Source organism: Hyperoodon ampullatus (genome assembly GCF_949752795.1).
Source record: "Hyperoodon ampullatus genome assembly, chromosome: 1".
NCBI lineage: Eukaryota > Metazoa > Chordata > Mammalia > Artiodactyla > Ziphiidae > Hyperoodon > Hyperoodon ampullatus.
The window spans coordinates 212,863,900-213,008,078 of record NC_136914.1 but is presented as its reverse complement, the minus strand read 5'-3'; the positions used below and the strand labels follow the sequence as shown (position 1 = coordinate 213,008,078).

General features: G+C 37.6%; 2 protein-coding genes across 2 annotated transcripts; one reads left to right on the top strand and one right to left on the bottom strand.

Moving 5' to 3' along the window:
• Positions 1-38,851: 38,851 nt before the first annotated feature.
• Positions 38,852-96,363, bottom strand: NHLRC2 (NHL repeat containing 2; the record flags this gene model as incomplete). Its single annotated transcript, XM_079706606.1, has 11 exons — positions 96,171-96,363; positions 93,097-93,249; positions 80,510-80,965; positions 77,692-77,813; positions 63,856-63,985; positions 50,207-50,306; positions 46,813-47,044; positions 46,117-46,239; positions 44,989-45,198; positions 43,444-43,663; positions 38,852-39,108 (listed from the first exon to the last, which is right to left on the bottom strand). Exons 1-11 carry the CDS (start codon positions 96,346-96,348, stop codon positions 38,852-38,854), a joined length of 2,181 nt encoding a protein of 726 aa, XP_079562732.1. The 5' UTR covers positions 96,349-96,363.
• Positions 96,364-98,016: 1,653 nt separating this feature from the next.
• Positions 98,017-118,035, top strand: DCLRE1A (DNA cross-link repair 1A; the record flags this gene model as incomplete). The annotated part of the gene is made up of 9 exons (XM_079705069.1): positions 98,017-98,482; positions 100,415-102,115; positions 103,566-103,699; positions 104,792-104,910; positions 108,240-108,380; positions 110,151-110,296; positions 111,081-111,235; positions 116,353-116,494; positions 117,875-118,035. 9 exons carry the CDS (start codon positions 98,017-98,019, stop codon positions 118,033-118,035), a joined length of 3,165 nt encoding a protein of 1,054 aa, XP_079561195.1.
• Between the last annotated feature and the right edge of the window lie 26,144 nt (positions 118,036-144,179).

Here is a 144,179-nt window from a genome sequence, read left to right as displayed (position 1 = left end):
GTCTTAAAATGGCCACACATTCTGGTCCCATATGTCCTCTGCCAGATAAAACTCATAGCTGCTCAACAGGCTAACTAAGAAGGTACATCTGTGGCCCTGAGTGCTTGCCCCTGCATCTCCCCATGGAGCAAGTGTGCATTATTGGCCCAGGTACCTTCTGTCTATGGGTCCCTTTGCTCAAAACCTCAACTTTGGTCCTCATAATCAAACCATCAGTGAGGAAGCCTGATATGGCTGACAGAGGCTGGATATGTGAATATTGCATAATCCAGGGCTCAGGTAATGTGGTCTTTCATTCCACTCGGACCTACCCCATCTCCTTCCTCTTGTTTCTTAATTTTTTTTTTTTTTTTTTTTTTAACGTTACACGGGCCTCTCACCGTTGTGGCCTCTCCCGCCGCGGAGCACAGGCTCCGGACGCGCAGGCTCAGTGGCCATGGCTCACGGGCCCAGCCGCTCCATGGCATGTGGGATCTTCCCGGACCGGGACACGAACCCACGTCCCCTGCATCGGCAGGTGGACTCTCAACCACTGCGCCACCAGGGAAGCCCCTGTTTCTTAATTTTTAAATTGCTTTAATAAACTGTATTAATGGCTCAGTCCATTCTGGCTGCTGTAACATAATACCATAGGCTGGGTGGCTTATAAACAACAGAAATTTCTCATAGTTCTGGAGACTGGGAATTCCAAGATAAGAATGTTGGCAGATTCAGTGTCTGGTGAAGGCCTGGTTCATAGATGACTATCTTCTTGGTGTATCCTCACGTGGTGGAAAGGATGAGGGAGCAACCTGGGGTCTCTTTTTTAAGGGCATTAATCCCATTCATGAGGGCTCCACCCTTATGACCTCATCACCTCCAAAAGGCTCCACTTCCCAATTCCACCACACTTGGGATTAGGGTTCAACATATGAATTTGGGGAGAGACAGAAACATTCAGTCCATGGCAGTTCATTATCTATGGTTGTGTAACAAATTACCCCCAAATTAGTGACTGTAAATAAATATGTAATATTTCATAATTTCTGTGAGTTAGGATACAGTCCTCTGCTCAGGGTCTCTCACAGGCTGTAATCAGGCGTTGGCAGGGACTGCAGTCCTCCCAAGGCTAACTGGGGAGGATTTACTTCCAAGCCCGCATAAGTGGTATTGGCAGGATCCTCCAGTTTCTCACAGGCTGGAGAGAGACCTACCTCAGTTTCTTGCCATGTGGGCCTCTCCATAGGGCCGCTTACAACATGAACCTGCCTTCCATCACAGGGAGGGAGTGAGAAAGCAAGTCTCTTCATAACCTAATCTCAGGATTCACATCCCATCACTTTTGCCAGATTCATTAGAAGGAAGTCATGAGGTCCAGTCAGTACTCAAGGGGAGGGGATTACACAAGGATGTGAATACCAGGAGGTGGGAATTCCTGGGGGTCGTCTTAGAAGCTGCCTGCCACCTAACATTCTGTGACTTCTGGCTTAGCCAGCCTGGTGGTAGACTTGGAGGCTGCTGTTGCGTCAAGGTCATTCCCACACCACAGACCCTACAGTCGTTCCCACTCTAGTCTCACGACAGCCTTGAGTGTAGGCATTATTATTACTGTTGTTGTTATTTCCATTTTATAGCAAGAGCATTGAGAGTTAAATGACTTGTTTAACTCCTCAAAATTAGTAAGTGGAGTCAAGCCAGACCTTGAACCCAGGTCTTCTGACTTCTAGGCTACGGCCTTTGCAATTTATTGTATTGTACTCGGTTGAATACGTCCCCCCCAAATTCATGTCTACCCAGAACCTCCGAACATGACCTTATTTGGAACTAGGGTCTTTGCAGATGTATTTAAGGTGAAGTCATACTGGATTAGAGTGGGCCCTAAATCTAATGACTAGTGTCTGTATAAGAGAACCCTGTGAAGACACGCACAGAGGGAAGATAGCCATGTGAAAGTGGAGACAGAAATTGGAGTGATGCTGCTACAACCCAAGGAATGCCAGCAGTACCAGCAGCTAGGAAGAGGCAAGGTAGGACTCTTTCTTAGAGCCCCCAGAGGGAACACAGTCCTGCCATCACCTTGATTTCAGACTTCTAGCCACCAGAATCATGAGACAATAGATCTGTGTTGTTTTAAGCTCCCCAGTTTGTGGTTATTTGTTATGGCAGCCCTAGAAACAGGACATGTATTATCTCCCTGGAAAGATTCCAGCCAAACTTCCCCAGTGTCTATAGTGTGTTGAAGGGGCTTCTGATAGTGAGTCAAGATGCACAGCTACCCTGGTTTAGGCCCCATCTACCAGCCCCCCGGAGGCTCCATCTAGAATTCAGTCTCCAGTTCCCCTCTGGGGAGGGACATCCTGTCTTCTCTAATCCCAGGCCAGAGCCCTAACCCAGGGCTGGAGGAGGAGAAGGGACACGGTGAGTAGATTCATTGCCTGTGATCTCAGGACAGAAGCATGGCCACGTGAGATTTTCTTTCTTCTTCTATGTGACAGACCAAAGATTAGAATCCCTCCTCCCTTCTCCCCCTCATGTTCTTGAACTTGAATGCACTCAGGACAATTTGTTCACAGCAGCTCTGTGTATGTGTGTGTTAAGTTTTTGGTCATCTCAGCTTCCTCATAATTGTGCTGGTTTATAATAAGAAGCAGAGGTCAGGGTTCAGAGGGAACAGAGGTGGGTGTGGACAGTGGCTGTGGGACACATCGTTCTGTGCATCCAAGTTGGCAGGTTCACACAGAGGAGTCAGCAGCGTTGTGCAACAAAGAGGGAGGCTAGAAGGATGCTCTCCAGATTCAGTGCCATGGCAAGGGGCTTGTGTTCCTATTTGCAGAGTCTTTGAACTGCGAGAATTTCAGAGGAGGACAAATAGCTCATCATGTGAATTATGATTAAGATTTAAGGATTATCTTTAAAATATTTCTTAAAAATGACCGCCACTCTCCAGCTCATCTCCTGGTGAAAGTAGTTGGGCCACTTGTGTCCACCAGCTCCCAGTGACTAGTAATTCACAATCCATGGCCCAAAAAGGCTCTCGGGCTGCAAGGGACCTTAGAGTGATTTGCCTACTCATTTGGCAGACAGAGTAGCAAAGGCACAGAAACCCTTTCCTGTCTACTCAGAACCTTCCCTGTCCTACCCCCGAGCCAGTTGGGCCAAGGGCTCTGCTCTGTTTCTCTCCCTACTTGCCTCTCTGCTGTCTTCTTCTTAAATTCAATCTCCATTCCTACAGCACCTATAGTTTAAGTTGTGGGCTCCAGTGGGGTGTAACCATCCATCCAGCATCCATTCATCCCATCACATAGTTATTGAGCAAACTGCTATGAGTCTTCCACTATGAACCATGGATATGGCGATTATTAGGACAAGATCCTTGTTCAACGAGCTTATAGTCTAATCAGAGAGAGAAAACTTGTCTGCAAGTAGCTGGACCTCCAACAAGACTCCTTCAATGGAGTACAGACTAGCTCCCCACCTATCAAACCATTTGAAGAAGTGGAGAAGAAATTGTAACCAGAGGACATGGTCCTCTATTGACCTATATAATTTGAAAAATTTGCGGAATATATATTTGAATTTTTCAAAATAGCTCTGATTTTAAATATTCTTTTCAGTTCATGTGTCCTGACTATTGGTCAGGAAAAGCTGGATGTCATGCAGTCAAGGGTTTTCTCTACCCAGTCTATCTTCTCTGCTGTGTTCCTTCTCTGACTCAGACAGATTCATTCTTTGGACTTCAATCTTGTTACAATGTATCTGTCCTTGGAAGGGTAATGCCCTAAGCAATATATCAGGTCCATCTTCATCCATCACCTGAAGCCCTGCTCTGGATAGGCTTTGGATGGGGTACTGCACAGGTGATACAAAGGTGCTTAAGTATGTCCAGGAGCCCTGGGCTACTGGGATGAATAGGGGATGGAATCTTATAAATATCATGAAAGAAGCACCAACTGAATGCTTAGGGGATATTACCACTGGGACTTGGAACAAGTATTGGGGATGACTGGGAAGAAACTGAGAGAAGATCATGGGAAGTGGGAGAGAATCAGAGAGATTCTTTTGGCCATTTCATCACTTTGCCCAGCGTCAGCTCTGTTGGACAGGAGCTTACCGGATATGGACCTGGAGACAAATCATTACAAGGCAACATCTTTCAAGTCTCTGTTTCAGTTTTATAGATAAAGGGAGCCCTACTCTCTCTTTCCCCAACAGCTTAGAGAGAAAACAAGTCAACATTGCCTTTTAGGTTAGTGCAAATACCTTTTCTCTATGTGTAGGGACAAATGGTTCCCTGAGAGACAAATATTCACGCAACCATGGAAAAATTTAACCAGAAATCAGGGAGCATGCCAGGGAGTGGCCACAAGGCATCAGAGCTTTATCCAGCCTGGTAGCCCTGACACATGTCCCTGTGCTGTCACAGAGGTCCTCATCCCCCCAAAGACTTTGCCTTACTGCTGTCTCAACTCCAATTGTCAAGGTAATTTAAAAATAAATATGTTCTATAATGTGCATATCTAATTGGATGTACAAGTTTAGCATAGATTCGTTATAAACAGACATTTTCCCTCAAGAAAACATACTCTGGACTTCCCTGGTGGTGCAGTGGTTAAGAATCTGCCTGCCAATGCAGGGGACACGGATTCGATCCCTGGTCCTGGAAGATCCCACATGCCGTGGAGCAGCTGAGCCCACGTGCCACAACTACTGAGCCCACGTGCCACAACTATGAAGCCTGCACACCCTAGAACCTGTGCTCCTCAACAAGAGAAGCCACCGCAATGAGAAGCCCACGCACCATAACGAAGAGTAGCCCCCGCTCGCCACAACTAGAGAAAGCCCGCGCACAGCAATGAAGACCCAATGCAGCCAAATATAAATAAATTAATTTAAAAAACCATATTCTGTTCATCTAAACATATTTGGAGAACCAACTGTTTACTAAACACTAATGGGGCTGAAAAGCCAAGAGTCACCAACGTGAGGCATGGTGTCACAGTCTTCTGGGAAAGAAGCAGGAGTTGCGATTCATGCCTGCTGGGGACATTTCCTCTTTAGACCTAAAACTGCTCTCTAAGCTACACCATCAACTCAAGGCTCCTGATGGACTCTCTTAAATGCCACTACAAGGAATCTGAAGTGTTGTACCAATGTTCCTCTCCATTGATATTGTCTGAAACAAAGTTCAGAAAACCTCTCTTTTATCAATGTTTCAACTTCAGTCAAATGACCTGTTGCTTTCCGCAGTGGTGCTTCAAGCACTTTGTGGGCTGTGCTCTCTCAGTCAGCAATCTTGTCAGGAAGACCGAGGTCAGGAAAGACCTCGGAGCAAGGTCCAGAGAAAGTCAGTGACCTCTTCCAGGTTGGACAGCGAGTGAGGATGCCAGGTATGGCCTCCCACATACGCCAGTTTACCAGGCGATATGTTTATCTCACCTCTGGCTTGGAAGAACATTAGATGTCTATTGTGTATCAAAGCCCTCACTTTCCAGATAAGAAAACTGAGACAACTGAGACCAGAGTGGGCTACTGACTGTCCAAAGCCATGGAAGTATATGTTTTTAGAGAGGGAAGTCACCATTGGTCTTTTATGATCTAGTTTCATCTCTAACCCAAAGGAGAATCACTTTTCACACGCTCTTCACCAGGTGATCACCCAGCCTCTGCTTGAACACCTCCGGGGGGGACGACATGATTTTTCCTGTCCATTCCATTCACAGATGTGTCTAATTGTTGTCTCGCCCTTCTCTATAATAAGAGGGCATCTGCTTTCCTGCTGCATCCATGGACAGCTGTTTCCAAAGCTACCAGAACAAAACCTGGAGACTTCTGTGTCCCAGGGTAGTTACTCCCCCCATGGATCCCTTTACCGACTTGACTGCTAAGCTTGCCTTGCCTTAGTTTCCAGTGAGGGTTAGGTCCAGATAGACTTTATTTAGTGTAGCTTAGTATATTTGTTTATTTTGCTTTTATTTATTTTTATTTTTTTAAACATCTTTATTGGAGTATAATTGCTTTACAATAGTGTGTTAGTTTCTGCTGTATAACAAAGTGAATCAGCTATACATATACATATATCCCCATATCTCCTCCCTCTTGCGTATCCCTACCACCCTCCCTATCCCACACCTCTAGGTGGTCACAAAGCACCGAGCTGATCTCCCTGTGCTATGTGGCTGCTTCCCACTAGCTAGCTATTTTCCATTTGGTAGTGTATATATGTCCATGCCACTCTCTCACTTCGTCCCAGCTTACCCTTCCCCCTCCCTGTGTCCTCAAGTACATTCTCTATATCTGTGTCTTTATTCCTGTCCTGCCCCTAGGATCTTCAGAACCTTTTTTTTTTTTTTAGATTCCATATAGATGTGTTACCATACGGTATTTGTTTTTCTCGTTCTGACTGGTGTCATATGTTAGATCTCTACATCTGTGTCTCAACTTTTGCCCTGCAAACTGGTTCATCTGTACCATTTTTCTAGGTTCCACATACATGCGTTAATATGTGATATTTGTTTCTCTCTTTCCGACTTACTTCACTCTGTACGACAGACTCTAGCTCTATCCACCACACTACAAATAACTCAGTTCTTTTTATGGCTGAGTAATATTCCATTGTATATATGTGCCACATTTTCTATATCCATTCATCTGTCAGTGGACACTTAGGTTGCTTCCATGTCCTGGCTATTGTAAATAGAGCTGCAATGAACACTGTGGTACATGACTCTTTTTGAATTATGGTTTTCTCAGGGTGTATGCCCAGTAGCGGGATTGCTGGGTCATATGGTAGTTCTATTTTTAGTTTTTTAAGGAACCTACATACTGTTCTCCATAGTGGCTGTATCAATTTACATTCCCACCAACAGTGCAAGAGGGTTCCCTTTTGTCCACACCCTCTCTAGCATTTACTGTTTCTAAATTTTTTGATGATGGCCATTCTGACCGGTGTGAGGTGATACCACATTGTAGTTTTGATTTGCATTTCTCTAATGATTAGTGATGTTGAGCATTCTTTCATATATTTGTTGGCAATCTGTATATCTTCTTTGGAGAAATGTCTCTTTAGGTTTTCTGCCCATTTTTTGGTTGTTTTTTTTGATATTGAGTTGCATGAGCTGCTTGTAAATTTTGGAAGTTAATCCATTGTTAGTTGCTTCATTTTCTCCCATTCTGAGGGTTGTCTTTTCATCTTGTTTATGGTTTCCTTTGCTGTGCAAAAGCTTTGAAGTTTCATTAGGTCCCATTTGTTTATTTTTGTTTTTATTTCCATTTCTCCAGGAGGTGGGTCAAAAAGGATCTTGCTGTGATTTATGTCATAGAGTGTTCAGCCTATGTTTTCCTCTAAGAGTTTTATAGTGTCTGGCCTTACATTTAGGTCTTTAATCCATTCGGAGTTTATTTTTGTGTATGGTGTTAGGGAGTGTTCTAATTTCATTCTTTTACATGTAGGTGTCCAGTTTTCCCAGCATGATTTATTGAAGAGGCTGTCTTTTCTCCATTGTATATTCTTGCCTCCTTTATCAAAGATAAGGTGACCACATATGCGTGGGTTTATCTCTGGGCTTTCTATCCTGTTCTGTTGACCTATATTTCTGTTTTTATGCCAGTACCATACTGTCTTGATTACTGTAGTATAGTCTGAAATCCGGGAGCCTGATTCCTTCAGCTCCGTTTTTCTTTCTCAAGATTGCTTTGGCTATTCAGGGTCTTTTGTGTCTCCATACAAATTTTAAGATTTTTTGTTCTAGTTCTGTAAAAAATGCCATTGGTAATTTGATAGGGATTGCATTGAATCTGTAGATTGCTTTGGGTAGTATAGTCATTTTCACAGTATTGATTCTTCCAATCCAAGAACATGGTATATGTCTCCATCTGTTAGTATCATCTTTAATTTCTTTCATCAGCATCTTATAGTTTTCTGCATACAGGTCTTTTTTCTCCTTAGGTAGGTTTATTCCTAAGTATTTTATTCTTTTTGTTGCAATGATAAATGGGAGTGTTTCCTTATTTTCTCTTTCAGATTTTTCATCATTAGTGTATAGGAATGCCAGAGATTTCTGTGCATTAATTTTGTATCCTGCTACTTTACCAAATTCATTGATTAGCTCTAGTAGTTTTCTGGTGGCATCTTTAGGATTCTCTATGTATAGTATCATGTCATCTGCAAATGGTGACAATTTTACTTCTTCTTTTCCTATTTGGATTCCATTTATTACTTTTTCTTCTCTGACTGCTGTGGCTAAAACTTCCAAAACTATGTTGAATAACAGTGGTGAGTGTGGGCAACCTTGTCTTGTTCCTGATCTTAGTCGAAATATGTTCAGTTTTTCACCATTGAGACCAATATTGGCTGTGGGTTTATCATATGTGGCCTTTATTATGTTGAGGTAAGTTCCCTCTATGCCTACTTTCTGTAGGGATTTTATCATAAATTGGTGTTGAATTTTGTCGAAAGCTTTTTCTGCATCTATTGAGATGATCATATGGTTTTTCTCCTTCAATCTGTTAATATGGTGTATCACATTGATTTGCGTATATTGAAGAATCCTTGCATTCTTGGGATAAACCCCACTTGGCCATGTTGTATGATCCTTTTAATGTGCTGTTGGATTCTGTTTGTCAATATTTTGTTGAGGATTTTTGCATCTATGTTCATCAGTGATATTGGCCTGTAGTTTTCTTTCTTTGTGACATCTTTGTCTGGTTTTGGTATCAGGGTGATGGTGGCCTCGTACAATGAGTTTGGGAGTGTTCCTCCCTCTGCTGTATTTTGGAAGAGTTTGAGAAGGATAGGTGTTAGCTCTTCTCTAAATGTTTGACAGAATTCTCCTGTGAAGCCATCTGGTCCTGGGCTTCTGTTTGTTGGAAGATTTTTTTTTTTTTTGCAGCACGCGGGCCTCTCACTGTTGTGGCCTCTCCCGTTGCAGAGCACAGGCTCCGGACACACAGGCTCAGCGGCCATGGCTCACGGGCCCAGCCGCTCTGCAGCATGTGGGATCTTCCCGGACCGGGACATGAACCCGTGTCCCCTGCATCGGCAGGTGGACTCTCAACCACTGCACAGCCAGGGAAGCCCTGTTGGAAGATTTTTAATCACAGTCTCAATTTCAGTGCTTGTGATTGGTCTGTTTGTATTTTCTATTTCTTCCTGGTTCAGTCTCGGAAGGTTGTGCTTTTCTAAGAATTTGTCCATTTCTTCCAGTTTGTCCATTTTATTGGCATATAGTTGCTGGTAGTAATCTCTCATGATCCTTTGTATTTTTGCAGTGTCAGTTGTTATTTCTTTTTCATTTCTAATTCTGTTGATTTGAGTCTTCTCCCTTTTTTTCTTGATGAGTCTGGCTAATGGTTTATCAATTTTGTTTTTCTTCTCAGAGAATCAGCTTTTAGTTTTATTGATCTTTGCTATCGTTTCCTCCATTTCTTTTTCATTTATTTCTGATCTGATCTTTATGACTTCTTTCCTTCTGCTAACTTTTGGGTTTTTTTGTTCTTCTTTCTCTAATAGCTTTAGGTGTAAGTTTAGGTTTTTTATTTGAGATGTTTCTTGTTTCTTGAGGTAGGATTGTACTGCTATAAACTTCCCTCTTAGAACTGCTTTTGCTGCATCCCATAGGTTTGGGGTTGTTGTGTTTTCATTGTCATTTGTTTCTAGGTATTTTTTGATTTCCTCTTTGATTTCTTCAGTGATCTCTTGGTTATTAAGTACTGTATTGTTTCGCCTCCACGTGTTTGTATTTTTTACAGATTCTTTTTTTTTTTTTTTTACTGTAATTGATATCTAGTCTCATAGCATTTTGGTCTGAAAAGATGCTTGATATGATTTCAATTTTCTTAAATTTACCAAGGCTTGATCTGTGACCCAAGATATGATCTATCCTGGAGAATGTTCTATGGGCACTTGAGAAGAAAGTATATTCTGTTGTTTTTGGATGGAATATCCCATAAATATCAATTAAGTCCACCTTGTTTAATGTATCATTTAAAGCTTGTGTTTCCTTATTTGCTTTCATTTTGGATGATCTGTCCATTGGTGAAAGTTGGGGTGTTAAAATCTGCTACTATGATTGTGTTACTGTCAGTTTCCCCTTTTATGGCTGTTAGCATTTGCCTTATGTATTGAGGTGCTTCTATGTTGGGTACATAAATATTTACAATTGTTATATCTTCTTCTTGGATTGATCCCTTGACCATTATGTAGTGTCCTTCTTTGTCTCTTGTAATAGTGTTTATTTTAAAGTCTATTTTGTCTGATGTGAGAATTGCTACTCCAACTTTCTCTTGATTTCCATTTGCATGGAATATCTTTTTCCATCCCCTCACTTTCAGTCTGTATGTGTCCCTATGTCTGAAATGGGTCTCTTGTAGACAGCATATATACGGGCTTGTTTTTTATCCAGTCAGTCAGTCTATGTCTTTTGGTTGGAGCATTTAATCCATTTACATTTAAGGTGATTATCGATATGTATGTTCCTATTACCCTTTTCTTGATTATTTTGGGTTTGTTATTGTAGGTCTTTTCCTTCTCTTGTGTTTCCTACCTAGAGAAGTTCCTTTAGCATTGTTGTAGAGCTGGTTTGGTGGTGCTGAATTCTCTTAGTTTTTGCTTGTCTGTAAAGGTTTTAATTTCTCCATCAAATCTGAATGAGATCATTGCTGGGTAGAGTAATCTTGGTTGTAGGTTTTTCCCTTTCATCGCTTTAAATATGTCCTGCCACTCCCTTCTGGCTTCCAGAGTTTCTGCTGAAAGATCAGCTGTTAACCTTGTGGGGATTCCCTTGTATGTTATTTGTTGTTTTTCCCTCGCTGCTTTTAATATTTTTTCTTTGTATTTAATTTTTGATAGTTTGATTAATATGTGTCTTGGTGTGTTTCTCCTTGGATTTATCCTGTATGGGACTCTCTGCACTTCCTGGACTTGACTATTTCCTTTACCTTATTAGGGAAGTTTTCAACTATAATCTCTTCAAATATTTTCTCAGTCCCTTTCTTTTTCTCTTCTTCTTCTGGGACCCCTATAATTTGAATGTTGGTGCGTTTAACTTTGTGCCAGAGGTCTCTGAGACTGTCCTCAATTCTTTTCATTCTTTTTTCTTTATTCTGCTCTGCAGTCGTTATTTCCACTATTTTATCTTCCAGGTCACTTATCCGCTCTTCTGCCTCAGTTATTCTGCTATTGATTCCTTCTAGAGAATTTTTAATTTCATTTATTGTGTTGTTCATCATTGTTTGTTTGCTCTTTAGCTCTTGTAGTTCCTTCTTAAACGTTTCTTGTATTTTCTCCATTTTATTTCCAAGATTTTGGATCATTATTCCTATCATTATTCTGAATTCTTTTTCAGGTAGACTGCCTATTTCCTATTCATTTGTTTGGTCTGGTGGGTTTTTGCCTTGCTCCTTCATCTGCTGTGTGTTTCTCTTCTCATTTTGCTTAACTTACTGTGTTTGGGGGTCTCCTTTTTGCAGGCTGCAGGTGCGTAGTTCCCATTGTTTTTGGCATCTGCCTCCAGTGGCTAAGGTTGGTTTCAGTGGGTTGTGTAGGCTTCCTGGTGGAGGGGACTAGTGCCTGTGTTCTGGTCAATGAGGCTGGATCTTCTCTTTCTGGTAGGCAGGACAGCATCTTGTGGTGTGTTTTGGGGTGTCTGTGGACTTATGATTTTAGGCAGCCTCTCTGCTAATGGATGGGGCTGTGTTCCTATCTTGCTAGTTGTTTGGCATAGGGTTTCCAGCACTGTAGCTTGCAGCTCGTTGAGTGGAGCTGGGGTTTAGTGTTGATACAGAGATCTTTGAGAGAGCTTTTGCCGTTTGGTATTACATGGAGCTGGGAGGTTTCTGCTGGGCCAGTGTCCTGAACTCGGCTCTCCCACCTTAGAGGCACAGGCCTGACACCCGGCTGGAGCACCAAGACCCTGTCTGCCACACGGCTCTTTTGGGAAGTCTGAGGTCTTCTGCCAGTGTTCAGTAGGTGTTCTGTAGGTGTTGTTCCACATGTAGTTGTATTTCTGATGTATTTGTGGGGAGGAAGGTGATCTCCACGTCTTACTCCTCTGCTGTCTTGAGGGTCTCCCCCCTATTTTGCTTTTATATATTAATGATAACCATCACCTTCAGAAAGTCCCACCCATTTTCCATTCCTTTCTGAAGTGCAGAAGGCTCTCATTAGAACCTCAGTGAGTTCACTGCACTGTTTAAAATCAGGCAACAACAACAAAAAGCTTGCGTGTGCCTCCCCTGACACGCCTGCTTAAATATAATTATAGATCTGTCACAAAATGTGCGGGCTTATGACGGGTTGTCAAAGTCTTTCCCGAAGTGGGAGAGGTTGGGGGAAAATTTTTTTTTAAGTTAACTGAAAAGGAACAAAGAGGAACAAATCAAGGACCAAATGTTTTTATGACAGTTTTGCATAACTACAACGTGGTAAGCTTTGCCTGGATTCATGATAATGCAGAGGATTCCTGGAAGAGATAAAAATGAAGTTCTGTGCTGTACACTTAATTGGTCTTGACATCTCTCTTCTCTGAAGTTTTTATTCTTTTAACCCAGTGAGGAAGCAGGTGAGGTGAAAGAACCAAAAATGTTCATTTTCACTCATCCAGATGCAAACTGTGAGTAGACCAGAGGGCAGCCGCTGAATACACACTCAGGTTTCTTTAAATGATGCCCTACTCAGATGATTCCTGTTATTAATTGCGTTTCACATCATGATGCCAGAGGGTGATGGGCTCTTAAGGACTTCTTGAAAAAGATTTAAAAATTTCTCTTTAAAGCCATTTGGATTTGCATCACAACACGAAGGAGAAGAGTTCAGATCCTTCTGGGTTCCGTAAATGGGATCAGCGGAGGGTGTTCTAATTTTCTTCATTTCTTGGGGTCGCCTCTTTGAGGTCCTATGGGCAGCAGCCCAGGCCTCCAAACGCTGAATGGATTCCTCTCTGGCCCATGCATCCGGTTGCTTCAAAGGCCAGTGTAGACACAGCCCCACCTTGCGCAGCATTTGAAGAAGCAATTTCATGTGGGATGTGTGACTGACCTGGTGCAGTGGCACCTCTGTGTCTGTTGGGCTTTTCCATGGGCTTCCCTGCATCCTTCCCTCCTTGTTGTCCAAAGCTGAATCTCCCTAGTGCACTAGTGATTTGGTAATGACTCAACAGAAATGAGATTTCAGAACTCTGCCTGGTTTAGAATGTGCTTTCCACGTTCTCACCAACCCACTTCTCTGACCATGCCTTGCCCTGAATGAGAAGTACATCAGCAGGAAGACTCACTGGTCCTTAAATTGCCCCAGTGGCATATTTCTATTTAGTTCTCCAGTGAACTTCCCCATCCTTCTTCACGCAGCCAGGCTAAAGAGGGCATTTCATTCAGAGATGGCTAGAATGCCCTGCCCCAAAAACAGCATCATGAAAATGAGCTTACTGTTTCCTCCAAATGAGAAAGCAATCCCACCCTTTTAAACTCCCAGGAGCAATTGTAATGAGGATTATGAACAAGCACCACAGATATCAATTTTCAAATGTAAGAACCCTTTCAAGTGCCCTAACCCTAATTGTAGACTACAGCAGTATGATGGTTTTAAAAGCCAGGTTGATGATGCCTCAAATTAAGTTATATTATACCTGCACGTGCAAAGGAAAGGGACATCAAAAAAAAAAAAAAAGGATTTGCATGGCAAACAGAAATAAATGCCGGGCACAGACATTGAACACATCTGGCTTTTCTGGAGCCTGATGTTTGTTTCTTAGGCGAGGACAGTTAGGGACTTTCGTGAGAGCTGGGTGTGGCTTTGTTACATCCTCTTACTTTCCTGTGAGTCTCTGAAGGCTTCTTATTTCCAGGCACCAAGGATGTATCCATTGTCTTAATTGTTACCCTTTAAAGCCTATTCTTTTTTTTTTTTTGCGGTATACGGGCCTCTCACTGTTGTGGCCTCTCCCGTTGCGGAGCACAGGCTCCGGACGCACAGGCTCAGCGGCCATGGCTCACGGGCCCAGCCGCCCCGCGACATGTGGGATCTTCCCGGACCGGGGCACGAACCCGTGTCCTCTGCATCGGCAGGCGGACTCTCAACCACTGCGCCACCAGGGAAGCCCTAAAGCTTATTCTTGTATTTTAACAAAGGAAAGTAATCTTTCAGGTGAGAAGTCAAGGTTGACCCAATGAATGCATACAAAGTCAGGATTAGGTTATTATCAAGGAAATGCAGCTTCCTTACTCTCAAACTAGGGGACTAGAAAATTGCTTGGGTGAGGGAGGTCTTTGGGGGAACTGCTCAAGTGGAAGAATAACAACTATTTGTAATTAATATGTCATTTGTCTTTTTTATGGGCTTTGCGTTTTTGAATTTATTCTTGTATGTAATGTTAACGCTACCTCTTAAGATATTTTTACCCTTTGATTTATGTAAATGTATCAGGTTCTAAAGTGACAACATCTTAACAGAAAGGGTTTGCCCACTATGAAGCAATATTGGTGGCTGTAGAGTCGCAGGGACCTGGGTTTGAGTCCTGGCAGCACTCTCTGGGTGACACTGGGGGCGTGACTCCTAAGCGCCCTCTCCTCGCTGATAAATGGGGGATAATAACACCCTCACTTCCTGTGGTGCTGTGAAGGGTAGGATGACCATAATGCACACAGCCACTTATACCAGGGCTGGGCACAGGATGCAAAGAACATTAGCTCGTACCCAGGGATTTCCGAGGAAAATGGCACTGAGAGTTTCCGATGCATCAGGCAAACGCCTGCATCTGTAAAGTTCTCTGCTCTCTATCACGCTTCCTAGAACCAAACCAGACAGCAAGAACACCCCGGCTGTGCCCAGGTTTAAGCCCTAAGTAAATAACAGATATAATCTCATGGGGAGCAAGTGCATTTTGTTATGGGTACGGAAATATTTTATCAGTCTTCAGACAAAGTAAACAGTAGATGAAAGGACGTTTTTTTCCAATTTTTCTGATGTGTACAGTGAGAAAATAGCAGTGTGAGCATCTCAGCAGCCTTAGGGGCACCTGGGGTACAGTAAATAAGACCATGATGGTGGTGAGTGCAAAATAAGAGTCCTGGATGGGCCTTTCTGGATGCCTGGGTTCTAAACCCAGTTCTGCCACTAACAGTGGGACTGGGATAAGTCACAAGCTCCATGGGTCTGAATCCCCCTGAGAATATGATGGCTCACCTAGTTGGTCCCCATGGTCCAGTGAACTTCTGAGTCCTCAAATCAGCTCTCACCAGCTGTCATTTCCCACTCTGGGGGTTAATAAAAGCGTTTTATGACAGCAGCAGGCTCATCTAATAAAACCTACCTTAGAAAAAGGCTCAAGGCAAGATGTGTTTTTCTTCCCAGATATCTGTGTCTAGGGAGAAAGACTCCATTGGCTATGCTCTGGGGTGACACAAGGCAGCCCAGCCATCACCTCTCATCGAGATCCACTTGGAGAATATGAGGTCGATGGACCTATGGTTAAATGGAGTCTTCTCCATTTGGAGGAGAAACACCTTTAACTGAAGCCTGCGGTGATTATCCAGATGGCCAAAAAACCTACCCAGTCTCCATCAGCGTGATGGGAGGTCTTCACAGGGAGTTTTAGAACTTTCCATATTTAGTTCCAAACTGCACATACTAGTCACTCTTCTGCAAACCGGCCAGCTGTCTCTCAGTGGGAGTGAGTGCTACTGTTTCTTCCTGACGTGGGTTTACTTGACACTGTCGTGCTTGCTCCGTCTGAAAGCAGAGTCCACTCGCCCTAACCAGAAGAACTGGAGAATCAAATGCAGATCTCTATGGCTCTTATATGAGGAAGCAGCCTTTTGCAGGAAAACGTGCCACCAGTTTGGTCGTGTGTCTGGTTTAATTGCTCATGATTTGTCAAGGTGTAGCTATCCTTTTAAAGTGCTACATAAGCAGAATGGAAGCAGAATTAACCCAAAGAATGCCTCATTTCCCATAATTCACTCCCCGAGTAAGCTGTTTACCTTCCATCAGCTTGCCAGCTACTGTGACATCTGTAGTAAGGGTGTCACGAGAAGTCCCTCGGCTTTGCTGCCGTGATGGGCTTGCTTCCCACACGGTGAGTGACACTCTTGCTGTTCTCTTAATTATTTTTATTTTGATTCTTGACAGAAATGACTCCAGTCTAAAGAAGGGAGGCCTTATTTAACCGATCGTGTTTTAAAAGCAAAGGCTGGTATTGAGACTCGGGGTTGAATATGTGGTTATGAGGGACACACCTAGATACTGGTGAAGCTAAGTGCAGGATGGTGCTAAAAACAAAAACAAAGTAAAACAAAAAAAAAAAACCCCGGAAGCAATGAACTTGTGAGACTGTGACAAACCATCCACGAATCAGTGAATGAATGCCTTCCACCCAGGCCTGGTGCCTTTATATAGAGCACACAGCCTGGGCTTCAGACTCTCCAGCCTTTTCAAGGAGAGCAGCTTTATAAAATAGGTTGATACAAGATGGCAACACCTTTGCTGGGCTAAGACAGGAGAGGCTCCAAGGCCTGCTTGCCTTTTTTTCCCTCTCTCCTTTCCTTCTTTTTTCTTTAAGCCAGAGCTTCCTACTTGTACTAGTTTCCTGTTGCTGCTGTAACAAATGACCACAAACTTAGTGGCTTAACACAGCACAGATGTACTCTCTAACAGTTCTGGAGGTGGGAAATCCAAAATGTCTCACTGGGATGAAATCAAGGTATCAGGACTGCGTTCCTTCTGGACGCTCTGGGAAAGAATCTGTTTCCTTGCCTTTGCCAGCATATGGAAGCTGCCCACATCCCTTGGTGACATATTCAGAGGTTCCAAGGGCCAGGATGTGGTCATCGTCAGGGAGCCCTTATTCTGCCTTCCACCCATCCAGAATCACTGAGTGCTCTGAGCGAGGGTGTGGGGATGGGGTAGGGCCGTGATTCCACACGCCAGTGATGCTCAGCGTGCTGCTCTAGCTCTTGGAGTCAGCTAGGAGTCCAGAGCTTCTGGAATGGATTTGGATCAAACCTATCATTCTGGATTCTTTCTTGCAAAACCATGCAGCCCACTGTGCATTTTACCAAAACATGAACTCAGTGCACATGACAGAGGCAAGTGTATAAACATATATAAAGAATTATCCAGCATATTTTACAAATCTGAAGGCACCCGGAGACAAAAGGAAAAGATTTTCTGTTGAATTTAGCCCTTATTCTTCACAGGTAGACGAGTCTCTCAGATAAGAGTTTAGGAAGGGGAGCCTTGTCTGCAGCATAAGGTACGAAAAATCCCAGAGTGCTTTTGAAGCAAGGATAAAGGGAGTTTTCACCAAGCGAGTGCATTTATTTTGACCCAACCCATACTTACCATCGTCTGCACCTGTTCCTTACCCTACGGTAAATAAAATTAGGATATTTTTCTTAAGCAAAGACCATTGCTGAGTTTCCCCTTAGAAAGCAAAGGGTTGCCACTACCACCAAAAGCAAGAGCAACAGATATATTCTAATGCCTTTGGGACAATACACATTTTTAAGGAAAATATTTTCTTTTGGGGACCTAAAATTGTCTTTAAAAAAGATCCCTTCCTGGGACTTCCCTGGTGGTGCGGTGGTTAAGAATCTGCCTGCCAATGCAGGGGATACGGGTTCAAGCCCTGGTCTGGGAAGATCCCACATGCCGCAGAGCAACTAAGCCCGTGCGCCACAACTGCTGAGCCTGCGCTCTAGAGCCTGCGAACCACAACTACTGAGCCCATGTGACACAACTACTGAAGCCCACGTGCCTAGAGCCCATGCTTCACAACAAGAGAAGCCACCACAGTGAGAAGCCCGTGCACCGCAACAAAGAGTAGCCCCCGCTCGCCGCAACTAGAGAAAGCCCACGCGCAGCAACGAAGACCCAATGCAGCCAAAATAAATAAATAAATAAATAAATAAAGTTATTAAAAAAAAATTCCTTCCCACACCTCCTCCCCGCACCGAATCACAATCTCCAAAAAAAAAAAATAATAATTTTAAAAGAAGAGGAGGTAGGTTGGATAAATGTCCATGAAACTTCTGGGCTATTCTCACTTCTTTTTGAGGACCAGCAGCCTGCTGTGGGTTAGAAGATTATGTTCATTTGTAATAAATTTTGAGGCTAGGAAAAGCCAAGCTAATAGTCCTTCGACAAAGACCAATTTCATGCCCTTGTTTTAATCTTTAATCTAGTCACCATATGTTGTTTCTAAAGGATTAGTTAATTAAAAGACCTTATTTTGAGGATAAGCTGGACTAACGTTGGCAATATGCCAGAAAAATGAGAATAATTGCAGAAATGTCTGCAAAAATGCTTAATAATTTCTTTTATTAATAAAATTTTTAAAGCTTAAGCTGGACTGGAAAGAGAATATAGATTTTACTCCAAATTCAGGAGCTTTTAACCTTCAAGAAACAAATGCCCACAATTCTTTTAGAGAACACAATTAAAGGTCCACAGATAATAGTAATGACAGTACCTATGGGGTAGAGACACCTCTAAATCAACTGCATTTCTGAGGTAAAATTTAAACCAGTAAGCAAGCACTGCCCAGTTAGAATTCAATATTGCCTTCTTGTTATTTTTTTATACAATAGTAAATATTTGCATGGAGTTAATTTACATAGTTGCTGTATTGTTTTCCTAAGGCTGCTGTAGCAAAGAACTACAAACTTGGTGGCTTAAAACAATAGAAAAATTTCTCTCCCAGTTCTGGAGGCTGTAAGTCCAAACTCAAGATGTTGACAGGGCCATGCTTCCTCTGAGTCCAGAGAAGGATCTGTTTCATTCCTCTTTGCCTAGCTTCTGAGGGCTTCTGGCAACCCTTGTCGCTCTTTAGATTGTAGATGCATAGTTCCAGTCTCTGCCTCTGCCTCTGTCTTTATGTAGCCTTATCTCTGTGTGTCTCTGGATCTCTGTGTCTTCACATGGTCTTCTCTCCCATGTGTCTGTGTCCAAATTTCCCTCTTTTTATGAGGACACCGGTCACTGGATTAGGACCACCCTAATACATTATGACCTCATCTTAACTAACCACATCATCAAATATTTCCAAATAAGGTCATTCTGACTGTTACCATTTCACTGGCTCTGCGTTTCCATCCATATAATGGAATCACATTTCTTGTTCCTGTCTGGTTTTAGTGTAATGGATGTATTATTAATTGTTCTCCAATAAGATCTATTCTTTGAGTCTTACTCCTGAGATCTAGTAAGATGGGAAGCCAAACTTCCTGTGGAATTATTTTCATGTAACATGAAAATTATTAAGCACAGAATCTTTTTTCATATAAGCTTTTCAGACTTGCATTTCCTAGAACATACCCTGGGGACGATCAGTTTAAGAATTTGCCCTATGTATCCAGTAAAAATAATAAAACTAGAGACATAAGTATGTGGTCTGAATGCTTGTGTCCTTCTCACTGCCCCCCACCAGTTCATATGTTGAAATCCTAACCCCCAAGGCAATGGAATTAGGAGGTGGGGCCTTTGAGAGGTGCTTAGGTCATGATGGTGGCGCCCTGGTGAATGGGACTAAGCTCTTATAAAAAAGGCCCCAGAGAGCTAGCTCCTCCCTTCCACCATGTGAGGACACATGAGAGATTGACAGTCTGCAACCCGAGGGCTTTCACTGGAACCCAACCATGTTGGCACCCTGATCTTGGACTTCCAGCCTCCAGAACTCTGGGAAATTTATATTGTTTACAAGCTACCCAGTATATGATATTTTGTTATAAGCAGACTGAACAGAGTAAGAGAGTAAGCAATATTCTTATCTTCAAGACACCCCCCCCCCCACACACACACACACTTTGAACCACTGAATGCCGCATGAGTTTTTGGCTTTAGAAGACTGTTTGGAGTTTCTACAAGTGCTGCTTAACATTTTCGTTAGCTCTTGGATAAAGGCCTTCTTTATTTGACAACTTTAAAAGATTTATGATGACTTTGGAGATGGCTACAGTTGCCAGTCATAAAAGAAAAAACAAGCTCATGAGCACAAGGCAGGGAATGATGGTCCTTGCCTGGAGTACAACCCAAGAGGATGGGGGAGAGGAGGTCCCTTGTGGAATGACAGTGTGCAGAGCTTGGCTGACTCACTTCCCGGTGAAACTGGTTAAAATGATAAGAAAGGAACCATTAAAACCTCTGGAAATGGTCCTAAGGACAAACAGTAAATGAAGAAACGTCTATTCAAGAAAAATCTACAAGAATGTGGTGAAGAGTTGAGTCTGTGGTATTTGAAACAAGGCTGCTTCCTCCCTCATCTCTCCAGCTCAGTGAGGTGAGGACTCCACTCCAGACCACTGTAACCAAGAGCTCAAGGCTGCCTAACCCCCCATCTCCAAAATGGGGGGGCTTCCTTCCTGTGAAAAGCAGGACTTGAGTGTTTCCAACTCCCAGCTTCCTGCTGCTGAGGCTTAGCCCCAGGCAAGTGTGGTCAGGAGGCGGGTGCTCCCTGCTTCTTTCCAGCCCTCGCTCATGGAAGGAAAGCTCTACCTTGGGCAAAGTGCACCAGGAGCGCTGGGGCCCTTATTGCCCTTGCCTGGCTCATGAGGTATTGGTAGAGGCAAGCCAAGAGGACCTCAGGCTGCGGCCACCCCAACTTGCACTGAGCACTTAACCCCAAAACAGGAATGTCACTCAGGGAGAAGCTGTTGTGTCATTCCCGGTTCCAGAGCCCTGGCTCAGAGATTTTGCCCCGGGGGAGAGGGAGAGCAGGCTCCTAATCTCTTTCCAAAGGAACTGATTTTATTTATAACAGAGTGAAAAAGCGCAAATATAAAGGCACTCTGAAGAACAGTGGAGGTTGTAGTTAAAGGCAATATGGAGGTGATTCATGGATTTAAAGGACAGCCTAGATTAAAAAGATTTGGCTTAGACCGTGGGGTGGCCAGTTTGGAGGAGAGAACTGAGAAATAAAACAGCTGAGGAGGAGCCCTCGTGAGGTCAGAACAAATAACAAATGCTGACCTCAGAAACTGTTCCTTTAAAGGAGCCACAATTTGATTGGACTCATTTGTAGAGAAATTGAGTACAATGTTGAAAACAATAGAGCAATCTGCTGGAAATTAGTAGAGTTTAGCAGCTGGGTGTGGTCAGTGAGAGGGGGAGAAAGCCCTCTGGATACCACAGTCACTCCAGGGTTACTGCAGGCACACCCAGAGCTGCACCTTCCTAAGGAGCAAGATCAGAGGCTTATCAATGTGTGTATGTATTGGGTTGGGGAAGGGGTGGAGAGACTACAGTAAAATAATACAGCCAGTTACTAAAATTAAACAGGCAAAACAACAATAAGGAGTGGATGTCAGTATCCAGAGTTGCTATAATATGTCATTTAATATGTTCAGTTTCCAACAAAATAAATTATGAGGTATGCAATGAAACAGGAAAGGATGACCCATACACCAGGAAAAAACAAAACAAAACAGCCAACAGTAACTGCCTGTGACAGCACCAGATGTTGGATTTAATAGAAAAAGATTTCAAAGTAGCCACAATAAATATGTTCACAGAACTAAAGGGAAGCATGATTAAAGAAGTAAAGGAAGGTATGTTGCATTAAATAGAGAATGGCAATGAAGAGAGAAAAATTATAAAAGAAGCAAATGGAAGTTCTTGAGTTTAAAAATATAATAATTGGAATTAAAAAATCACTAGATCAAGAGAATGAGAAGACAAGTGACAGATTGGGAGAAAATATTTGTAAAAGACTTATCTGATAAAGGACTAAAAAGTCAATAATAAGAAAATGAGCAAGCTGATTTAAAAAGGGCAAAAGACCTGAATAGACACGTCTCCAAAGAAAACATACAGATGGCAAATAAGATGCTCATCATTACATGTAAAAGATGCTCATCATTACATGTAATCAGGGAAATGCAAATTAAAACAACAATGAAATATTTCTACACACCTATTAGAATGGCCAAAAACTAGAACACCAACAAGACCAAAATCTGATAAAGATGTGGAGCAACAGGAACTCTCATTCATTACTGGTGGGAATACAAAAACGGTACAGCCATGTTGGAGGACAGTTTGGCAGTTTTCTTACAAAACTAAACATACTGTTACCATACAGTCCAGCAGTTGCATGCCTTGGTATTTACCCAAATGAGTTGAAACTTTATGTCTACACAAAGACTTGCACACAGATGTTTAGAGCAACTTTATTCAGAATTGCCAAAACTTGGAAGCAACCAAGATATCCTTCAGTAGGTGAATGAGTAAATAAGTTGTGATACATCCAAACAATGGAATATTATTTGGCTCTAAAATAAATGAGGTATCAAGCCATGAAAATACATGGAGGAATCTTAAATGCATACTATTAAATGAAATAAACCAATCTGAAAAGGCTACATATTGCATGATTCCAACCATGTGACATTCTGGAAAAGGGAAAACCATAGTGACAGTGAAAAGGTCACCAGTTGCCCAGGGTTAGGTGGGAGGGAAGGATTAACAGTAAAAGCACAGAGGATTTTTAGGGCAGGAAACTATTGGGTATGATACTGTGATGGTAGATACGTATCATTATACATTTGCCAACCATAGAATGTACAACACCAAGAGCGAACCTTGGTGTATGTTATGGACTTTGGGTGATAATGATGTGTCAGAGTAGGTTTATGAGTTGTAACAAATATACCCCTCTGGTGCAGGATGTTGATAGTGAGGAGGCTGTTTTGTGTTGGGTCAGGGTACATATGGGAACTCTGTATTTCCTGCTCAATTTTGCTGTGAACCTAAAACCGCTCTAAAAAATAAAGTCTATTAAAAATTCACTAAAGAAGCTCAAATGTAGATTTGAACTAGCAGAAGAAAAATTAGTGAACCTGAAGATAAATAAATAGAAAATATGCCAGCTGAAGAATAGAGAGCAAAAAGAATGAAGAAAGATGAATGCAGCCTCAGAGAAATAGGGGAAACCATCAAGTATGTCTATATACACACAATAGAAGTATTGGAAGGAGAGGAGAGAGAGAAAGGAGCAGAAAAAAAAACAAATAAAATTTCCAAATTTATTGAAAAACAATAACCTACACATCCAGGAAATTCAATGAACTCCAAGTAGGATAAATACATAGAGATTCACAAATAAACATATTATGGTAAAAAATGGTGACAGTCAAAGAAAGAGAAAAACCTTGAAAGCAAGAAAAAAAAAACTTGTCACAAGGACATCTCCGTAAGATTAAGCACTGACTTCTCAGCAGAAACAATGGAGGCCAGAGGTTGGGGAATAACATTTAAAGTGCTCAAAGATAAAAACTCAACCAGATGGAGTTACTATAGAACCCACTAGTTGAAGGACATGGTCTACAAGACTGATCTTATGTCAGATCAACTGACTACAAGCCTGGTGGGATTCAGTATCAAGCCACAGAACTCAGGACAACACTATAGTTACATGCAAATGAAGACACACGTACTGTGAGGTCTGGGAGGACCCCAAACACAGCTTCAATGACTTTTCCCAAGGGAATCAGTGTATGTCACCCTTCTGGCTCAATGATGTGTTCACCAACCAGGAGCTCTACCATTCATGCCTAGAGTTTTTATTAGATTATCATTACATAGGCATAATTTATTGAACATTGGACATGTGATTGAACTCTGTCTCCAGCTCTTTCCTTCCCTCTCCTCCCTGGAAGTCAGGAGGTCAGGCTGATATCATGTGACTCAAAGTTCCATCCCTCTAATCACATGGTTGATCTTTCCAGCATGACCAGCCCCCATCCTGAAGCTATTGATACCTAGGGGCTCACTGTGAGTCAACTCATTGGCATAAATTTAGTTGTAATCCAAGGGGCTCATAAATAACAAAGATACTTCATCACTCAGGAAATTATAAGCGTTTTAGAAGCTCCATGCCAGGAACCTTGGGCAAAGACCAGATAAATATAATATTTATTATACAACAGTCATGGTGTGTCATTCTTTTTATATGTTGCTAGATTGAGTTTGTTGGTATTTTTTATTGAGGATTTTTACTTCTATAGTCATAAGAGAGATTGGTTTATAGTTTTCTTGTGATGTCTTTGTCTTGTTTTTGGTAGCAGGCTGATAGGATGAATTGGGAAGTATTCTGCTATTTTTTGGAAGAGTTTCGTGAAGAATTGATGTTAATTCCTCTTTGAACATTTGGTAGAATTTACCAGTGAAGCCATCTATTGTTGGGATTTTTTTGTGGGAAGTTTTGCAATTAATAATTCAATCTATTTATTTTTATAAGTCTTTTAAGACTTTCGATTTCTTCTTGAGTCAGTTTCAGTCATTTTTGTCTTTACAGAAATGTGTCCATTTTATCTGTTAAAATATTCATTTTATTCATTCATAATCCTTTTTATTTCTGTAAGTTCAGTAGTAATGTCCCCTCTTTCACTTCTGCTTCTTTGTATCACTGTTCTGGATGTGGCCGTGGGGATAGTGCCCTATGTTTTTGGAGCGACGCTCATGCTTTGTGAGCATGGCACTGAGTGGGGGTGGTAGCCTCTCATCTTCTTGGCTTGTGTCTTATGCTGTGGAACCTCTGTCGAATGAGTTAGGTGGGTGAGGCGTTCAGGGCCCCAGTGTTCTTGGCTTGCTGTGCCTGGGGTAGAGCCTTTACTGTATGAGTGAGGCTAGGTGAAGGAAGGGAGACCATGACTCTTGGCTGCACTCACCTGGAATTTAGCAGAGAGGCAGGGATAAGAGGGAGGTGGGGGGTGAGGAGAGGGATAAGAATGCAGGCAGCCTGCCCTCCTGGGGAACTACTGCAGCCCTTACCTGGGAACTGGAGAGAGGCCACACCCACCCAGAGTGGGGCTTCTGCTATACTGATCTGGGGCAAAGGGAGCAAGGGAATGGGTCATGGCTCTAGTGCCATGGATTCTTGAGGTTTTAGTAGATTTTCTTGAATAAATGTTTCTTCCTTTGATGTATGCAATTGGAACAATTTACAGAGATAGTTATTTATAGATAATTTTCACCAGTTATGATTCACTGGAGAAGAGGGTCCTCAGAACTCCTCATGTGACATTCCAGAAGTATGCCTCATCTCCAGCATTGCTTTGCCTTTCCACAGAATGCGCTTTAAGTTTTGGCTTTATAACTTTAGGTGGCTGTGGACAGTTCAGGGAGGGCTGGTGAAAAACAGGAGACTAAGAAAGACAACATAGGAGGCATATATGTGGGGAATTAATACTGAATTGAAAAAAATGTTAAAATATGATACGATTAACTTTGAAAAGAGAAGGTTAAGTTTATGAAGAGCTTAGTACAAAGTGGAATGCGTATAACGCAGAGCAAGGCACATAGGTTAGACACACATAATCTCTTTGCAAGGTTGTTATATAATAGAACATATTGCCCATAAAGGTTGCAGAATAGCATTTTAAAACAGACTGGATCCTTAACTTTAGATGGTTGATCTCCTGAGTGACTAAAATACAGCTTCCCCATCACCACCGTTCATTATGGTAGAATTTGACAGAGGTACTTTATTAACATAAATGATTTAAAATAACATCAGTGTTGTACCTTTTACCTACAACACTGAGCCAGAGTGAAACACCCACGAATATTTTAAAGTTTTTAATAGCAAAGTGCAATTAAACCGAATGAGGTTCTGGGCCACGCGGATGATTATTTTGTTCTTCCTCCAGAAAGCTAAACAAATAAAAGCAGCTGTCTTTCCTACTTGACTTTCCGCAAAAGGCTGAGTTGGGCTTGTTGCTCCCCAGACTGGGGCACAGGGTAAACAGCCTCGTTAGATCCCTGGCAATGCTTGGATTCTTAGGGCATGTCAGCTTCCTGAACATGGTAAGCTATTGTTTTTCCCTTTCCAGGATGAGGAGATAAACCCTACTTCAAATATTTATCCTCCTTATCTTTTTTTTTTTTTTTTTTTTTTGCGGTACTCTGGCCTCTCACTGTTGTGGCCTCTCCCGTTGCGGAGCACAGGCTCCGGACGCGCAGGCTCACGGGCCCAGCCGCTCCACGGCATGTGGGATCTTCCCAGACCAGGGCATGAACCCGTGTCCCCTGCATCGTCAGGCGGACTCTCAACCACTGCGTCACCAGGGAAGCCCGATCCTCCTTATCTTGCTTACTCTAGCAAGGGACTTGGTTGTGGTGTCATTTCAAATGAAATGCCAAATACAGAACAATTTCAATTTAAAAAGATATATATTATTTAATGAGATGCCTCTTTGCAAATTAAAATCTCAAAACTATTAGGGGAAATGCATGCTCTCGTATGTTGGCAAGATTATAGAACTTGGCCTTTCTTTGGGATCCTCCCACTCTTCCAATGGCAGTTCAGTAATTTCTTCAATAAGAGGAAGAAGTAGCAGATATAGTGATACTATCTGACAGCTTCTCTTAGCAACAGAAAATATATGGAACATATATTTAAATGGTAATTTGCAAAGTTTGGTTAAAATTACTACTTATTAAAGTTGTGCTCTAAGATACTAGAATTTGACTTTGGGGTCAAAAAGGGAAAACTAGTAACTACAGCTGGTGAAATATATACACAAATTATACATACTAATTTATATATGTATGTCATGATTATATACATATAGATATATAGATTTAGATAGTGATCAATATATATATTAATATATATTGAGTATTATAGAGTCCTAAGGCATAAAAGTGGTTTAAAGTTTATAGAGATGTCTTTAAGCTAAAAAGCTAAATTCTATCTGAGCTAAAAGTCAACTTAAAGTGTTTTGATGAACAGCAAAAGTACAGTCCTCACTAATGTGAAAAAAATTCTCTTAGTTTCACTAAAACCTAGTGATTTAAAAGCTGATTTGAAGCAATCCTGTTTATTTATTTTGAGGGGTTATCCCCCTCTTGGAAAATAACTAGCTGCACTGACACATCCGTGGATGCTGACAAAGGGTTGTTTCACGTACTGAAAGGCAAACTTCAGGAGTTTGGAAATACATTTGCCTGTCATTTCAGTTATCCAAGTTCCTTGATTATATCTGCTCCTAGACAGTTGACAAGATAAGGACTGAGCACAAAATATCACCAATGTCGATGTATTCCACGTGTCATGAAAAAAATCCCATAATAAAGAGCAATATATTCTTTGGAAAGCTTTGAAGATCAAGGTCACAAATCTGTAAAATAGCACAATTACTGTATGTTGGATAGCCCATGATTTTCTGTAAACCTTCATTTTAATGGGGTTTAAAAATATCCTAAGTAAGGTTTTATATACATAAAGGATATTTAAAATATTTGTTGCATATTCAAAAGCAAAAAAGGGAGGGGATGAATATCCAATTTTCTTATCTCGTTAGGAGTTCAAAACCGCAATTGCATTAGGTTGAGACTGGATTTGCACAAAATTATAATAACGAAGTTACATTTGGTTACCTAAAAGTGTTTTAAATCATTTTCTGGGTCCTATTAAAAAATCTGTGTATCTTTATAAATGTATCGATATTTGAATTGGTTTACAGTGTGTGTTTCATTCTAAAAAATGTTACAAAGTCCTAAGGCATAAATAACAAATTATTTTGAAGTAAAACTAAACAAACAGATTTTTCCATATATATTCCAAATCACAGAATCTTAGAATGATTCAGAACTTGAGGTCATCTGGTTTCATTTCCCACCCACTGTGATAAATACTTGATCCAACTATCTTACAGCCTCTATTTGAAGACATTCATGGGCAGAGAACTCAGTGCTCTCCGTGGCATGAGTGACTCAGTGTTTGTAGCATGGACTAGTTGTTAGTCACTGGGCTAAGTGCTTTTCTAATATTATCAAAACATAATTCTGTGAGGTATTAATATCCAGTTTGACAGATGAAGAAACAATGTCGGAGGTGAAGTAACTTGCTCAAGGCCATTCTGTTATTAAGTGACAGTGTCAGGTCAGCTGGAACAAAATTGGTGTTTTAGACATGACACTATGCTGTGTGACAAGTTCACTCTCATTTTACATGAATTCTCTCTGCATATTCTACGATAACCCTCACAGGCTTTCCTCACTCCTACCCCCAAACAAACATATTCTTATTCAACACTCTTTCTCATATTACTTCTCATTACCCTCTGGTTACCCTTACCAGGACACCCACAAAGCTAGCAGTGCAATTGTGGGAAACAGAAGTAATCCTTTTCCCACTTTAATTTGCTCTAAAAAGTTAGAAATATTAATTTGAAAAAGTTCAAACAATACAAAAATATATCAGGTCAATAAATACTAGTCTTTCCCTATCCTCTGTATTTAACTCTATATAGTTATTAGGAATTTGTTGCATCCTTCCAATTAGCTATTTCTTGTTTCTCTCTGTATACGCAGGCAGCCCTTGCTTTGAACAATTCTGATGTGCACAGTTTCAGTGAGTATAGTTTAACACCAGTTCCCCAACAACACAACTCCAGTTTCAGTTATCACAGTATATTAACTGTAATTACCTATGTACAAATCTCACTGCCAGCTCTTCAGTCCACAAATCATTATGTAATAACAGATGTGTCCCATGACCATGACTAATAATGTCACTTTCAAAGTCTGTTAGTGACTAGTCACTGTTCATGTTATTTAGTTCATGCACAGACAGCAAATCATGCAGTTGTGTTGCCTTATTGTTTTCTAGTGATAGAGCCATGTGACATTTTACAAAAGTGGAAAATCGAAAGAGGGAATTGGCCTAAAAGACAAAAGGTACAGCAAAGAAATGAAAAGTGAAAACACTGGAAGTGAAATTTGAATGGAACATAAATAGAGTTACAGAGGAAACAGTTGCCCATGGGAATGTTTGATGGACTCTAGGTACACAACCAGAGAAACTGAGTGAACTTACTAACATAAATGAGGAAAGTGGCTGTGATGAAAATGATGATGTCTCAGAGGAAGTGACACTGGCAAAAAAAAAAAAACAACTTCACATTAAAGGAACTCTTGGAGAATATAGCACAGTACTGAAAGCACAAAGATTAAAATATTGGTAGCTCATCCAGACTTAGAAAGGAGTGTGACAATTTGCCAGGGTAGAGAAAACGTACTTGCTCTATCTCATAAATTTATGATGGGAAGAAAGCAATGTTCAAATACTCTTGATAAGTTTTCTTAACAAAGAAAACTTTAACTCAATATTTGTAATGTTTTAAATTACAGTGTGCTAAATATTAGCTTTATTAAAAAAATTTTCCCATACATTTATAACACTAAGAGTTTTTAATATTTTAATATTTCTAAAGGGCATGGAAAATAGTACTTTCTCCCATTGATTATTAAGATTGCCTTGCAGTTTCAGCTTACATGCATGGTTTTTTTAAAAAAAAAAATTTACTTATTTGGTTGTGTGGCGTCTTCGTTGCGGCACACGGGCTCCTTAGTTGTGGTATGCAAACTCTTAGTTGTGGCATGCATGTGGGATCTAGTTCCCTGACCAGGGATCGAACCCAGGCCCCCTGCATTGGGAACACAGTCTTATCTGCTGCGCCACCAGGGAAGTCCCTGCATGGTCATTTTTATAATCTTGCATTACTGTACAGATTGTCCATGTCATTTGTGTGTGTGTGCGTGTAAACAAATATGCACCTGTATAGAACTAGTTTTTGGTTTCTTTTTAACTAGAAGTTGGTACCTTTTGACCCCCTTCACCCATTTCACCTATCCCTCACTTCCCAGCCACCAGTCTGTTCTCTGTATCTATGAGCTCAGTTTTTTGGTTTGTTTGGGTTTTTGTTTGTTCTTAGATGCACATGAAAGTGAGATAATACGGTATTTGTCTGACTTATTTTGCTTATCATAATGTCCTCAAGGTCCATCCATGTTGATGCAAATGGCAAGATTTCCTTTTTTTTATGGCTGAATAATATTTCATTTTGTGTATATACATGTGTGTATATACACGTATATACACGCACATATATCACATTTTCTTTATCCATTCATCCATAAATGGACACAGGTTTTTTCCGTATCTTGGCTCTTGTAAACAATGCTGCAATGAACATGGGGGTGTATATATCTTATCAAGTTAGTGTTTTCATTTTCTTCAGATAAATACTGAGAAGTGGAATTACTAGGTCATATGGTAGGTCTATTTTTAATTTTTTTAGGAACCTCCATACTGTTTTACATAATGGCTGCACCAATTTTAATGCATTCCCACTAACAGTGCACAAAGGTTCCCTTTTCTCCACATCCTTACCAACATTGTTTTTTTTTTTTGTCTTTTTTGATAATATATATAGTTAAAAAAATAAAATAGGATATTTACATTAATTCTGTTGATGGACATTTAGGTTGTTTCCAGTTTCTCACTACTACAATTGCCGACACACTTGTGCACATATGCAAGTACTTGAACGAACCAATTTATGTTAAGTACAACTACTGGGTCAAGACATTTATGCATTAAAAATTTTGACAGATATGGCCAAACAGCCCTTGAAAAAGATGTGTAATTTATATTCCTTTAAACCGTTACAAAAGTGCATATTTCCATGTGCCCTCACCAAGACTTCTTAAATTTTGCCAATTTCATGGGCAAAAAGATCTATCAGCAAATCCTATTGGGTTTACCTCTACAATGTGTCAGTTCTATCCACTTCTCCCATACTAACCCAATTCATAATCCACTCTTTATTGCTTGGGCTAATAGCTTCCTAACTGCTTCCTCTCTCCTGGCCCCATTCCTCATAATCCATTTTTCACATAGCAGCCATAGTGATCTTCAAAAACATAAACTAGATCACATGACTCCCTGTTAACATTCCTTAATGGCTTCTAGCTGAACTTTGAAAACTCAGAATGTAAATTGCTCAAAATTTGGCTGCTGCCTACCCTCTGACATTGTTCCCCATCCTCCTGACCCCCACCCAGTTCAGCAAGTTTGTGCCAGCTTCATTGCCTTTTGCTTTTTAATGGAATGCAGGTGCACAACATTGTATTATCCATACCCTTGGTTTTATCACTCTCAGTAAAAACTCCTGAATCACTTAACACACAAGCCAGGCTGTTGATACAACTCACATCTAGTGGTCACCCTCATCTCCCTGCCTCCCACCCAAACTACCTACCAGTCTTAATCTGGTAGTTATCATTTCCTTGTTTCTCCTTTTTGACAGAATTTTATCTATATGTATTCTTACAATATTTTCAGTTGTTTAAAAATGCTACAGAAAGAGTATCATGACTTACAGGATTCTAAGCAGTAAAATGATCTCATGATATACTTACAACAGCACAAAAGAGAGAAACATGGCTTTAGAGGGAAAATATTTAATCTATTTCATGAAAATAACGTACAAAGCTTTAGAAAAGCGGCATTAGGTTTCAGTGTACAGTATGAACAGATTCTTGTTTTCTATAATCACACGTATTATACACTTCTTTTGAGTTGGTAACGGAGGCCACCGTGTACTCATTCCAACCATCTTCTGTTGACACATGCACTTGAAAAAGTCACTGAAAATAGACTTGAAATAAAGGTAGAAACAGTGTTGTATAAAAATATATTACTCTATCTACATGAAATGCTTAAAAATGCAGACCAAGTAAATTCTTTTAGAACTTGACCATGTCTAGAAATATCAATATATGACCCTGTAAATTGGATTTTCATTGCTTTCATTATTTTTGAAGAAAAAAATAGATATAATCAAACCCTTGGAATGGCAGAGATGAAGTTAGCACAGCAGACCAACTCTATTCTCAAAAATAAAATCACAAGTTTATACACACAGAAGAAGGCAAGAGTCTGAGTTTTTAAAATTTGACAAATTTATGAAATGTTACAATTTGAGTGATTGTGTATATATGTACGTGTGATATATATGTATCACAAGCAAACTTCGATTTGTCCATAATCCACACATGAAGTAATGACAGCAATGAAAACATTTCTAAACTGGCTCTCGATGTACCCTAACAGTGAACATTTCAAACTTTTAAAAAATATTAACCTATGTATAACATAATTAGAAACATATACCTCCAAGTAGAGAGAAATTACTTCTAAAGTCATGTTGGGTACTGTTCTCCTCCTTTGGAAACTGACGTATTAGGAATTTTAGAAGAAAAATTTACCACAGCAAAACCAATCTACTGTATCTGTTATTCTGGAACCATATAGTTCCTCACTGAAACTTCTATAGAAGCTACTATAATATTGTTTTCCAAAAGCGGGAAGCCTAAGGTGTGGAGAGGAAGTGGTCGTGTGTTTTTACAGGTAAATTTGGATGATGAACATCAGAGGCACCCGGGGAAAACACATCCGAACTCCATAAAAACACACACTTGTTAGTGTTTGAACAGTGTAATGAACACAACAGGTAGCCATCCTGCACATGCCCACAGAATGAATATATTTCTGGTGGGATTGAGAATAATGGCTACAACATCTGAACATGGAAGATAGCTCCAAGGCTGAGCCCTTCTTCATTTTCAGAAAGGAACGTGTCTATGTTTACCCTTCATTACCATAATGTATCAACTGTTTTGCCCTATATACCTTAACACATACTTTTCATGAGCATAGCACACGAGATAAAGAATCAAAAATACTGTTTAAACTGGTTCTATTCAAATCTGAAGGCTGATTTTTTTTCCCCTCTCAGTATCATGAGGTCTCATTTCATTTTATTTCAAATGTAAATATGTAACCAAGTATATTAAAAGCAAAAGGTAATAAATTCTGCTTGTCCATCTAACTCATAAAAAAATCTGACACTCTTGCTTAATTCTGTATTACTGAAAAACACCAGGTCTGCAAGTTGCTGCTTAAAGAGGAAGGAATTCATACCGTGCCCTGACATGTTACAAAAATACTTTGGAGTATATGGCTGTTAGGCGCTCCACTGTGCTTGTTTAGTGCTTCTTAGTATATGGTTGTTGGTATAGGCCGGGAAGTAGATTTGGAAATACTTGCGATTCTTTCCTTTTGGTCGTGGGGCTTTCAACTGAACAAAATGTCCTTCGGTCCACTTGAGAGCGACATGCCAGTGAGGAAGAGGGACACACCAAACAAGGAATAACTACAGCCGGACAAACATTCCACAAGTATCTAGGGTTCTCATTTTCCAACTCCAACCTTTGAAAAAAAACTAAACCAAATCAGCACACTAAGAAATGGAGGGGATGCAGTCAGAGAAGCTGACCACGCTGCCTCCTGTTCTGCTTTTCCCAGGCTGTGGTCACACTGGCAGCCTCGGCCCGAAGCAGCCAGGCTGACCTGCAGTCTAATAATATGTGAAAGGGCCAAGGTCTGCTGGTCACAGAATACATACAGGAGATCAGTCCAGGCTCTAACTCTTAACGCCATGCTTTCTATTACCGTATTGCAAGGAAATGGGGGGAAAGAAAGCAAACTTTTAATTATTCAGGACAAAATCATGACTTGTGGTTAGCATGAATTCATTTAAAAAAAACCATGTGCCACAGGAGTCGGAAGAGGAGGAAACCTTGGTGATTAACAGTGAATTCTAAAGTATGACGCTATCATTACCTTTTCAAGTTGATGTACATTTCTTTAAGGGTTTCAGAAGTGGAATTTTATAACAATGTTAAATTATAATATTTAAATTAGCAAACGATTTAAATGAAAAACATCTGCATTCTTGTATTTGGATGATCATGAATCGTAATCAATGGTATGTAGCATTTTACTTCATACCTTTTAAGAGTACCTAAAGCTGGAATGATAGGTTGACCTGGTGAAAACTTTACTATAATAGAATTGCAAATATCTGAGTCTTGCCGGGTGGGGTGAGGCCTACATACTTCAGTGCTATTTATGAATCAAGTAGGCAGATGACTTTGTGTTAACAGACTGGCCAAATATTACGTTCCTAGGGCTCACTTTGGTTATTAAAATGGTATTTTCTTAAATATGAATAAGCTTTTAAGGGTTTGCGAGAGTCCTGTGCTAAGAATTCTGTGAGAAGGTCTTGCAATTACCTTCTGAAGACCTATTAAAATAGCACTGTTGGAACTAGAACTGAAAAGCGATTTAATTCTTTAATACATCCATCTGCCAAGAAAAACTGGATAATATCTGAATTTAAGAAAGAATGGTACATAAAATCTTCTGGGAAAAACAATTATACAGACTGTTCCAAACCCTGAAGGATAACTATGTATAATGAAAAGTCCCCAAAGCTAGTAAAATTAAACAGATTTACTTTACATTTCAAAAACAATCACCACTAGGATTTTTTGGGTTCTTTGTGTTGATTAGTTACTATATATAACTATGAAGATTTACGCTTAAAAAAAAAAAATTGAGAGGCAGGCATCACAGCATGGTAGTTGAGTAGACGCACCCAGGCTTGGCCAGTCCTAAATGTGTGATCTCCATTACACTGGTGTAACTGCTTATAACTTCTTTATGTCTCAGTTTTTTCATCAGGGAAATAAAGAAAAATAGTACCTCCCTCATAAGGTGGTTGTGAGGATTAAATTAGTTAATATGCAGAAAGCACTTAGAAAAGTGTCAGGCACATAGTAAGCAATGAATAAATTTAGCTATTATTACTTTAAGTACTGCCAAAGGCTTAAGAAAGCATTCACAAAAGTAAGTACTCTTAATCCCAGTCTGTTTTCACTCTACATCTAGGAGTACAGCTAGGAATCAGGAGATCTGTGTTCAAATAAAAGATCCATCCCTCACTAGTCACCCTTAGTCATTCAACAAAACTGGCTGAGCAACTGCCTGCACCAGGCACCACTCCAGCATCAGCCATTATTCGGGGAGCGCTGATCCTGAGACACGCTGCCAACATTCTAAAGCAGCTTCCTCATCTGTAAAATGGACATACCTGTCTGTCTGATTCATAAGGTTATTCTGAAGCTCAAATGAGGCAAAATGCATGAAGGCACTTGGAAGATTTGGGAAAGCACCGTCAGAGTACGTTCCAGGAATGTGGTTTAGGGTATGTCTGGACCCTCTAAGGAAGTTTATTACTCATAGTTCCAGGTCTTAAAAAAACTTTAAAAAACAAAACTGTAGGTATGTTTCTTTATAACAACGTTTATAAAATAGTAATATGTTTATTATAAAACTTTCTCTTCTTGAATTCCAACTCTATGGACAGTATTAAATACCAAACAGTTGATGGAGAAATAGTTTCCTTTAGAAACTGTGGTTGCAAAGAAAATGTGAAGCCATGTGTTTATAGACATAAGTTATTATCATTATTGTTAACTAAGCCAATAACCAGCAGTTTCATTATTTACTAACTGCTACACAAACACTATTTCACTGAGTCCTTACAGCAACTCAATAAGGCAGGTATAGCAACCCCAGTTTACAGGGCGGAATCCAAGCGACTGCAAAGTCTGTGCTCATAAATGCTACGCTACATCACACAATAAAAACTCCAGCAGAAAAAGTCATAATCATTTCTGTCTCCACCAAATCACATACTTAAGAGAAGTGGTAGATCTGAGAGCTCTAAACTGTGTTCTGATCTTTGGTAATAAAAGTGACTTTAGAAAAGCTATTATAGAACAAGTCCTTACTGTTCAGTTCATTTTAAATCTTTAAAGCACATTCCCAGTTGGGTTTTTTTTTTTTTTTTAAATAACCCATTGCTCAATGAAAAAAAAATTAAGGAAAACAGAAATATTCACAAGTCCAGCATTCATAGTCCATCACTGACATAGTCCCTCTGCATATATATTTTTATGCAACTCGTGAGCTTTAAAATTTAGTTTTTGATGATTGTTCTTAAACATGATGCCAAATATAATGGCTAGACTATTTTTAATTGGCAGATATAAACTAATGCTAAATGTTGGGCAAGCAGAAAATTATATTACAGAGGTATGTATTATTAATGTCTTCGCAAATTTTCCAACTATGGAAAAACAAGCAGAGAATAACTTATTTCAGTGGTACTAGCTCCAAAACATATTGGCCATGTGAGAAATTGAGTTGATCTTATGTATCTGCATAAGTATATATACACATACATATATACATACACTCATCTACCTATACTAAGCTTTTTTTGGCTGTTTTAAGATTTATAGCTTTCTGCAGGCCTGATAACACTATAGCTAAATATATTATTAGAACAGTTAAGGAGAAAATTGTTTAGTCATTGAAGTGTAACCAAAGTTACACTTATGGGTGATTAAACTGTAAAGTTTCCCCTTGTGAAAAGGTTAAATATTTGCTACAGACAGCATTTTCAAGATAAGCAAAATTCTTTTCAGAGATATCAATCCTGAGTACAAATTCAGAAAAGAAAATTCTACCATTTGTGAAATGATATCATAACGAGTGGCAGAAAAAATGGTGACAAAGCAGCAGAATAATTTAGGGCAAAGATCCCAGGTATTATGTCTAAGTGTATGTAATGCCACATTACTGGCACTTTGATTACAGTGACTAACACTAAAATCTTTTTTTAAACTATCACTGAACATAACTTTTGCTTTTCCTCATGCATAAATTAAAAAATATGCAGAAATCCTTATAGAAAACAGAAGTCAGGAATCATTAAGTTTTTAAAAATAAACTTTCTTGTGCTTCCTCTTATGTAAGAGATTTATGTTAGTCATAAATTCTCGGAACCTATTTATATTGCTTAATATGATTTACAAAAAATCACACCAATACATATAAATAATATTTTGAATGTAAAAAACAATGCAGACTAGTGGCTGGCTAAGAATAAGAATGTTCAGTAAAACTGTACTTTGAAAGTCAAGAAGAGCATAAGCTTAATACTAACAGCAAACTCTGTCTAGACAAAGTGAACATTAATATATTCTAAGAAATACTTTTGGATTTTAGTGTACATGAAAATACATAGTGTGTATATTTGTGTATAATACTGAAAAAATAGTTATCAGGCATTCCTGAATTAGCAATTTAAAACTGTATATACTTCTTTCAGAGAGTGAAATTATTGTCCTTAAATAGGAAAAAAAATTAAGTCAAACTATCCTGTCCAACTGGAAATGAGAACTATAATAATAAAATGAGATTAAAAAATTACTATGGCCTATTCTCCATACAAGAGAAAATGAATGTTATATATCCTTTTATTACAGAACATATTTTTTTATGGAGAGAAAAGGTTTATGCGGTACTTATATATAATTTTAAACAGAATTCCTTTTAACTTTACATTTATAATACTTCTCTTTAAAAATATCTTTAGCAGGCTACAAATTAAATGAAAGTCATGATCTACGCATTTCCTTACTTCAGATTTAGGTAACCTGAATAAAAGAAGTGAATAGTATGTTCAAAACTATAGTTCAAAAAAATATAAAGATACGGGCAGATGATCATGCTTAAAAAATTACACTTCAAATTGAGCACTGGTTTTGAAGGGAGAAGGCATATTATGCTATATTGTCTATAAATAGTTACTCAATAAATATGATTCACCTGTTTTTAAAAATCTTGTAAGCTGATTAAACCACAAACATGTTGAATCAGTTTTAGTAAAAACAAGCAGAGGCTTTTAAAATAGTTATAAAGAGAAATTATGATTAAAAAAACCTTTCAATATCTTCTGGTGACTATTTCTTTTAAGGTTAAAAAACCCCCCACCAAAAACAGTGTCATCAAATCACTGTATGTTTCAGCCTTAATATTTTAAAGTAATATATTAAGATATACTATACATATTAATAGCATGAAAGTGCTTCACATTGAAATTTTCACTTTGAAGGCTTGACAGTAATTTTTAAAAACATCACAATAAATGATGGTAATTTAAATTCTGAATATGGGAACCAAAAAAACCCCCAAAACCCAACAAATCTGCATTTAACGCTTCAACTGAAATGTAAACTTCTAAGATAACATACATACCCATTTGCATCAGATTCAGTGTCACAGTTCTTTAAGTGGTATCACAGACAGTAATGTGTCCCAAAGTCCCTTTCTCCTTGAAAGTCATAACATTTCTGTGGATTCATCCGTTATTTGGTAAGACTGTTCATTCAGAAAAAAGTTAAAGGAGTGAGCCTGTATGTCCTTAGAGACTCTAACTTTTAGAAATATAGAAATATATTTTCTGTATATAGAAACATACAGAATATTTAACATACCATTAATAATGGTATGTTAAAATAGCAAATAATTTAAAATAGACTGAATAAATATATCTCAAATGAGAAAAATCGCAGACAAGAACAAAGAACATTTTTACCACCTTGATACTCTTTAAGCTGCTACTGTGATGAAAAGACGTTTTTGGGGGCCTAAAACAGACCTTACACCTTGAATGGCAGGTGTCCTTATAATATGTGGACTGGATCTTAACTTCTGTTTAAAGTTACTGTGAAATTTACACATTCAGATGTGCTGCTTGATAAACGTAAAAAAGTTAGTTAAAAATATTTGGTATCGGGGCTTCCCTGGTGGCGCAGTGGTTGAGAGTCCGCCTGCCGATGCAGGGGACACGGGTTTGTGCCCCAGTCTGGGAAGATCCCACATGCTGCGGAGCGGCTGGGCCTGTGAGCCATGGCCGCTGAGCCTGTGCGTCCAGAGCCTGTGCTCTGCAACGGGAGAGGCCACAACAGTGAGAGGCCTGCGTACCTCAAAAAAAAAAAAAAAAAAAAAATTGTTATCATTATTGTTATCAGTATTCACTGCAAATTATCTCATAATATTCTGTCCTATAATGTGGACTTAAGTCTTGTGCCAAATAGCAGCACAGATTACAGGATCATGGTTCAAATCACGGTCAATGACTTAGCTGGTACACAGTGAGAATGAAGGAATTTGTCTATAATAAATAAATAAGGAGCATAGCTTTATTTTAGTATCAGTTGCTAGAACTCAACAATGGGTTTCTGGGTACCCAGAGGCAGAAATAAAGTTTCTTTTTATAAATTACACAGTGATGGTGGGGATGGAGAACAGGAGGCACTGGGATGCTAGCCAGCTTGCTAAAATATATACTTGAGTTCTACTGGAGGTATGTAGTCTTGTTGTGTATCGGTTATTTGTAAAGGCTGACTGAACAAAATTCCCTTCATCATACAGGCACTGCTGTCTGCACTACAGTAATAAAGAAATACGCTGATAGATAGAACGGCTTCAAGTGATAAACAATCCCCAGGAATCTGCAGTGAGATTGTTGGTTGACTGGAAATGCTCTCTATCTCTCCAGATGGTATCTGTCCTTGAAGAAGCCATTCATTGCCTAGAAAATAAAAAGGTAAATTATTAAGACTGTATAAGAAGTCAAGTAGGAAATTGGACAAACCTTATGAATACCAGATTCATTCAATCAACAAATATTTACTGAAAGCCTCTAAGTGCCAGGCATTGTGCTCTGTGTGAAGGATACAAAATAAGATATAAGAAGTTCCTAGTCTAATCATCTTGATATCAAGTTAAAACTCTTCCTTTCAACACTGTAAAATAAATTATAGTTATTTCTACTGAAATCAAGATGAATACTGCCAATATGGTTATAGATTTAAAATGTGATTATAGAATTTAAAATGAAAACTATTAATAAGTTCTAGAAATAAACATAGGACACTTCAGAAAATAGATCATTTTTACCAGATAAGTGTCTAGAAATATAATACGCAAACTACAAAATAATCTAGGGAATACAAATGTATGTACAACTCTGCAGTGACTTTCAAGTTAAGATGATGAATTATTGACTATCTAAAGGTGGTAATAAAAAAAAGCCACTGATTTTTTTTAGAAACAAGTAACACTGAATACATTATTCCAATGGACTCAATGTAAAAAACGGACAGATTTTGTCTACCTCATTTTAACACATAAAACTCCTCTGAGACTTAAATACATAGATTATCTATGCAACAAAAGTCTAAAAAACCACTAAAAATCATTAAGTCTTCTAGTATTAAAGTTTTTAAAATGTTTTTATTCACCCAGTGCCTTCTCTCAGAAGGAACATATGCATCATATTGAGGAAATGCATACTTAGGCTGATATTCAGCATTAGCTATTAAGAGCCATCATTTGGGAAATGCAGGACCTGCTTTCCTGCCATCTTGAATAGAATACATTGAACGTAATCTAACGACTTAACGACGACTCGGGGCCATCTGTACAAAAACTGGACCATCTACTGAGTAGTGATGAAATTCTGTGTCTACTTTTTAGCTTTTCTCTCTTTTGACCTCAGGATGAGTCAACAGACTAGAGCACCTGCCTCTACTGGTCCTCTTCATCTCTCCTTTAGTTTATTGCATCTGAGATAAATATATCAAATAAGAGTAAGGAGAATGTGAAAGGTTGAGAGTCTAAAGAGTTAAGTGCAGAGCTTTTAAACAATTCTTTTAAAATTATCTGGCCGTTTTTGCTTACTTCTGGACTGAGGAATATGTTTTATTTTAATGTTTGATTTTGTTAGATAGCAGGTTAGTGGGGGAACTTCTTATATGTTAAATGAAAACAGGAAAATAGTAAATTACACTATCTTAATGTCCAATTCTAGAAATAAAGCTGTTTCTCTAGATAATTTTTAGACACATCACATGTATCTAAAATAGACAGCTAAAAATAGCTAAGAATTTTCTCTTTAGATCACTTCACTTTCCTTTAATACTATCCCTGTTTTGTACTCCAATAACTTGATACTAATTAACTTGTGTATTTGACAGAGTTAAAATAAACATGTTAATTTACCAGTATCCTATTAAAAAATACTGTTAATTTCATTTCTCTGTGTGCAATTAAAGAGCAGTCATCTCCCAATGATGCACTGCTTTCAGACTAATGGACCCAGGCAGAACAGTTAAACTGGCAGTTGAGGACTTGCTCTGAACCTACAGAGGACTGCGGAATGAACGGCTAGGGTTTGCGTTCTCTTCTGCCCAAACATCCTCTAGTACTGCACGGCTCAGCCCTCTCCTTTGTGGGGAGTAGAAGGGGGTGATTTCCCCACAGGCTCAGTCAGTCACTCCAGAGGCAGCAAACTCTAACTCAGCAGTTCCTTCTGGCTAGCCTCCCGAGATCTCTCTGTTCTCTTGGTGTGGATACCAAGCGGGCAGTTGCAGGACGGTGGCTGCTGCTCTGAGAAGGTACCAAGGTAAGAAGGCATAAAGCCTGGGTCATGTACAAAAGAAAAGTGTGTGAGAGGGCATGAGACAGGAGGAGTCGGGCAGCAAATTCAAAACTGAGGGAGAACCTGTGAAAGAGCGTGGGAGACTAGGACAGAGCAAGATCACTAGAGACAAGAAGTCAGAATTTAGCTCTGGACTAGTACTGTTTCACTTTGAAATTGTTGTCTACTCTGTGAGAGAGGTTGGAAAGCACTGCTAGAAGACAAGCAGTATACTGATTACTTATAAATTCATGAAATAAGTTCACACTGTGATTCAAACACACATCCAAGTCTTTACATAATTTACAGTAACTGAATACTTTCGAGAATAGACTCAAACAGGAAATGTTCTGAGATTAAAAGATCACAAATCAGTGACTGAGGACAAAGGCTCTGCCTGGACTCTAATCATAGTAATTCATCTGTATTTAATTACACATCCTCCTCCAACAATGTTTTTTCTTCTACTTGAATGGCATACTTTTAAGCAATGGCTTTGGCATGCAATTTCTTGTAGCAAGAAAGTTAATGGGGCTCAAATTCTACCTCTGGAATCCCTAGAGAAGAAAACACAGCTTCAGGCTTAATAACCGGTAAGTCAAGTCCTAATGATACTACTGAAATAAAATGAACAGCAATTGAAAGCTCTAAAGCGTTTGACAGATGCTCTCTGGAAAAGTGAAAGATAATAATAAAACAACCAAAGAACCGAATTAGAAACAGTTTGTGTCAAGTTAATTCAGTTAAAAGCAAGAATATATTTAAAAAAAATCAAACTCAAGGGAAAAATCAATTTAATTCTTTAGAAGAGAATCTGTGAGATTTAGTGGTATAGTGGCAATCATAATTAATACCAGATCAGGACCCCAGAGACCTGCTGATTAAACTGCTTAGCCAATACCTACACTTCTGCCTCCTTGTCCCTCACCTTGACTGGAGACAAACAGCCTCCACGCGGACTAGCCTAACTTTCAATTCATGACAGCCAGCCTCAAACACAGCCTCCCGGCCGTTCAGCAATCACACTGTATTTCCCTCATGCGGTCACCCTCCCACCCTCCTGACCCTCTTCTTTTTTCAAACCGCCAAAACCTCCCCCACCATCTCTCACTCCCACTCTCATCTGATGGCCGTGCTTCCCCATAATTAAGAAAACAGAGCATGCAGAAGAGCGCTTCCACAAGCATCCACGCCACAGTTACCCATCTAGATCTCTGGGTCGCACACTGGGCCCTCCCTCCTTACCGTGGAAATGAGGTCCACATTCCTGGCAAAGGCCAGCCTGCCACCTCTCCTATCCTCCTAAAGGATACCCCGCAACACGTACCATCAGTCCTTTCCTCTACTGATCTTTGCCATCAATATAACAAACACACTGCTCTCTCAACTCCGTTTTCCCCTGCGGGCAACTGCTCTCTTTTCCCTTATCTTTTTAGCTAAGCTCCTCAAAGAGCTATCTATATTTGCTTTCTCCAGTTCCTCTCCTTCAATTCTTTTTTAACCTGCTCTAATCAGGCACCTCCTGCATCACTCTGAAACGGCCCTGGTCGAGGACATCAATTAACTATAACATTGAATCAACGATCAATTCTTAGTCCTTATTTCACCTGATCTATCAATCGCATTCAACACAGCTGATCACTCTCTCCTTAAAACACCTGCTCCAGGAAACTACCCTCTCTCTTGGTTTTGCTTCTACTTGCTTATTCACTCTTCAGTCTTCTGTGTGGTCCCTACCTCCCTCCTTGATCTCTTTATGCTGCAGTGCTCTAGAACAGGGTCACCAAAGTATAGTCTGTGGACCGGTGCTGGTCCACAAACCATGGTAAGTTAAGTACAGAAACCAAGAGTGAGGTTTGGAAACTTTTGTAACATCCAAACGCGTAACTGGTGGCTTTGAACTTTATGTCTTTAAAAAACTAATTTCGTTTTTAGGACTAATAACCCTAGAGCTAGTTTGAGATGGAGTAGCACAATGGAAAAGACACTACACTAAGAACCAGCAGAGCTGGGTTCAAATTCCATCTTTTGACCTAATTCAATATATGCCCTTCAGCAAATCACTTTATCTCTTTGAGCCCGTAGTCTCCTCATTTATAAAATAAGAGTCTTAAAATAGATGGTGTCCTTTGGTGCCTTTCAGCCCTAATATTCAAGGGCCTAACATTCTAAGACCACATGAGTCTGTCTCATGTAATGAATCTGCTTAATAGCAAATGGCAGCAATTATGATTAACTTCAGGTGAGTTACACTGTTATTTAATAAAAGAAAGAATCTCAAAGGCTACAGAAAACTGCTAAAGTGGGGTTCGATCTGGATCTTTCTGTTTTATAAGGCCTTCCTCAAATCCTGCCCAACTGTAAACATATCACAAATGAGAAAAATCACTAGATCAAATCTCAAGAATTTATGAAATATTTGCATTTGCAAGATTATTGTCATACCTTCAGCTGATAGAAACCAGCAACTGGGTGCTCCTTCAGTTAGCTTTGTTCCTGATGGGAGGTCTAATCTTAGCTTGAACTGAAGAGTTTGCCCTGGAGATGCAGCCACTGGGGAAAGTCTAATGCCTGGAGCAGATTTAGGTAGTCTGGGTAAGGTCTTCTGTTTTTCTACTAGGAATGGGCCGTCCACCATAGCACTTTCAGATCTGAAGACTGGGAGCTAGAAAACAAGAAAATCTGTTTTTTAAAGCACAAGTACTTTATAGTATTATAGACCGACAGAGCTTATTTTCAGACTTCAGTACAAACATGAGATTCTGTGTCAAGGAAACTTAATTGCCATTCTCTTCTGAATCAGAATGTGTTTACTTAAATTTCCTCATAATTATTTTGTAGGTTCAGAAAAATATTTCATCTTGGCCAAAAAACTGCCAACATTTATGAATGAAACTGAATTAAATTAACTGTCCAATATGTTTATAGATAGCAGGAAATTAAAATAAAACTTTATCAATTTAAATGTAGTAGATATAATATACGCCCTCTTATAATTTTCATTGCCAACTATAAGATGTCATTATATCAGAGATCTATGTCAAGAGAAATGACACGATGGGAATCTGTGTTTTTATTTTAAAACACATCTTGGAAATTCCTAGAATTTTAGAAAAAGAACTCTTGCATTTTTCCAGGCAAATGTGATATATAAAGGGGTAACTTGTATTAGAGACCATGTCCATATCTTTAAAATTAGAACTTACTTAAGTTTCTTCCAATCTTATTTTTAAGTCTTGAGAAATGTGGCTCCTAGAGCTTCCTTTAAAGATTATTTGGTAATGGATTCACCATAGGAAACAAAGATTACCCATTAGTCAGAGGATCATTAAAAAAAAAACACCCAAGATTAAACAACCCAACCCACATAGTTTGTATGTGTAGTGTGTCAGTATGTCCATACATTTAAAAACAGATGAGTCCTTTTTTTTTTTCCTTTTCTGAAAGTTCATCAAATTCTCTCCAACTTCTAGAATCTTCCTCAAACACTCTTGGCACAAATGGAATTTTTATTTTAAAAATAACGATATCCTTGGAATAGGCACCCACTCACTACTCTACCCACGTTTCACTTTCACCACTAGAGATGGCCTAACGAAAAGTGCCTCTGCTGTTGCTGAGGATCTTAGAATCTTTCTTAAAATGATGCCCTTTAACTTAAAGATTACTTACCACACAAAGCAAGAGAGAGGCATGGACATATATACACTACCAAACGTAAGGTAGATAGCTAGTGGGAAGCAGCCGCATAGCACAGGGAGATCAGCTCGGTGCTTTGTGACCGCCTGGAGGGGTGGGATAGGGAGGGTGGGAGGGAGGGAGACGCAAGAGGGAAGGGATACGGGAACAGATGTATATGTATAACTGATTCACTTTGTTATAAAGCAGAAACTAACACACCATTGTGAAGCAATTATACTCCAATAAAGTTGTAAAAAAAAAAGTTATTCATTTAAAAGGCTTTAATAGTTAAAAAAAAAGATTACTTACCACAGAAACTGTTTTTGTTTCTAAATCCATCACTTTAATTTGATGGTTATTGGTGTCTGCCACATATAATAACTGACCATTCTCTCCAATACACAAGCCTCCTGGTTCATTAAAAGCTGAGTCGGCAAAATTGGATCCGATAACATTACTTGCATCTCCAGTTCCCGCTAATGTTGTACAGTTTTTTGTTTTTGGATCCACAACTTTAATCTAAGAAGATAGAACAAAAATTTATATATCTGAAGCTCAACTGCACATTTGTAGTATGGAAAAGTATCATATTAAGCAAGCCAGAGAATTCCTGATTGACATTAGTATTCTTAATAAATCTCAGAAAAAGAACAGACATTTCCATATTTTCTTGAAAAGCCAAACATTCAAATTACAGTCTAAGGGGAGATATTTCATTCTGAGGGCTAAACACTATAAAATCCCCAGTTACATCCTGTCTTCTAGAAGCAATCTTTGATGAAATTATTTATGGAATTAAAAAAAATTTTTTAATGTTCTTTTCCCTCACAATGGGACAAAGTTGAACTGACATTCTTCTCATGAATATCTAACATTGGCTAAGGATTTGCCTACTTACGTTAAACTTAATGATTCCTCACTGTGTTTCAATTACATTAAATTCACAGTCTATCATCACAAAAATATTAACATTTGGGTTCCACTGACTTTATAAAGAGGAAAAATGCACAGTAAAAATGCAGTAGAGACAAAAAAAAATGAAAATGCTGATGAAAACGGAATTATTTGCTAACAGGCGTGGCAACTATGCAAAGGCTCAAAAATGTTCATTTGTTAGTTGACATGTTAATTTCCCTGCTACCTGCCTTCTCCTCATTTACTCAACATGTTACTAAGCAGCTTTAACGGCTTGCAATTCACAATTTTTGGCTACAGTCATTGGGAATTTGTTCAGTCCTTTCCCCCCAGCTCAGAGTACCATCATATCCTCTCTGCAAGAAAGGACCAAGAAAAGAACAGAAAGGCTTATGTACCGTTGTCCAAAACTGTCATTCCTCGCTATATTTTAGCGGCAATTGTAGGAGGCTCACAGATCTTTCAGCATTTTAAATACCACAAGTGAAAAGCAGGGTATTATATAATTCTTTCAAGACTCACCTTATGATTGTAAGAGTCTGCCACGTAAAGTAAATTCCTTTTCTTGTCCCAAGTTACTCCAAGTGGGTGTTGAAGCTTTGCATTGATTCCTACTCCATCAACATCACCAAAAGCAAATAAATTCTTTTATTTTTTTTAAAAAAAGAAAGAAACAGCATGTATTAAAATTTTTTACAGTGCTTTGTTAGGGCATAAAGTGAAAATTAAGATAGCTGTATATGCTACTTAAAGGGGAAAAAGTCTGATTTCATATAAATAGGGTTGGGCATTTGACTGAAATCAGAAAAAAATGATAGAATTCTGAACTTGAATTAATTTGTGGTGCTTAGAAATTTTATTCACAAAAATCACATATTTGATCAGGAACAGGTCAAGTCTACTGAGCTGGTGCTCCTTCCACCCTACTGCCACATATCTAATCTACATTTTCCCCTTGCTTGGTAATCAATATTTTATCCTTCCTTTTTCCCTGAAACTTTGACATTTATATATAATCAGGTCGAGTCATTTTATTTTCTTAGGTGGTTTTGTTACCTGTATTTCTTCATACTCACATTTCCTTTGGTTTGACTTCCATTTTAACATGGATAAGCCAAGAACTTTCTCCTTCCTAAATTTTATTAACTCTCCACAGTTCAGAAAACCACAAGCTTGTTAAGCAGGCACACCACACGAGAGTGCTTTTCTTTTCATTACCATGGGATCTCTCTCTCCTCCCACAAGGTGCTTCACGGCTCCATCTTTCAGCGAGACGGTTCTCACTGTACTGCTCTCACTATCTGCTACAAACAGGCAGCTCCAGGGATCCTCTGAGGCCAGAGAAAGACCTGAAGGTTGGGCAAAACCTGCTTTGTGAGGATATGAGTTATTTCGATTCTCTTCATTTCCACTTCCAGCAAACCGAAGGCAGGTTCCTTTTTTTAACTCACTAAAAAAGACAAATTCATAGGTGAAGTCAACATTGTTATACTGTGTCCAATTTCATTAAACAAATGAATGTAGATGATGAAATCAATGGTGACAGCATTATATACAAAAAAAAAAATCCAGTGATCTTGGCCTAAATTGTGCAAATCACCTTTCACTGTCGTTTCTAATCATTAACTTATTTATCCACTGTGTAAGGACCTTTCTACCTTTTTTTATTTTTGACATACACAAAAGTGAAACTATTCTCAATGGCAAGACAGGAAATCACTGACAAAGTTAGAAATTTAAGAATAAAGATCATATCATTGATGGGATAGTTTTTTTTTTCCTCCAAGTGATCAGAGATAGGCACAGCTAGATCCCACCTTTACTTCCTGACCTCTTCTTAGCTTCATGCAACATTAGGTTCTGAAAGGGAATTAAAAAGATCTAGGTAACCTTTTCTAGCTCTTGATAGTTTAAAGCTTAAATTTTCATTAAAAATGTTTTATTTTCTTGTATATAAGTAGAGACTAGGAAAAAGAATTAAAAGAATAATTTGTGAAAGATAGGTACTCATTTTAAGAAAATAATATAAGATGATTACACTGCTTTAACTAATCGATTGTACAAATCCATTTCTTATATACACTAGGGAAATTTCTATTTAAAGGACTATTGTAATGATTCCTTTTGTAATGCAGAGAAAGTTTTATACCTTGGTTTCTAAGTTTATGTCAGAGGAACTGTAAGGAAGACATGGTAATGTCCTGGGTTGAGGGAAGGGAAGAAGCTGACTTCAGATACAAAATAATGAGAGATTATATGTATATCATTTCCTAATAGGGCACAACATGCAAAAGTCTAAAATGACCATCATATCATTTACTAGTTGATATGATCCCAATGCTAACTTAGGTAGGGAGCCGGGAGTGGAGGCAAAGGGATACAAAATGTATAAATACAGCCATTTATTCAAGGAACTTGTAAAAATAACCTACTCAGAGAAATACATGTAATAACGAATATGCCAAACAAATAAAGGAGTTACAACAATTTTAAAAAGGAGTTCCCTTAATTAAAGGTAGAAAGAGTGGGGAGAAACAGTAACTTCTAAAAGCTCAGGAGTTATTACCACTTGAAGATCAGTAACAAATAAAGATAAAGCGTCCTTAAAATTATAATACAGGTCAATGTGATCCAAATGGACACTTTACTATTGCAAACAAGTGACTCTACTTATGTGGAAATTTAGTCCACTCTTGACCATCTAGGTCCAAAACAGCCATCGCTTACAACAGCATATTCTGGTCACCTCTGCTACTACTTTTTTCCTCATCTTATATGTTATCGGTCCTGTCACTGGGCTACTATCATCTCTGGCCTGGATAACAGCAATCGCCCCCTCACTGTATCTCTGTCTCCAGTACTGTCACACTCCAAATGCTGCCAGTGTTCTTTCAAAAACACAAGTCTTATGTCACTTCCCAGCTTAAAACTTTCTATAAAGGTATGCAGAATAACTTTCAAATCTCTAAAAAAGACTCACAAGGCACTTCGTGATCTGGCTGCTACTGACATCACTAGGGTCATTTCTTGCCTGGAAAACCTCTACTCTTCCGAACTCCTTTCTACTCTCTATCAGGTCTTAGTTTAGTACCATCTTCCAGGAAGCCTTCCTTGATACCTCAGATCTTATTTATATCAGGTGTTCCTCTTATTTATGTAAGGGACAACTTCAATTTAAAGGACTACTGCAGTGATTCCTTTTGCACACAGCACCTGTACTTCCCAACTATTTTTTGTTTGTTGGCTGATCTGATTCTTCCTCTGAAAACCCACTGAGGACAGTAACCACATCTTTTCATTTTATTCTTAATATAGTGAACATATCATTTCATCCCTACTGCCAAGCATAGTGCCTAGTTTGCTTAATAAATATTTGTTAGATGAATGATTAAATGTTGCAAAACCTCGTACAAAGCAACACACACATATACACTCTTTAGACTATCTGATATTTTGGATTATCTATATAACTGCCCCTTTCTACTGATAAAGGTAACTAAGGTGACTGGCACTTACTTTCTAGGGTGGTTTGACAGTCTTTATGGTCTGTGACTTTCATTCATTTATTTCTTCTGCAGACCCTTACTGAGCTCCTATCATGTGTCAGATACTGTGCTAGGTACAGGGGACACAAAAGTGAATGAGAAAGGGTCCTTTCCTTTAAGAGGCAGTCTACTCGGAGAAAACAGTTATGTAAACAAATAACTGCAACCAAAAACAGAAGGTGAGAGAGAGAGGGGTGAGAGGGAGAGAGAGGGGAAGAAGGGAGAGGTGGGAGGGGAGGGCAGGGAAGGGGAAGGGAGGGAAAGAGAAAGCCTGGGGTGTTAGGGAGAATAGGAAAGGCTCTATAGAAAAAACACAAGAAAATTTGTAGAGACACTACTTTACTTTTCCAGCTTTATATCCCTAACAGTGGCAGCAATGCTACCAACATTTACTGTACATGCCAGGCACTAGGCTGAGATCTTCACACATATTAATTCTCAAAACAAGCCTATGAAGTAGACATAAATAAGGAAACTGAGGCTTAGAAAGTTAAAGTGACTCTCCTAAGCTCATGTAGATAATAAGTGGCAAAGCCAGGACTCAATCTCAGGCCTGACTACAAAACCTGAGCTATTAACTACTTTGCTATGCAGTTTTCAAATATTTGAATTAATGATCAGGGATATTAGAAATATGCATTAAAATAAAAGATGTTCTCAGTTCTCCTTGTAGATGCTCGGTGGGACCGCTCTTCCCAAGCTCCCCAAAGTTGGGTGTGGTCACGAGCCTTACCTGGGCTGATGAAATGTGAGTAGAAGTGATGTGTGTCACTTCTGAGGAGTTTTCAGAGCCAGTGAGCAACTCCCCACCTCTGTCTCTCTCTGCCAGGACAGCTGGCAGAGCTCCAGACGGTGGCTGCTGCATCAGCCTGAGGAGCAGAGTAGTGCTCCCCCTGCAAACAAACCTCGTCCTAAGCCACCGGGGACCTGGGCTGCTGGTTACAGTAGCACAGCCCAGCACATCCTGACTAGTACAGTGAGAGCTAGGAGGATGGAGACTTCGGGAAAAGGAATTCTGTGAATGCCATGTTTACCCAAAGAGAGATATTACCGATGTTACCACTTACTTTTTCTTTGGTAATCTGCCACAGTCCAACAGGAATGCCCATATCTGATGAGTCCCTGCCATGGCTATCCACAGAATGTCATCTCTTTGGACCTCTGAACCTTTATGAAAATAAACAGTAATTACTATATATATATATATCTGGTTAATATAAACATTCCCAATCTTTCAGAAATTTAAATTAAGGGAAGACAGTAGTATGTTTATAAATCATCTGATGGAAGAAAGTAAAAATATTTGCAATGTTTTAAGTCATTTTGGAAATTTTCCCATTTTCCTCGTGAAAAGTTTACTTCTTTAGACTTATAAATTTACATTCACAGAAATCCGAAGTATTCTTAATAGCAAAATGTCCCTCTGCATCTCTGGGCACAATGTTTTTAAACATCTGATTTCTTATTTTATGTGACAGAAGAAATGGGTTGACACACACTCTCCAAAGAAACTCTGGCACTCAAGTACCTAAATTACATGCTTTAGGAATATAGGAATAGTTCTTTGAACAATTTCTCATGAAAGGACTGTATCTTTTAATAGTTTAAGAAATGTATATTTCCACCCCAGTATTAGCTTTTAGACTTAGACTCACATCACTGCTGCTCTTTAAAAATCTACTGTTTAGGGCTTCCCTGGTGGCGCAGTGGTTGGGAGTCCGCCTGCCGATGCAGGGGACGCGGGTTCGTGCCCCGGTCTGGGAGGATCCCACGTGCCGCGGAGCAGCTGGGCCCGTGAGCCATGGCTGCTGGGCCTGCGCGTCCGGAGCCTGTGCTCCGCGGCGGGAGAGGCCACAGCAGTGAGAGGCCCACGTAGTGAAAAAAAAAAAAAAAAAAAAAATCTACTGTTTAATTGTTGTGAACCTTTTTCAAAAAGATATGGTTGGGCCTCCCTGGTGGCGCAGTGGTTGAGAGTCCGCCTGCCGATGCAGGGGATACGGGTTCGTGCCCCGGTCTGGGAGGATCCCATATGCCGCGGAGCGGCTGGGCCCGTGAGCCATGGCCGCTGAGCCTGCGCATCCGGAGCCTGTGCTCCGCAACGGGAGAGGCCACAACAGTGAGAGGCCCGCGTACCGCAAAAAAAAAAAAATAAATAAATAAATAAAAAAAAAGATATGGTTGACATGTAATAAATCTAAGAGTACACTATATTACAATATAGCTCTTTTCTAAAATTAATAAATAATTTTCTGTTTTGTAAGGCTGATATTACAACTTATTACAATGTGACAAGGCTCTGTTTCTCAAATTAATTCTATTTTTAAAATATTTAATTAAGCTGTATTCTGAAGCTACTTTTACATGTAGTTGAGACATTTTCACTAAAATAATTTGGTCAGACATATGCCAAAATAAATATCTTGGAAAGGCTATTTTATTTGTACTTTCTTTAACTTCAAGTAGTTGTGTCCAGAAGGAATTTTTCTTCCTTAACTTGAATGACTTTCAAGTGTCTTTTAACAAAATTAAATTGTGTTTATTTAAATTTTGTCTAATTTAATTTAACAAAAATAATGTTGATGGTCAATAAATTGTGGTTGCTATGTGCCAAGCACTTTACAGAGATTATCACTTAAATCTTCTCAAAAGGCCCTTCCTACAGGCCCTTTACAAAAGAAACTGAGGCTTAGACAGGTTAGCTAGCTTGCCAGGATCACAGAGCTAGTAAATGAAGGAACTGGAATCTGAACCCAGGAAGTCCAACAAGAAAGTCTATTTAACATGCTGCCTCTTTTGCTGTGTTAACTGCTATCATATGAAATCTAAAGGAAAGTAGTTTATTTCCATTTAATTTTTCAGTCAAATATTTTTAATAAACATAATTTATATTAAAGTAACAGTGGCATCCATATATTCTGGGGACTCAGTCTCTGCTTAATCACTTTAGAACTAGATCAAAAGCTTTTCATTATTATATTCTTTTATTTTATTTTGCCCCTGCCATGTGAAGACAAAGGTTGAAGGTGACCGTCTATAAGCCAGAAGAGAGCTCTCACCAGAAACCAATCATGCTGGCACCTTGACCTTGGACTTCTAGCCTCCAGAACTGTGAGAAAATAAAATTCTGTTGTTTAAGCCACCCACTCTGTGGCATTTTGTTATGGCAGCCCGAACTAAGACATTCCCCCTGAGAACAGAAATGAGACAAGGAGATCTGCTATCAACACTTATTTAGCATCATATGAAGGTCCTAATTCACACAAGAAAAAGAAGTAAAAAGCATAAAGACTGGAAATAAAACTATAATCATTAGAAGATGACATGGGTTTAAAGCCTCTCTACTTTGCCAAAGAAGAGGTGTGTTGGTATATACAGGAGTGAAAGACCAAATCAGGTCTCCATTATCTACTTCTCCAACCAGGCCAGGCTAGTTCAACTAGGGTCTACCTATGAGGCCAAAGCTTGATCGTAATATCAGTGTGAGCAACTGTTTGGTCTTGGTCTCTGTGTACTTATTTCCTTTAGAAGCTGGAGGTATGAGAAATAGTGTAGAAGCAGAGGCTGTGTCAGGTGGGGATTCAGGAGTTTATGATTCTACATACCAGCTGATGAGGATGATAATGACGACGGGGGGCATGGTGGTGAAAATGAAAACCATTCAGAACATTTCCTGTTTAAGGCACTGAGCTAATAATCAGCACTTTATATGGATTATTTCCTTTAACAACATTAGCAAGTCTAATTATTATCATCTCCATTTTATAAAGAAAATGAAATTCAAAGGGGTTAAATAATTTGTTGGTATTCACACAGCTAAACCTGGAATAATAATCCATTAGTGAGTCCAATTCCAGGTTATTAGTGTTCTGATCAGAATGAAGGAACTACAGAAGTGAGCCTGTGCTCTTCTGGCCAATACTCTGCTTGGCCCGTTCTCTTTTCTCTCCCTTCCACCCCTGCTCCATGGACTTAGCTTTGGATTCAATTACCCAAGTGCATTTTAATGTGTGATCAGAAATCGAGATCTGATCAAATGTAACCAAGGCTTTATACTCCAGTATCTGTGGCTAGGTCACTGCTTCTGCCCTTCTCTTCTTGTAGCCTCTGGAATAGCCTGTGGCCAAATAATCTCTTTCAAGTATTTTTTCCAGTCCCTTGCCTTTCCATTTTTGGTTTGGTTCAGCTTATCAACATCTCCTTGAGATTTTTAAAATGAGAATCTTATAGCAAACAACAATAACAACAGACACTTATATAGTACTTTCTATGTGCCAGGCACTGTTCTGGGTGCTTTTCGTATATTCTCATAATTCTCACAATAAGCATTTGAGGTAGATACTATCAGTATCTCCCATTTAGATGAGGAAACTGAGGCATCAAGAGGCTGAGTAACTTGTCCAAAGTCACACAACTACTAAGATGTGAAACTAATTAGAACCCAAGTGGTCTGGCCCCAGAGTCCAGGCTCATCACTTCCTTGCTAAACTGCCACTCAAGAAGTTTTTACCCTGCCTGACCATTTCACTGAGGGCTGAAGAGTTTGTTCTTGTAAATAAAATGGGAGTTAAAAAAAATGGGGGGGGGGTGTAGTCTGGCATTTATAATGTCTATCAAACTAATAATCATGTTTATATTGTTCATCCTGGATTTTTAAATCTAAAGTATATAGTTGTGGGACTTCTCTGGTGGCGCAGTGGTTAAGAATCCTCCTGCCAATGCAGGGGACACGGGTTCGATCCCTAGTCCGGGAAGATCCCACATGTCATGGAACAACTAAGCCTGTGCACCACAACTACTGAGCCTGCGCTCTAGAGCCCGCATGCCACAACTACTGAGCCCGTGCTCTAGAGCCTGCGTGCCACAACTACGGAAGCCTGTGCGCCTAGAGCCTGTGCTCTGCAACAAGAGAAGCCACCACAATGAGAAGCCTGCACACCACAACAAAGAGCAGCCCCCGCTCGCCACGACTAGAGAAAGCCTGTGCACAGCAACAAAGACCCAACACAACCAAAAATAAATAAGTAAAATAAAATAAAATAAAAAATAAAATTTCCATCCTGTTGGGAAGAAGTCTCTTGACTTTCCCCCCAGCTTAAAAAAAAAAAAAGTAGGGGCTTCCCTGGTGGCGCAGTGGTTGAGAATCTGCCTGCCAATGCAGGGGACATGGGTTCGAGCCCTGGTCTGGGAAGATCCCACATGCCGCGGAGCAACTGGGCCCATGAGCCACAACTACTGAGCCTGCGCGTCTGGAGCCTGTGCTCCACAACAAGAGAGGCTGCGACAGTGAGAGGCCCGCGCAATGCGATGAAGAGTGGCCCCCGCTCGCCGCAACTAGAGAAAGCCCTCGCACAGAAACGAAGACCCAACACAGCAAAAAATAAAAATAAATAAATTTATTTAAAAAAAAAGTATATAGTTGTATCCCCAAGTATGGGTATTAGTTCCTTCTAACAAGAATGTGGCAATCATGAACATTTCAACCTTAAATTAAGAGTGCACTTGGGACTTCCCTGGTGGCGCAGTGGTTAAGAATCCGCCTGCCAATGCAGGGGACACAGGTTCGATCCCAGGTTCAGGAAGATCCCACATGCTGTGGAGCAACTAAGCCCTTGAGCCACAACTACTGAAGCCCATGTGCCTAGAGCCTGTTCTCTGCAACAAGAGAAGCCACCACAATGAGAAGCCCCTGTACCGCAACAAAGAGTAACCCTCTCTTGACGCAACTAGAGAAAGCCTGTGTGCAGCAAAGAGGACCCAACGCAGCCAAAAATAAATAAAATAAATTTATTAAAGAAAAAAAAGAGTGTCCTTAGAATCACTGACTTACAGCAGTCACAAATTATAAATAAAAAAAGGACAATGCCAATAGCTAAAAAGGTTTTGGGAGTTAAGTATTTTTAAAGGCAGAATCCCTCATAATTATCAATTATCAAGAAGGATTAGTGAAATAGTTTCAGAAAACAGGAACAAAATCAGCAAATGAAATATGAATATAAAAATTACCTGCAGTCCAGCTTTTACAAATTCTGTGTTATTTTAAGCAACTATGATCAAAATAGATCCCACTGACTAGAACCCTCTTAATGGCATCTGTGAAATCATCCATTAGTGTAAATGGTTTTTTCTGTACAGCTTCTAAATCTCCCCTGTAAAGCAAAGCCTTAATCCACTAGGAAAAAGCAACAAAGTCTGTCACTGCCAGGGCACAGGAAAAGACTAATTATAACTGGAGGAGGGGGAGAAGAGAAAAAAAAAAATCTCTCTACCTCTGGGGGAGAGGCAAGGAAATGTCTTTGGCCAAAGACCCCAGACACCAAGTAGAGATTTCCCACTGCTGGGAGAGAAGTGGGAAACACTTCAAAACCACTCACAAATATAAGACAGAGTTTAGCTGCCAGAGAGAGAAGGAACAGAATCACTGAAAAAGCTCTAAGCTCTCCACCTCGTTTCATGGAGGCCCAGGCACATAGTGCCTCCCTAAGACTGAGGCTCACCAGAACAACAGAGAACTCTCCCTTAGCCCCAATGCAACCTAGTACAGAAAGACAGCAGCAGTCTATCCCTCGGGGATCTGTGCTGGCTGACTGAAAGCTGACGGTGGAGTACTAACACTAAGAAAAAGTCTCTAGCATCTAGCCCTCCAGGCTTAGGCAACAGCCCACTGGTAGAGGACTGTGAAAGCTATGGTGATTTGACAGAACTCACAGCAATAATAAAATCCAGATCCAGGCCAGCTTCTGACTAAATTGACTCGACCTCCCATAATAATGACAAATACTATTGATCTCAGCCTCTATAGTTCCACGCATGACTGGAATTTAACAAAAAATGAGAAGATGCACATAAATGTAAGCAAAACAAAATAAAAAAACAAAAAACCATTTTCAAGAGACAAAGCAATCAACAGAAACAGACTCAGAGCTGATCTGAAATTTAGATCTATGACATAGACTTTGAAATCACTATGCTTACTATGGTAAAGAATCCAGAGAAAAAGATGGCCAATATACCTAAATAGATGGGGAATTTGAGCAGATAAATGAAATATCTAAGAAATAGTAAAATGGAAATACTATTAGAAAAAGAATAATATCAGAAGTGAAAAATTCCTTCAACAAGCTCATCAGTTGACTAGACACAGCTGAGGAAACAATCAATGACCCTAAAGATAAATCAACAGAAATTATGTACACTGAAACACAAAGAGAATAAAGGGTGAAAATTAAAAAAAACCCAAAACCGTAATATGTAAAAGTTGTTGAATATAATATTAGAATCTAACATATGAGTAACTGAAATCCTAGAAAGAAGAGAAAGGAGCAGAAAAACTATCTGAGAAGATAATGGTTGAGAATTTTTCCAAATAACGAAGGACATCAAGAATCCTAAGCAGGATAACTCCTAGACATATCAATCAAACTGCTGAAAACCAAAGAGAAAATCTTGAAGGCAGCCAGAGGAAAAAACACATTTTTTATACTAAGGAACTAGGAAAAGAATTAAATCAGACTTCTTGTTTATACTATGTAAGCTATAACACAGTGGAATGACATCTTTAAAATATCAAAAAAAAAAAAAAAAGAAAAAAAGCCAATCCAGACTTATTTATGGAGTAAAAATAGCTTTCAAAAATGAATGCTAATTACTTTTTCAGACCCTCCCCCTCCAAAGAAAGGGCCAAGAGAAATCATTGTTAGCAGACATGTGCTACAAGAAATGTTAAAGTTAGTTCTTCAGGCAAAAGCAAAATTATTCCAGCCAGACATGGGATTTTTAAGAAAACAGCAACTTTGGGAAACAGTTTGGCAGTTTCTTCTAAAATTACACATACACTTATATGATCTAGCAATTTCATTCCTAAGCATTTGCTCAAGAGAAAATATATGTCCACATAAAAACCTGTACACAAACATTTATAGAGGCTTTAATCATAATTGCCATAAACCAGAGACAGCTGAAATGCTTACCAACTGGTGAATTAATAAACAAATTGTGGTACAGCTGTACAATGGAATACTACTCAGCAATAAAAAAGAACTACTGACACATGCAAGAACATGGATGAATCGCAAAAGATTATGGTAACTGAAAGAAACCATACATACAAAACTATACTGAGGAACAAGAAATCATTGTTGCCAGTGGATGGAGTGGGTAAAGTGGGTGGTAGAGGGGGAGGGAGGGAGACTGAAGAGAGTCATAAGAGAACTTTTTGGGGTGATGGAAATATTCTATATTGATTGTAGCAATGGTTATAAAGATACTTCATAATATCTTGATTGTAGCAATGGTTATAAAGATACTTCATAATAGAACTTACACCTATTAAGGGTAAATGTTACTTTCTGTAAATTATTACCTCATCATTCAGACTGGAAAAAAACCTTATAAACACCAAATCAGTGTGATAATAGTTATCCAGATATAAAAACACTACAACTGTTTTTTTTTGTTTTTTTTTTTGCAGTACATGGGCCTCTCACTGTTGTGGCCTCTCCCGTTGCGGAGCACAGGCTCCAGACATGCAGGCTCAGCAGCCATGGCTCACGGGCCCAGCCACTCCGCGGCATGTGGGATCTTCCCGGACCGGGGCACGAACCTGTGTCCCCTCCATCAGCAGGCGGACTCTCCACCACTGTGCCACCAGGGAAGCCCTACAACTGTTTTTATTTTGTTAAAATAAAAACACACTAGTCACATTATATAAAATTTATTCCTCAAAAAAATTTTGTATCACCTGATAAGAGGATAAATGTATTTTATTTAGAGCATATTAATGGAAGTCAGAGAAGCATATTATCTAAGCTGTAGATTACCAGACTAGCATACTAAATAGTTGGATTTCAATCATTAAAGGTCAAATAAGTACAACTAAATGTCTATCTAGGGAAATGCTGATTAAAGGGCCAAGGAAGGTTAATGGGATTTGGGCACACTATCCTTTCTGTAAATGATTTTAAATCAGGTGAAGTCTGAAGTACTTAGAGACTAGCAGGGGTTCTGACCTTTACGATAAGAAATATTCTCGGGTTATTGTCTGGCATGAGTGGAGACAGCACAGACTTGATATGCATTTTAGAAACATGGCAATGTTTCTGGTGAAAAAATGAATTTATTGGAGTTATTTTTAATTATTTTTAGTGCATTATAAAGTTTTGACCATATTTAGAGTGGTAATCAAAAATGGACAAAGATGAAAATAACTTTTATAAAGTAATTTTTTGTAAAAATCAATTTATGTGAATTATTTCCATGCTTTTATCACTGTAATGGCATAATTAGGTTAAATATTCAGGTACTATTTAAAATACAAACACATTTACATATTACATATATATTTAAAATAATCAGAGGTATTTCAAGTCCCTTTCCCTAATCTCTTTTCGAAGTATGCTGTTCATTATCTGAGTCTCTTGGTGGGGTATATATTCAACTGTATATTTGTCTTTGTTATTTTTCACTCTCTTTATCTGATCTATTTTCTTTCCTTTTAAGGTTTAATTTTTACTTAAATATGCATATGAATGCATAAAGTTTAAATAATAACTAAACATCCATGTGCACAACACCAGCTCAAGAAAAGGGAAGATTATTTGAAAACTTTCTGCATCCCTCTGTGAGCATATCCTCCTCCTCTTCCCAGAAGGAACTACCAGTCTAAAAATGTGTTTTTCATTATCTTCTTTGATTTTAAAATTTTACCATGTCTGAATGGATCTCTCAATGTATAGTTAGTCTTGCTTGCTACTGAACACTCTATAAAAGGTGCTTTTTCCACTCAACAGATTTCCTGATACTTCTCCATGCTGTCAGGTGTAGCTGTGGTCCATTGTTTGCACTGCAGAACAGCTTAATATATGAAGATACCACAATACCTTATCTATTTTTCATGTTTTCCTTCTGATAATTCCATCCTTTCTCATATTCCTAACTATGGTAGAATTTCAGAAATATTCTATATAATTCTTAAAGTATTAAAGAATTTAAGTGCTTACAAGAACAATTTTTCTTAACCACAGTCCCCTTCAAGTTGCATTTAATCCCACATCTGCTTAAACCAGTTGTACAATTACATAATTTAAATATATTCAAACCAATTCAATATGAATGAATTGGAAGGAAGTTTTTCCTCTGAAAACAAAGTTAATACTTTGGAAAGACAGTAAAGGCAAGTAGCAAAGTCAAATTGTTAGTGAATAAGATGTGGAAAGACAACTGGAAGGAATAGGTTTTAAAAATTTCAGCCCTGTTTTCTTTGCAGGTGTTTTAAAAACTCATCACAGTTTAAGGAAACCAAAACAATACACTGTGATTGGTATAAGACTGTCAGAAAAGACACACTTAAACATCAAAAGACTGGTTAAAAATGTACATTCTATAAATGTACATTTATAGTTCTTAAAGCATTTTTAGTTTTATGATTAACAGATTTTTTTTTCCACATGGATCAATTATCATACCCAATCAGTTCAGTAAATTACTCTACTGGATTTATTTACTTCTACTTTTATTTCACAAAGTATTCAGTTAGTTTACAAGGAAATAAACCCTAGTAAGATAAATAAATTTAAAATAAGAAAATTGAAGCAATAGGTAAATAGAGTAGAAAAGAAAGATGCAGCCAAGTAATATTAAAAAATGAATGGCATGTTTCCATTACACTTTGCTAGAGACAAATCTGTCTCTAAGTTTCCTAGGAATCAATATAACAATGCAAACACAATCAGTTATGATATTCAAATTATCCAGGAGCTTAAAAACAAACTTGATACTTAGAAAAAAACATAATTATCTATAACACAGAAAAATTCTCTAGTAGATAATCACGTAGGTTATTTATAAGATAATAACTGAAATTAGCAGCAAACCCTTATAGTAAAAACAGTTCAGAAGTCCCACAGGACTGTGTTTTGATGAAATATATAATATGAAACATATACACATATAAATGAATGTAAGATATGTTGATGTGTTAATATATTTTTAAATGAATGACATGATGTTAGAATATAGTTTAGTAAAAACAATTGTAAGGAGAGCAATTATTCTATGATCTAATTTCCCCATACTCTGACAATGTGCATTAATCCAGGATTAGACTTCAGAGTGATTTAAAGCAGCAGCTCTTAAAATGTTTTGGGGTAACACACCACTTTGAAACTGATGAGAATCTGACCAACTCCCCCAAACCTTAAATAGAATTTCTGGGAAATTTAAGTACTTCGCAAAATCTAACCACGAATGCCTTGGGTATATAACTCAAGGTTAAAAACTCTTGTAGTCATTGTGATTGTAGGTCCTTCATACAGTACTTGAAAACCATTTTCTCTTAGCATTTTGAAAGGTGTTGAGCTCATTTAAGTGCGTTCAAGATTACTCCTCTTGCCAAGTACCTGGAGTGAAGCTAATTTAAACTGTAAGTTAAATGTGGAACCATATGCTTTTAATGATCTATTGAGCTAAGGTAGGATTCACTTCCTTTTCTAAAAGCTGAGCTTAATAAAGACAGAAGCCTCAGCACATCACTCCAGTTGGAAGCTGAGGGAGTACTTGTCAACAGAGCCAATATTTTCCTTGGAAAGCAATTTGGGTACACTCTCAATACAAGATAAACAACCAGAAATTCCATGCCATAAAGTATGACTGAAACAATTTTAGCCTATAAAAATAAGTACTCTATTAAATAAATCCAACTTAGTAAAGCATCCGGTAAAGTACACCCTGTTTTGTTTTGGGTTTTTTTTTTTGCGGTACGCGGGCCTCTCACTGTTGTGGCCTCTCCCGTTGCGGAGCACGGGCTCCGGACGCGCAGGCTCAGTGGCCAAGGCTCACGAACCCAGCCGCTCCAAGGCATGTGGGATCTTCCCGGACCGGGGCACAAACCCGTGTCCCCTGCACCGGCAGGCGGACTCTCAACCACTGCGCCACCAGGGAACCCCACCCTGTTTTTAAGCAATGTAAATTCTGAAATATGTAACAGATTGAATTACTGGTCTCAAGTCTTTATTCCTCTGTGGTAATAATACAACCACACCCTTGCCATTGCCTCACTGTAGGCAAAGTGCATATCCCTGCCCCATAACTCTGAGCTTAGTTATGTGACTTGCTTTAATGACAGTAGGTAAGCAGATATGACATGAGCAAAGGCTTTAAATGTGTGTAACTGGGCTTACTCTCCTGTGCTCCTGCCTTTTGCCAAAAGAATATACCTCAGTCAGCTACTGGCTCAAGGAAAAGGAGAAACAAATGGAGCAGATCTGGACCCAAAAAACAGTCTGGAACTAAGCCCAGGCTCAGCCTTGATCAACTGAACCCCAACCCTGTATGTAAGTGAGAAATAAATGTTTAGGTTTATATGAGTTTGGGGATGATTTCTTCTGAAGCTTTACTGTGGCAATTACTGACAGACAGTAAATACAGCCTGTAAGATGTAAAATATAAATATCAATAACTGAATTGCTATATGGACTATTAACTATAAATCACTGGGGGCTTACATATTAAGAGAATTTTTTTTTCCTTGAGGGAAGGTAATAATATACCAAAATAACAGTTCTCATCCACTTTGACTATTTTACTAAGATATATTTCAGACTGTTTTTTCATCTATAAGATTATGTTCAAATAGCTCAGGTGTGTACCAAAAGCAGGGAGGCAAGTCCAGTTAAGTCCTGATGGGGATGAGTATTTTTAACCCTGAAATTATTTAGAATTGCTGGTGCATGGTGATAAAAAGAAGATCGAGGTATAGTTGGTTTTCTTATTGTTTTTAAAATCTCTACATGTAATATATCCCCTTATTGATTGCTCTTGAGACACACTGCTCCCTCTACCTTCTCAACCCCTCCCCACTGTGAGCCACTAAAACAACTCATCATTATTAGGGCACCAAATTCCAAAAATGGAATTTTCAAAAATAACTTACACAAAATACCTAAGTTACATAGATTAAGTGCAGGTAGTACCAGAAGTTCATTCAGTTACTTCATAAATATTAAAAGCTTTATAAAAAGTTAATCACAATGAAAAAATTAAGGTCTTTGAATTATAACCAAATTGGCATCATAAAAAAATTATCTCAAATGTAAAATCATCCAACTAAGATGGTGCTTAAGTCACTCTATAAATATATTAAAATCATACAAACCATTTAGCTCCAAGTTCCATTTTCAATATATTCTACTAAATTTCTTTCTTCATTACTCTGGTTTTAAACATGTAGATAACCATGTCAGCAACACTGAGGGCCAGTGAAAAATAAGAGTACTAGCACTCCTGGATTATCTTTTAGTCAAGTAATATATAGGTAACAAAGATTGTAAAAAATAAGGCAAATCTCATTTTCAATTATCTAAGTAATTCAGTAGGATAAAGTTTTTACTTTTTAAATTAAGTTTTATTTTTTAATCTTAACTTTTTCTTCCAGTTTTATTTATATAATTGACACATATAGCACTGTATAAGTTTAAGACGTACAACATAATGATTTGACTTACATACACCATGAAATAATTACATTAAGTTTAGTGAATATCCATCACCTCATATAGATTAAAAAAGAAAAGAAAAAACAATTTTTTTCCTTGTGATGAGAACTCTTAGGACTTACTCATCTTAACAACTTTTGTACACACATACAGCATGGTTAGTTATATTAATCATGTTGTACATTATAGCCCTACTTCTTATGTATCTCATAACTGGAATTTTGTACCTTTTGACCACCTTCATCCAAATCCTCCACCCCTGTCTCTGGTGACCACAAATTTGATCTCTTTTTCTATACGTTTGTTTGTTTTTTGAAGTATAATCGACTACAACTCTACGATAGCTCCTGGTACACAACGTAGTGATTTGATATTTCTATACATTGCAAAATGATCACGGTAAGTCTATTTACCAAAGATATTGTATTATTATTGACTATATTCCTCATGTTGTAAATTGCATCCCTGTGACTCATTTCTTTTGTAACTGGAAATTTGTACCTCAATTTTCCTCACCTATTTCACTCATCCCCACCATCCCCTTCCCTGTTTGTTCTCTGTATCTATGACTCTCTTTGTTTTGTTATGTTTGCTCATTTGTTTTTAGATTCCACATACAGGTGAAATTATACAGTATTTGTCTTTCTCACCCTCTAGGTCCATTCATGTTGTCACAAATGGCAAGATTTCTTTCATTTTATGGCTGAGTAATATTCCATTGTATATAGGTGAAGTTTTTTTTTAACTACTCAAAAGAAGCTATAATAATTAAATAAAAATTTTATCAATAATCTAAAAAAAAACCCGCTGTCATTTCTTCATTTTTCACACGACAGTAAATAAAAAGGACATTGTTCAACAGTATAGTGTGTGAATAATCTTTTGAAATTCTGAAACTATAATCCGTCCAATTTCAGAATATTCAGAACTATCTTAATTGGAAGCTGCAACTAAGATGAAATTCTTTAACATTAGAGAAATACATACCCTATCTTGTGCATAAAATATAATATGTATGTAATGTTACATGTAATATATAATGATATATTTACTCTATCTTCTATATATTACTGCTGGCTTTGTTTTTATGAAATTAACAAATCCCAAGTCATTGGTATAAAAGCATAAAATAACTAGTAAAAGAATTAATCCAAATGAATGTCCCCATAATATCTTAAAACTTTTACTTAGCACAATTTACTTATATTTAATATCAAAAGTTTACATACCTGACCTTCCAAAAACTACATCCCAAGGAGAACTAATGGGCTGTTCTTCTCCTTTAGCTCCACCTTCTTTATCTGTACCTTGAATTCCAATGCCAGCTACAGTGCTCACCATCTCAGCTTCTAGGTCAATCTACAGACATTAATACAGGTTTCATGCAATGCATCTATTTCCAGTAGAACATACAGAAAACATGTACTTTATTTACAGTATGTGTGAACTTATTATATGTTAATTAATAAAACTGAGTGGTTTTTAGTGTGTAAAAAAAACCATGTGCAACATAAATACTTAAAAAAGCTTTAAAAAAAGGCTAATCAAGTACATGGTGACCTTGTTACTGAAATGCATAAAACTCAGTCCTTTTCATTTCTCCATCTGTCCATTCCCCCACTTTCCTCTTACTCCCCTCCCTCATCATGCCTCTACCAGAACTGCTGTTGATCTCATCTCAGCTATAAAATATTTTAAAAGAAGGTGAAATTTGAAAATTTAAAGCAGAATCAAGGAAAACACTTGCTTCTTAAATTAAATGTATGTATTTCAATTATGCTTGGCTAGTTATTGACACATATGGAGCTTAATACGTGGTAAGAACTAATCCAAGTATCATCCATCCATCCATCCATCCATCCACCCATCTTAATAACCCTATGACTGTGATTTTGATTACCTTAGAGGAAACTGAGGCACAGATCATTAAGTAAGATCCCAAGATCCCACAGCTAGTAAGTCAAGGATCTTGGATTTGAACCAGTTCTAGCTCTACTATGTTATATTGCCTCTGCTTCATAAACCAAAAAATCAATGCATTCTACTGAAAAAAGATGCTCTGGTTTCATCTCCTGAGACACTTTCAACATTTTATCATGAAAATTTTCAAACATAGAGAAAGCTGAAAGAATATTGCACCAAAAATCCATATATCAACAGTTCACTGACTTGCTTTATCACATATCTCATCCAGCTATCAATCCTTCAATTCATTTACATTTTTTGATGCATTTCAAAGTAAATCATAAACATTAGTACACTGTCCCTAAATATTTCAGTAAGCTTGTCATTAACTACAGTTCCATATTTTTTCAGATCTCCTTTTTCCTTTGAGGCAAAACTTACAATGAAATGCACAAATCTTAAGTGTATCACCTGATAAATTCTCAAAAATGCATAAACCTGTGTGGCCCCAACTTATATAAAGATACAGAATGTTACCTTCACTCCAGAAAGTTCCCTCATACCTCTTCCCAGTCATTCTTGACCCCAGTGGCAAACAGTGTTAATTTTTTTTTCCATCACAGATTAGTTGTAACTCTTCTAGGATCTCAGATAAATGGAGTCATACAGTAATAAACTCTTGTGTGAGGCTTCCTTCATTTAACATGTTTGAGATTTATTCATGTTCCTTTTTGTTGCTGAGCAGTATTCCATATAAGGAATACATCACAGTTCATTTATGTATTTTCTTACTGACAGACAGCTGGGCTATTTCCAGTTTGGGGGCCTTCAAACAGAGTTGCTATTAATATTCTTGTATAAGCCTTTTTGTGGACATGCTTTCACTTCTCTTGGGTATACACAGAGGACTATAACTGCTATGTTATAGGGCAAGTATATGATTAGTTTGATTTAAAAACTCCCAAAAGGTTTTCTCCAGTGCTCTATCATTTTCTATTCCCACCAATGATGTATGAGAGTTCAAACTGCTCCACATCCTTGCCAACCTATGGTATTGTCAGTCTTTTTAATTTTAACCATTATACTGGATATACAGTGGTATTTCATTGTGGTTTGAATGTACATTTCCTTCTCAGCTCATGATGTTGATCACTTTTCTATGTGCTTGTGGTCATTCTTATATCTTCTTTTGAAAAATATTCAAAACTTTGGCTCATTTTTCATTGGTTTGCCTTCTCATTTTTCAGTTGTAGAAGCCTTTATATTTCATGGATACTAATCCCCTACATAGATGTGTTTTTATGAATTTTTGTGACTATTTTCTGACAGCCTGTGGCTTTTCACCTTAACAGTGAAGTTTAATAGAAGTTTTACATTTAGATAAATTTGAATTTAGTTTTTTTTCTTTTATGATTATTGTTTCTGTGTCCTGTCTTTGAGAAACCTTTGCCTACATGCAAGTCACAAGGATATTCTCATGTTTTCTTGTAAAAGCTTCATAGTTTTAGCATTTACATTTAGGTCTGTGATGCATCTTGAATTGATGTTTGTATATGGTGTGTGAAGTAGGTGTCATGTTTACTTTTTCCCCATGTTGGTATTTAGTTGTTCAAGCACAATGTGCAGAAATGACTTTCCTTTCTCCCCTGACTGATTTCATGCTTTTTAGAAAATCAAGTGACATGTATACACTGATGTGTATACAATTGATGACTGATAAGAAACTGCAGTACAAACAAACAAACAACTAATACTAAACTTTCTTTGGGTTATTTGTATGGAAATATGTTAATATAAATGTTTCAGACATTACATGAAATTTCTAAAAATCTTGTATGTTCTGGTATAGTGTTATAAGTCATAATTCTAGTTATTACTTTAAAATGTATATCTCAGAAATAAGTTAATTTCCTTGTCAACTGCATTATTATCAACTTTCATCAGATCTTTAACCATGGTCATTTTTAAGTCTTTTGTTTACTAATTTTAACATGATTAGGTATTAAATGTTTTCCAATGTTTTTCTGAATCTAGTGAAGCATCATCTTTTATTCTGTTACTATGGTGAATTACATTGATTTATTCTGGTGATACCCTCTTGCATTATTTTTAGTAGCTGCTCTATAATATCTTGAAATTGTAAAGAATATTCATCAATGTAACTTTATTTATATTTTTACTGAACTCAAAATCTGCAAAATATAATCTGCAAAAATACCATAGGCAGCTACAGATGGGCCCTTGAAATAGATCTTGATTTAAGAAATGTATCACAGAAACTGATAGGATAGTTTAAAAATTCCTCTTGGAAGAAGCCCTGGGCCCAGATGATGTTACAAGGGAGTTTTAATAAATATTCAAAACTATTAATTCCTATGTTAGACAAATTATTCCAAAAAACAGAAAAAGAATGAAAACCAGCTCATTTGATGAGGTTAGTGTGACCTTGATTCCAAAATCAGGTGAGAACAGTCAAGAAAATATAGAGCCATTTAATTTTAAAATATTAAATATAATTTTGGATAATCAAATCCAATTTAACTTTTTAAAAAATTCATGATTAGCAAGGTTTATCCCAGGATGAAAAAGATGGTTCAACATAAAAAATATATATAAATATAATTCATCACATCAGAATACTAAGGGCAAAAAACTATAAAATTATTCCCATAAATGTAGAAAACACATTTAATAAAATCATATAGTAATTCTTAGTAACAAGGAATAAATTTTCTTAACTTCATAAATATTTTATTTCCCAAAGCTATGGAAAATATTAAACTTGTGGAGAAAGTTTACAAGAGTTCCATTTAAGACTACGAGCATGACAAGACACCCACTATGGCTGTAATGCTTAAAAGCAATATAATAAAAGGAAATGGGAAGTATAAAAATAAGAAGGGAAAAGATAAAACTGTCATTTGTTCCTTTAAAAAATATAATTTACTTATATGAGAAAGAAACAAGTTTTTGAGGAAATGGATAAGTTGATCCTAAAATTCATATGGAATTGCAAGGGATTCAGAACAGTCAAAACAATGTTGAAAAAGAAATAAGTAGGAGGATTCATACTTTCTGATTTCACAACTTATTAAAAGTTACAGGAATCAAAACAGTGTGGTACTGGCATAAGGACAGATACATAGATCAACGGAATAGACTTGAAAGTCCAGAAATAAACCCATGCATGTATGAATAATTTTCTAAAGGTTGCCAAGACTATTGAATGGTGAAAGAATAGTCTCTTCCATAAATGGTTCTGGGATAACTGGATATCCACATGTAAAAGAATGAAGTTGGACTCTTACTTCATACCATATGCAAAAATCAACTAAAAATGGATCTAAGATCTAACTGTGAGAGCCATAACTATAAAAATCTTAGAAGAAAACATAGGAATAAATCTTCGTGACCTTGGATTTGGCAGTGGATTGTTACATGACACCAAAAATATAAGCAATGAAAGAAATAAATAGATAAATTGGGAATCATCAAAATATAAAACTTCTGTGCATCAAAAGACATGATTAAGAAAGTGAAATGAGGAGGAGGGAGAAACCAAGATGGCGGAGTAGAAGGACGTTCTCTCACTCCCTCTTGCGAGAATACCAGAATCACAACTAGTTGCTGGATAATCAGCGACAGGAAGACACTGGAACTCACCAAAATAGATACCCCACATCCAAAGACAGAGGAGAGGCCACAATGAGATGGTAGGAGGGGTGCAATCACAGTAAAATCAAATCCCATAACTGCTGGGTGGGTGACTCACAGACTGGAGGACACTTATAACACAGAAGTCCATCTGCTGGAGTGAAGGTTCTGAGCCCCACGTCAGGCTTCCCAACCTGGGGGTCCGGCAACGGGAGGAGGAATTCCTAGAGAATCAGACGTTGAAGCCTAGTGGGAATTGACTGCAGGACTGGGGGAAACAGAGATTCCACTCTTGGAGGGCACACACAAAGTAGTGTGCGCATCGGGACCCAGGTGAAGAAGCAGTGACCCCAGGGGAAACTGAACCAGACCTACCTGCTACTGTTGGAGGGTCTCCTGCAGAGGCGGTGTGGGGAGGGGGGGCTGTGGCTCACCGTGGGGACAGGGACGCTGGCAGCAGAGGTTCTGGGAAGTACTCCTTGGCATGAGCCCTCCCAGAGTGTCATTAGCCCCACCGAAGAGCCCAGGTAGGCTCCAGTGTTGGGTTGCCTCAGGCAAAACAACAAACAGGGAGGGAACCCCACCCATCAACAGTCAAGCAGATTAAAGTTTTACTGAGCTCTGCCCACCAGAGCAACAGTCAGCTCTACCCACCACCACTCCCTCCCATCAGGAAACTTACACAAGCCTCTTAGGTAGCCTCATACACCAGAGGGCAGAGAGCAGAAGCAAGAAGAACTACAGTCCTGGAGCCTGTGGAACAAAAACCACATTCACAGAAAGATAGACAAGATGAAAAGGTAGAGGGCTATGTACCAGATGAAAGAACAAGATAAAACCCCAGAAAAACAACTAAATGAAGTGGAGATAGGCAACCTTCCAGAAAAAGAATTCAGAATAATGATACTGAAGATGATCCAGGACCTCGGAAAAAAGAATGGAGGCAAATATTGAGAAGATGCAAGAAATGTTTAACAAAAACCTAGAGGAATTAAAGAACAAACAAACAGATGCACAATACAATAACTGAAATGAAAACTACACTAGAAGGACTCAATAGCAGAATAACTGAGGCAGAAGAATGGATAAGTGACCTGGAAGACAGAATGGTGGAATTCACTGCTGCGGAACAGAATAAAGAAAAAAGAATGAAAAGAAATGAAGACAGCCTAAGAGACCTCTGGGACAACATTAAATGCAACAACATTCGCATTATAGGGGTCCCAGAGGGAGAAGAGAGAGAGAAAGGACCAGAGAAAATATTTGAAGAGATTATAGTAGAAAACTTCCCTAACATGGGAAAGGAAATAGCCACCCAAGTCCAGGAAGCGCAGACAGTCCCATGCAGGATAAACCCATGGAGAAACATGCCGAGACACATAGTAATCAAGTTGGCAAAAATTAAAGAGAAAGAAAAATTACTAAAAGCAGCAAGGGAAAAACGAAAAATAACATACAAGGGAACTCCAATAAGGTTAACAGCTGATTTCTCAGCAGAAACTCTACAAGCCAGAAGGGAGTGGCATGATATACTTACAGTGATGAAAGGGAAAAACCTACAACCAAGATTACTCTACGCAGCAAGGATCTCATTCAGATTCGATGGAGAAATCAAAAGCTTTACAGACAAGCAAAAGCTAAGAGAATTCAGCACTACCAAACCAGCTCTACAACAAATGCTAAAGGAACTTCTCTAAGTGGGAAACACAAGAGAAAAAAAGGATCTACAAAAACAACTCAAAACAATTAAGAAAATGGTCATAGGAACATACATATCAATAATTACCTTAAACGTGAATGGATTAAGTGCTCCAACCAAAAGACACAGGCTTGCTGAATGGATACAAAAACAAGACCCATATATATGCTGTTTACAAGAGACTGACTTCAGACCTAGGGACACATACAGACTGAAAGTGAGAGGATGGAAAAAGATATTCCATGCAAATGGAAATCAAAAGAAAGCTGGAGTAGCTATACTCATATCAGATAAAATAGACTTTAAAATAAAGAATGTTACAAGAGACAAGGAAGGACACTACATAATGATCAAGGGATCAATCCAAGAAGAAGATATAACAATTATAAATATATATGCACACTACAGAGGAGCAACCCAATACATAAGGCAACTGCTAACAGCTCTAAAAGAGGAAATTGACAGTAACACAATAATAGTGGGGGACTTTAACACCTCACTTACACCAATGGACAGATCATCCAAAATGAAAATAAATAAGGAAACAGAAGCTTTAAATGACACAATAGACCAGATAGATTTAATTGCTATTTATAGGACATTCCATCCAAAAACAGCAGATTACACTTTCTTCTCAAGTGCGCATGGAACATTCTCCAGGATAGATCACATCTTGGGTCACAAATCAAGCCTCAGTAAATTTAAGAAAATTGAAATCATATCAAGCATCTTTTCTGACCACACTGCTATGAGATTAGAAATGAATTACAGGGAAAAAAATGTAAAAAACACAAACACATGGAGGCTAAACAATACGTTACTAAACAACCAAGAGATCACTGAAGAACTCAAAGAGGAAATCAAAACATACCTAGAGACAAATGACAATGAAAACACGACGATCCAAAACCTATGGGATGCAGCAAAAGCAGTTCTAAGAGGGAAGTTTATAGCTATACAAGCCTACCTCAAGAAACAAGAAAAATCTCAAGTAAACAGTCTAACCTTACACCTAAAGGAACTAGAGAAAGAAGAACAAAACCTAAAGTTAGCAGAAGGAAAGAAGTCATAAAGATCAGAGCAGAAATAAATGAAATAGAAACAAAGAAAACAATAGCAAAGATCAATAAAACTAAAAGCTGGTTCTTTGAGAAGATAAACAAAATTGATAAACCATTAGCCAGACTCATCAAGAAAAAGAGGGAGAGGACTCAAATCAATAAAACTAGAAATGAAAAAGGAGAGGTTACAACAGACAACACATAAATACAAAGCATCCAAAGAGACTACTACAAGCAACTCTATGCCAATAAAATGGACAACCTGGAAGAAAAGGACAACCTGGAAGAAATGGACAAATTCTTAGAAAGGTATAACCTTCCAAATCTGAACCAAGAAGAAACAGAAAATATGAACAGACCAATCACAAGTAATGAAATTCAAACTGTGATTAAAAATCTTCCAACACACAAAACTCCAGGACCAGATGGCTTCCCAGGTGAATTCTATCAAACATTTAGAGAAGAGCTAACACCTATCCTTCTAATCTCACCAAAAAATTACAGAGGAAGGAACATTCCCAAACTCATTCTATGAGGCCACCATCACCCTGATACCAAAACCAGACAAAGATACTACAAAAAAAGAAAATTACAGACCAATATCACTGATGAATATAGATGCAAAAATCCTCAACAAAATACTAGCAAACAGAATCCAACAGCACATTAAAAGGATCATACACCATGATCAAGTGGGATTTATCCCAGGGATGCAAGGATTCTTCAATATACGCAAATCAATGCGATACACCATATTAACAAATTGAAGAATAAAAATCATATGATCATCTCAATAGATGCAGAAAAAACTTCTGACAAAATTCAACACCCATTTATGATAAAAACTCTCCAGAAAGTGGGCACAGAGGGAACCTACCTCAACATAATAAAGGCCATATATGACAAACCCACAGCAAACATCGTTCTCAATGGTGAAAAACTAAAAGCATTTCCTCTAAGATCAGGAACAAGACAAGGATGTCCACTCTCACCACTATTATTCAACACAGTTTTGGAAGTCCTAGCCATGGCAATCAGAGAAGAAAAAGAAATAAAAAGAATACAAATTGGAAAAGAAGAAGTAAAACTGTCACTGTTTGCAGCTGACATGATACTATACATAGAGAATCCTAAAAATGCCACCAGAAAACTACTAGAGCTAATCAATGAATTTGGTAAAGTTGCAGGATATAAAATTAATGCATAGAAATCTCTTGCATTCCTATACACTAATGATGAAAAATCTGAAAGAGAAATTAAGGAAACACTCCCATTTACCACTGCAACAAAAAGAATAAAATACCTAGGAATAAACCTACCTAGGGAGACAAAAGACCTTTATGCAGAAAACTTTAAGACACTGATGAAAGAAATTAAAGATGATACCAACAGATGGAGAGATATACCATGTTCTTGAATTGGAAGAATCAATATTGTGAAAATGACTATACTACCCAAAGCAATCTATAGATTCAATGCAATCCCTATCAAATTACCAATGGAATTTTTTTACGGAACTAGAACAAATCATCTTAAAATTTGTATGGAAACACAAAAGACCCCGAATAGCCAAAGCAGTCTTGAGGGAAAACAACGGAGCTGGAGGAATCAGACTCCCTAACTTCAGACTATACTACAAAGCTACAGTAATCAAGACAATATGGTACTGGCACAAAAACAGAAACACAGATCAATGGAACAAGATAGAAAGCCCAGAGATAAACCCATGCACCTATGGTCAACTAATCTACGACAAAGGAGGCAAAAATATACAATGGAGAAAAGACCGTCTCTTCAATAAGTGGTGCTGTGAAAATTGGACAGCTACATGTAAAAGAATGAAATTAGAACACTCCCTAACACCATACACAAAAAAACTCAAAATGGATTTGAGACCTAAATTTAAGACTGGACACTATAAAACTCTTAGAGGAAAACATAGGAAGAACACTCTTTGACATAAATCACAGCAAGATCTTTCTTGATCCACCTCCTAGAGTAATGGAAAAACAAAAATAAACAAATGGGACCTAATGAAACTTAAAAGTTTTTGCACAGCAAAGGAAACCATAAACAAGACCAAAAGACAACCCTCAGAATGGGAGAAAATATTTGCAAATGAATCAACAGACAAAGGATTAATCTCCAAAATATATAAACAGCTCATGCAGCTGAATATTAAAGAAACAATTAACCCAATCCAAAAATGGGCAGAAGACCTAAATAGACATTTCTCCAAAGAAGACATACAGATGGCCAAGAAGCATATGAAAAGCTGGTCAACATCACTAATTATTAGAGAAATGCAAATCAAAACTATAATGAGGTATCACCTCACACCAGTTAGAATGGGCATCATCAGAAAATCTACAAACAACAGACGCTGGAGAGGGTGTGGAGAAAAGGGAACCCTCTTGCACTGTTGGTGAGAATGTAAATTGACACAGCCACTATGGAGAACAGTAAGGAGGTTCCTTAAAAAACTAAAAATAGAATTACCATATGATCTAGCAATCCCACTACTGGGCATATATACCCAGAGAAAACCATAATTCAAAAAGACACATGCACCCTAATGTTTACTGCAGCACTATTTACAATAGCCTGGTCAGGGAAGCAACCTAAATGCCCATTGACAGATGAATGGATAAAGAAGTTGTGGTACATATATACAATGGAATATTACTCAGCCATAAAAAGTAACGAAATTGAGTCATTTGCTGAGACGTGGATGGACCTAGAGACTGTCATACAGAGTGAAGTAAGTCGGAAAGAGAGAAACAAATATCGTATATTAACGTATGTATGTGGAACCTAGAAAAATGGTACAGGTGAACCAGTTTGCAGGGCAAAAGTTGAGACACAGATGTAGAGAACTAACGTATGGACACCAAGGGGTGAAAACTGTGGTGGGGAGGGGATGGTGGTGTGCTGAATTGGGCGATTGGGGTTGACATGTATACAATGATGTATATAAAACTGATGACTAATAAGAACCTGCAGTATAAACAAACAAACAAAAAAACAACTAATACTAAACTTTCTTTGGGTTATTTGTATGGAAATATGTTAATATAAATGTTTCAGACATTACATGAAATTTCTAAAATGTTCTGGTATAATGTTATAAGTCATAAGACTAGTTATTTAAAATGTATACCTCAGAAATAACTAAATTTCCTTGTCAATTGCATTATTATCAACTTTCATCAAATCTTTAACTGTGGTCATTTTTAAGTCTTTTGTCATTTACAGACAGTTCTGGGTGTACTCTGATGCTTTTGCAAAAATGTTCCTATAAAAGGGTTTCATCTTCAAGGAGTTCATGGAAAAGACTGACAAGTATAGGTTTCTGGCAACTGACTATACTGCTGAACTGAATGAATAAGCATTTTCAGAACTCTAATGGAAAACTGATGAATTCATAAAAGTGCTAACAAAAGATCAAGATGAAAAAAATTAACTACATGGGACTGAGTGAACTGATGAGGATGATTATAATTTTTGTGACTTTCTCTTTGAATAAAAAAAAAACCCACAAGGACTCAGAGGCAAAAAATATACAAATCAATTTTCACTGCAAAGTAAAGGAGCTGTTACAGTGGAGGATTCGTGGACTGAATGTCAATATTATGACACAGTATAAGTGTGTTTCGTGTTTGGTAATTACAATTATTGTTGCTTTTGTTGTGGTCATCCATTTACAATGCTTGGTGTCAGTTTATTTATCTCTTGTAAAAATAAAATACAGTGTGTGTGTGGAAAAAAAAAGGAACGTGAAAAGACAACTCACAGAATGTGGGTAAGTATTGAAAATCATATATCTGATAAGGAATTTGCATTTGAATACATAAAGAACTCTTACAACTCAATAATAAAAAACACAAAAAACCCAATAAAAAACTGTCAAAGAATCTGAATAGACACTTCTCAAAAGAAGATAAACAAATGGTCCATATACGTAGGAAAAGACGCTCAACATCATTCCTCATTAGAGAAATGCATATTCCAAACCACAATGATAGGCCACTTCACACCTAGTAGAATGCCTAGAAGTTTAAAAATGGAAAATGAAAAAAAGAAAAAAGAAAGAAAATGGAAAATGATAGGTAATGGTGAAGATATGGAGAAACTGGAACCCACATATATTGCAGGTAGAAATGTAAAATGATGCAACCACTGTGGTTTAGCACGCTCTCAAAAAGTTAAACACAAAATATAAAACATATGAATCAACACTTCTAGTATTTACACACTTACCCAAGAGAAATAAAAATGTATGTCCACACAAAACTTATATGTGAATTATTTATAAATAGCCAAAAATTGGAAAACACCTTAAATGTCCACCAACTGGTAAACAGATAAAATGTGGTTTATACATGCAACAGAATGCTATCCAGCAATACAAAGGAATTAATTACTGACATGTTACATCATCAATGAACCTCAGAAACATTACACAGAATGAAAGAAGCCAGACACATAAGACCATGTATTGTATGATTCTGTTTATATGAGATGTTCAATGAGGCAAATTTACAGAGACAAAAAGTAGATTAGGGCTGGGGGTGGGAACGGGGATTAACTGTAATTGGGCATGAGGGTTCTTACTAGGAGGATGGAAATGTTCTAAAAATGATTTATGGTGATGGTTACACAACTTGTTAAATTTACTAAAAATTCCTGAATTATATTCATGAAATGGGTGACCTTTGTACTATGTAAAATATATCACAATAAAGTTGTTAAAAACACACACACACACACAATACTACATGTTTTACAAGGTCACAGATAAATAAGATGTGAATGAAACATATCAGAAAGGCTGCCTATAGGAGTACTTATGTACAGGGAATGGCAGGGGAAATGGGAATGGAGATGAAGAGGAATTTACAAATTAATAAATAAGTTATTCTAACAAGAGACAGGTCGGGCTGGAACAATGATGTTCATGAGCTGTGAATGTAGGAGTATGATCAACCATCTGCTAATGAGATCGTAAACAAATGTAAAATACAATAAATATTTTTATACTTTTAAAACAAAAGGAAGAAATCATAATTCTCTCATTTCCATTTTTGCAGACACTAAACTAAGTCATAAAAATGACTTTGAGTAACCTATATTTGTTATGATGATTATGCTACTTAAAAAGTATTTGAAATGCAGTCAATACTCCAAAACCCACTAAGTCCTAAAGCAAGAGAAATAACATAAAATCAAAAAAGGACAAGTATTCCCTGTATGTTGTGGGCTACATATATTACTACTTCAATATCCTGTTAGATATCTATGACACTATGATGAATTTTAGAAGCACAGAACCCCAAAAAGATAATGATAAGGAAATACTGACCTCTAAGGAGTTCGTAACATAAAAGCACTTTTCCCAGAGTATACAACATTAAGCTATAGTCCTATGAAAAGTTCTGCCAAAAAAAGGCTCCTTGATCAAATAAGTTTAGAAATACCGCACACACATCCCCCAACTAGTGTATTCACAATATATTAGCATATTAAAATATATTAGCAAGACTTTCAAAAAATAAGTCTGCTTTAATTTATAAATCCACAAAATCCTTTTTTCATTAACATATTTTCATATTAAGAGGAATTTACACTTTAGAAAATGCTTCATTCAACAGATGTTAGTTGCTTCTAAATCAATTCAACAAATATCTAATAAACACCTACTGTGGGCCAGGCACTGTTTTAGGTGCTTAGGATTTCAGCAGTAAAGAAAACAAATGTCATGCCCTCATGGAGATTTACATTACAGTGGTTATTATTAAATGTTCTACATATGTTTTTTCCTATTATATATATATTAGTTGATAATTTTGTAATATAAATGGGCAAAAATATCAAGAGAGAGAAATAGAAAAAGGAAGTACCTAAATGTACTTAGGTACAATATGTAGTACATATATGTTCAGACAGAATGGGTTAGATGAACTTACTTATTTTCCAAATAGAAATAACAACTTAAAGACCAACAGATTACAGTCAGAATACTCATCAGTAAGAAATGTTTAAAATAACTAGGTAATACTATGCAGTTATAGTCATATGACTAACATGGAAAAAAAAAGTTAAAAAAAGAATGTAGGAATTATGTATGTACCTTATGATTCCATTTGTTTAAAAAAGAAGATTCTCTAGAGACAGTCCTTTCAATATAAAATTATTTATACATGAGTAGAAAATTTCTGAAGACACAAATTTTAACAATGGTTGGTTACCCCTGGAGAGCCTGAATAGATGATTAGGAGACCTTTTTTACCTTTATGTATTAATTCATTTTTTAAAAAACAAGATCATATATTACTTTTATAATGAGATAAAATAAATTTTAAGACTAATTGACAGGTAAGTATTCCCAGACAAAGCATAAGAGCTGAAGGGATGCAGGAGTGGTATGGTTTTTTTTTTTTCTAAGTTTGAGAAAATTTAACTGAAAAAGGACAAAGCATCACTTTACAAATAGTAGTTAGGAAAATACCTCAAAAATCAGGAGCTTTTGGGTGATTAGGCACATGACTTTAAAATAAAGGATTAAAAAAACGATTTGATAGGTTTGTCTAAGAATAAAGTTAAAGCAAGTAACATCTGAAAAAAGCTGAATGAGGATGATCTGAAGTATTTAAGCAACACCCTCTCACTTCAAATATTTATGTAGCAAGTAAATATAAGTTTTTCTGATTAGAAGGATTAAAACTTTATTTAAAATGGAAAATTACCTTTCTTATAAGGTGGTTTTCTGTATCTGCCACATATATGATATTATCCATTATGGCTACACCTTGTGGTGAGTTAAAAGTTGACTCTGAAAACATTCCATCTTTTCTTCCAGGGTTGGGTCCTACAAGACAAGATAGCCGTAAGACAAAATTTTTCCACTTAAAGTTATTTCAAATTAACACCAAAAAAATAAAATTTGTATTTAAAGCTGGGATTTTAATATAAATAACTTGATACTTCTACCTAAAAACTAAACTGTATCCCAAGATACCTATTCTTCTCAAGAGTAAGTTTTGCTAATGACAGGGCTTACAAGATAACAGTTACTAGTACACTTTAGTAGTAGATATCAGAAGAAATTACTTCAAAAAGCATCTGAATTACCTAGTATCTAGACTTGAAAGAATTAAAAAATAACTTAAATCTTGTACAATCTAGATGAATGATTTTTAACAATTTTGGAAGATAAACTCCTTTGATTATAACTGAAAATTACGAACCCTTTCCTTACAAAAATACACATGCCCATAAAATGTCACAGGAATTTCAAGGGGCTCCTAAATCATGAGGATCATTCAAGCATTTCTTAATAGCCCATGAATCCCAAGTTAACAGAGTTCGTTTAAACCCTAGCTCTTCCTAGCTGATGATCTGGGCAAGTTCTGTGTGTCTCAGTTTCTCTTTTGTAAAATGTAATTAATAATATACCTAGGGCTTCCCTGGTGGCGCAGTGGTTGAGAGTCCACCTGCCGATGCAGAGGACATGGGTTCGTGCCCCAGTCCGGGAAGATCCCACATGCCGCGGAGCGGCTGGGCCCATGAGCCATGGCCGCTGAGCCTGTGCATCCGGAGCCTGTGCTCCACAACGGGAGAGGCCACAACAGTGAGAGGCCCGCATACAGCAAAAAAAAAAAAATAAAAAAAAAATAATAATAATAATAATAATATACCTAACTCTAGCACTGTGAGGACTAAATAAATTAATACAGGTAAAGTGCTTAGAATAATGCCAGGCATATTTTTGCTTGCTATTATTACTATTATTAATAATACTATTTATTATTGTTGGTGATGAGAGTTCCCTGGGGAAAAAAAAGGAGAGTACTGTGATCACTTCAGATTGGAAAATACTGTATACTATAACCTCCTCTCATATATTCATGAGATACACTAGGCAGAGTAAAAGATCTGAGTACAGTGACACCACCACCACCAAAAATCTTTTAAAGCACATCTGATCAGTATTTCCTGAGTGTATCTGACCACAGAATTTTTTTTTAATTGTAGAATAACTACAAATTTATCACAAGATAACAATATTCCTAGAAACATATTTGGAAAAGGTAGCTTGCTGCTGGTTCCTCTGTTTAACAAAGGAGAATATCCATCTAAACTATTTAGAAAATTTTAGAATCTATTAAAAACTTTTAACCATTTACATGTAATTTGCTATAACAGATGCTTTTTGAGTAACAACTATCATAACTTCCTGTTATTAACCAAAATACCAAGTTGCCCAAGCAAAATAAACAATATAGAACACACACATACTCTAACAGAAACAACAAGCAAGAAACAAATGAATTCAAGAGCTAAGGGAATGATACCTTGGCATACTAAGAATAGCTCCAGGACTTAGGAAACAATTAGTTTATTTTTTAGTTTATTTGTTTATTTGCATCAGGAATGTTGATATCCCTACTTTATGTACTAACACTGCATGTGTGACCAAAGTAGGATTGCAAAGAGATGAATTACTCTTCTCTTTGACTAATTATGTTGTCAGATGTCAGTTCAGCCTGGTGAGCAGGATTAATAATGTACTTAACAGATTTTATTAATTATATAAGATGTCAATAAGAGCCCTTTTTAGATCAAGACCAGGGAGATATGGAAGAAAATGATCTATGCCTGTATGATACTTTTATTTCACTACAACCAAATAGAATGGATTCAGAAGTATGCTTAAGTTCTCATGGAAGGAGAGAAAAGTATAATAATATACAAATCCTAGGTTATTTCATAATCTAAGACTCAACTTCCTAGGGTATTGCTGTGGTCTTAAAAAACATATGGCTAGGGACTTCCCTGGTGGCACAGTGGTTAAGAATCCGCCTGCCAATGCAGGGGACGTGGGTTCGAGCCCTGGTCTGGGAAGCCCCCACATGCCGCAGAGCAACTAAGCTCGTGCGCCACAACTACTGAGCCTGCGCTCTAGAGCCCGTGAGCCACAACTACTCAGCCCGTGTGCCATAACTACTGAAGCCCGCTTGCCTAGAGCCCGTGACCTGCAACGAGAAGCCACCGCAATGAGAAGCCCATGCACCGCAACGAAGAGTAGCCCCCACTCCCTGCAACTAGAGAAAGCCCACGTGCAGCAACAAAGACCCAACACAGCCATAAACAAACAAACAAACAAATATATATAAATGGCTATATTTTGATGGAAAGTGAAATACTTCCATTTAAAATGCCCGAAATCTAAAATGTATATAATACTTTCATAAGATACAATAGTGTGGCAGTTGTTTGAAAAAACAAGATGGGATATATGAATATACTTGAAAATTACACAAAAGATTTCCTCCTTTTGATCTTAATAGAGTTTTTTGGGTAGTTTTGTTTGTTTCTGAAGGAGTGAGGAGAGATTAATTCAGACACAATTAAAATAATTTCTGATGAAGTTAAAAATCAGTGTATATTGCCCTTCTACAATTAGTTCTTATTTATAAATTTCAATTTTAATACATTTCCTTGAACTATTTTTTTACATGTATAATGTAAGATACATTATATAACATAATTAGCAAACTTTACCTCCAATGCTGTACTGAATTTGTCCATTCCTCCAGACGACCAAAATTCTATGATGTCCAGTGTCTGCTATTACCAATCTATTAGAAACATGGTCTACTGTTACTTTGCCAGGAAACAGCAATGGTGAAGGTGGCAACGAATCTTTATAGAGTTTTATTCCAATTTTATTATCTCTGATCTGTCCCCTGTCTTTGTAATATTTTAAAGCTATTGAAGTATATAAAAATAATTTCTCTCTATGTCCTTCTCCAATCAAAGAAAACAACATGTTTCCACGGGGTCCAAGTATGATCAGAGTTGGCCAGCAGGAAACTTCTAGTTCTTGCCAAAGGCTGGCATCTGCATCATTAACCACAGGGTGGGTGATGTTGTATCGAAGAATAGCACTCTTAACGTTATCCAGGACTTTTTCATTTGGAAACTTAGCCGAGTGAACACCAACAATCAGAAGACCATCTAAATGGGAAAAATTATATGTTGAACATTATAAAGTATTAAAGTTTGAATATCACCATCCACATATTAGGTTTTGGGTCATAAATAAGTATAAACTGTCAGAGATTAAAAAAGAGGAAACAGAACTAAATTAGTATCTTCAACTGCGTTTACACTCATGAATAAAAAATTAACATTTAAATCTAAATTCAAACACATATGATCAAAACCATGCAGCTATTTTAAGTTTAAAACCCTGTGTCCTTTATCTAGTTAAAGCTTTAAAATAATATTCTCTATTTTCTTAGATGTTGAAATTTTGTAAATTTTTTCCACCTGTTTTAAGCCCCTTTGAAATTCACAGTGACTATGATTGCTTTTTGTTGGTATTTATTATCACATTATCCTCTTAGATTTTTCTGACCTAACTCTATCATAGATTAACATAATGAATATAAGCAAGATGTTTCCATAAGCTCTTTTTTAAAAATTCCTATTGTATAGTTCTTAGAACAAACCTTGTTATACACAGCAGACCTGCTGAAAACTAAAAACTAAAAACAACATATTTCTTCTACCTAATCAATATAGTATATCAAGAAAATAATATAGAAAAAAAAAGTATGAAGTGTTAGGCTGGATTCAGAGAAAAACTCAGCATTGATTACCAAGTAACATGTTACCTCGGGCATGTTACTTAATCTCTCTGTGCATCAGTTTTCTTATTTGTAAAATGGGAAAATAATAGGAATTACCTCATAGGTCAGTTTTGAGGATTTAAAAAGATAATCTGTATAAGGCATTTAGCATAGTACCTAGTTTACTGTAAAACTTCAACAAATGTTCATTATTATTATTTTTTAAAGTTATAAGTACAAAGGTAACCAATAAAAGAGAAATACAACACTTTCCATATATCAAAAGAAATCAGTAAAGTAAAATAGCAAAAAAGCACATCATGTTGAGAAACAGCAAATAAAACCTAATACAAAATAACACAATAACTATACATAATACTTATAAATAAATGTGAATGCGTTTAACTCATCTACTAAAATGATTTGTATCAGAAAAGCTAAGAATAAAGATATGCACAAAGATACGTGGGTAAATGAAGCGACAGGAACATAAGGGTGTGATCCTGGTAGTTAGGATCTACCCGACAAGGTAGATTTCAAGCCCCAAAGCATTAAACAGGACAAAGGAAGAAACGTTTTAATGTGAAAAGCATTCACAACAAAGATAAAACAATTAGGAATATCCATGTACCAAGCAATAAAGGAAGCAACTTATTGTTTCTATTTTAAAAGTTTTCTATTTTTGTTCCAGTGGTTATTTTCTATTAATACTTTTAAATCATATTATAAAAGTATTAATCCCCATTTTTTATAACCTTTTACTATCTGGCCTATCATTTTTAAATGGCATCCTTTACCACTTATTACCTATACAATAATCAATAGTCTTCTGTTTCCCCTCTCTCCTTTTTCTTTCCATCTTTCTTTAGTTGCATTCTTTCTAATTTTGTCAGAATATATGATTTTATATTATTCTTCTACTCTTGGGTGATGGATTTATCAATTTAGCTGAGTTGGAATTGTTTTCCAGTATTCTATTCCCTGCCTAGCTCTGGGTTATCCTGGACCACAAGATATTATGAGAGAGAACTGGAAGTTGTTAAAGGCAGCAGCAGCCATATCTTCTCTTGTTGGAAGATCGGTGCAGGGCACCAGGTGCTACTGCAGTTTACACAATCTGTAGCTCATCTACTGGCTCACCTCAGGGGTTGTGGGGTAGCAGCTGGGCCCCAGCAGCTGCACCAGCTCCTGCCAGATCTCCTCCCTCAGCTTTTGCAACTCCTGGGCCAGGCAAGATTTTAGCTCCTGATGAAGGGAACAAACTTATTTTTCTGGTCACCTCATTATTTAAATTGGAAGCTTACATAGGTTCCAGTTCATCCTTATGGATTCCAGTGCATGCCTGCAGGTTGTAGTTTACCCTTGATCGCCCCTACTTCTTATCCATCTTTCCTTTTCAACTGCCTGAACTTCTGACTTCAAATTGAGGAATCAGACACAGAAGCAACAGCTATATACATGTAGACTAGTTAACCAGCTCCCACAATTACATAAGGTCAAGTGCCTTTAACAAATCCTTATTATTTCTCCTTATTCCTAGTGGTCCTTCTCCTCTGATCAAACTCTGACTGATTCACCAAAACGCCTCATCCTCATTGGTCACAGCTCTACAAATACATGGATGAAGTCTTCATTCGTCCGATGGAGTTTCCTTAGTCACACCTGGTTAGAATCTCCCTCAAGTAGATTCACCAGAAAGGGCACATGGGCACAGTATTCTCTGAGTTCTTGGACATTCAAAACTGTCTTTCTAGGACTTCCCTGGTGGCACAATGGTTAAGAATCTGCCTGCCAATGCAGGGGACACGGGTTCGAGCCGTGGTCTGCGAGGATCCCACATGCCGCAAAGCAACTAAGCCCATGTGCCACAACTACTGAGCCCGCGCTCTACAGCCGAGCCACAACCACTGAGTCCACATGCCACAACTACTGAAGCCTGAGCGCCTACAGCCCGTGCTCCGCAACAAAGAGTAGCCCCCGCTCGCGGCAAGTAGAGAAAGCCCGCTCGCAGCAACGAAGACCCAATGCAGCCAAAAATAAATAAGTAAATAAATTTATTAAAACAAATTTAAAAAAACTTTCTGTAACCTTGATTGATTCTTGAAAGGCAGCTGCTTAGATATAAAATCCTTGGTTTGTACTTCCTTAAGATTCTTAGAAATGTTGCTTCACTGTTACCTTGCTTTGTACATTATTTGTGAAAAGTCTGTCCAGTCTAATTTACATGTCTTTCAAAGTCATCTTTTCCTAGAGGCCCTGAGGACTTTTTTTTTTTTAAACATCTTTAAAGTGTAATAGTTTCACTAGGATACTTCTTAGGCTGTTCTGGGTATTTTCCCTGGTATCTAGTAGGCCCTTTCAATATGTAGATTTAAGGTTCTTTTTGTTTCTGGGATGTCTTCTTGAATTCTAATTTTAGATATTAGTTCTGGTCAGTTGTTTTGATTTTCTTCTCCAGTCTCCAAAGTAGTCTTATGTTGGACCTCTTCTCCTAGTCTTCCAATTCAATCATTTCCTCTCTAATCCTTTTTACTTCTTCTTTTTTTAAGCTCATTTTCAGTCTCTAAGTCTGTTTTTATATCCCTGCTTTAGCTCAATGCCCCTTATAACATTTTTACATGAATTTATTATCCCTTGGACACCCTGTAATTTAGTCTTCATCTCTAATATTATTTGGACTTTTTTCTTCTATTTCTTTTCTGGTTCAATCAACACTCATTTCTTCCTTTGTTTTGTCGGGGGCGGGGGGCATGTCCATTTCTGTTTTTAGTTTTTAAATTTCTGATTCAAGCTTTTTCATTATTCCTAAATACTTTTAGAGGATATGTCATTCAATATGGAGGACTGTGTTATAGTTTCTGTCAACTTTTTGATTAAGTGAGAATTTTCATCAGCATTTCAACTTTGAATCACATTTTCAGCTTTTTACAGTTTTATATGGATGTGATCTGCTTTTTAAAAATCCTAATCAGTTTTTGGACAGAGCTCCTAGTTTGAGAGTGCCCTCTTCTGACAGTCCCCCTTTTCTGTGCAGTCTCTTTTCAGAGAGCGCCGTTGGAAGAAGGAGTTGATGTGTATATTCTGTTGTTTCTGCAGCATCCTTAACTTTTCCCTCTTATCTTCTTCGTTCCCTTCAGCAGACTATCTCCAAGGGAAACTACACACACCTCTACATATCTGATTCTCCTCCAGAAGCAATGCTTCTCTGAGGCTTCTGTTCCCAGTCCCACACTCTTTCAAGAACTAGTACTATGTTCTAGTATATCCAAACCTGTGTTCAGTATTTTGCACTTAGTGTTGGAGTTTCTCTTTCTGCAGGTAAGGGGATTACTCTGTGCTTTGCCTAAGTCCTCTGAACCACTTTATTTTTTTCATGGAGTCTTTTAAGCCTCCCCCATTTCTGTTCTCAGCACCTGCTGGCTAGTAGCAGCAGGATCTTTAATGGAATTAAGTTTATTTCACAACTTACAGGTAATCTGAAGGCCATGATATTCTCTGTCTCCTAGTATCGCTGAACGTAGGATCAAGTGTGGTTCTATTTACTCTCCCTGTTGTTTTTATGTTTGGGCAGCTGGGGAAAGGGACATGGGGAGATTCAAAATTAGGTAGCCACCATTCTCCTCCAAACCCAGAAGTAGCAGAGATAGATTTTTGTTTTTAATATCAGGTTTATTGAGATATAATTTAAAGTAATTTTGTACTTTGATAATTTGTTAATTGAGTAAATAAATAAACTGAGTCCTAAAACCAGCCTCTAACTTAATGGAGAAGAACTAGAAGTTTTCCAGTAAGATAAGGAACAAGGCAGAGATGTCCACTGCTTCCACTACTATTTAACAATGAGTAGGAAGGGTGGTAGTAGACAACAAAATCAGACAAGAGAAATCAGTTATAGGCGTAAGAATTGGAAATTTTCTTTGCAGGTAATAAGATAGTATGTTAGGGAAACTCCAGAGAATCAATTACAAAACTAACCCAAATAATAAAAGATTCAGGAAGTTGTGGAATATAAAATTAACAACAGAAATCAATAGACTTTATATACCTACATAATACCCAGTTTTGGAGGATATAATGGTAAACAAAACCCCATTTACAATAAATAGCCATAAACATATGAAAAGACTTGTTCAACTCCACTCTAAAATGCAATTTAAAACTACACCGAGATACCATTTCTCATATACTAAACCCATAAAAATGTAAAAATATGTCAACACATTTTACTGGAGTGACAACAGGGAAAGAGACACCATACACTGTTAGTAAGAATGCAAACTGAGGGAATTCCCTGGCAGTCCAGTGGTTAGAACTCTGCGCTTCCACTGCAGGGGGCCCAGGTTTGATCCCTGGTCAGGGAACTAAGATCCCGAAAGCTGTGTGGTGCTGCCAAAAAAAAAGAATGCAAACTGGTACAGTCCTCCTGGTACGGAACATGGCAATCTCTAACAAAATTTTATATACATTTAACTTTGACCCAGCAATCCCACTTCTAGGAATATACTCTTAAGATATACTACCAGCAGTACAAAAATGTATCCACAAGATTATTCACTGTTTGTAACTGTTAAATATTAGAAACAAAGTAAGGGCCAATACATAGGATAGGAGAGTGGCTGAATAAATTATGGTACACACACACACACACACAAAGTACTATGCAGCTACTAAAAATAACCAGGAAGTTCTTTATAAACTGATACGGAGTGACTACCAGGAAAAATGTCACATGATAAAAGTGAAGTGCACAAAAATGTCAATAGTATATCAGTTTTTATGTTAAAGAAAAGAAGAAATTTTAAAAAAGAAAAAGAATGGGACAGAAAGAATGAGAAGGTAGGAATAGGCAGAAGAGATGGGTGGATGGATCTATACTTTCTGTATAGTTCTGACTTTCAGACCATGTTTTAATTTTGTATACTCGAAAACAAAATCAACAGAAATGGAGACAGGGGGCCTAAAAATACAAACAGAAACAAATGAATCTAGCTATATTTCAAATGAATAACATAACCTCATGCGGGGTGAGAGGGACTAGTTTAAGTAATTTTTAAATTAGTTGAGAGGGACTGGAAGCAAAGACACCCCACTAGCAACAAGCACGTCTAGTGCCCAGACCTTGGTTTCTCAAAACCATTCCCAATGTTCAGTACTAAAAGGAATGAGAGCTCCTTGGAGAAGTGGCTGATTCAGAGATGGGGCTGGGAAAGTACAAGACGAACCCGGAAATATTTTGTTGTGACAAGTAAAGAAGTGCTCAGAGAATGATAAGGACATGTCAGAAGGACACAGGTGATAGCTTGAAGGGGATCCCATTAGTCAAATATGGAAAATTTGAAAATCAAAACAAATGATTGATGATTTATAATAACAAATTAAAAAAGAAACCATGCGTTGAGTCCAAATATATTTTATATATATAATATATATACACAATATATATCTTACTACTTCAAAAAATGTATTTTTTTCCTTTGGTCAATATATCCCAACACTTCTTTGAAAAAGTGATGACTGAGGTGAGATCTAAATGACGAGACGATGTTAACTATGTGAAGAGAGTTAACAGAGGAGATTTCAGGGAGAGAAAACAACAAACTGAAAACCGGGACGAGACAGAGACTGAAGAACACAGAGGACAAAGGGGAGCATGGGACAAAACAAGAATAAACATGCATATAGGGTCAGTCTCGTAAGTCATAATAGGGATTGAGATCTTTTTCTTAAAAGCAATGGAAGTCAGATGGAGAATGAAGTGCAAGTCTCAAAGATACTTCAAACTAAACTCATGAACTTCCCCTCCAAACGTCCTTTCTACAGCGTTTCCTGTCACCAAATGGCACCACCGTCTTTCGAATTATACAAGCCAGAAACCTACCTAGGATATCTCTGTAATAACCAACCAGCCCTCTCTCATCACCCATAGTTAATCCATGACGGAGTCCTATTGATTTTATCATCTATAATGGGCTAAGCTATTATCATATCTCACAGGGAGCACGATAGCCTTGTCACCAATCCATTTCTTGTCCACTAATTAGTTGCCCACCCAGGAGATGAACTGATCTTTAAAAAACACAAATCTGATCACATCACCCTCTGGCAGAAAATCCTTCCTAGGCTCTCCCAATGGAAAACCACATGAAAAAACCACATTTCACCTCTCCAGCATCTTTTTCCACTCTTCTTCCCCTCCCTCAGGGTACTGTAGCAACCAGGACTTTCTTAGTTCGTCCAGAATATCATTATTCCTCTTGCATTAAAGCCTTGACACAGTGTCTCTCTGCCTGGAACCTTCTCACTACCTGTCTTTTAGATCTCAGCTCAATTTTTACTCTTAAAAAAGCTTTCTTTAATTCTTCCACATTAGAGTAAACCTCATTATTTGTTTTCATAGCAGTCTGTAATTTTCCTTCTTAGCACTAATCAGAAATTATAAAAATATTTGTGTGGTTATTTGATTGTAAGTTTTCCCCTTGTTAGACTGTAATTCCTATTAATTATTTAGGGACCATACACTGTTTTATTATTTACCAGCATAGTGTCTCATACATAATAGGAAATGAATGGACAGGACATAAATACTGAAGAAACATACTTGTATAATATATAAACCACATCATATTGTCTAAATAGAATATCTATATTGATCTACATACAAGGACAACTGCCAAATAGCTATGCATCTCATTTTTTCAGTGTCAACAACCTTAAAGTAAGTGTACAGAAATTTTTCTTAAAATATTTTGCTTGTTTTATTAATCATACACAATAAAAAACAGGATGTAAAAGATTCTTCCCTTTATGGATCTTTTGCCAACACATGGATCAAAACTACTACATTTAAAATAAAACATGGAAAGAAGAAAAGGAAGAAAGAGAGACAAGAGGGAGAGGAAAAAGAAAGGGAAAGAGAAAAGGTGAAACCAAATTAAAAAAATAACTGCTTCTAGGGGCTTCCCTGGTGGCGCAGTGCTTGAGAATCTGCCTGCTAATGCAGGGGACACAGGTTCGAGCCTCGGTCTGGGAAGATCCCACATGCCATGGGGCAACTGGGCCCGTGAGCCACAACTACAGAGCCTGCGTGTCTGGAGCCTGTGCTCCGCAACAAGAGAGGCCGCGATAGTGAGAGGCCCGCGCACCGTGATGAAGAGTGGCCCCCACTTGCCACAACTAGAGAAAGCCCTCGCACAGAAACGAAGACCCAACACAGCAAAAATAAATAAATAAATAAATAAATAAACTCCTACCCCCAACATCTTAAAAAAGAAAAAAGAATAACTGCTTCTAAAATATTAGTAATAAAATAACTTTTTAAAATCATTTAAGAAACTTCAGGGAATTCCCTGGCAGTCCAGGGGTTAGGACTCCGTGTTTCCACTGCAGGGAGTATGGGTTCGATCCGTGGTCAGGGAACTAACTACAAAGGTCTTATTTTTCAGAAACGTATAGACATATAAATACAATTATGCATAGTAGTATATAACATATTTATATATAGTGTATAGCAGACAGTAGAGTTTAATCACAGGCAGTAATAATAACTTAGTTCAGTGCAAAAACTAAAAATATTTAAGGAGTTTTAGATGTTACAAAACCTGTAAATTGAGGCATTTTGAGATCTAAAAGACGAGCATGACTTTACTAGGCAAGAAAGGATGAAGGCAGGTCACGGAGGCTAGAACACCCCGAGCAAAGGGAAGAAGGATGTGGAGAGATGGAAACATGAAGTAAAAAACTCGGGGGCTTCCCTGATGGCGCAGTGGTTGAGAGTCCGCCTGCCGATGCAGGGGACACGGGTTCGTGCCCCGGTCTGGGAAGATCCCACATGCTGCGGAGCAGCTGGGCCCGTGAGCCATGGCCGCTGAGCCTGCACATCCGGAGCCTGTGCTCCGCAACGGGAGAGGCCACAACCGTGAGAGGCCCGCATACCGCAAAAAAAAAAAAAAAAAAAAAAAAAAAAAATCAAAATCACCCGAACACTAAATTAAAGCAGAGACCAGAAGCAAATGTGACTTTTTTTTAATTTCAAAAACTGATATTTCCCTGTGTCTACATTAAACACTCTGAAAGTTTGCCATAAATCAGCCAATATTTTCGTCATACTTTAACTATTTAAGAACAAAGAATAATCAGTATATGGGGTGCTGCAAAAAGAAAGTGTGAAGTGTGTACAAAAAAGAGTTAACATAGCAGGCCCCACTACTATTCTTTCAAAGACCTGCTTACAGAGCTGGTCCTTGCCTGTATTTCGGAAGCATTCCCATCATTTCCAGACCTGATGAGAGTACCTCATAAGGCCTAAAGTGCTGGGTGCTGTCTCTAGTGAGCTTCCCTGGTTGGCAACATCCAAACTTGCTGTAACAACTCTTTGCTGGGGGAATTAAGCACCTCTTATGCGACTCCACCAAGAGAGGACTCGGCTTGCTCCTAGTCTCCCCTGGATTCAGCCCCATGCATATTTTCCCTTGGCTGGTTCTGCCTTGTGTCCTTTTGTTGTAATAAATTATAGCCATGAGTACAGCTACATGCTGAATCCTGTGAGTCCTCCTAAAGAATTATTGACCTGGGGGTGGTTTTGGGAACCCTGACACAGAGTAAAATTGTATATTGACTCATTAAAAGGTTTAGTTTCCCTATAAATTAGAAATACATTCTTCTAATTTTTAATAAAGTGAAAAATAGCATATACCACATAACGAGAATACCAGCGTTTACTCAGCAGTGTTATGGCATTTAGGTTTTTAAAGTCTGATTTAATTATATATTAACATTCACCTAGCAAACACATTTTAAAATATGCCAAGTTTTCCAAGTGCTTTTCCTTAGATGATAGCCATTGTGCTAAATTTGGGTATTATATATCATTAATGTATCCAGCATAAACAGGTAAAAGAAATTAGAAACCCTCAAGGAGAAACCAGAACCATTCATTACTATTAAGTATCTTTTTACTTTTGCTTTAGATTTTTGGCATTTATAATTTCTTTTATGCTATTGTGAAAGTGATACTGGTCACCACTACAAACCTGACTTTAAAAGCTGTTTACAAAGGAAGGAGACTGAGTATTAAAGCGCGCTTCTTTCAGAGTGTTTTTGAATTAAAATGCACTTCCTCACTCAGCTGAGCATTTCCAGCTTACTGATAAAATGAACTGAATATTTCATGGAATAAAAACAGGCTGCTGAATGTCTCTTCAAGAACACAAATAGCACTGCTGAAGATAAATTCAGAAACATCAGATAGTAATGAAATAAGACACAGCATCATGATAAATTAGGAGATTGGAATTAACATATACATACTACTATACATAAAATAGATAACTAACAAGGACCTACTGTATAGCACAGGGAACTCTACTTAATATTCTGTAATAACCTATATGAGAAAAGAATCTGAAAAAGAATGGATATATGCATATATATAACTCATTCACTTTGCCGTACACCTGAAACTAACACAACATTGTAAATCAACTATATTCCAATAAAAATTAAAAAAAAAAAAAGACAGCAGCAAGAAAGCAAATTTAGTGACAGCCTACTGAACTTTCATATGATAATCTCTAGGTATGCCTGCTTTTGTGAATATGAACTGAACTTATCTTCTAAGCAATACAAAAATCTTTTATTTCTAAGTTACCAGCATTTTCATACAGCAGCATAATAATGAAGTAATGTTTCTTTGAAATTACAATGTTGAAATCCCTTACAAAGTATTTTACTTTTCAGAAGTGTATTTATATATGAAAAATAGTTAATATTTTGTGTCACAATGTGTTATAAAAATATTTTCAGTAAACTGGTAAAGAGATTGTTAAGGATCCATTCTAAGAAGCCACTGAATTTGCTTCAGGTATGGGGTTAACCAATTAAGTTAAACAGTCCATTAGGGGTGATCTTAAGTAGGAAATGGTTAACTTTGGGATTTTTTAACCCAGTCTGTAAGTGCCATTCTGAAACACAAATCGTACTGTCATCCTCCTCTTAAACAAGTAAATCAAAAACAACCTTAAACATCTCTGTACTTTCAGTGGATGAAAAAGTCCATTAACTTAAATATTAAGAACGTTATACAAAGCCCTTCATAACGCAGTCTGAACCTAATCTGCCTTCCTCCCCTTTAACTCTTCCCAGGGGCCCCTACAATCTTGTGACACTAAACTATTTACCACTCTCCAAACCTACTCTTCTGTGCTTCCCTCCTTGTTTACCTGTCACTTCCTCAGCCAGGAGTGTCCCTCCTGTCCCATTTTCATTTTCAGCTGCACTCCTGCTCATTTTTCAAGTTCCAGCTTAATTGTCTCCTTCTCTTGAGAAACATTTTCCAAAGCTTCTAGGCAAAGCGAGTTACTCCTTGCCCCATGTTCCATAATGCTTTAATTCAACTTTGTTACATATTTCCCCAGCAGTTAGAGTACGCTGCACATAATACATACTCAATAAATGTATTTACATGGACTTGAACAAGACACACAAGTATCCAAAACCTAGGAGATAATGAAATACTCATATTTCTTAAATATAGATGAATTTTTGAAAACATAGTTTAGCTATTGGGAATATTTGAGTTCTTGGTAAATCTCATTGATAGGCAATTCCAAGATACAGTCCGTTACAATTTAAAAGCATCTGAAGTTTCACTTGCACTGAAGGTTTTATCCAACACTCCTTTTTTTAAACTAAGTTTCAAGAAATCCTTCACTTTTGTACATGTATACTCTATTCTCATCTTTACTCTCACAAGATCAGTGACCCCCTCTTCTTTTTAGTCACTGCAAAGAGGACAGCTTCAATTAATTTAAGCCTAATTAAATGGAACCTTTAATTAGTTTCATTTATCTCATATGCTCTCTTCTTAGAAAGAAGTAAACAAGAAAAAAAATCTGAAAAAATGTCAAAGTTCTAAAGAAAATACTAAGTATAATCTCTTATGTTTTCAGAATCTGTAATACCATAAAAAAGGATTTCCTAGTGTGCTTTGGAAAACATTAACCTTTATAAATAATTTTTAAATAAAGCAGGGTCAAAGAAAAGTATCTGTTATAATATTTTGCCTTCCAAAATATTAGTACAGGTAGTAGTTTATGTCATCTGAAATTAAAGGAAGTTTATTCATATTTCCTAATAAGAACTTTAAACCTTTTTATCACAAGAAGAAGAATATAAAGTTAGTCACACATTTCATTTTTTCATAGAACAAATTTAGGTAAGTCCAGATATACAAAATGACCTTTTTAAAATACTTCATCATGAAAAAAGTAAACTATGTCCTATCTTTAAAGAAAAATCATAGACTAAATGCTGGTTCCTTAGGAAGGCAAACCATTATCACTAAGCTTAACTCTTCATGAAAAGGTACATGGAGTCCTTAATTCATAGATTAGAAATTACTTTAGAATCATTGAAGTCTTGCCAAATGTTTCATTCTCCTATTAGCAAAATGAGTCAGCTACTCTTCCAGTGACTATGCCAGGACAGACTGTTAGAAACCAATTAAAGGGCAGATACCTTTATCAGAGTATGTGTGCTCTAATGCATGAAGATCAGGCAATAGGTGAATACAGTTTATGCAGCAGTAGGTGAAGAAATCAAGGATGACCACTTTTCCACATAGATCCTTGTAGACAGAAATAGATTCTTCTGTGTTCAGCCATTCTAATCCTGAAATTTACACAAAATTAAAAATGATTAAAGGAAATGATAAACATAATTTACTTAAAACTTTCTATTAAAATGTGAACAATTATTATTTCTAAGGAAGGGATTGGCAGGGCAGGAAGGGAGTGGGGAGGTAGGAGATGGGAAAGCTACTATTATGAGACAGTCTGCAAATACAGTAAGAAAAAGTTACTAAATTCTTTCAGAAATGGTATATTAGTCTGTGTGTGAAAGGAAGTAAGATTAACATATTTAGGTAAAAATAAGAGGAAATATCAAATATTAAAAGGACTTAAGTACATGATTAGGTACAAATGGGCTACTGAGAATGAAGGTCAACCTTAAGAACAAACTAAATATCAAAAAAGTGTTAAAATATAATGATAAACATACAAAATACCTAAGCCAATTTCATGAGAAAGAGCTGAAATGCTCTGGATTTGAGTGAGACCTTAAATACAAAATATTTTAAATGCAAAGTTAAGCAAAACACACTGCTATTATTATAGATTTCATGGAAGCAACATTAATATTCAAGAAGCATGTTCCCTTCCCTCCAAAGAAAAGAAAAACAGAATCTCATTAATCTGTGCTTTTGTAAATTAGAATTTATAATTACTTGACCATGATTTACAATTTTAACTATGAACTATGAAGAAAAATTTTGTTAAACAAGTAGATTAAAAGTACAGCATCTCTGTTTAACCAATTTAAGGAAACAAAGATAATGAGTTTGTTGCTTATAAGTAAATAAATGCAGCTACTAAAAGTATTAATTATAACTTGAAACAGGTATTTGGGAATATTTTATAGAAACTGAAAGCCAAAGCTGGGTGGAACAAATGAATAATAACAGCTAACAACTAATAACAGCAACTGAAGTTACTCAATTAAAACAAAATACTAAAAAAAAAAAAATCTGCAAATCAAACTAATTTCTGCCAGTTAGTCACACCTAGTGAGGTTTAGGGTACAGTGAGGTCTTAAATATCCATTTAGATAAAGTTTTAATTGTATGCCAGATCAAGTGACCCTATAAAACTTCAAACTAATTATGTATATTTCAAATCCTAATTTTAAAATATTTATGAATTTGTCTCAAATTTATTTTCTGTAAATAGTCAAGTGACTTAGATTGGGGAGACAGGGAAAGTATAATCACATGTCACTTATTGTGCTAGGTGCTTACCAGACTTAATAATTCACTTTATAATAACAATAACAATGAATATAACTTTAAAAGCTGCTAACAATGACATTTACTGAGCTCCCCTATGAAGTAAGAACTTTAGATATACTATATAGTCTGCACAATAAACCTGAAAGGTAAATAATTGCTTCCATTTTATGTGAGAAAAGTAAGGCTTGGCAAAGTCAACTAACTTGCTCAAAATCATGCAACTGACAAATGGAATAACTGGGATTTAATTCCAGGTCTGTCTGAATCCATCCCTTATACCACACTGCTTCCCATAAAACATGTTTCTTTGAAGAAATTAACAAAGCACAGTGTTTTTGAGAGTTATGTTTATGACTTCCGGATTACAGTAACTGATAAAGAAACCAAGAAAAAACTCACATCTAGTATTCTGTTCTCAATAATCAGGTCCAGCAGAAAATTTGTGTCATATGTGAAGCCTGAATATTTTGTTGTATTACGTATGAGTCACAAAGATCAAATCTCATAGTAATAAAATACACTCAATCTGATCTACTCATCGTAGATACAAACAAGAAAATAAAAACACTGGCCCAAATCCTAGCTGCTGGCATGCCCGTTTTACGACAGGGTACGATATATAACTAACTTCTTACAGACTTTAAAAAAAAAATACACGTTCATGTATATAAACTTTTAAAGTTTCTTTGATGGGATAAGCACTAATGCACCCAATTCTTTTGATATAATTCCACAATAATTCAAGTCAGTATAGGATTAATAACAGATAAAATAAGCACGTATGAAGGCGAGAGCAAAAGGCTTCGAAAGACACGAGGCTGTCGTCAGAGGCAAAGTTCCAATAGACCTCCCATGAGATACTGAACCCTACCACATCGAACCAATTAACTATACATGTGGTTTCAGTGTCATGCCAGGAGACACGCCAACACCACCAGTCAGAACAATGCCAGTCCCAACCAAAGAATGTAAAGTTCGGTTTCATTTATCATAGCAAGATGAGCTTCACAAATAGCACTGCTGGGAATATCAGTTCCCTCATGCTCCAAACATTCACAGAGCCAGGATTCAAACCTGGAGACAGGCCATAATTGATTCAGATTTTAAAAATTACAAGGTTCACGACTTTGAACGGAGGAGTGTGACACAGTTAAGAAACCGGCCGATGCAGTGCGGGGGGGCGGTGTGTGTCTGTATAATCCAACTCTAGCCGTCCTCAGTTGTGAGGCCCTCGGCAGACGACTTAACCTCCCTGTTCCCGGGCCTCAGTTTCCCATCTATAAAACAGGGCTAAGAAGAGCACCTCAAATGGTTTGCAAAGAGGATTAAATAAGATAATACCCTTGTATTCAGGGCTGTGTGGGGCCCATAAGAAGTGATCAATAAATGGAAGCTAGGATGATGCACAAAAATGATGACGATGCTGGGCAACCAGACTGAATGGGCGTGGACACTGGAATCACTGCCAACAGGGGCCACGAAACAGTCAGGGAAAGTCTATTGAGTTAACACACGGCCCGGGCAGATAGGGAGGAAACAGAGACAAAGATGCATCGGCCCACCCTCCACAAATCCCCGGTCCGCCGCCGCCGCCGCCGCCTGGGGACAGAGGCTCTGCTGGGCGAAGCGCCTCTGCCCGGCGCGGCGGCAGAACCACGCCTCGCCCACCGCTTCAGGGGAGGGCGCCGTCCCCGAGGAAGGGGAGGTTCCGGGAGGGGTCCCCACCCCGAAGCCAGCCCCTCACCTTCCGGAAACTCGGGCACTGACAAGTCCTGCTCCCAGCCGTCCACCTTCTGCAGATACTGGTAGACCAGGCTGTCCTTCTCCTCCTGGGTAACGGCGTCGAGCAGAGCGTACTCCAGCGAGGTCTGAGCCGGGAGCAGGCCCGAGAGGCTGCAGCTCCGGGCTCCGGGCGCCGCCATGTTCTCTCCGGACAGTCCAGAGGCGGCCGCAGAGCCCGCGGGACGGTCTCGTTTGGAGGGAGAGGGACTTACGGTCCTTTGGTTTCAAAACCGCACATTCGCCTCACTCTCCACCAGCCCCACTCCACGTTCACAGCACTTTTTTCAAATGCTAAAGTACAAATTGACGCAATTCCCAGGCACGTACTTAAACTACGGTCCCAACCTACCCCGCCCCTCTAAATCTTCTCGCCGCCGCTGAGCCTGGACATTCAGAGCGCCAGATTCAACATGGAAAAGGCTTCTGGGCCAGCGTTCTAGAAGCTCCAAGAGAACAATTCCCCACCCTTCACTTTGAAAATTAGCAAGTTTTAGAACTAAAACAAAACAAAAATAAATCCGTAGGATTTAAAAGGGCCCTAACTTTTTTTCTTTTTAAAGTCTCACGTTTAGACCAGGATCAGCCGATTCGACACAGCATTGGGAACGTGAAGCTGTTCCCGCCACGGCACGAAAGGTAAAGAAGTAGGCTTTTTAAAGTTGGGAGTGACTAGCCAATGGCCTTGGCTTATACGCAAACGCAGCATTTTGTTACCCTGCAGTGCTGAAAGTGCAGGTGCGAATAGATTGTCAGCCAAGCAGGGGGAGGGGGCACGATGGGAGCGGACGCAGCTGGAGCTACTCCCGAGGGGCGAGGGTGGCAGGTGGGCGGCCGCGGGGATCCCTGAGGGCCCGGCCTCTGTCTTCAGAAGTGGAGAGCACTGGTGGCTTTTGTGGAGCGAGCTGTGCTGGCAGCTCCCTCGCTCCCTTCCCTGGAGGGGGTGAGGGCCCACTCCGCTGGCCTTGCAGCCTCTAATGCCCAAAGAGGCGGTCGAGCCGGTGGGAGGCATCAGGCAGGTGAAGCTTGGTTTTGAGGCAGCTGGAGAGAGAGCTGATCGCCTTCAGGCAGACCACCTCTGGGGTCTGGAGTTAGGAGTGTGGGTGGCCTCAGTGTAAGCACAACTTCACGTACTTGAATTTTGTTTGTTCATTGTGCAGTGTTTGTTCATTGCCGCTGGAGGAAGATACTGGATTGACCCAGGAAACTGAAGTTGTCGAATATTCACCAGTCACGGATAAGGGCGCGTTTTTGGGGTTTTTTTTGCCAATCACACACATTTGATTATGGTGTGACTAGTGTTACTCGCAAACTGAAGTAGCCATTAAGTGTTTGGAACACCTGCTGAGCCAGTTGCCCAGGGGCTGTGGTTGGATTTGTGAGTTATTTGGACAATTGTCCAGTTGAAAGAGAGCTGACAGGAGCTTTATAACAATTTTACAAAACTCCTTCTAAGATTGAACTGTTAAACCTATACTTCCCATTGGGGTTTAGTGTTCAAAGTATTACTGATACTACTTTTATGAATCAAGTCCTGGGAAAAACCAAGATACCTGAACAAAATACACACAATGGAAAACTCAGATGTTAATTTGATTGTGCTATAAATGAAACAGCAAGTGTTCTCATGTATAAGGTTTGTAGTTTGCCAATATATTCATTATCAGAGCTTTAGATTCCCATCAAGTTGGTGGGTTTTTTGTTACTTTTTTTTCTGAGCAAAATAATTCCATTTAAAAATTTTGTAACACGACATAGACCCTCAATTTACTTAAGATTAGTGCTTCTTTAATGATCAAAAACATTTTGCCATGTTAGAGGATGCTTTTCTGGAACAAGACATCTGGGAATACAAATCCAAAAGAAAACCCAAACCAGTACATCCAAATAATTGCTCTGAGAATATTCCAAAATCTGTTGAGAAAGCAACAGATGAACAATACCAGTCAAAACGAAACAGAAATAAAAAAAGGACTGTAGAAGGTAGAAAGAAGGTTAAGGCCCCCGAAACGTGCCTTGGAGAAACAGACAGTCAGACTTCTGGCGCTTCCAGTCAGAACTCTAGTTGTGGAGATGGTATTCAGCAGTGCCAAGACAGGGAGGCCACTCCAGGAAAGCACTGTAGGACTCACAAAAACAAACACGTGTCTCCGAAGATACGACCAGTTTATGATGGGTACTGTCCAAACTGCCAGATGCCTTTTTCCTCCTTGCTAGGTCAAACACCTCGATGGCATATTTTTGAGTGTTTGGATTCCATACCAGTCTCCGAAACAGGTAAGATTCCAAAAAAGATAGTGAACTCTAGTCAAAAAGACCTGCATTAGGCCAGACATATCAGTCCAGTGAAACAAGCCAGGTAAGCAGTAAACCAAAAATGAGATGAGATACTCAAAGTATAAATGACTTAACCGTAGAAGGAAACAAGGTAATGCATTGTTACGCTTCTTGTGAAGGGTAAAAAGATAACAGTCAATAGTAGAATTGTAGAGAACGTTGCAAACTTGAAAACAGTTTAAATGCATTTTACTATTTCATAAGAGTCCCTAAAAATCTGTGATTTTTCATAAATGTTAATTGAGCACATATTATGGTAGATATTTTCACCTGCATAAGGTAGGTGGTATTGACATCTGACAGATGAGGGTTCTTAAAAGCTAAACAACTTGCCCATTTTGTTATCTTTTATGAAACAGACTTTTAGAGAATCATGAATGTAGTCCAGCCTTCTAAATACGGCTGTGTTGGGGTCATCATGCTAATGGACAGAAATAAGAACTAGGAAGGAGTGTTTGGTTATTAAGATTCTAATAAATAAAATTGTGCCAAATGAGAACTGAAGTAACACTATGTTCCTGTTATCATTTAAACTATATAATAAATATCATGTTTAATATGTAGAAAATTCTACTTGTAGTATATGGAGAATGGGTTGTTATTGATGATTTGATTATTTAAAAGTTATATATACCATACATAAATTTTTAAATCTCAAAGAATCAAAATTCAGTAAAATAAAAATAATATTGAGTATGGCTTTCGTGTTAACTATGATTCAGAAGACGTTTTATTATTAACTTCTAGTTCTCATTTTAAAGTACTGCATGAAGATGCAAAATAACTTAAAAAATTTGGCACTAGCCTTATACAACAGAGAAAGCCTCATCAAATGCTAGTAATTTGTTTTTCAGTGGCTTGAAAGTCAGAAATGGCAGTTGGAATCCCATGGTGAGCACTCAGAGTGAAATATCTTATAGATGAAGCCACCTCAAAGAGTTTTTCTCTTGGTTTTTTCACTGATTAAACTCCTTTGAATGGATAATCTCAGGTGGATTCTTCTTGAATTGAATTTTATTATATAACATATACTTCTATGAGGTGGTTTTAAGTTAATTTTTAAGCAATGAAGTCTCCAGTTTAATGTGACATCTTTTTTTGGGGGGGGGATCATTTTTTGACAGGCCTGAAAATGAACATACAGGGGGTGGGGTATGCCAAGATGCATTACAGACTGTTTCTCAGTCATAATGGTATGACAGGGAATAGTTTCCAGATTATTAAAGCCTTATTATTAACCAGTTTATCAAATTGAATGTCAAATCTTAGAACAGAACTTAAAATGTTTAGGGTATGAACAGCTCTAATTAAGACTGCTATTACTGTTTCATATACAGTGTGAATATTAAATAATGGAACCTAATTTGGTACTGCAACTGTCATACATATGTGTTGCCTGATAAGATAAAAATTGAGGTAGAACTTTAGTCTGCGAGAGACATACCAGCCTTCTCTACTCTTTATTGCTTGAGCAATAGTGATGTAGTGAAACTGATGGGATCAATTTGTAGCACCTGTTTAAGAAATAGCTAGTGCAAGCATGACATGCATTTTGGAGGAGCTCATATTTGTGAAAGTTTTTAGTGGGGAGAAAAAGGTGTCAGTCTTAAATTTTGGGGGGGGAAAGAGTATTTGACAAGAAATTTAAAAGAATATATTGATTTAAAAATAATAACTAGCACCTTGCAAAACCATACTGGATTACTGTTATTGTGTGCTGATTTTTTATTTATATAAAGATAGCTATTGTCCTAAGGCCTCAAAGTTGGACTGATGACTTTCCACTTACATGTTAATTTATAGTGCTAATACTGTCAAAGCTTAGTTTGTGCTTTGATCTGGTAATACTTTTTTCTTTATTAAAATTTTCAGAGTGTCCTGATGCTCTTCAGTGTTCCTCAACAATTCCTTCTCATTACAAGAGATACACTCATCTCCTGCTAGCTCAAAGCAGGGCTAGTAATAGTCCTTTCAGCAATCCATCCCGTGAGTCAGGTGGGAGTTTCAGTGAGACTAATTCAGGCTTTCTTTGTAGCCTTAAGGAAAGATGGTCTCCATATCAGAAACAAACAGATAACTTAAAAAAAAATGTTTCAACTGATCCCTTGTTAGTGACACAATGTCTAAGAAAATCTCAGTCTCCAACTGAAACTGATAAAAAGGTTTCCTCTTCGACAAATATCCAAACTTCCCAACAAGTCCCACAGTTTACAGAACTTGTTAATAATGACAAACTGGTAGGATTTGGTTTGCCTCTTGCTGAAGAATTAGACAGTCAAAACAGCCCAGAACACATAAATTTGACATTGCCAGAAAATGACTTTAGCAACTGTGAAATCTCCTATTCTCCACTTCAAAGTGATGAAGAAACTTATGATACAGATGAAAAGCTGGATGATTCACAACAGGAACTATTTTTTACAGAAAGCTCTAAAGATGGCAGCTTAGAAGGAGATGAAAATAGCTCCACTTTGTCTAAAAAACTCCATGACCCTTTACTGAAGGACCAGGAGGAGAGCTGCCCCGAAGTGGATAGCTTCTTAACTCAGGATAAATACGATGAAGAACTGTATAAATGCAACACTCTAAATGATTCGTCTCAACTTAGTTTCCAAAATAAGAGTATTATTTTACGTGATGATCCAGCATATACTGATGATGATTTTATATTGTTTCCACCTGCATTAGCAGAGAGGTTTACTTCTCCTAGTTACCAAGCCACTAAAGCAAAACCTGATGAGCCAGAATTTCACTCATCTCAATCAAATAAAGAGAAACAGGTAATTGAAGAATCAGCTGTTTACAATCAAATTTCTCTTCCGTTACTTAAGAATAAAATGTCAAAACCTTTTGAAAGCCAGGGAGGAGGGTGTCATTCTTTCCAACCAACCCAAAGTAAAACTAGAGAATTATCAAGTAAGAATTTCAATGCTAAGCACAATACGAACTCAGCATGTTTCTGCAGAAAGGCATTAGATGGTATGCTAGACAGTAAAGTTACAGCTTTAAATACAGCGATATTTTCTAGTACACCTACTGCTGCTAAGTCTTTGAAAATATTGCCATCTGGCCCTAAGTGTAATGCATCACAACCTTCTACTAAGGTAATGAAGCAAATGGATATAGGTGTGTATTTTGGACTACCACCCAAAAGAAAAGAAGAGAAATTGCTGGTGGAAAATGCCTTAGAAGGGATGAACTTAAATACAGTTGTAAGTCCTAATGAAAAGAGGTCCCGGCAGTGCAAGAGGAAAGCAGAAAAATCTTTAAGTGATTTAGAATTAGAGGCAAATAATTTAAGTGAGAGTCAGCCCTCTGTGGAACTTTCTCATAAGAGGTCACAGCATCAAAGAAAGAGACTTAAAAAGTCAGATTCATTGCAGGAAGGAGTACATCAGAAGAGTTCAGGTCACCGTAACAAGACAGAGCCTGGAACAGTCAAGTTAAGTAAAGACAGAGTCTTCGTAAAATCAGCTCATGGCAGGCTGCAGAGAGGGAACACGAAAATCCCAGAGTCATCGAACGCAGGAGAATTAAGGAAAAGGACATGTCCATTCTATAAGAAAATACCTGGTAAGTTGAAATATCAAGGCTTACTATATTTACAAAGACACAACTTTTTTGAATTACATGTTCATTGCCCATGTTATGTGTGTGTGAAACAATTTCTTTGTGTGTTTACTTTTTATACCTCATTGACCTGTAACATACTTTTTTTCCTATTTAATCTTTTTTACTCCATTCAATTCAGCAAACTTCTATTAAACATATTCTATATATAAGGTACTATACTATTTAGATAGATATTACAGATCTGACAAAGATTAATATAGATCAGCTTAATACAGAAGGAGGAAAGGCTCTCTGTAAGTAACCATAATAACAGCCTCTAAGCACTTAAGAAAAATGCAAGTACTAAATAGCTTCAAAGAAGGAAAATGTCACAGGTTATACAGGTCATAATAAGTGCTAAACATTTTTAAACCATATCATAACTTAGTTTCTCAGTCTTTTCATGTTCTTATAATTTCTCATGTCTTCATAGATGAGTTAGTAGAAAAATGTGTCATAAAATGAATTTTATTATTGAAGAAAACAGGTACCCTTCTTCTGAAAAGAATATAAAACTGCCCAAATATACTTGGTTTCAGAAAAAAATTTTAATATGCTTTTTTGATATTCTACATCTATTCAATATAATTTGTTCAAGATATTTATGTAAAGAAAAGCATTTATGTACATCTTAGTACCAGTTCTGTTTTTAATAATTATTTTGATTAATTTTCTGTATTTTAAGTGAGCCCAGAATTAGTGGGCCATGTGTGGCTAGGCCTCCGTAGAATTGTGGAGGTATGTTTATTTACCTGCATATCACAGTCAGCGCACTTGTTTTTTTCTCATGAACAAATTTCAGAACAGCTCAATCTTTTTTTTTTTTTTCATTATTGCTCCTCTAGGGAGCCTTTTTAGGCTTTTTGTTTGTTTGTTTCCCTTCCTCCTCCCCACCTCCCACAATGAAATTCAAATACTACAGATACCCTGTTTATCTGTTATTGTACTGTGGCCCTTTGGAGGGCCATTAGATTATTTGGGTCATCAACCATTTTTGCCCCTAAGAAGCATACCAATATCACCCCCATTGAGAATTCATGTTTTAAAAGAAAGTTAGCATTTTCCTTTTGCTGTTTTGCAGAAGTAAAGGATTTTAGGTGCCCAGTAAGTATTGTGAAAACATTCAGCAAAACAAAAAAGTAACTCATTTGTAGCTTAGTATTTTTAATTTTTTTGGTACAGTTATTCATTAAAAAGCCTATACTGGGATATTTAATGGAAACTTATAAGACTCACTTTCATCGCTAGTATCACCTTTTGCTGAATTTATGTGATGTAGATTTTTAAATTAAAATGTAAAGTTAAGTTGGAAATGAGATGTAAAGGTGTCAGAGGGTTTGCTATATAAGCAAATTGGGTTGCTTTTACTTAGCTATTGCTCAAGCGGCTTGTGTTGCTGTTTTCATTGTAGGAACTGGCTTTACAGTCGATGCCTTTCAGTATGGATTGGTTGAAGGTTGCACGGCCTATTTTCTCACACATTTTCATTCTGATCATTATGCTGGATTGTCTAAAAACTTCACGTTTCCTGTTTATTGTAGTGAGGTAAGTTTTAGTATTCTAAATCCTGAATTTGTAGAATGCAGCGAATTTCTAACCAGTCTGGTTAAAAAAAAAGGTAATTAAGATTGTAAGATCTATCATTCTTCTAGAAAATATATGAAAAAACAGACTCCACATTGAGATTCTAAAATTAAATGAGTTATTGTTAATAGTTACAATAGATTTTTTAAATTATGCTTTATTATGTGGAAACAATAAATATTGATACCTCATGATGTACTGAAACATGTACGTTTCATTCAGTAAATATTTACTGAATGCCTAAAAAGATTCTCAAGGCAAAATACCTAACTTCAAGGAGCTTTCAGGCTACACATTCACAAATAGTACCGCAATGGGATCTGTATTGTAATAGAAAAGTGAACAGAATGCCTAAAAGTAGGGAGAAGCGGGGCTTTACTGTGTCCTAGGCTAAGGTTAGAAAAAGTTTCATGGTGAAAGAGATACCTTGAAATAATTATTAAAAGGTGAGCATTTTAATGTGTACTACTAAGGGCTTTGGCTAGAATTTGATTTTATCCTCAAGCATTCTTGAATTATCTTCTTTTTATTAATGAAGCAACTGAGGCTTGGAGAGGTTAAGTGGCATGCCCCAAGTCACAGAGCTAGAAATGGCAGAGCCAGAATTTGAACACAGGTCTGTCTCATTTCAGAGCAAGGCAGAGGAAAGAGGAGAGAGCCTTCCAGGTAGAGAAGAATTTGTGTAAAGGCACAGACACCTAAGAAGTATGCCCATTCCAGGAACTTCAGATAATTCAGAATCACTAAAGACAAGATAGGGAATAACAGGAGATAAATCCACAGAAATGGGTAGGGGCCAGATCATGAAGAGTTTTGTATGACATGATGGGGATAATGGACTTTTTACAGGTGAGGGAGAATCAGTCACAGTGTTTAAGCAGAGATATGACACAGTCATTTTAGAAAGTTCTTCCTGGCATTCTGGAGGGTTTACATGAGTATAAGTGGGAGAACCAGGAGATTATTAAGATGTTTGGGTTCTAAGCTAGATATGAAATAAAAGACATATTTAATGTTTTAATGTATCAGCAATAAGCACATCCTGTTTTGCAGATAACTGGCAATTTGTTGAAGAGCAAACTTCACGTGCAAGAACAATATATCCATCCATTGCCAACAGACACTGAATGTATAGTGAATGGTGTCAAGGTTGTTTTGCTAGATGCCAATCAGTAAGTATTAAAGTTACCTTAGTAATACCCTATTTTTAAATATTCAAAAGGAAAACACATTGCATGGTTATTTAAGAACTTTTTATTGGAACTATTATGCTTGATATTTCATAAATGTCTTATTTAAGTAAGATAAGAAACACTTAAGTAAAGTGTGTGTCTCCTTTTGAAAACAAATGTACCCAATTACAGGATCAAAGATTAAATGTAGAGAGATTCTCTAAGTGTTCTCTAACCCATTTTTTTTTTTGCGGTATGTGGGCCTCTCACTGTTGTGGCCTCTCCCGTTGCGGAGCACAGGCTCCGGACACTCAGGCTCAATGGCCATGGCCCACGGGCCAAGCCGCTCCGCGGCATGTGGGATCCTCCCAGACCGGGGCACGAACCCGTGTCCCCTGCGTTGGCAGGCGGACTCTCAACCACTGCGCCACCAGGGAAGCCCTCTAACCCATTTTTTAATGCAGTTTAAATTACTATGCTTTACATGAGACTCCATCTTATTTTTTTTTAAATCTTTTAACATATTGCTGCTGTTCTTTAAGAGATAACCTTTTGCCATTTTCTTTAATATCACATATAAATTAACAGCTGGTACATATTAACAGCTGGTACTCCATTCAGATTCTAGAGGGGTTTTTTTTTTTTTTCCTTGAAGAAATCCTTTAGGGTTTTTTATTTTTTTTGTTTTTTTGCGGTACGCGGGCCTCTCACTGCTGTGGCCTCTCCCGCTGCGGAGCACAGGCTCCGGACGCGCAGGCTCAGCGGCCATGGCTCACGGGCCCAGCCACTCCGCGGCATGTGGGATCTTCCCGGACCGGGGCACGAACCCGTGTCCCCTGCATCGGCAGGCGGACTCTCAACCACTGTGCCACCAGAGAAGCCCTCCTTTAGGTTTTTGATACTAAAGTCTTGGAAGATTTTTTTCTTAGAAATTGTTTTTCTCTTTCCCTCATTTTTTTTAACGTAAAGTACTGTCAGGATTCACATTGCCAAAATGTAACTGTCAGTCAACTATGCATCTTTATAATTTCCATAGAATGTTAGCCTTATGTACCTTAGAGATCATAGATGCCTAGAGAATTAAAATTAAGACTAAACCTAGGTTTCCTAAAATCCAGGCTTGTTATTTTTTCAGGTTGCCTGTAAGTTTTTGTCTGCTAACTTTGCTGCTGTTTATTTTTTTAATCACCAATTATGATAACTCAGGTTCTGATTTTTTTTTTTTTGGTCAACTTTATTGAGGTACAATTTACATAAATAAAATGGACCCATTTTATATCTTTGCTGAATTTTGACAAAAGTAAACACCCATGTAATTCCCACCACAATAAAAATATGGAAAATATTCCCCACCACAAAAGTTTTCCTTGTGCTCCTTCCCAGTCAATCCCCAACCCTGACTCGGACCCAGGAAACCATTGATTTGTTTTCTATGACTATGGATTAGATTTGTCTTTACTAGGGATTCATCTAAATGAAATCATATAATGTCTTCTGTTTTGTATCTGGCTTCTGTCACTCCTCCTGTTTTTGAGATTCATTCATGCTGTTGTGTGTTCCTTTTACTTACTGAGTACTATCTATTGTATGGACACAATACAATTATTTTTTTCATTCACTTCTTGTTGGACAACTGATTTTTGTTTATTGATCTTGTATCCTGAGACCTTGCTAAGCTTGCTCATTAGTTGTTGTAGGTTTTTTGTAGATTCTTGAAAATTTTCTACATATGTCATCCACAAATAAAGATGCTTTTGTTTTACTTCTTTCTTTCCATTTAGAATGATATTTTTTCTCTTATTTATTGTACGGGATTACACCTTCAATACAGTGTTGAATAGGAGGTGATGTGAGCAGACATATTGCCATGTTCTTGATCTTAAGGGGAACGCTTTCAGTCTTTCTCTGTTGAGTATGATGTTAGCAATAGGTTTTTCATAGATGCCTTTTGTCAGGTTGAGGAAATTCCCTTCTGTTCCTATTCTGCTGGGAGTTTGTAATCATAAATGGGTGTTGAATTTTGTCAAATGTTTCTTTGGCATCTATTGAGGTGATAATACAACTTTTGTCCTCTATAATGTTAATGTGGTAAATGACAAAGATTGACTTAAACCAGCCTTGCATTACTGAGATAAACCCCACTTGGTCTTCATGTATTACCCTTTTTCAAAATATATAGCTGGATTTTATATGCTAATATTTTGTTAAGGAATTTTGTGTCTGTTTTAAAAAGTATATTGGTCTATAGGGTTTTTTTAAATTACACTTTTGTCTTATTTTGATATCAGAGTAATACTGGTCTCATGAAACATTCCTTCCTCTATTTTCTAAAAGGTGTCATGTAGTAATTATTATTATTTCTTCCCTAAGTGTTTAGTAGAAAATCTCTAGTGAAGTCATCAGGGCCTGAATTTTGGGGTCAGGGAGATAAGGGGAAGTTTTTAATTACAATTGTAGTTATTTCCTGTGTTTTCCTAGAATTTAAAATGAAAATTCTCTGTGTTTTGACAGTAATTTCCAAACCCCATTGTGTCAGGGGTCCCCAAGACCACCTTGAGGCCCAATGGTTCACCAGATAGACTCACAGGACACAGAAAAGCTGTTTTATTTGTGGTTACAGCTTATCACAGTGAATGGATACAGATTAAAATCAGCAAAGGGAAAAAGGCAAATGGAGGCAAATCCAGGAGAAACCAGGTGCAAGTTTCAAGGTGTCCTCTTCTAGTGGAGTGACACAGATGTGCTTAATTCTCCCAGCAACAGTGTGTAACAACATGTAGGAGGTGTGGCCAACCAGGGAAGCTCAGCTGAGCCTTGATATCCAGGGTTTTTATTGAGGGTCAATCATGTACACATGCAACACCCATGCTGATTGACCTGGGCTACTCAGACGCCAGTCCCCTACAGCAAAGACAGATATTCACCATAGATCACACTGTTAACATAAACTATCTTATCAAACTAGTAACACATGGCCCAATGTGTCAGGCATACAAAACACTCTTAGCAGGCAGAATATTTCAAGGACTCTAAACTTATCTCCCAAGGGCCAGCCAATGACTATTCCTAAGGACAGGCCTTTCTTGGGGACCTGTGGAGTTTGCACAACACTGGCCTGCTGAATTAACCCTTTCCTGCACACCATTTTTTTGTGTGTGTGTGTGACATAAATTTCCTTAAGTTAAAATGCTACATACCTTTGTAGTACAATGCTATGTCATTGTGGTCAGCTAACAAAGTATATTAACTTGTTGATATTGAAATGGACACTCTTTCTTTAGATGCTTTGCCTGTGTTAAGAATATTCCTTTTTCAATGTTTGTGTTCAGCTGTCCAGGTGCTGTCATGATCCTTTTTTATCTTCCTAATGGTTATGTCATACTACACACCGGAGACTTCAGAGCAGATCCCACCATGGAACGTTCTCTTCTTGCAGGCCAGAAAGTCCACACGCTTTACTTAGATACAACGTAAGAGAAACTTTGTGTACTTCTTTTTTCCACCAACAGCATTTGCCCTGCATGTTATGAATAATTTGAACTTTTGCTTAGGTAATCAAAATGATGGCTTACTGTCAATTATCATTTTAAGTATTTATTAGGTGGATGCTGTTTGAAAAAATATATACTTAAGAACAAATTTTGGATTGCATGGCTTAACTGACTCCAGCTCAATTTTTATGTAATATCCTTTTGAAAATATGGTTTATGTAAAAACCTTGTTACTGAAACAAGGATGAAAAATTTAGAAGCAAACTTTAGGAAAACGCCCTTTAAAGTTATCCTTTCAAAGTGTCTGTGTAACTATTAAGCATGATTGTGAAGAAAAAAACAGAGAATGAGATTCTGTCTGAATATTCAAACTTACTTTGTTCCTTTCTCCAAAAGGTAATCTATAAGTGGCAACCTTGAATTCCTAAGTGCTACATAATGGTATAAGCTATTATCTTCTTTTATATATTGAAATACCTCATCAGTTGGTCAGAAATTACATTAACCATTTCAACCTGTTTCAAGAAGAAGTGAGTTTGGATGGCATATCTTAGTAAGAGATGGTCTTTCCACAACGAGTTTTCTAATACTATAGTTAATTCTTCCATTCACCTAAATACTAGGTGAACTAAGAAAATAATTTTTTTAACTTTTTTTTGTTACTTAATTCTATTCTACATACAATTCTGGATTTCTTTGTGAGTATTTATAGGAGAAAGGACTAAGTCTTTTCTTAATAATAAGATTTACGGCTGAACAGCAAAAACAATTTTGAAAATTGGAAAAATATTTCTTTGATGTGTGTACTTTATGAGATTTTTAGTGAAAAAGTACTTAATTTTCATCTCAAATATATATAACTAGTAGTCTTAGTGTTAATTTTTCATTGGGTGTTACTGTATTGAAGTAGACCCAACTGGATCTGCTGTAGTCCCATAATACTATATATATTTCTATATCTCCTAAAAGAAAATAACAACCAGATGAATATTAACTGTTTGATTTAATGCTACTTCATTAAATTCATGTTCACTTTCATTATCTTAAAAATATATATATTTTGGGCTTCCCTGGTGGCACAGTGGTTGAGAGTCCACCTGCCGATGCAGGGGACATGAGTTCATGCCCCGGTCCAGGAGGATCCCACATACCGTGGAGCGGCTGGGCCTGTGTGCTATGGCCGCTGAACCTGCGCATCCGGAGTCTGCACTCCGCAGCGGGAGAGGCCACAGCAGTGAGAGGCCCGCATACTGCAAAAATAAATATATATAATATATATATATATATATATATTTTATATTTTTATATATATATATATATATATATATATTTTTTTTTTTTTTACTAAATCAGAATTCTTTAGTCCAAAAAGATAATCCCTATAAATCATATTTCCTTTGATAGGGATTGGGGTTAAAAAAAAGAAGATATTAAGGCTTATAATTCATAGCTAAAATAGCTACCTAGAAATATTCTTGAAGGAAAAACAATGCAATTTCTTTATTTGAGGATTATAAAAGAAATATAATTTAAAAGGTATATTGAAATGTATAGTTCCATCATAAATAATCAATAGCTGGTAACAAATATTTTAACCACAGGCACTGGTGAGATAACTGCGGTGGTGTTAATGTACTATACTGCTGTTGTATGTAATTTTGCTAAAGCTTGTTTTCTAAAATAGCATCCAACTTAATGCTATGACTTTCTTGTTGTTCTTTTAATAAGTACCATGTTTCCGTATTACAGATATTGCAGCCCAGAATACTCTTTTCCGTCTCAGCAAGAGGTTATCCAGTTTGCCATCAACACTGCCTTTGAGACTGTAACTCTAAACCCACGTGCTCTTGTTGTCTGTGGCACTTATTCTATTGGAAAAGAGAAAGTCTTCCTAGGTGGGTGGTAGCTGTAGCTGTTTACTGTATTATAAAGATCAGATTCTTTTTGCATAAAGCCCTTTCAGGCTCTGTTCTTTCAGTTGATATTTATTTCCTCAAACAGTTCAATATTACCTTTGAGGGTGAAAGAAATATTTGATAGAGTTTGATTCATTTAAATTTTGAAAGGCTTAACTTAATGGAAACATTTGTTAAGTATGTTTATGGTAGCCTTTATATCTACAAAATGTTTATAGAGCAAAAGTCCATGCTACATTAGTATTTTAGTAAACTTTGAAAGATGGCTAGTGCATAGGTCTTTCACTGCATTCTTTGATGATAGCCATCAATTAATTATTTTAGAGACCAGTTTTAGTTTTTGTTCCTAAATGATTTTTGGATATGTAACTGTAGTTTGTCTACATAGTATTGTACTATTTTGCAAAGTACTTCCATTTCTTCTTAACTGTGGTCCCATAATGTCAAACATTAAGATATGAAATGATAAAGCTAAGGTTTTAACTCCTCCAAATTTTGTTTTTTCCCTCCCTCTAACTCTTTCCATACATCTTATGCAATTTTTAAATACTAGGTCTTTAAAAATAAATTCTTGGCTTTCTCACAATTTATTCCACATAGTTAACTGACAAACCTGTTCAGCCTTTTTGAGATATTATGGCAAAAGTGTGAATGTTTTGAATTTCTTTTAATTTGGTAAATTCTTATTTTAAAGTTAACTTGTAATTTTATTTTTTTCATAAGCTGTAATTTTACCATTTTTAAACTTTTCCTTTGCCTGTAGCCATTGCTGATGTTTTAGGTTCAAAAGTGGGCATGTCCAAAGAAAAATATAACACATTACAGTGCTTCAATATACCAGAAATTAATTCCCTCATCACTACAGACATGTGCAATTCACTGGTTCACCTTCTCCCAATGATGCAAATTAATTTTAAGGTAAGTATTCAAGAGATAATGTCTTTTTAGGATGAACTAGAAAAGGCAATCTGATGATTGTAAACTAGAATCCCATTTTACTTGCATTTAACTTAGAGGAACTCAGTTACAGTGGAATCAAAGTAAACTTTGCCCTAGAAGATCTTTTAAGTGGAATTTTAAACGTTTTAAGTTTGTATGTGTGTGCAGCTGTATAGAGTGATTCATATGCCCACCAGGAGTTAAGAACTAGAGAACTGTCACAAAGGAAGAAACAAAAATAGAAAAGTGTGCAGCTCTCTGGTCATTCAAACATTTTGAGATTGTTCTCCATTCTTCCTGGATGAGTAGGGAAATGAGTGGAGAATTCTAGGGAGTTCTTACTTTTCTTCAGGTCTATTCTGTATAATTTTAAGCCACTATAACATTGATATACGTTGAAAATATACTTGTGAGGATTAAATGAAACAGTAGAAGTGAAAGAGAAAGTTCTAGTGCTAGTTCTGAGATATAAATTAAGATACATATGACATGACCTCCCTGTGATTTATGGGGGCTCATTTGTCAGATTTATTCAGATACTAAGATTCATTCCATTTACTAACGTTTTGACACCTTGCAATGGAATACATCAAACCTATGTATTAAAAGTAATTCAGGGCTTCCCTGGTGGCACAGTGGTTGAGGATCTGCCTGCTAATGCAGGGGACACGGGTTCGAGCCGTGGTCGGAGGATCCCACATGCCGCGGAGCAACTAGGCCCGTGAGCCACAACTACTGAGCCTGCGTGTCTGGAGCCTGTGCTCTGCAACAAGAGAGGTCGCGATAGTGAGAGGCCCTGCGCACCGCAATGAAGAGTGGCCCCCACTTGCCACAACTAGAGAAAACCCTCGCACAGAAACGAAGACCCAACACAGTAAAAATAAATAAATTAATTAATAAACTCCTACCCCCAATATCTTCTTAAAAAAAAAAAAAGTAATTCAGAACATAATGTACACCAAAAAATATGTTTTTAATTTTGCTATAATGTTTATGAAATAACTTTTATGGAGATTTTTGAAATAGTTTAGGTGTTGATTACTGTATCTGTCTTATAAATAATAACACATTGTGTAAAGAAAATTAGTATTTTAGTTCTATCCCTTGAGTAAGGAAATTCTCACTGGTGTAACTACTGTTTTCATGAGATTATGGTAAAAATTTTATGGCCTATTTTCATGAGTATATAATTCATAAAAATGTCAAGGATAATCAGGTCATAGTGTTGTCCATTGGTGTTTAAGCCAGTTTTGCAAACATATGTTAAATTTGAGAGGCATCCAGTTTGCATGGAGGCTAATGAGGATGTTGGTTAATTATAAAATGAACACTGATATCCTGCGGAGGGTATAGCATATTTTTATAATTTTTATAAAGATTACTTCATGCAATACAGTCTTATTTCCTGCTAACTTAGTTTCATTTGGACAATTTATCCATTTAGGGGGACAAAAGGGGTGGGGAAGTCAGAATATTATGGAAATGAAGGGACTAGACCTTTTCAAGAATAGTGTTTAAAAGTGCCATATGCTGTGGAGAGGTCATATAAGGAAAAAGTGACCTGCACAAGAACTGTTTCAGTGAAGTGATGTTGGAGAAAACCAGTGACAGCAGAGGGCTAAGGAATGAATGAGAAGGTATACAAATGGCCAAGAAGCACATAAAAAGAGGATCAACACTGTTAGCCATCAGGGAACTGCAAATCAAAACCACAGTGAGATAGCACTTTACACTCACAAGGATAGCTGTACTAAGAAAGATAGACAGTGCCAATTGTTGGTGAGGACATGGAGAAACTGGAACCCTCATGCGTTGCTAATGAGATTTTTAAGTGGTGCAGCTGCTTTAGAAAGCAGTTTGTTAATTTCTTTCAAAGTTAAGCATGGAGTGACTATATGACCAGCAATTCCAGTCCTAGGTATATGCCTAGGAGAATTGAGAACGTATGTCCACTTCTACACAAATGTTCACAGCAGCATTATTCATAATAGCAAAAAACTGGAAACAACTCAGATTCCATCAAATGATGGATGGATAAACAAAATGTTATATATACATAAAATAGAAATATTCTTCAGCTGTAAAAAGGAATGAATTACTGCTACATGCTACTATATGAATGAGCATTGAGAACATGCCAAGTGAAAGAAGCCAAACACAAAAGGCCGCATATTGTGTGATTCCATTTATATGAAGTATCCAGAATAGGTAAATCTGAAGAAATAAGTAGATTAGTGGTTTCCAGGGCTTGAGGGAGAGGGAATGGGGAGTGACTGCTAATGAGTACAGTGTTTTATGGAGGGGTGATGAAATGTTCTAGAATTAGATAGTGGTGATGGTCATACAACTTTGTGGCTATACCAACAACCACTGAACTGTATGCTTAAAAAACACCCAAAAAACTGGCAGTTACCTGCTTTGAAGACAAAAAACAAAAAAAGGAATATCTGAAATCATTGCTTGTATTATTTCCATTATTTGTCATAGGTTGTTGGTATTGTTCAGTAGCCCTTCCCCTTCCTCCATGAAAGTGACCAGATATTGTTGACATTTTTTACAATTTCATATCTTCAGAACACAGACGGAGCAGAAGCTGACAGTTACCATAAGACTATATTTTAGTACTTAAAGCCAATTTTTTTTACCAGCCAAAAATAGTTTTATTGTATCAGAGCTAATGACTTTTTTGTGAAAATGTAAACCTGATACAATTGTCAGGGTTTCTAAGGCAGGCTTGAACGACTTAGAAACCCTATAAATAAAACCATTCATGCTACCTAGTTCAACATCCCAAGTTCATATACGTAAGTATATAGTTTACTATCACCTCTGATTTAAACCTGATTCATGGGATGTGGTAAAACATTATAACCATAATGTTATAGATGATTATTTGCATACTGAAAAAATAACTTTAGGGGCATCTACTGAATGCATTTTAATCACAAACTGGTTACCAGTAAACAGAGAGACAAGTCATAGACCAGGGACTTTATGTTGACTAAATGATAATAAAATTCCTCATGATAGTAGTTCTGCAGTTGTGGTTAATGAAAGACTAGTGGCTGTCAGCAGTCTTCCCTGTATGTTTGGCTTATATGATAATATCCTATATTTTTGTTTGTGGCACAGATTAATGATGTTTTCATGGTAACTCTAATTTGTCTCATGAAAAGCATGAAATTACTTCTGATTGGGTTCTCCCGAGTGTTTTTACAGAGACAAGTAAGAATGGATAAGTTTGATGACCTGCATTGATAGCTGGACTCTCAGTTTATGATATTACGTGTTTAATTGCTCTAAACCTGTTTCCTGTTATTTCCTTTTCTTTGTGAGGACAGGAAGAGAGAGGGATTAGTAATTAAGCAAATAGTATTACAATAGATCCTAGACTAAGTAAGACAAAAATCTGAAAATTTGCAGGGCCAGGGATATGGTAATGAAAACTTAGTTATATAGCTATAACTTAAACTTTTTTGGGGGGGTAGTAGTTGGTAAGAAATATGACTGTTTAATGGTAGGTATACAAATTAATAAAAGATCATTATTTGATGCAAAAGAGAAATCAAAGGGTTATTATTAATTCATCAAGTGAAATCTTAATGTCTGATAAACACAATAAACTGTTCAACCTTTAAATAGTAATCAAAAAGAAAAATTTTTTTAAAATGATGTGTTTGTCTTCTACCAAATTGGTGTACTTTTAAAAAAGGTAATACCCCTATGCTGAGACTCAGAGAAATTGGCACTCTTCATCCACTTGGATAGTAATAGAAAAGAGGGTAAATCCTCAACTATTTCCATTTCTAGAAACTTATACTAAAAAATGAGTCCTTTCTGAAGAGATCAATCTGTAAGTTCCTAGGTGCTGATGGTATAATAGATGATGAGAGTCTTAAAAAGTTAGGAAAGGGCAGATTGTTTCCACTTAAAAAAAAAAAAAAAAAAAAAAAGACTTAGAAGGTGGTGTTTATTGATGTCTTCCCCTTAGGCTGTAAGCTTCCAAAAGGTGAAGGCTGTGTCTCACTCGCTACTCTGGCATCAGCACCTGGTGTTAATACTGGAACAGATATTTATTGAACGAATGAATAGATGGATGAGTGAATTTATCTTTATCATTTCTTCAGAACTTCCTACCAGCATCTTTTAAAAATTCAGTAAAGTATGTATGGTTAAAGAAGAAAAAGAAGACTTCTAGAAATCCAAGATGACACTATATACACTTTAGGTTTTTTATTATTTTAAATAAAATTAAAATTTTATTATAAATTTACACTAAGCCTTTGACACTCTGGGTTGAATCTTTAGCCCAAAAAGTATTAGAGTTTTTTTGTATCCCTCTTGCCATTATTATCTTTATCTGGATTTCTCTTATCTTTCAAAGGTTGAACCTTTGTCATTGATTTTCTGAGAATCTTACCTAATGTCCTCACTAATGACGACCTCACTAATGATGACCTCAAGATTTATTAGCATATTACTTCTGATCATGGCACTGTGAAAAGTTTTGAAATTATTCTAGTTCATGCATAAAGGGTGAAAAGGAGTAAACACTTGAGAAGGGAACACTAGATACTATGCATCTTAAAATGTATGTCTGAGTTGAGTATAATGCCATTATAAAGTTATTTCCATCTTTTTATCCATCTGTCAGTCCTCTACTGGTGTATATGTATGAGGATATGTTTGGATTGATGTTTACCAGTGTTAATATCAGTATCTCTCATAAGGATAGTATTAGATGCCAGTATCTCTAATATCCTAATAATTGTAGGATTTGGAGAGGTGTTTGTTTTGTTTGTTTTTGGTAGCTATCTGAATTGTAATTTTAAAACACATGATTACTTATCTTTAAAGTTGCCTCATCTTATTTTTCTCAGACTGTACTTAAACTTGTTTAACTTTAGATAAGTAAAGGGGAAAAGATTATTTTTTTGGTGATTTTATTTTTGGGGGAGTGCACTAGGTTTTCCAATTTATGTTCACCAAGTGAAAACTCCGTGACTGTGCCAATGTAACATTTTAATCATTCTGTTTTATTCCATATAACCCATCTTCACTGACCATTAAATAAATATCCTGTTTTTATTTAACAGGGTTTACAGAATCATTTGAAGAAGTGTGGTGGGAAATATGATCAGATTTTGGCTTTTCGACCTACAGGATGGACACATTCTAACAAGTTAACTAGTATGGCAGATATTATTCCCCAGACCAAAGGAAACATTTCAATATATGGTATGATTATTCAATTTTTTTACTCTTAATGTTTGTAATTACCTTACATTTTTTTAAAAACAGTAAAACTAAGATCCAAGGAAAAAGAGGCACCAAAGAATCTTTAATAATTTAACAAGTTCAAACAATAATAATAATAATAATAATAATAATTTAACAAGTTCAAATCATTCATCATGCTCTACATGATGTATTTACTGTAGTAATAATTTAACAAGTTCAAATCATGTAATAATTTAATAATTAAATTTAATGATTAAATCATTTAATAATTTAAATAATTAAATTTAATAATTTAACAAGTTCAAATCATTCATCATGCTCTACTGATGTATTTACTGTAGTAAATAGACATTGACTAATACAGATCAGTCTATATGTGTGATCAGTGACATGTAGGGGAGATTGTAGAACTACTTGAAAGGAGGGGTGGGTAGTGCCATTGTGTCCTGGAAGTTTAAATGATGCTGCGACACCAAGAACAGGAAGACAGTGGATTAGATGTGATGACAGCAAGAGATACAGACTTGACTTTAATTTTTTCATCTTTGGAGGATGTTTACCATTGTCCTCAGAGATTGGCTTATTACAATAATGGCTGATGGAAACATTTTTGGATCCTAATTTACTCAAAACAGGACCCTTTCTCCCTCTTTCTCTGAGGTATTTGATCTTCAGTAAAGAAGATGAAGAGACTTTTAGTACTTAATTTTTTTTTCCTTTTTATGCGTACAAAGCTTGGGGATGGAATCTGCTTACTTGCTGTGGAAATCAAGAGTCTTCTGCTTGTTACTCTTTAAATTTTACTCATATTTCTTCCAGAATTTTCCTGAAATCAATAGCTGGGCAAAGTGCTTAAAGGGAAGAATTGTTTAAAAAGAAAAGCCTACTTATAAATAAGAATCTATAGAAATGCATATTATTAAGTGTCTACATAGCAAAGTAATAGAATTTTTTAATGTTCAAAAGTTTTTGTATCATTTTAATATTTATTATTTGCAAAAGATACTAGCAGGGGGCTTCCCTGGTGGCGCAGTGGTTGAGAGTCCACCTGCCGATGCAGGGGACACGGGTTCGTGCCCCGCTCCGGGAAGATCCCACATGCCGCGGAACGGCTGGGCCCGTGAGCCATGGCTGCTGAGCCTGCGCGTCCGGAGCCTGTGCTCCGCAATGGGAGAGGCCACAACAGTGAGAGGCCCACCTACCGCAAAAAAAAAAAAAAAAGATACTAGCAAATTTTTGTTATCAGAAAAAAAGCACCAAGGAATTTTTGGCAAAAATACTCTGGATTGCTTTCCTTTTCTCTTTTATTTCATTTTGGGCTTGTGCAGTTTTCTTTATTAGTTTGATTTTTAGTAGGCACTGTCTTTCATGTTGCAGGGATTCCTTATAGTGAACACAGCAGCTACCTAGAGATGAAACGTTTTGTTCAATGGCTGAAGCCGCAGAAAATCATACCTACCGTGAATGTTGGCACCTTGAGATCCAGACGCACAATGGAGAAATATTTTGAAGAGTGGAAGTTGGAAGCTGGATATTGATGTTACCTCAGAGGACTCAGAAGTAGTTAAGTAACTTAGGCCTAACTTGTTAGTAGTTAAATCTTCAGTGATATGATATTTCACTTTATGTGAAAAACCTCATGAAGGTCACTCATACACCTTATTTTCTCATTTACGTTTGAATAACATGTTTACAGTGCAGGGCCTCTCAGCATCATCAATAATTGAGACTGGTCTGCCTAGTACCCTTGTTTCTTGCCCCTCCCTGTGGGGCTGTTGTATTCTGCATCCAACAGTAGGAGCGTAAACATAGGCAGGTTTGGGGACCAAAGGATTCATGATAATAAACTAGATTGAAAGCATTATATGTAAGTAATTACGTATCTTTAAAATTATTTAATATGGGGCATATTTTTATGAGATAAAGCTTTTCTATGATATGTATACTTAAATAAAAAATTGATCTTAAATTTGCCATAGTGTCGTTTGGTTTTTAGGATTTATAACTGACATTTATGCAATCTTATAGAATTTCAGTCACAGTAATTCAACATTTGACTCTGAAAAAGATGACTCAAAGAGACTAGACAACTACCCAGTAAACAATGGAGAAAAGTTTACGTGAATAATGTTTATCTGAATTTTTTACTCAAGACATCAGATAACTAAAAGTTTAGATTGCAATTTTTTTTTAAAGTGAGATTATGTAATTTATTTATGAGTCTTGATCTCTCCAACAGAGATGAAGTAACTGATCCAAAATGAAAATTTGGGGCAATACATGTTAAAAGTGTTTTTATGGGGTTTAAATAAGAAAATGGCTAGCATAATGAATGTATGCATGTGTATGCATGTGTATACATTTGTATTCTTCCATTGCCTCTAATGAAATTAATTTAGGGATTCCTTAATGTTTTAATGGAAAAGTATTTTCTGTGATGATTTCAGTCACCAGAAGAATAGTACTCTCCATGAACTTTATTTTCATAAACTTGGATTTTACTTTGTTATGGTGGTGTTAGTAGGGAATCATGTTTAGGGAAGGAAAAGCATTTGGGGCCCAGTAGTAATAAATCCAGTGTAACTATGTTCTGAGTTGATTTCAATTATATATTTAAAATATTTTGACTTCTTTGGACTTGGTGTTTTAAACTTTTTATAAATCATTAATTAAGAGTTATAACTAGAAAAATTACATGTAGTCTACAAATACAGGTATTTTTAACATAGAGGAGATGGCCAAGTCATTTAAGGTCATTTTTTTTTTTTTTGAGTAATAGTTTTTTCTTAGAATTGTCATTTTTCATTGGTAAAAAGATTTTTCATGATTTTGAATGTTTTACTTTGGAAATCCAGGCATGTTATTTAAAAGCATCCTCAGCCATCTTATTTTCGAACGCAAAAACATCTTTCTACACAATTAGCACCATTATGGCAGCTTGGAATGATTTGTTTTGCTGTTATTATTGCAGAATATGCAAAACCTCATTTAGGGACCATCCCAAATATGGGATTTATTTTACAAATAAGTCGCAACAACCGAACTTTTCAAGGCTCTGTTGAGAACTGTATGGGAAATTCTTAGTTCCAATAACCTAACACTTTGGTAGGTAAAAATGTTCAATTTTAAAGCAAAGCAAAAGAAGAAAAAAATCTACCATCAACCCAAAATAAATGGATGGCAGCTCTTGAACATCCTTACCATGTGTAGAGAAGAAGAAATAGAATTAAGCCAACAAAGGGGAAAATGCTTTACTACACATTACATGTATTCGGAACTTTTCAGAAAGCTCCTTTACACTCTTATCTAAACATTGAATTACCAGATGCACCGACACTTGACAGGATGTTTTCAAGTTCTCATGACTTTGATTTAATAGGAAAACCTTTTCCACTTGATGTCAATGCCTTTTATTCCTGTTATTTATCATTTACCCTGTATTTCTTAATGTACCTAAATATGAAACTGGTTTTCAGAAAAACTAAATTATTGCTTTCTTCAGTTATTGAGTTATATTCTTGTGAACCAAATGCATTTAGAATTTCCTTATTTGGTCCTGAATAACCGTGTATACTAGACTAGGGAACTCCAAGTACTAATACCCAAAATTATCTGTCTTGAAAGACTATTGATATTGCCTTGTAACTTTTCTGGTTGTTTTATTGCTGTTCATTCAGTTCATTTGGTATTGATCTTAGAAAAATTCCAAAGAAGTTATCTGAAATCAGCAAAATCATAAGCTAATGGTTATAGATAATAGAATGGTTTAGGTATGAGAATTCCTTCTAATCTGAATAGTTGGAAGCTTTTAACTTGGTAATCATTTTGTATGCTAATTATATTTCAACTTTCCCTTAGTATCTACCCCTTCTCCAGAAAGTAGGCATACTCTCTTTGCTTAGGAACTCAATCCCCCATGATTTCACTGTTCTACTTTTGGTAAGCCAGAAATAATTTATAAAACACTTGTTATGGAGTGGACCAATTATACAACACCAATTATATAACACAAAATTATTCTTTTCTTAAACAATCATAGCCAGGCCAGAACTAGGGTGAGGCAGGAGAGATGCCTAGAATGTAAAATTTAAAGAGGCAAAAGGTAAAAATCCTTTTTAAAGCTGACCCTGCACTTGCATGACCCTGAGAGTGAGTGTCTCCTTAAACGCTACTCTAGGAAGTCTCTCTTGCCTCAACCTAGTTCCAGGTCCTGATTCGTAGCACCTAATTATGTTTTTTTTTTTTTTGCTATTTTGGTGAATCCCAAGTGGTTTTCTAAATAGAATATTGTTATAGCTTTGGTTTTTTTTGTTTTTGTTTTTGTTTTTGTTTTTGTTTTGCGGTACGTGGGCCTCTCACCGCTGCGGCCTCTCCCGTTGCGGAGCACAGGCTCCGGACGCGCAGGCTCAGCGGCCATGGCTCACGGGCCCAGCCGCTCCGCGGCATGTGGGATCCTCCCCGACCGGGGCACGAATCCATGTCCCCTGCATCGGCAGGCGGACTCCCAACCACTGCGCCACCAGGGAAGCCCTATAGCTTTGTTTTTAATATACATTGAAACATAAATATTGTAATCTGAATTTAGGAGAGTACATTTTCAAGAATTTCCAGATTCATCGATATAGAGCTAATTATACCAGCACCAAAACCCAGATTCCTTTGAGATCCTTCCGCTGGGGTATTGTAAACACTTTCAGGGCAGGGCTCATATCTTACTCATCTTATGATCTAGTACCTTTTTCAGTATGTGGTCTGGTTCAGAGACAGTTCTAACAGATGGTAAATGCTTGAATGAATCTTGAATAAACAGTGAAAAATCCATCTATGTTCTAAGAATCTGACTTCCAAAGTTCTTTTACATGTTTTCCTCAGGTGAAAATAGTGTGATTCCAGAAGAACCACTAAAAATAAAAATATATTGAAACTACTCAATTGATTGTTTGGGTATATTAAAATGTCCATGACTTCAGTGTAGGAACAATTTAGAGAATAAAGTTTTATTTTTTGTCAAGATCTATTACTTTAGTTTAAATGTCACTATAATCAGTCACTGAGTATTTGAATCCTCTCTCTTAGAACTTATTCTATCTGTTGAGTAACTGCTATGTGCCCCACACTATTCTTGGTGTTGTGTGGAAATTAAGAATAATTCAATCTAACAAGGATTTATTGAGTGATTATTCTGTATAAGGTGAAGGGGGTATAAACGTGTTCTTTTTTCAGGGATTCACACATAAATAAAATAGTCTCAAATGTCAGAAAAGTAGTATTAGGAGAGAAAGACATGTCCCTAGGCACCGTGACAAGTGGTATAATACCAAACACTTCAAAGGGAGAAATTAATTCTGATAAGGAAGAGTCCATAGAGAAGATGCCTTTTTACACAGTCCTTAAAACATTAACAGACCTTTCATAGGCTGGAGAGAAATCTAAGAGTTAACAGACCTTTCATAGGCTGGAGAGAAATCTAAGAGACAGCCAAGTCCTGGAGCTGTGACAGTGTAAGTTGTGCAAGAGGAGCTTTGAGCAATTGGTGTATTGGCGTGTGGAGCTCAGACTAGAAGGAATAGGTGGAGGAAGATGGCACACAACTCTGATAACACTACTAAGGAGTTTAGAGGTTATTCTGAAGAATATTGAGAGTTTTTGAAGATTTGGGGGCAGTCAACATATACCTATGTGTTGGAAATGAAGTAAAAGTGAGATAGATATTGATATATACACACTTATACATATATGAATATACACAGCTTGACAGGAGACATGGGCTAAGCCTTGAACCTTGAGAAACACGATAATTATGGAATATCTGAGGTGCTGACATTTAACACAAAATCCTTGCCTTTGAGGAGCTTAGCATTTCCATAGGGGGCTGGAAAAAAAGCTAATATATGTAAAATAGTTGAGAGATAAATTAGTGTGGCTTTAGATCTTGAGAAAGGAAAGTTTGGAGTAGGTTGGAGTTGTATGAGCTAGTTGATGAAATAGGATACACGTGAAACTAAGAAACAAAACCGCATGTAAACAATTCATGAGTGATCAATTGAACTGGTCTTTAGGAAGTTCATTTAATTTAAATCAAACTTGGTTTATATAAGTGCTGCTCTTCTGTTTGGGACTACATTTTGTGGTTTAAATCCCTATAAAGCGATTGTAGATTACATAGGGATTCAAAACACCTAAGAACACTATTTGTGTTTGTCCTAAATATGATAGACTTTTTTTCAATGAAAGAGGAAATTTCATAAAGTCAAATTACATTACCTGTATAAGCCCTTCTGCTATTTCAAAATGGAAAGCAAGGAGCTTAAGATCATAAAGCAATGCTCAAAGCAATGCTTTAATACACTATTAGATAATGTTATTAAACTGTTTCTTTTTAAGTTTGTTTGAAAGAACTGTTGTGGACTTCCTGCTGAGACTCTGAGCTCTGGTTAGGTATCACGTGGGATAAGCAGATAAAATTGTAAATGAACTAAAAGCAACAGTGTCTGGAAGGGGAATAAAGGCCAAATACCCTTGTTTTGCTAAATCAGTCAGTTTTTTTTTATTAGTGTCTTTTATCCATGGAAAGAGTGCTAAACTCTGTTATGTTTTGGTTTTCTTTTTTTTTTAAATAGCTTTATGGAGTTATAATTCACATACCACCACATCACTTACTCATTTAAAGTGTACAATTCAGTGGGTTTTGGTATACTTATAGAGTTGTGCAACCATCGCCACAATCAGTTTTAGAGTATTTTTATCACCCCCAAAGAAATCCTATGCTCATTAGTAGTTACTCCCCAGGCATCTCCTGTCCTCCACCCCACACAACTGACTACCACCCACCCCCTCGTCCTGGGCAACAACAAATCTTCCTGTCTCTATAGATTTACCTATTCTGGACATTTCATATAAATGGAATCTAGTACACGGTCTTTTGTTATTGGCTTTTTTGACAATGTTTTCAAGGTTCATCCATATTGTAGCATGTATCAATGTAAGTATTCCATTCCTTTTTATGGCTAAATAATATTCCAGTGTTTGAAAATACCCATTTTGTCCATTCATCAGCTAGTGGATATGTGGTTATCCACTTTTTGGCTCTTGTGAATAATACTGCTGTTAACATTTTGTACAAATTTTTGTGTGAACGTATATTTTCATTTCTCTTGGGTATGTACCTAGAAGTGGAATTACTGGGTCATATGGCAATTCTGTTTAAACTTTCTGAGGAACTCCAAATTGTTTTCCAAAGTGCTTCACCATTTTACATTTTCACCAGCAATGTATGAGGATTCCAACCTGTCCACATCCTCACCAACATTTGTTATTATCTGCCTTTTTGATTACAACCATCCTGTTGGATATGAAGTGGTATCTGGTTGTGGTTTTTATTTGCATTTCCTTAATGACTAATGATGTTGATCATCTTTTCACTAACTCTGTCTTGAAAGATTGCACTGTACACAAAGCTCAATTAAATGATTGTTCTAAAATGTATTATTTAAGCCTAAGTAAAATAGTCAGTTTTTATAGATTGTGGCCTTGATTTGCTAGAAGATGATGATTAATAATGACAGGTGTATAATTTTGATCTGATGAGAATTATTTGAATTATCAATAATAAGATAAATTTAAATACATAACAGCATTGCAGCTATGAAGTGGTTATATGCAATGCAGGTAACACAGATTTAGTGCCTCAGATTGTAGAAAGGAAGCAAAATGATCTTCATAATTATAAGTTGGAAAGGAAGACTTGAGATAGGAAGTTTTAAAATATTATGGTCGATAACAGCAGCTGACTTGAATAAGCAATGCAATTTATTAAAATGGTCAACAATGTTGATGTGAATATATAAATATAAATCTTTATCCAGTTTTTAAACTTCAAAATTGCAGCATGAACAACTGACACTGCAGAAATACAAAGTATCATGAGAGATTACTACAAGAAACTATATACCAATAAAATGGACAACCTGGACGAAATGGACAAATTCTTAGAAAAGCACAACCTTCTGAGACTGAACCAGGAAGAAATAGAAAATATAAACAGACCAATCAAAAGCACTGAAATCAAGACTGTGATTAAAAATCTTCCAACAAACAAAAGCCCAGGACCAGATGGCTTCACAGGCGAATTCTGTCAAACATTTAGAGAAGAGCTAACACCTATCCTTCTCAAACTCTTCCAAAATATAGAGGAGGGAGGAACACTCCCAAACTCATTCTATGAGGCCACAATCACCCTGATAAGAAAACCAGACAAAGATGTCACCAAGAAAGAAAACTACAGGCCAATATCACTGATGAACATAGATGCAAAAATCCTCAACAAAATACTAGCAAACAGAATCCAACAGCACATTAAAAGGATCACACACCATGATCAAGTGGGGTTTATTCCAGGAATGCAAGGATTCTTCAATATATGCAAATCAATCAATGTGATACACCATATTAACAAATTGAAGGAGAAAAACCATATGATCATCTCAATAGATGCAGAAAAAGCTTTCAACAAAATTCAACATCCATTTATGATAAAAACCCTCCAGAAAGTAGGCATAGAGGGAAATTTCCTCAACATAATAAAGGCCATATGTGACAAACCCACAGCCAACATCATTCTCAATGGTGAAAAACTGAAACCATTTCCTCTAAGATCAGGAACAAGACAAGGTTGTCCAGTCTCACTACTACTATTCGACATAGTTTTGGAAGTTTTAGCCACAGCAATCAGAGAAGAAAAAGAAAAGGAATCTAAATTGGAAAAGAAGAAGTAAAGCTGTCACTGTTTGCAGATGACATGATACTATACATAGAGAATCCTAAAGATGCCACCAGAAAACTACTAGAGTTAATCAACAAATTTGGTAAAGTAGCAGGATACAAAATTAATGCACAGAAATCTCTTGCATTCCTATACACTAATGATGAAAAATCTGAAAGAGAAATTAAGGAAACACTCCCATTTACCACTGCAACAAAAAGAATAAAATACCTAGGAATAAACCTACCTAAGGAGACAAAAGACCTGTATGCAGAAAACTGTAAGACACTGATGAAAGAAATTAAAGATGATACAAACAGATGGAGAGATATACTATGTTCTTGGATTGGAAGAATCAATATTGTGAAAATGACTCTACTACCCAAAACAATCTACAGATTCAATGCAATCACTATCAAACTACCAATGGCATTTTTCACAGAACTAGAACAAAAAATTTCACAATTTTTATGGAAACACAAAAGACCCTGAATAGCCAAAACAATCTTGAGAAAGAAAAATGGAGTTGGAGGAATCAGGCTCCAGGACTTCAGACTATAGTACAAAGCTACAGTAATCAAGACAGTATGGTACTGGCATAAAAACAGAAATATAGATCAATGGAACAGGATAGAAAGCCCAGAGATAAACCCACACATATATGGTCACCTTACCATTGATAAAGGAGGCAAGAATATGCAATGGAGAAAAGACAGCCTCTTCAATAAGTGGTGCTGGGAAAACTGGACAGCTACATGTAAAAGAATGAAATTAGAACACTCCCTAACACCATACACAAAAATAAACTCAAAATGGATTAAAGACGTATATGTAAGGCTAGACACTATAAAACTCAGAGGAAAACATAGGCAGAACATTCTATGACAAATCACAACAAGATCCTTTTGGACCCACCTCCTAGAGAAATGGAAATAAAAACAAAAATAAACAAATGGCACCTAATGAAACTTCAAAGCTTTTGCACAGCAGAGGAAACCATAAACACAATGAAAAGACAACCCTCAGAATGGAAGAAAATATTTGCAAATGAAGCAACTGACAAAGGACTAACCTCCAAAATTTACAAGCAGCTCATGCAGCTCAATATTAAAAAAGCAAACAAACCAATCCAAAAATGGGCAGAAGACCTAAATAGACATTTCTCCAAAGAAAATAGACAGATTGCCAACAAACACATGAAAGAATGCTCAACATCATTAATCATTAGAGAAATGCAAATCAAAACTACAATGAAGTATCACCTCACACCAGTCAGAATGGCCATCATCCAAAAATCTACAAACAATAAATGCTGGAGAGGGTGTGGAGAAAGGGGAACCCTCTTGCACTGTTGGTGGGAACGTAAATTGATACAGCCACTATGGAGAACAGTGTGGAGGTTCCTTAAAAAACTACAAATAGAACTACCATACAACCCAGCAATCCCACTACTGGGCATATACCCTGAGAAAACCCTAATTCAAAAAGAGTCATGTACCACAATGTTCATTGCAGCTCTATTTACAATAGCCAGGACATGGAAGCAACCTAAGTGTCCATCAACAGATGAATGGATAAAGAAGATGTGGCACATATGTACTATGGAATATTACTCAGCCATAAAAAGAAACAAAATTGAGTTATTTGTAGTGAGGTGGGTGGACCTAGAGTCTGTCATACAGAGTGAAGTAAGTCAGAAAGAGAAAAACAAATACCGTATGCTAACACATATATATGGAATCTAAAAAAAAAAAAAAGGTTCTGAAGAACCTAGGGGCAGGACAGGAATAAAGACGCAGACGTAGAGAATGGACTTGAGGACATGGGGAGGGGGAAGGGTAAGCTGGGACGAAGTGAGAGAGTGGCATGTACTTATATACACTACCAAACGTAAAATAGATAGCTAGTGGGAAGCAGCCGCATAGCACAAGGAGATCAGCTTGGTTATTTGTGACCACCTAGAGGGGTGGGATAGGGAGGACAGGAGGGAGACGCAACAGGGAGGAGATATGGGAATATATGTATATGTATTGCTGATTCACTTTGTTATAAAGCAGAAACTAACACACCATTGTAAAGCAATTATACTCCAATAAGGATGTTAAAAAATAAATAAAATAAAATTGCAGCATGCTATTTAAGATCTTTTGTGAAGGCTCGATAATGAAATAAAGAACTTATTTGTGTCCTGTTTAGTCTTAAATCCTCTAATTATATAATTCCTGGTTAACATCCAGGTTCTTTTAAGTACATAATAAAGCACAGTGTTTTAAACAGTTCAGCTATTCTCGTCATGAGAATAATCAGCCAAGAAACTTATCTTTTTGTTTCTAAGCTGTTGACCCCAGGTTGTGTTCTAGTAATTTATTCATATGTATTAAAATTTTTAACAAGTTTCTGACGAAGAACAGGTGAGTTAAGTCAGGAGTCGTGAGAAGGTCAGCATAAAGTTCTTTTTGTCACCATTTGAAATCCCTGGACAAGAGGAAACAGATGGGTTTGGTTATATTACCCTTGCTGTGCCAAATAAACAATTAAGGAAAATGTTAAATATCCTTTTGCTACACGTCTGTGTCTAGGCTGGGAATCGTGCTTAACATTAACAATGCTGGCCTTTCCAGCTGCTCAATATTTAATGGTAGAAGCTTGAAAATTTTTTAATACATAGAGTGGAAAAGTTCATTTAAATCCTCATTGACTGACTTAGTTTATTAATTCAGGAAACATTTACTGGGTGCTAATTATCTGTAAGACACTCTGCTGGGCAGAGGAAGGGGCTTGATTCCTTAGGGGGACCAGGTAGCATTTAAAGTGAATTTTAAACATGAGTACAATTGGGATACTCATAAAAGATAAAAGCTCAGAGTGGCTGTTGTATCTAAAAAAAATCAAAGATGCTTGTGAGAAAGGTTCCACTGAAGGACCAGGTGGATAGCATCCATACAACCAAGAAACATTTAAGTGTCCACAAAAGGAGTTCAGGCAGTAAACAGAACAGTTCGAAAACAACCAAAAATACAGAGATACCTGCATTTACAGGGCTTTTGGAATATACAAAGTAAATGGGGAGTCATAATATTGAATACATTATAGGAGAAATAGGATGGTGTGGGCAGAGACAGCGTCCAACTTGGGAGTTGAAAGATGAGTGTGGCCTGATCATCCCCTCCTGGCATTCAGACACATTCAAAGCAACAACTTGACAGAGACATTCTGGAAGCCTTTTGAATCTTCCATGTCTCACAAATGTATCAAAAGGGGAGTCTTCTTTTCAATGTATATTTGTTAAAAGTTATTGTAAAAGGAGAGAATTCTTAAGCTAAAATATTAATGGAATTTCAATTAAATTGGTGGATAAACCATGCTTATTTTTCTCCTCTCCTTCCCAAAATTCATTAACATGGTAGTAAAGCTATTAAAAAGAAATAGATTCACAAGAATAATTCCATCAGTGGTTGAGAGATTAAACAAGAAATTTCTGGAAGACAGAAAAAGGTCAACTGGGCAGACTAGATGACAGATGGTATGATAGAGACTCTGGAATGAATTGAAGCTGTGTATTTGTGTGCATATGTGTATAATTATGTAAGTGAAAAACAAATGATACTATTAACATGAGGCACACCAAAAGCTACACAGGAAAGGAAAATGAACTTCAGTTAAACTACTTGGTTCTGCAATGAGCAATATTAACACTGATGTTAACAGTGATAATGATTTAATCAAAGTCAGTGATGTAATGCTAATAAGGAATGGAAAAGGGGAAGATGTGAGAGAAAATGGTTAAATCAGTTCCCTGCTGAAAAGTCTCCCGTGGGTTCCGAATGCAATTAGAGTAAAAGTGAAATTCCTTACCAGGGTTTAAAATTCCCACATGGTCTGGTCCCTGTCTGCTTCCCTGAACCCATAGCCTCCCACCCTCCCCTCTTGAAACATCATTCAGTGACACTGGCCTTCTTTCTCTTCTTTAAACAAGTCAAGGTCTTGCTCTCCTCAGAGCCTTTGCACTTGATCTTTCCTGTGTGTAAAATGTTCTTTTGTCAGAGAATAAGTTGGTCCCTGTTACCCATTCTCTTCTCCCACAGGAATAGAATTTTAGCTCAGCACATGGCTGCCCAGAATAGAAAACACATTTCAAGTTTCTCTTGCAGCTAGCTGTGACTATGTGACTAAGTTCTGGCCAAAAGTATGTGAGCATAAGAGATGAGAAATTTCTGAGTTGTGCCCTTATAAAGAAGAGATGCACCCTTCTCTTTCTTCCATCTTGTTCTGTGAAAAATGAATGTAGTGAAGATATCTTGGACCTTACAGATGAGGAGCAAGAAAATAGAAGGAGCCTGGACCCCTGGCTGGCCTACCCTCAGGCTATTACATAAGGAAAAAAAAAGAAAAAGAAAACAAAGTCACTTGTTTAGGCCATTGTTATAGGATCCATTACATGCACCGGACCCATATCCTAATTAATACCGTTCTTGTTCTAGATCTTCACAATACAGGCTCAACTCAAATGTCATTTCAGAGGAACATTTCTTGACCACCTTACCTGAAGTTATTCTTACTCTGTTTTACTTTCTTTATAGCACATAGTAGTATATTAAATTGTTGTATTTAGTTATTTGCTTTTTAATTGGCTTTCTCCTAGAATTAAGTTTCACAATGTAATAATCTTGTCTGTTTTGTTCATTGCCTGGAACAATGTCTGGCACATAGTAGTGACTAAAAGGTATTAGTTGAATTATTGACTCCATCACACTGCAAGTCAATAGATAAAATAGATCAATCAATACAAAGTGGTGTACCCATATTATTTGGAAATATAGAGATCAATTAGTAAAAACAACAGCTAAAATATTCTTAAATGGATGCTTCTGGGGATCAGAGCTGGAGGGGAGACCGTTGGCACAGGGTGCTATTGTTTTTTTTTATTATAAACCCTTTAATACTATTTGATTTTTGTTTTGTTTTGTTTTGGGTTTTTTTGCGGTACGCGGGCCTCTCACTGTTGTGGTCTCTCCCGTTGCGGAGCACAGGCTCCGGACGCGCAGGCTCAGCGGCCACGGCTCACAGGCGCAGCCGCTCCGCGTCATGTGGGATCTTCCCGGACCGGGGCACGAATCCGTGTCCCCTGCATCGGCAGGCGGGCTCTCAACCACTGCGCCACCAGGGAAGCCCCTATTTGATTTTTTTAAAGTCCATTTATCACTTTGGGAAAGATCAAATTTAAAAATAAACAAATCAATAAAACACTGTGTGGTCATCACAGTGGTAGAAAAATGTTTAATGACATGGAAATATGAAAATAAAAAGAGTAGGTTACATAACACGTCAATATGTAGAGCAGGATCCATTTTTGTATATATATGAAGCATATATGCATAAAAAGATGCTATGTTATAGTCAATGCATATGGCGAATTCCTAACTTTAGATATAAATGGATATTCAGGTTTTATTAATAGAATCAGCTTTTTCCTGATTAACAATGTTGAATGAATATTTAAAGACTTTAGGTTTGAAGAGACGCCATGTTATCTTCCTTCCTAGGTGTCTTAGAGGCCACTTAATGAGCCATTTCTTGAGGAGTTTTACCCTAATCTAAGAGCGGTGAGGAGACACTGGAGCGTGTTAAGCAGAGATGGCGTGATAAGATTGGCTGCAGGCAGTTTTCTCTCCCTGAATTGTGGAAATGGTTTGGAAAGCCAAGCCTAGAATCAGAGAAATGATTTAGGAAGCAGTTGACGTAATCAAGACAAGAAATGATGGATTCCTAAAGTGGGAAAGCAGCGGCTGGGTTAGAGAGAGGAGGGCTGCCTCAAGAACAACAGGACAGTGTTAGCAGGATGGGTGAGAGTGAGGCATGTTCACACCTATAAGCTCCATCCCGGGGCCAGCCTAGAATGGTTGCTGGTACATGTGGATACTCAGTGAATATGTGTGATCTAAAGAAGAGGAAAGAATCAAGGGTGAGCTCAGAAGTCTGACTAGGTTACCTGGGTGACTGATGGGCTGTTCGCTGAGCAGTGACATGAGGGGCAGCGTGGAGAGAGGGAGACCAGTGAGTAGCTTGAACTTGTTGGTTTACAGATTCCTGGTGCCTGTTGACACAAAGGCAGTTGGGGAACATTTGGATCTCCAGGGCTAGAAGATCTTGGCTAGAAATAGGTTTGAGAGCATTAAATGAGGAATGCTGCCAATAGAACATTAAGATCAGTTCTGAAAAACGCCCGTAGTATTTAGAGCAAAGAGATCATGAATGATGATCATTTGGGGAGCTTAGAATATATGAGGAAATAGGGACTGGGGACCATCTTATTGTATTAAGGAGACTGACGGAGTGAGCTACCACCTTCTCCTCCTTTTTAGGGTTTTCCCCTTTTAATTTTAATGCTTCTCTGAACTTGTAACCACTACTACACTGTCGCTTTCTTATCAAGTTTCCAGTGACTAATTTGGCAGCAGGAAGGTTTTTCCACTTGGTCACATTTGTAATCAGTGCACTATCAGCGAGCTGACAGCACTTTGTTTGTGCTGGTTCAGAATGTGGCCCTACAAAACCAGTCCTCCAAACGCTTGGCTTTTCCTGCTCTATGATTACATCCATAGTTCCATGTGTCTTTTTCACCTTTCCTAGAATAACGATACACACACACACATGCACACACACACACACTCAAGATCCAGAAAAAATAATAGATTTTGTAACTGTACAAATTATGCTGCTGTCATATTTTTGATTATTGATTGACAATTGGATTGTGTATTTTTCCAAACTTTCTTGACTAAGGATATTCTCAGCACATGAATATTTTTCTTTTTTTGGGGGGGGGGCCTCACCAGGCAGCATATGGGATCTTAGTTCTCCGACCAGGGGTCGAACCTGTGCCCCTTGCGGTGAAAGTGAGGAGTCCTAACCACTGGACCATCAGGGAATTCCCACATGAATATTTCCAGAATACAGCATTCCCCCACCTTTTCCTTTTTTCCCTCAAGCCATTATTTCTCTTTTAGCACACCTCCATAATATTATTACTTTTCCTTTGTAATTAACCAGCCATGTTTCTTGCTTCTACTTAAACAACACGGAATCTCTCTTTCTCATCTTGTATTTCATGATTTTCTCTTTATAATAACTCTTGTAAGCAATAAGTGATTTGGCAAATTACATAAGAATATTAAAGGCATGATTATTTTGCGGTAGCTTGTACTGTATTCAAACAAAATGTCTCTAATTGTATGCCACCTGTTTTGTCATCAAAACGTTTACTCAAACACTACTCAGCACCTTCTTGGTGGCAGGCACCACATATGTGCTATAAATTTCAATAGCAAATACAGGCCTGAGAAGCTATTCAATAATTTTGTGAATGAATGAGAAACCTCAGGCAGTCACTGATACAGACAGGAGTTTGTGGGGAGAGTATGAAATGAGATTAGACGTCACACTTGGAAAACCCTGTAGATAAAGCCATGACAGCAATGGTGGTCCCAACCACAGCAGCCCAAACAGGAGCAGATAAAGTGATGGATGGCAGGTCTTGAGTACCTTTTAGAGATGAACATGAATGGGTAAAGCACCCTCACTCCCCATGGTTCTTTGATGATGAAAACTTTTTGGTTGGAATGGCCACCAACCAAAGGAACAGGGAAATTTTTCTAGCTCCAATTAAACATGGTGAAATTAGCCAAATAAGCTGGGAATACTAACATCATTACATGATGCTCAAAGGAGTCAGGTGTTAGCTCTGCAAAAAGGCCATTGGTATCATCATCATACAACTTGTAATTAGTTTATGACTCTCTGAGAAGAGATATTGTTGACACGGGAGGTGTCGTAATGAAAAATTTTGGCTCAGTGTCCAGAGACTATAATTTAAGCCTGATTCTGCCACTAATTTGTGACCTTGGGCAGATGAATTCACTTCCCTGAATTACTGAAATGAGGTCTGTTTCCTCCACTAGAATGAGAGAGCTGATAGATCTCTAGGTCATGGCTATGTAATTCTATGAGTCTGTTAGCTCAGTTGCTATTTTGTTCAGAGTGTTTCATGCTTTTCCAGGACTTGGACATGATGGTTTTGGTCAAGCTACTTATCACAATATATATATTCTATAATATTAAAATATGTTAGATGCGAAAATGTTTTAAATCAATTTATTTTATCATTTAATTTAAATATATATGTATGTGTATATATATATATATACATATCTATACATATATATAAATATATAAATGGCAGAACTTCCTTCAGTTTAGCTTTGGGGCCTTGAAGGTAAAGTAATGGAAGAATTGATCCCTTATAGTGGTATTAACTAAAATGGTTGTATTAACTCTAAAATAGGACCAGGAGCCAATAGCAATAGACCTGCCCTTCAGTAAGTGAATGAAAGAATGAGTAAGCAGAGCGCATTCATTCTTCTGCATTCCCAGGGGATAGTGAGCACACAGGAGCAGAACAAATCCACAAATGCAGATTATTCATTTTGATAAACAAGGTGTTATACAAGCAGTTGGTAAGACCTATATATTACATCAATTGCCAAATAATGACATAGTTTAGAGCTGCAGGGTCTGGATTCAGCCTAGTGATGCAGTACATTAACAGGTTCTGGCAGATCTATGGAACCTCTTTGGTGATTTTGTTGGTTAATAATATACTGCAGTATCTGCTCTTCCCCTGAACTTAGAATAAATTGATGATCCAAGAGGCATCAACAAGAAGGATATATTTGAAGGTTTGGGGTGGCTTTGGGGAGAAGAGAAGCTGAGTGACCCTGAATAAGAACTGCTCCTTCATTTCCTACTCATAGGAGGGAATTTTGCATCCCATTCCCTTCCATATACTCAGGATTCCCTCTATAGGCTTAAGATAGCCAGATTCTCAGATGGAAAATAGCTTAATTCCCTATAAGGCAAGGCAAGACAGAGGCCTGGCCCCTAGTGGGAGCACAAGAGGACAGAGCTATTCTGCTTTTGGATAAAAGAGTGGCTTTTTAAAGTTCCATTCTTTCTCTCTCTCTTTCTCTTTTTCTCTCAATTAGTCTCCAGAGCCAGCTTTTCAACCACAAGTAAGATGGATACAAACACACCAGATTCAAACTCCACTGGTAATTGTTCACCCATTTTGACAACACCTATCTTCCTAACAGCTAAAGGATCAAAAGATAATAAGCATTACCCTCTGTTTAATCCCTAAAGGGGTCCCTGGAGACAATTTTTTCACCATTTCTTGGCTTGGTGAGAGAGGATGTTGTTAATCAACTGGCATTTTACAGGTCAGATTACAGTGTCAAGACTAACAGGGCAGCTGGTTTGCTTCACTGATAAAAGAATGAAAGTCCTTGCCTGTAAATAGCTTTGTCTGTGTTAGCAACCTCTTAAATTAGCCTTGCTACCCTTGCATTCCCCAACGACTACTTCAAAAGCTATGCTCCTTCTTAGGCTGAGTCACCCTGGTGACTAACATTGGTAATCAGTTCCTGGAGGTTTTCATTGTGGCAGAGTCTTAGCGCCTGTGTGTGATGGCTTTGAATCTGGTGGGATATGGTGAATCTGTGTTCTTTGTTTGCCTGCTCCTGGTAATGGGAGTGTTTGTGTGGAGAGGGATGGGGGAGGAAGGCTCCCCTGCTAGGATCTGAGCAATGGGGTGCTGCTGAATTTCGCCACCACTTTATACACACCTATCAGATTCGTCCTAAAAATAAGAAAGGTAATTTATTCCCAGTTTTATTTCTAAAAATAAGAAAGGTAATTATGCGAAGACTGCAGAGAGAAGCCTCTCAGCTTTTCAGAAGTTCTGAGTCTCACCTGTAAGTTCTGCTTGCAGATGATACTTTCTACCAACTCCGTCTTCTTAAAAATAGTCACCTGACAGACTTGGCAACAGCTGGTGTAAAAGGAGGTTGGATAGTGAAAGGAGAAAAGAATACAGTGCCTAAGTGAGCCAAAAAAGAAGGAAGAAGAAGAGGAGGAGGGAGAGAAGAGACAGGCGAAGGGGAAAGGGAAGAGGAGGAGGAGGATGGTGAGAGAGAAGAGGAAGAACAGGAGGGGGAGGAGGAAAAGCAGCACGAGGGGGGAGGGGGAGAACAGGAAGAAGAAGGCAACCAGATGATGAAATGGGGCCATTTTTTGAAACAAAGCATTTGCCTTTATTTCTTCCGAGGTATCCAGAAACCTCCCACTGTGGACTGTTCAGTTCACTCACAGAAGGGCTTTCTAACTCCTCATGGGTTTCTTTCTGAGCTTAGAGATCGCTCGGATGACAGCTTAATAAAGGGGTGAGTATAGCTAAAACAGCTCTCCTTCATTCCAGGGTTTCTCAGAGTATGATCTGTGGGCATTTCTCAGAATTACCTGGGGCCCTAGTTTAAAAAAAAAAAAAAAAAAAAAAAAATTCCTGGACCTCAATCAGTATCTCCAATGGGTGGAGGGGGAATCTGGGGATTTACAATCTGCAGGGGTTTTTTTGCTTTTGTATTTAAGGAGGAAGGATGCAGATTATTTTTAATGCCCCCCAAAATTCGTGAATCACTGCTTTAATCCATAGGACTCGGAGCTCTGTTTTTCTCCCTGTAAAGGATAAAATTTAACAGTATTGTAGCACTTGCATCATTAGCCAAGAAATGTGGGTGTTGCTTAGTTCTAAGCATCCTGAAACATTAAAGAAATATGTGTGTACAAATATTGAAAGAGAAAACAGTTGCTTCATTGCTATGATACATAGTCAGATATCATGAAAGATACCGGCATCATAAGTACAAAAAGGAAGTAAATTAGGAAGCTCATCTACTGGTGGCTTAAGAATATAAGTACTATGTACAAGGAAGAAGATGACACACCTGAAAGCAAAGCTTGAATGAGGAAGTGGCTTTGTTAGGGATCTCTCAGCAGACTTTACTGCAGTGAATTTCTAGCACAGGCTGCCTCCTCTCCATGATGGAGGCATTCTTCCCTGCCTCGTGGTGGACACAACAGCTCATTACCCACAGTTTGCATGTTATGGGTCCAGGAAATGCAAGCTGACTTTGAATAGTACTATAAATTTGAGGTGGAAAAACATTGAGATCTAATGCCTGGCCAGGTAGCTGGCTTATCCCCAAAATGCAAGACCATGTTTCTGGGTTTTCTCTCCTGGGGACTCAATGTGCAGGGGCTTCCAGAAGATAATCAGAAATGACCCACAGAAGGGTCGAAGGACAACCCACCTCATGGTGTTAGATAAAACATCAGGTACACCTGAAAACCTGGTATCTGAGAATAACTCAAGACACAAGCAAACAAACAACAACCAAAAAAGCCCCTATGCTTTCTATTTTGTATTCTGTAATGACCCATCTCTTAAACTTTTTTTTTTTCATGGCTAGGAGTAGAAGAAAGAAATTCTTATGTGTACTTAAACTTAAACCAAATTAACTCTATCAAAAATAGGATCATTTTAAATAAACAATGGGATTGAAGAATGGAACATTCCAAGAAGAAAATAATTAAAGTTTTTTGGTGGTCAGTAATCCACTGAGTGGATTAAATGAACATTTTGTGGAACGATGAATTGGATAGAAAACCGTTCTGTTTTTTATTTATAAAGGTTTATGTTGCTAAATTAGGGAGTTTTTTCATTTTTATACAATCCTTATAGGTTTTGACAAAGACTGCTTACCTACTGACTATTATTAACCTCAAACAATAAAACAGCTAGTTATTTTATCAGCAACACAAGTTTATTCAGGAGCAGCAAAGAATTGCAGTTCAGGGCATGCAATTATGGTGAACCACATGCAAGTCTAGTAAAACAAAAGAGAGGAAACTTTTATAGAGGAGAAGGGGAAGTTGGGAGGGGCTGTTAATAAACAAAAAGTCCATTGGAAGAAACTGGGATTTCTAAATATAGTAGCTTTTTATTGGCTGAATTGTAACTGTGTGTCATTGATTTCTTGTCATGAATCAAGTAACAGAGCTGAAACTGACATTTGACTTTGTAAACTTCAAGAGCTGGAATTCCTGAAATCATTACATTACACAAGGATTACTGGAAAAGCTGTCCTTCTGTTCTTGTGTTTTGTCAGCCTTTGAAATACTTAGCATGTGTGGATTTGAATCCAATAAAAGATATGTACTTTCTATGTACCTTAGAATGAGAAAATAGTGAGAGAACTTCACTTGTAGTAAGTTGGGGCTTTCCTGTGATGAAGGGAAGAAATATGGCCATTCTGCATTGTAAAAGCTGAGACTGAATTTTGTTGTTGTTGTTTTGTTTTGGTTTCGTTGTTGTTTTTTAAACATCTTTATTGAAGTATAATTGCTTTACAATGGTGTGTTAGTTTCTGCTTTATAACAAAGTGAATCAGCTATACATATACATATATCCCCATATCTCCTCCCTCTTGCATCTCCCTCCCACCCTCCCTGTCCCACCCCTCTAGATGGTCACAAAGCACCGAGCTGATCTCCCTGTGCTATGCGGCTGCTTCCCACTAGCTATCTATTTTCCATTTGGTAGTGTATATATGTCCATGCCACTCTCTCACTTCGTCCCAGCTTACCCTTCCCACTCCCCGTGGCCTCAAGTCCATTCTCTACGTCTGTGTCTTTATTCCTGTCCTGACCCTAGGTTCTAAAGAACCTTTTTTTTTTTTTTTAGATTCCATATATATGTGTGTTAGCAAATGGTATTTGTTTTTCTCTTTCTGACTTACTTCACTCTGTATGACAGACTCTAGGTCCATCCACCTCACTACAAATAACTCGATTTTGTTTCTTTTTATGGCTGAGTAATATTCCATTATATATATATATATATATATATATGTGCCACATCCTCTTTATCCATTCATCTGTTGATGGACATTTAGATTGCTTCCATATCCTGGCTATTGTAAATAGAGCTGCAGTGAATATTGTGGTACATGACTCTTTTTGAATTATGGTTTTCTCAGGGTATATGCCCAGTAGTGGGATTGCTGGGTCGTATGGTAATTCTATTTGTAGTTTTTTAAGGAACCTCCACACTGTTCTCCATAGTGGCTGTATCAATTTACATTCCCACCAACAGTGCAAGAGGGTTCCCTTTTCTCCCCACCCTCTCCAGCATTTATTGTTTGTAGATTTTTGGATGATGGCCATTCTGACTGGTGTGAGGTGATACCTTTGTAGTTTTGGTTTGCATTTCTCTAATGATTAGTGATGTTGAGCATGAGATTGAATTTTGTAATGTTCTTGGTACTATTTTCTTTTGACTCCAAATTTTGAAAGTACAAATGAAAGCCATGCCTTTTTTGGATTAAAATAAGTGATAGACAATAATCTCCTTTTTGCTTGTCTAGTGTTTTATTATTTACAAATCCCTGTCCCACTCATCTCACTTATCCAAATCCAGACCAATATACGCACATGTCCTAAAAGTCCTTACTTAGAGCTTTGGTTATAAGTTTGTTCTCTTTCAAGAACCAGGTCTAGGGGCTTCCCTGGTGGCGCAGTGGTTGGGAGTCCGCCTGCTGATGCAGGGGACACGGGTTTGTGCCCTGGTCCGGGAGGATCCCACGTGCCGCGGAGCGGCTGGGCCCGTGAGCCATGGCCGCTGAGCCTGCGCGGCCGGAGCCTGTGCTCCGCAGCGGGAGAGGCCACAACAGTGAGAGGCCCACACACCGCAAAAAAAAAAAAAAAAAAGAACCAGGTTTACACAAGCTGGGAAAGTTCCTGGAGGTAGGTTGGAATAGAAGACCCCTCCCACTTTTGTTCCACATCTTTATATCCCTCCAAATGCCACTACTTCTGCTTTCATGTGTTCTACTCAGACTGGTAACCTAGTGTCATTCCATCTTAGGGAACATGTAGGGAGCTGGGGGAATAGAATGACACCACACTTTTTATTCCTTTTTTGTTCCTGGCAGACTTTCCAGCCATCAGATCTTCTATGAGATGTTTAATGCTTCTTACCAATTCATCCAATGGATCTGGGGGTTAGGAGTGCTAGGTTCAAGTTCTCATTTTGCTACTGAGTTACCATGGGCATGTCTTTTGACTTTCTGGAGTCTTTCAACCTTACTCTGAAGATGAGACTGTTAGATCAAATGGCCTCCCATACTCCATCCAATTCCAGTACTTTCTGTATTATGGAGAATCTTTGACTCTCTGCTGTGAATGAGACTTATAGGAGACTGTAAGGACAGACAGGAAACAGAAGTCCTGGTACCTGCCCTTCAGTAATTACAGTGCAGTTGAGGGGTTAAGGCTTTCAAACAAGAGTCAAGTTATCAGTACAAGGCTATGTGTTATGAAATGCCCAAGCAGCTGACTGCCGAGACTCACAATTCTGATTGCAGAGCTTGAAAATAATACTGAATACAGTTTGTAAAAAAATCTGTGAGCTCTTGGGAGGCCAAATATCATCAACAGTCTTTTGCAATTTATTGCAGTAGGGACAGGCATCTGCGAATTGTAGATATTTACATAGATGAAATGCAATACTCTAAGGGGATTAGACTGCATCTCAGTAAAAATGAAATGTCTAGTCACCGTATTGTAAATCTAATTCCAACCAGAATCTTTATTAAGCCTTTTGGGGCAGGAGGACGTGGGGATCTAAACATTTTAAAACTCGGCTATTCTCCAGAAGCCAGCACTCTTTCCAGTTGCTGAGAAGAGAATGTCCTATTTTAGTCACATTTAAGTAACTTTAATTGAACTATTAACTCCTTATTAGCTAGTTTGAGACTAAGAAAAAGTCAAGGCATGTATAAGTATTTAGAACAATGGCTACTTTTGTGATGAGCATTCTTAACCATTCTTGGTAACAAGTCAGGGCCTTCATTAGATCAAAGCCCCTAGTATAGGGCTCTGTACATGGGAGACACTCAAAAAATGGTAGCTGAGGGATTGACCTTGAAATTCCAATATACCCGAAAGCCAACTTTAAAGAAAATAATTAGCAGTTGCACATTTGAAAATTTTTATGTGGTTTGCATTTCAATTGTTTTTCCATCTAAGCCATATTTTTCAAATGAGGAAACTGGGGGTCATAGAGATTAACTTGCTCAAGATTACACTGCCATGGCATCAAGATTCCTTCACCTTTAATTTAATTTTATTATTTTTATTTTTTTGTGTGGTACATGGGCCTCTCACTGTTGTGGCCTCTCCCATTGCGGAGCACAGGCTCTGGATGCACAGGCTCAGCGGCCATGGCTCACGGGCCCAGCCACTCCGTGGCATGTGGGATCTTCCCGGACCGGGGCACGAACCCATGTCCCCTGCATCGGCAGGCGGACTCTCAACCACTGTGCCACCAGGGAAGCCCCTTCATCTTTAATTTTAAATTCCATGGTTCTTTCCAAAGTCTTGAATGTTTAGAACATAACTACAGACATAGATAGCTACAGATATTTCTCTCAATAACTTTGCATTTTTTGGAAGCAAAGAAGTCCTTGAGAAAGAAACATCTTTTAAACTGTGATTTCTTTTCCTTCCCATTCCGTTTTCTAGGCTTTCATATATCTTGCCTTGGTTTAATGTGTTGAACTTCCCAAATATCAGACCCAAAGATAAGTTTCAGAAAAAGTAAAAAAAACACAACCTTGAGAATGATGTTTAAGAAGTCCTCCAGTCTTTAAAGATTCTTTTTGGTGCCCACTGTACATTTGAAGTGGAGTGGGACCCTATATGGGCCTTGCCCCCACCATGTCCTCAGCCCGCCTTTTGTCCGTGGAAAAACTTTAGCCAAAGAATAATTTTAATCAGACAAGTGAGAAATGCAGAAACAGAGGAAAACAGTCAAAGGACACCAAATAATAATAGTTTAGTCACTAAACACAGTCAAGGACCTTTAGGTCCTCCTTAAGGGCTATAGATAATATTCTGAGCCATATCCTGTGAGCTGTCTTATAGATACTGAAAGCCCCGCCAGGTGGAAGAAGTGAACTACATGATGACAAGACTGTAGCCATGATACAAGCTGCCACAATTCCAAGAATTGGCCTCAAAGAAATGGAAACAAACTGACCCTGGAACTGAAGATTAACTATGCCCGAAACAATTGAGATGACACTGGTCAGACCACCAATGACCAATTTCAAGATGACTATCAGAGCTGACTGTATTGTTTCTGCATGTAGCCCCCTCCTTCTGTCTATAAAAGCTCTTGCCCCCTGATTGTTGGGGGAGGGGGGAGTCGGCCTTTGGACAGGCGTCCACCCTCTCCCCACGCCCTGAGTTGCCAGCCTCCGAAATAAAACAACTTTCCTTTCCTACCAACACTTGTCTCTCGAGAATTGGCTTTCGAGCGGCGAGTAGCCGGACCTGGGTTTGGTAACACATTGGCCAGGCTTCTTAACCAGGGCTGGCATCTGGCCTGGCTTTTTATTTTCTTCTACTGCTACCTGCTGGTAGTGGATCTGCAATGGCATCTTCTAGACCAGAGACCATGTGATCATTCATGTTTCTAGGGTCAGATTCTCTGTAAATCAGTGATCCTCAACTTCAGCTGCTTATTAGAACAACATGGGATGTTTTCAAGAGTACTGATGCCCAAGTCTCACCCCTAGAGATTCTGATTCAGTTTGGTCTGGGGAGGGGCTCATGCATTGGTATATCTTGAAAAGCTCACCAGAGAATTCTAAATTGTAGCCAAGATTGAGAAACACTGAGCTAAATCAATTAAATCTCCCTAGTACAGATAATAGGAAGGTTAATATAACTGTGAAAAATATGCATTCGATTTTGTCATATCTAGACCAGTACCCCAATTTATTTCTTAGCGCTGGTACAACTCATTTCAGCTCTAAGTAATTTTTATGGATTAAAAAAACTTGAAATCAATTATTTTCTCTGCAAACTTTCAGGATTTTCCTCATGACTAAACAGGAATCCAGCCTAAAATAAGTTAGCTTTATTATTTTACTGCATTTCATATTATAAGCTATGATATAAATGAATACTAAAAATAAAATGAGTTATGAAAAATGTATAATTCAGAAAGAGGTGGCTTGCATTTCATATTAATGTTCCTGTAAGCTTAGCATTCCTTTGTCACGTGAGTCCATGTTAGACTAAGTCAGAGGCTTTCTTACTATTATAAGCAGGCAGATTGAAAACACAATTTATTTGAGATGGAATTTCTGTCCAGTCATGAGGAAAACTGAAAATTTCAGAAAGAGAAATTAATATAAGCTTTACACACACGCACACACACACACACACACACCCCCCACACACACATCATGTACAGATCTTATATATTTTCACAAAGTACAAATGAATGGCAAAAGGGATTTGATTTTCTTGGAAGTGAATTTAACAGATGATCCAAAGAACATCTATTAGAATAAATAAATGTTTATTCCCAGGAGGTATTCCATAGGCCTGCAGGTCGGGAAGAATTTCCACACCCTAGCCAATCCCAATCTCAAGTAGCCCAAAGGAAAACATGGCATATTTATCCTTTAGATCCTCATTATTTCTGGGAGGCTTTATATCTTGTCAGGGCAGAATGTCAGAATCTATCATCACCTATACCTGTGAGGGCTTGACACTTTGACCGGCTGGACTTCCTAGCATTCGGGAAACTACAGCTGTGGCATTTTTACTTTAACTGCGTGAGCTTTCTGGAAAAAGAACAAAATCCAAAAACAAACCAACCAAAAAAAACTCACCTGGTATCTTTCGGCCGTTAGGCCTTCCCTTAGCTTAAAATTTTTTTTTTAACACACAAAAAGTTCACAGTCTTGTTAAGGAGTGTTTTCTCAGTCTGATGGGGGAGAATTGCCAGTGTTAGCCTCAAGGGCAATTTTTATGGGAAAAAAATTATGTAATGGAATACAAACCATTACTTAACAAGATGATTCTGAAAATTTCACTGAACTTAAAAGATTTCCAATAAATATGGCCTTAAAAACATAAGGGCACATGAAAGAGAAGCAGAATAAATTCATTTGTTTTTAGTCTTATTACCTGATTTCAGCCTGATTTAAGTTCTGAAAATATTGTGCAATTATTTATTTTCATGGCTGAAGAAATGAGTTACAAAACTAGGGAGATGTGGTCTTATAACCATTTGAAAACAACCCACCAACCCAGTCTCTCACCCTTGTTTTATCTAGGGGATTATAGTCCCGTGAATTTCCCAGCATTATCAATTTGGATTTAGCCAAGATTCCAATTCTGATCATTCTGATCTCCAGAATAGATCTAGGGGAGGTAAAGTGATTTTTAAATTTCTATTAAAATCATTTTGTACACGGAAGGAAATCATTTCAGTGACCTTTGGTACTGAAAAGGACATGGGCCGTTTTAAATTCCTGAGATTAGTGTCAACATCAGTCAAAATGTTATCACTAATATGGATTGTTCCACCTGGTTCTATTTAAAACTAAACGGGAGTACTCACAGAGATCCAATCTACTTCATCAAATTGTTTGGGAGGGAAGGCTCTTTATTTGGAGGCCAGATGTGGGTTTAAACTGGAGAGGGATGGGGACCCAGAGAACTTGTCATTCATCTAAGGTTGCACAGTGAGTCATGGTGAAAGTCAGACTACATCCAGATGTTTTGCTATCCACCAGCACCCCACTGCCTTGGGAACCCCACTGTTAAATGCATTGGCAACATTACTCTCTTTTTAGTTCTTTTGATAAATGCAAACCTCTGCAAGTTCTTAATTTCTTGCTTTGTCCAAATGGTGTACTTTATCATTGGAATGTTAAATTCCAGACTTTTTATATACAAAAGTTGTTGCTAGGAAGTGTCTGATCCATTCCAACTACTTTGCAAATGCAGCAAAATTATGAAGTGAAAAATATTTGAGACCTTTATGAGGGTACACAAGTGGGATTGTTACTTCTCAGGACAAAACCAAGTTATTCAAGAGATTACGTTCGCTGGGAGGGGAAAGCCAAGAAACCGCAATCCAGCAAGACCTAAGATCACAGCAAA